The following is a 109,139-nucleotide window of genomic DNA, read 5'->3' on the forward strand; positions in this document are numbered from 1 at the left end:
TCACCGAAAGCTCGAACAAAAATAAACTGCTTTATCGACGTCAAGGCTGGGGGAAAAAAAGAACAGCTGCTCCACACACTTACATTTGGTGTATGGCGTCCTTTGCTTTTCCCCCTGAGAAAAGCTCAGAACTTAACCTCAAAGGTAAACAAACCAAATGAACTTTTTTGACAGGTGTCAGTTCCGGGACATTGCATTTAAAATTAAATTTTGTTCCGGTTGTTCCGTTTCGCATGGACACAAACACGGTCGGGAGCACAACATGGACACGGTCACGGAAATGGCCAGGAACAGGCACCTACACGGCCAGGAACACGAAAACGGCCAGATGCACGGACACGAACACGGTCAGGAGTCCGGACCAGGACACGGCCTAGAGCACGGCCACAGGAACGACCAAGAACAGGCACCTACGTGGTCAGGTGCACGTACACGAAGACGGCCAGAAGCACGGACAAGCACATGGGCAATAATACGGGAAAAAACTCGGGTTATGACGTTTCGCACAATAGAGGAGAAAAGCAACTCGCGACAAAATTTTGAGGCTAGGAATTTTGACAGGTATGATTTTCATAAAGTATTCGCCTCCTTTTCTCTCCCACAGAAAACCTGGGAACGAGGTAGCTGTCAAACTAGGCCAAAATGTTAAAGTCACTCACAAAATGAACTTTGAGTGATTTGAGTTCATTTCTGACGTCACGATTTTTCCTCTATCACCGTGACGTAGCAAATGAACTCAAAGAACTCAGTATTCATTTTGTGAGTGCCATTTGAGTGGTTTGACAGGTGTCAAACCGGAACTTAGCATTTTTTGAATATGAATTTGCTTCCGATAGAGCAGAAAATCGTGACGTCAGAAATGAACTCAAATCACTCAAAGTTCATTTTGTGAGTGACTTTAACATTTTGGCCTAGTTTGACAGCTACCTCGTTCCCAGGTTTTCTGTGGGAGAGAAAACCTATATAGAGTTATCTACGTGCGCATGTATTGCGTGTACGTACACGAAAAAGATTGAGGTTAAATTTTGTACCCACCAGCAAAACAAATGGGGTGCTAGTGTGCGTGAGCTCGGGCTTAGATAACTCTATAGAGGAGAAAAGCAACTCGCGGCAAAATTTTGAGGCTAGGAATGTTGACAGGTATGATAAGCATAAGCATAAGCATAGGTGCCCACCCGCAGTTGCTACTCCGTTATTGACCAGGACCTCCAGAAGTTACATCCACGAGCCGTGGAAGATAAGTGGGAGCTATCTTTCCTCGCTTCGCAACTTCTCAAAGGCCCCTATCATGCTGATCAATACCGGCGCCGGCCACGACCAGTGGTAGGGTCACGGGGAAGTGGATGGGAATGTTAGTCCGATACTTGAGTGATAGAGACCGCCCAATCGACTGCTTCTCCGACAAAGTATCACATGAGTTTTGAGGGGGTTAGTAGATGGGTATGAGGTCAGGATTCACGAGTGGCAGTGATGTGACCATGAGCATTTTGATTATCGGTTGAAAATTTTAAATCTTAGGCAGCCGGCTGCGGAAAGATAGATAATTGATTATTTAAAAAGTTTTTTTTTATCGAACGCGTGCCAGCCGAGCAGTAGTGCTATGGGCTGGACTTAACAGTATATTTTTACTGTTTTTACAATTTAGATAACGCGAGCAAATTTCAAAAAAAAGTAAACAAATGACGCTTTACTCTTTATAAAATCGATATTTTGATGAGTTTATACTAAAACCGCCAGTTTGAATATTTTTTACAATCATTTACGACAAAAATTATCGCGAAAAAACAGGACGGCGCGTCCCCAGAAGCACTGCACTTATGATGTCATTATTTAATTATAATAACCACTCACCCAAGCACACAAACAGCGACACAAAAGAAATGAAAATGATGCCATTATTTAATTATAATAACCACTCACCCAAGCACACAAACAGCGACACAAAAGAAATGAAAATGAGCATGCAAAAACAAGACACCACGTCCTCGTGGTCAGCGCACTAATGATGCCATTATTTAATTATAATAACCACTCACCCAAGCACACAAACAGCGACACAAAAGAAATAAAAATGAGCATGCAAAAACAAGACACCGCGTCCTCGTGGTCAGCGCACTAATCGAATTTTGACAGGTATGATTTCCATAAAGTATTCGCTTCCTTTTCTCTCCCACAGAAAACCTGGGAACGAGGTATGTAGCTGTCAAACTAGGCCAAAATGTTAAAGTCACTCACAAAATGAACTTTGAGTGATTTGAGTTCATTTCTGACGTCACGATTTTCTCCTCTATAGGCAAGAAAACCGTGACGTAGCAAATGAATTCGAAGAACTCAGCATTCATTTTGTGAGTGCCATTTGAGTGGTTTGACAGGTGTCAAATCGGGACTTAGCATTTTTTTGAATTTGAATTTGCTTCCGATTGCGCAAAACGTCATAACCCGAGTTTTTTTTTCGTATTAGTGCCCGTGTGCTTCTGGCCAAGTTCGTGTACGTGCACCTGACCACGTAGGTGTTCCTGGTCGTTCCCGTGACCGTGCTCTAGGCTGTTTCCTTTTCCGGACTCCTGACCGTGTTCGTGTCCGTGCTTCTGACAGTTTTCGTGTCCCTGGCCGTGTAGGTGCCTGTTCCTGGACTTTCCCGTGGCCGTGTGCTTGTCGTGATCCTAACCGTGTTAGTGTCCATACAAAACGGAACAGCCGGAACACAATTTTAATTTTTGATGCAAAGTCCCGGCAATGACTCCTGTCAAAAAAGTTCATTTGGTTATTTACCTTTGAGGATAAGTTCCGAGCTGTTCTCCTTTATAGTACAGGCCAAGTGAGAGCCTCTCTGGTATTTTGTTAGATTCTCTCCTCTCTGAACGTATTCGTGTGTGACTCGGGTCGACGGACGGAGTAGGCAAAGAAATTCACAAAGTATTTGTTTCGCTGTGGTTGGGTGCTCCGGTTGGCAAAGATTCTTTCGGCAATGTGTGAGTGATTTCTAATCTTTGAGCCGAAAATCAGGACCTTTGGTTGAGTTTACCGTCAGTGGGGGTGATTATGGGTCAAAAAACGATACACTTCTCATAATTTCTTCATAACAAAAACATAAATACAGTTGACTCTCTGGTTGTCAATATCCAAGGGACCTTCGAGGAAGAGAATCATCAGTTTACAGAACGATGCAAAATGAAGACTCGATTAAAAATATTGTTTTCTTGATACCCAGCTATGGGAGAGAATCATGGCAACGTCCAGCAAACAAAAACAAACTAATGTCAAACACCCTTCAAAGCTTCGTTTCGCAATGTAAAATGTCTATGCAAGCCATGAAAAAGGGAAATTATTGAAAACCGGAAGAGATTTTTAAAACAAACAGAATCCAAGGGACCGTCGAGGAAGAAATCCTTCAAGCAATAGAAAATATCGAGGAATGAAGAGAATTGAAGTATGCAGATTGAAGGGACTGTAGAATTCATCGAAAGATGGAGCAATATTGATATCGAGAAGATCGACATCCAGAGAGTCGACTGTAACATCGAAAATCTTTTAAAGTTGAATTGTTCTTAGATAATTTTCTAACATTTTCCCAAAATTTAGTGGAATTCGTCCCGCCCGTGTGGATCAATCGGACCGCGCACTGGACTCACAATCCAGAGGTGCCGGTTTGAATCCCGCGGCGGGCGCTCTAAAATTATTTGTGTAAATGTGGGTATTCGGCGCCGTCGCTCCGTGACATACTTTCATTCACTTAGGAGCCCAGGGCGGCGAAGTCCTTGTAGATAAAAGGAAGACACTAGTGGTTGGTACTAGCAATGGTGGCCGACAGCTATAAAGTCAACTTCGTTTTTTTTAGTGGAATTTGATAAACTCTACCTTAAATGGCAATCGTTTGAAAATTGACACAATCATACCTCTTAGAGGAGGTGACATTGGATCAAATAAAACTAAAATTATGCTCAAATACAAAGAAATGGTAAAAACAAGTCATAAAACAGTGTTTCTTGTTCGAGCGAATCGTATTGACATGCTACAATGTTTGAAGTAGAGATTTTCAAATATCTAGGTTTTTTTTGAGAAATTCCAACAAAAATATTAAAAAGTTGATTTTCCGAGGGGTCATTTTTCGCCAAAACCAAACCTCGCTTTTAGACAGCTGCCAAAATGATAGGATTTGTTTTAGGAACGAGCTCTTCAGCGTTTAATAGAATAAAGTTTAATTGAGGTGTACTTGAGATATGGTAAAATCCGTAAAAAAAATCACTTTAACCCAATCTTACCCTCCAGCCCCAATGTCACTCCAGCTAAACATTAAATCTTTCCCAATTTTTTAGGGGAACACCCTTGAAGAGTATCGGGGCCGGCATTTACAAAGCGGCTTCAGTGGCAGTTTTTAACTCAACTAATGTTAACATGTTGAGGTTAATGTTCCAAAGGTCGCCTTTCTAAGTTGTCGTCGATAAGGTCCAGCTTGTGACGATGCACTACCTTCCCTTTACTAAGTAATCGAATCCAGAAGATAAACGATCATCAGTTGTGTTGGTACGAGCCGGTATTTGAACCCCGATCCACCGCTTACGAGGCGAAAGCGTTACCACAGGGCTACGTGACTCAGTCAAGAACCCCCACTGACGGTAGTTTATTTATAGAGAGGCCCGTAAGAACCCGGTATAGTCCTGTTGGATAACTGTATGACTCGAACTGAAAAAATCAGGCAACATGTCGCAGAAACTATCACTGAGTTGGTTCAACATACCGGATATAAATCTCGGATGAGCTTTCAAAAGGACGCAAGAGCTTTACCAATGGCGCTTTTTACATCAGTATTCGATCTACTTACGAAATAAAAAAAGCTTGAGATTGTTCATTCACACGTCCTTCGAACCGAATTTACAAGAAATTTTGTTTAAATTTGAAGAAAAATTAAAATTTGCGTCGGAGGTAAAGGTGGCTTTTTGAAAACTAACTCGGGAAATATTTGATACGGGTTCTAAACAAACATTTGTTTGTTGGAAGGAGTCGTCGAATGTCGAGTGGTAGGTAAGTTCTGCAGCTTAAAAAAAAAGTTATCCCAAGAGATTTCAATTTGCCCAACAAGAAAAAAAAATGATGCTTATGTGAAATCGTCTGGGGAACACGATGATGCTTAATTTCTCGAGCAACATTTGAAAGGGGTGGTACGACATTGCTCTTACGGCCTTTCGTCCCATTTAAACGCGTGTAATGAAAGGCCGTAAGAGCAATGTCGTACCGCCCCTTTCAAATGTTGCTCCAGATTTGAAGTTTAATTGCATGTATGATGAGAAAATTGCATGTAAAGTTTTCAATTGCACAAAATGCATCAAAGTTTGATTCAAATCGAAAATCTGATGACGTCATTCAATTCAGCATCCAATTTCCTTACACAATAGCAGTCGAGTGTTGCTCTATCTTTTTTATACACAGATATGGCCATTTAAAAATCATAGTATCAATAACCCACCAAATTTGAGCTTGATCTAATCTAATCTAATCTAATCAGACCCTAGCGCAGCCAATCTTTCGAAGGGATCCTGGAGAGTGCCTTAGGTTAGATGACGCCTAGCACTCTTCTTGTCATTTATTAACATTTGTAGTGCGCCATTGCATCGGAATGCATTGAAACATCACAAGCGTTAAAGCGGCCAGGCCTACTGCGTAAAGCCGTATCGCAGAGATGACTCGTAATTGGGTTGAGTTTGAGCACTGAGTGTTCGAACAACAACACAATTCTGAATCGACAGGGGAGGAAGAAGCGTGGGGACACACCACCATACGCTCCGAGATTTGGTTGTATTCGTTGGGAGCACCATGCTAAGAAGGTTTGGTACTCCGGGACCCTCTGGGATGGGACATTGTATTTCCACGAATGCCCTGGACACTATTTGCCGTGGTTAAAGCGCCACAACTCGCTCTCTGTAAAAGTATTCCTAATTCCAGTTCACGCTCACCAAGTCGTCGTGGCCTAGAGGTTAGCATTTTTGCTTACCAATCCAAAGGACGAGGGATCGAACCCCGCCTCGAGCGACTTTTGATTTTTCGTTCATATTTATCATTTCAAATTCATGTGTTCTTAACTTTCTCGTTGGGAGCAGATGGGCATCGAACCCAGAACCATTCGCTTACAAAGCGAACACCGTAACCAGTCAGCCACGGCCGCTCCCCACCAAATTTGAGCTTGATCAGAAAAACTCGATTTCGAATTGTACTTTTTTGTTTACAGTTGGGGCTAAATGACCCAAATAGTATTATCAGATAGCTATCCAAGGTTATTTTGTAACTTCTTTCCTTCAGTAGATTTACTCGATTCTTTAAGCACCCGCAAACTCTGTTCCCGACTTGGTAATCCAAATCTCAGCTTAGGAAAGAATCTTCACACAAGTAATGCTTATTTTGGGCGTTGAAAAGAAGTATATTTCGTTTCCCACAAGCGGACAGTAAAACAGCGATTCCTCGTCGAAACAGCAATTGGACATAATGTACCATGCGTCTCCAGCAAATTGTACTGGGGACTCATATCAATGGAGAAACATGAAACTTTTAGATCGAATTTAAAAACGAAATCATATTGTTTTGATAATATTTTCTCAGAATCCTGTTAAGGGGTTACATACATGTAAAAAACAACAACATTTCATGTCACATAAAATTTCTTAAATCCACTTAAAAAATGATTTTCAATCACTCATATTTAGTTTTCCCATGACCAAATTGAGTTAAGCCCAAAATTTTGCCATGCGCAAAGTGAACTGTCAAACTTCGCGAACGTGTGAACATCGAGTTGATTTACGGGCGCCACGATAACTCAAGATGAGATGGATTAAATTGGATGAAATTTTGAGTGAAGACTCCAAAGACATATGGCGTCATCCATAAAGTATGTCACGCTCTTGGGGGGAGGGGGTCTGAGAAAGTGTGACATTACGTGTTATAAGTATAGGGAAAACGTGACAAAGGGGGGGAGGGGGGGTAAATTTTGACTGATTTTAGCGTGACGTACTTTATGGATGAAGCCTATCCCGTGTGCATGACGAAGCCCGATTTTGAAATTTTGTGTTTAAAAAAATGCCAAAATTCAAAAAGTTCACAGGAGCGGCCGTAGCTGCCTGGTTACGGTGTTCGCTTTGTAAGCGAATGATTCTGGGTTCGATTCCCATCTGTCCCCAATGAGAAAGTTAAGAACACATTAATTTGAAATGATGAATATGAACGAAAAATCAAGGCACTCGAGGCGGGGCTCGATCCTCCGTCCTTTGGATTGGTAATCAAAAATGCTAACCACTAGGCCATGCCGACTGGAATTAGAAATACTGTTACAGAGAGCGAGTTGTGGCGCTATAACCAGGGCATTCGTGGAAAAACAGTGCCCCATCCCAGAGGGTCCCGGAGTACCAAACCTTCTTAGCATGGTGCTCCCAACGAATACAACCAAATCTCGGAGCGTATGGTGGTGTGTCCACACGCTTCTTCCTCCCTAGTCGATTCAGAATTGTGTTGTTGTTCGAACACTCAGTGCTCAAACTCAATCCAATAACGAGTCATCTCTGCGATACGGCTTTACGCAGAAGGCCTGGCCGCTTCAAAGCTTGTGATGTTTCAATGCATTCTAATGCAATTGCGCACTACAAATGTTAATAAATGACAAGAAAAGTGCTAGGCGTCATCTAACCTACACCCAAAGATAAAGGACGAGGGGATAGTCCTCACGAAAAGAAACGTGGGGAAGTGCTATTTTGCGAGAGTATAGTCCTCTCGCGTGTGCATTCGTTCATTGGAACAGTTCATCCTATTGAGTGGCTTATATGGACAAATGACCGCCACTTAGTCACCAAATCATGGTGGCCCATACTTCAAAAACATGATTCAATATGCCGAAGGTCTTGGGTTCGAGTCTCGGTACCGGTACTTTTTTTGATAAATGAACTCTTCTTGAAGATGAACCCATGAGTAAAGTACTCTCGGTAATTTTGGGATTTATCCAATCAGTCCGCACACAGTAACATTTTACTACCGAATCGTGCTCTTGTTAATGCCCATAATACAGATTTTGAAAAACTTAACGCGTGACCTCTGATATTTTTGCCTATATAAATGTATTTAACCCCTTACTGGATATTCATAATTTTACGAAAACATTCTGAAAATGCATACACAAATATTTTTTAGTTGTGAGCTCATTGGTCCAAGACCTTCAAGCAAATAAAGATTTCATTTGATCTGTACAGCAATTCTAGTTGAAAAAAGTATAAACCGTCAAAACAAATCCGGTCGGGCTCAACATTTTTCTGGCGGTTGATTGGCCAAAATAATTAGACTCGCTTTTTTCCGTTAGGAGCACCTGCACCATGTTAGGGTAGTCCCAAAAATGGCATTTTTTTTTGCAAAAACAACATTTAAAAAAAACATAACTCCCCGCTATTTCAACCGATTTAAGTTGTCTAGGACGCAAATGAAAGGTGATATATTGGCCTTTCAAAGAAAAATAGTTTAAAGACAGAAAATTACAGGCTAACATTTGAAAAGGTCAAATGAAACTCCAAAATGTCGTGTTGACGGTATCTGGACCAAAGAGCCTATGTCTGAAAATATTTTTATCAGATTCCTCGGATAATTTAACGTAACATACCGTAAACTGGGAGGTGTTCATTAGCAGGATCAGTGTCTTGCGAACCTTCGTGGTGAACGGACACTTGAGCTGCGGTATTTTTTTACTACCTAAGCTCAGAGTTATTTCAAAACAAAATTCACAGTCTTTTTAAAGACTACCTGAGTTATTTTCCAAAATTCTAAACAGTCTTTTCAAGACTAACCCCGCCTGAAATTTTGTTGTATTTTACAAACGAAGCCATCTTTTAAGAGAACTTTGCTTGCAAAATGCGTCAAAACAAAGGTAAACGCAAATCTTCTGAAGATTTGGTCGTTACGTCGGTGAAGCGTTTGAACGCTAAACCGGCTAACGGAAACAGAAAAAGAAAACAGCCTCTTCTAAGGTCTGATTCTGATTCTGAATGTGAGGTCAATCCTCCAATACCATTGACAAACAGTTTCGGTGTTTTATCCGAAACTGATGACAAGGAACCTTCTCCTCGTACTGAGCCTTCTGCCGTCGAGAAACGAGTAAAGGCTCCGCCAATTGTAGTGACTTCCGTCTCCGATTTGGCCAGCTTTCGAACGCAACTGAAGAATTGCAAGGAAACTTGCAATTTGAAAGTTTCGTTCCAGCTTGGTCGAAGAGGAGAATGTCGCTTGTTGACGGAATCTTTACAAGATCACCAAACTTTTGTTGGTTATTTGAAAACCACAAACACAATTTCTACACGTATGAGACCAAGAATGCTCGGCCATTCAAGGCGGTCTTGAAAGGTCTCTCCAACGACTTGTCGGTGGATGAGATCAAAAACGAACTTAAGGTGTTGCTTGGCTTTGCCCCATCCCAAGTAATACCAATGAAGAAAAAATCAAACGGGAATATTTCTCGCTTTGGTTTGACTTCACAATTTTATCTGATTCATTTCAACAGAAATGAAATCAACAATTTGAAACTTTTGGACAAAGTACAGTTTTTGTTCCATGTACGGGTAAAGTGGGAGCATTTTAAGAAACATGGCGGTAATGGCCAGAATCTGACCCAGTGCCGGCGTTGCCAGGCATTCGGTCACGGTACTGATCATTGCGCCATGGTTCCAAAATGCATGGTTTGCGGGGATTCTTCTCACGACAAGGACAATTGTCCCGTGAAAGAAGTCACCCAATTTAAATGTGCAAATTGTGGTGGAAATCACAAATCAAATTTCTGGGATTGCCCCATCAGAAAAAAGGTTTTGGATTCTCGTGCTAAGCATCAGCCGAAATCCAAACCGAATTTTTTTCAAAGTCAGGTTGTACCTGCATCTTTAAATCAAACGTTCGTGCTGTCTCACTCGAACAATTCTAGAAATACCCCTACCGTGGAAAAGTTAGGTAACAACAATGGCATTTCTTATGCTAACGTCGTTTCGGGTTCGGGTTCATCCACGAATTTTAAATCCTCTACCAATTTTCAAATTGGGCAAGTACCTCAAATTTCATTTGAAAATTTTTCTGCTGGCAACGCTTTGGGATCTTCTGATCTCGGCGATGTTACGTTTGAAAAAATGACTTTTTTGCAAAACTCACTGTTTGGTTTGATTCAAACAATGAGTAATGCTACATCCATGATGGAAGCAATCCAGATTGGATTAAAATTTGCGAATGATGTTGTTCTTACCCTGAAGTTTAATCATGGATCTAAGTAATTCCATCAATATTATGAATTTTAATGCTCGCTCTTTAAAAGCGAAAGAAAATGAATTTTTCAACTTTTACGAGTTCATAACGTGCATGTTGCTGTTATAACCGAAACATTTTTAAAAACTGGCACTTATTTGAAAAGTGATCCAGATTATAAAGTTATAACTAATAACCGAATGAATCGAAATGGCGGTGGAGTTGCAATAGTTATCCACCGTAGTATGACTTATAGCACTTTACGTGACTTTAAGTTAAAAGTTATTGAAAGTTTGGGCATTGAACTTGAAACTTCTTTTGGGAAAATTATGATTGCAGCTGCATATTTGCCATTCCAATGCACTGGGGAAAATAAAAATTATTTCAAAGGGGATTTGAATAAACTTACTCGGCATAGATCTCGATTTTTGATCATCGGTGATTTTAATGCCAAACACCAATCTTGGAATAATTCAAAAGTAAATTCCAATGGTAAAATTCTGTTCAGAGATTGCACTTCTGGTCTTTATTCGGTTTTATACCCGAATGGGCCAACTTGCTTTTCTTCTGTTAGAAATCCATCAACAATTGATTTGGTGTTGACAAATCAAAGTCAGTATTGTGGTCCTTTAGTGACTCATGCTGATTTTGATTCTGATCATCTTCCAGTAACTTTTTCACTTTCTCATGAAGCAGTTACCAGACCCAATAGTTCTGTGTTTAATTACCACAAAGCTAATTGGGACAGGTATCAGCATCATATTGAGAATAATTTAAATCATGATTTTGTTTTAGAAACCAAAGCTGATATTGATTCAGCCTTGGAATCTTTAACTAATGCAATTTTGGATGCTAGGAATATTGCTATTCCTAAAGTCCAAGTCAAATTTGATTCTCCCATTATTGATGACGATCTTCAGCTTCTGATTCGTCTGAAAATGTTCGCCGAAGACAGTATCAACGTTCTCGTGATCCTGCACTGAAGCGAATTCAAAAGATTTGCAAAAGGTTATTGACCACAGATTCACTCTCCTGCGAAATGAAAAGTTCGCAAGAGATGTCGAACAAATTAAACCTTATTCCAAACCTTTTGGAAACTTTCAAAGGTTCTTAAGAAACCTCAAAACCCATCCCTTCTTTAAAAGATGGTGATAATATTCTATTAACTAATGGGGAAAAGCTCAAAAACTTGCTCAGCAGTTTGAGAGTGCTCATAATTTCAACTTGAATGTTTTGAGTCCTATTGAAAATCAAATTTCAATAGAATTTCAGAATATTGTTGAACAAGAATTTTCATCAGATGAAGTTTTTAATACGGATCTGAATGAAATAAAATCTATTATCAAAAATTTAAAAATATGAAAGCCCCTGGTGAGGATGGCATTTTTTACATTTTAATTAAAAAATTACCAGAAGCAACTTTAAGTAGCTTGGCCAAAATTTTCAACAAATGTTTTGATTTGGCATATTTTCCCAGTAGTTGGAAAAATGCCAAAGTAATTCCGATTTTGAAACCGGATAAAAATCCTGCTGAAGCCTCAAGCTATCGGCCCATTAGTTTGCTTTCATCTATTAGTAAATTATTCGAAAGAATAATTCTTAATAGAATGATGACGCACATTAATGAAAATTCAATTTTCGCTGATGAGCAGTTTGGATTTCGCCTTGGGCATTCAACTACTCATCAGTTGTTGAGAGTTTCAAATTTGATTCGAAGCAACAAATCTGAGGGCTATTCTACTGGCGCTGCTCTTCTAGACATAGAAAAAGCATTTGACAGTGTTTGGCATAAAGGTTTGATTGCGAAATTGAAAAGGTTTAATTTTCCGATTTATATCGTGAAAATTATTCAAAATTATTTGACGGATCGTACTCTGCAGGTATGTTATCAGAATAGCAAATCTAATCAACTACCTGTACGTGCTGGCGTCCCTCAAGGAAGCATTTTGGGTCCAATTTTATACAATATTTTTACTTCTGACTTGCCTGATTTGCCCCCAGGATGTCAGAAATCACTTTTTGCTGATGACACAAGCATCTCCGCCAAAGGCAGAAGCCTTCGTGTCATCACAAGAAGATTACAAAAGCTTGGATATTTTCAATTCTTATTTGAAAGAATGGAAAATTACTCCAAATGCTGCAAAACTCAACTTATTATTTTCCCTCACAAACCAAGGGCTGATTTTCTTAAACCAAAAAGTCATCACATTATAAAGATGAATGAGGTAAATTTAAAGTGGGAGGATCAAGTGAAATATCTTGGACTTGGTTTTGACAAAAACCTTACTTACAAGGATCACATTGAAAGTATCCAGGTTAAATGTAACAAATATATTAAATGTTTGTATCCACTTATAAACAGGAATTCTAGACTTTGTCTCAAGAATAAACTGTTAATTTATAAACAAATTTTCAGACCTGCCATGCTTTATGCTGTGCCGATCTGGACAAGCTGTTGCTTAACCAGGAAGAAAAAACTTCAGAGGATTCAGAACAAAATTCTGAAAATGATTCTGAAACTTCCTCCCTGGTTCAGCACCAGTGAACTTCATCAATTAGCCGAAGTTGACACTTTGGATGTTATGTCCAATAAGATAATTGATGCATTTCGACAAAAATCATTGCAGTCTTCAGCTGCATTGATCCGCTCTTTATATAGTTTATAAGTTAGTTTTAAGGTATCCCTTTTCCCTTTTGTACATGTAGGACCTCCTACATTTGAAATCACTGAATAGCGAAAGCTACAATATTTCATGAATAAATGAAAGTTGCTAGTATTTAAAATTGAGGTGAAAAGTCATCGTTTGTGATTGGACACTCAATAATATTTTAACTGAATGAATGTACATGGAAAAGAAATTTGAATAAATATAAATTTAAAAAAAAAAAAAAAAAATTCATTAGCAGGATTCCTAGATATGAGTAGTGTATTCAGCTATGTTTTCAAATTGCCTTAGCATTTGTCATTGCAAGCTCTACTTATCATCTTTCTTTCTCCAACGTAGTGAACTAAAATTGGTGCAGCCGTTCCGGAGATATGATTTTTTGAAGAAAATCAGATAGGATCACACTAAAAAAGCAAAGCAATCCACTTTAACGACCCCCAGGTCTTTTGTGGGCTCTGTTGCAAGTTTCTGCTCATTTCTAGGCGTCCGAAGGTTATGTGTGGTGAGTCACCCAAAACCTCTTTTACGCAAATGGACCGACGTTTTACATCCCCATCCAATAGAAGGCCAGGAGGATAAGGCCGGAATCGAACCCGCGCCCAATAGCAACTTAGGGATCGGCAGCCGAAGCCGCTAACTACTGCGCCACGAGACCCTTCAAGATCACACTAATCGCCATAATAAAAAAATACGGGTTTATTTATTTGACCAAGGAACTCCAATGCCAAATTTGACCCAAATCAGAGCACTTTTGATATGGATGGTTTAACGTGGAATCGCTGAAAAGTAAGGAGTTTCACAAAGGAGTTGTAAAATGTAATTTTATCTATTTTATCTTAAGGCAATGGCGTCAAATGGACATCATTAAAACAACAATTTGGTATTTTGTCGTACATATGTTTTATAGCTAAATAATGCATCATAATATTAACATGTACATTGACAAGCCGTTTAATTTATGCATTTTGTGGGAAGATTCCCTGTCATATTCATTTTTATTAGCCTATACAGATACGAGTATTGTAACTTCCCTTAGTCTTTTGTAGCACGATAAACTTGCTCTTAGTTCATAAACAGCGTTATTGTTTTATACCATCCCTGATACAACAAAACATCAGCATTATTCTTATTACAATCTAGTTTTGTGTTATAACATTCCAATTACCTAACGATATGTTTCATTTTGCTTTTTTGTTTCACTTTGAGTTTCATATAGAGTTATTTACAGAGCTAAGTACAGTTTGGGTTGCATCCTTCCAGTTGTATATAATTTAGCTAAACGTACAAGCATTCTCATTCACTCAACTTTCTCGATTACAAGAAACAACTACTTAGTAGGTAAGTAAGCCTAGTTCATAGCTCATTCGTAACCTATTCATTATAAGCGTCATACTGTCGGCAGCATTGAAGTACAACTGACCAGCACAAAAAGCACGACCAGCGGTGGTGCCAAAGTTGCAGCCGGGCTGGATATTTCGAAACTTTCGTCATTCCGCCCGCCGACAATCAGATCTAAAAACAGAGAAAAGTGTAATTAGCCGTCACGAGCTCTTGATGTCTTAGTGAAAAACATGAAACGAAGAAATAAACAAAAAATATTGGACTGTGCATGATTTACCTTTTCTTCGACTCGTACTTTCAGGATCGTCTTCAATTACATCATTGGTTTCGTAAAATGTTGTGCTTCCTTTGCGTGATTTATCTGAAAGTAAGAAATAAAAGTGTGAATTATTTTAGAAAAAAAACAATACTATCTACACCACAAGTTGACATAGTTGGGCTATCTTGCCCAATTAAATATGTTCTGGATAGCACGTATAGTACCATCATCAGGGGTGACATTGAGTCTGGGGGTTGAGTCTGAATTTTTGTATGGCCCAATCTTACCCCCCAGATCCAATGCCACTCCTGTTAACGGTATATGGCTCTTTTTTGTTACTAAACGATTTCTGAATTTTCGATAAGCATCATAAGCATTTTGTTCGTAATCCAGGAAAAATTCGAAGCAATTCGATCACTTTGTAGAATTGGTTGTACAAAGCTCAGCTCATATTCTTCTTGCAGTAAGAAAAAATAGAATGCATGAATAGAAAATATACCCTTCATTTTTTTTCCTTTACCTTTGAAAGAATGCCTGAAGTTGATTCAGAAAAGTTATAAAACTCACAATTTTAATCAAATCATCTACCATCCATTCGTCATAATGTCATTTCACAAAGCTCATTGATGTTCCCCCGTAGTGTGGACAAAAGGCAAACAATTTTCTAGTTTTTACTAAAGCAACCTCAATTATGCTTGGCATCGTTCCGTGAACGTTGCGTGAATTCAAATCAAGGCATCGTTATTATTTCCTCCACTTAACTACACGTTTATTACCGTCATCAGTGAAACAATCAGAACGGAAGGGTTATGGCACTCCCGGCTGCCAAATTGCTGTCCAGAAATTTCACTGACACGTAAATCATTTCTTGATCTCTAACTGCCTTCCTGGCGTCAGGAATAATTTGATGATTTGTGTACACTTTAAATTGGCCAGCTGGCAAACACAACCAGCGACTCCTGGAACTCCCCCCGGAATGGCTTAACGACATCGTGGCCACGCTATTTGTGTAGTGCAGCAGGCAGCAGGGCAAACCCAAATCGTCTCGGGTGAATTAGCCTCCTGCTGGCCACTTTGGTGTGTTATCTCTTTCATCTCTCCCTCGCAATCATGCCGGTCTCAATAAAACGTTTATCCACCCGCAAACCCAAGAAAGCAAGTCCGTCGCACAAAGTGTACACTGTACTACAAACATTCCCCCTCCTTGACACCCCATACTTAACAACAACGGTTTTGGCTGGTCAATCTGGCCACGCCGGTGGCGGCACTGACTTCAATCCACACGACATCCCAGCGGGACGGAAGTCCGAATATTACCGCTCGGGGACCGAATTCGGTCAATATCATAAAGCTTCTTTAAAATGTCCATGCTATTGTGAAAGTATTGATTTTGGAAATCAAATTCAGTGTGGAATAAACTGGGAAACTGCACAGAAAAAAAAGTTGAATTTAGGAATGTTGAAAATTTGGTAGGTTGAGTATTACCTCTTTTTGCCTTCCTCACCTTACTGAGGAAAGGCTATAAAATCACTCGGAAAATGAACTTTTTAATTAGACCTCCTAGACCTACCTTCATTTGTACATATCGACTCAGAATCACCAGCTGAGCAAATGTCTGTGTGTTTGGCTGTATGTAGACATGTGTACCAAATCAATGTCACTGGAATATCTCGTCACAGAATCAACCGATTTTGGCCGGAATGGTTTTAATCGATCCGTCTTAAAGTCCCCTAAAATGCTATTTAAATCCATGCAGTTTTATCATGTTTTTAAAAAGCTATGTTAAAAACACTGTTTCATATTAAATTAAAATCATTGTAAAAAAGGGTGTTTTTTTCATGAAACCCTCACATGTTATACGTTTTTAGAAAGCATATGAGAAGACCTTTTAGGTGGAATAAGAATTTTCAAGATCTGACTTACCTATCTTAAATTACAAGCAGTTTAAAAAATGGTCTGAATTCACATAACCTCAACTGGTCGGGTCTGATCGCCACGAAAAAGCCGTGTAGAGGGATGCCATTTTCCTCAAAGACCGTGTCTGTATAATCTTGACAAAAAGTCTGTAGGTAGTCTGTTTTTTTACTCATCATTTATTTTTATTAGGGGAGATCCATAAACATGTGGACACTTTAGGGGGCTTGGAATCACTATAAATGAGAGGAAGGTACCAACAACCTAAAGGTGGAGAAAGGTATAGGGTTTGCTTTTGGCTCCGACTCCAAATCAAAATTAGTTCTCAAATCGTTTTTTTTTGAGTAATTTTACATAAAAAATGTGTAAAATTGTAAACCTGATGAATATTCATCAAAAACTGATGAAAATTCATCATTTTCTGGAGTATAATTAATCATTTATTTTATTTTTTACACAAAATCTGTCACCATTTCCTGGTGAATATCACCATCATTTTTTTCTCCTGTGTGTTGAATAAAGTAATCCGAGGAAAACATGGTCCTATCTTACTCCTGGCAAAAGACATTGAGTGTTCAAAACTGCACAAAAAAAATGGAAGTATTCATCAGGAAATGGTGACAGATTTTGTGTAAAAAAATGATTAATTTTACCACAGAAAAAAAGACATTGAGTGTTCAAAACTGCACAAAAAATGGTAGTATTCATCAGGAAATGGTGACAGATTTTGTGTAAAAAAAATAATTAATTTTACCACAGAAAATTTAATGAATTTTCCACAGAAAATTGATGACTTTTTATCAGTTTTTGATGAATATTTATCAGGTTCACAGTTTTACACATTTTTCTTTATTAAGAAAGGCAAAAAGAGGTAATATTCAACCTACCAAATTTTCAACATTTCAAAATTCAAATTTTTTTTCTGTGTGGTCTAAAATGGAAAAAAAGTCAAAGTAGTTATGTCACAGACATAACCGGAATGGCGTAGACTACGTAAAGTTTTGAGATGTGTACATTGAGTTTTCCATATCTTAATTTTGAAGAATTAGCTAGATACTTGAAATACATTAACGGAATAAGATCGTAAATGGGAGATGGACCCCCCCGACAAAACAGAACTTAACACTCCAGTCAACTCAACTGTCATGTAACCATACTTTGAATGTGTTGGTAAATCTTTGACTAGAAAGCCTTATTTAAACAATGGAAACATCGAATGGAGGAGAGAAAAACGAAAAACGATTTTTCGCGAACCGAATGAAAATTTGGTACCATAATGTGGGGGAGAGAGGGGTTCAGAAAGCTGTATAATCCGTCACCCCCGAAGACCAACACTAGTTCCTGAAAGGCATTTCACCGACTCATCACGGATGGGACGAGAGACGGGGAGTTAGGCAACTCTTTCAACAGTTTGGAATTGGACACGACGCAATTCTTTCAGAAGCGCTCGCCGCGAATGCGACGAGCTAGTTGTTGTTTCACAACCACGGCTTGACCCACGAGAGGCTCTTCAGCGGAAGGCAACAGGCGCGCTCCTCATCTCGTTGATGCCTCGTCCCGGGTGGGACGAGGGACGGGGATTGAGGCAACTCCGAACCACGGCAACCACGAAAAATCCAAACGGTCCGGCCATCGTGAGGCAACTGGCTGACGGTGACGACGAAAAGGCGATGCGCGCTTCTTTTCCAGTTCTGGTCCCTCTCTCCTGCTGCTGCTGCTCTGGGCTGAGCTTTCCTGCTGCTCTGGGCTGAGCTTTCCTGCTGCTGCTGCCGGTCCGACGTCTGAGACGTGAATGATAGAATGGGCTGAGCGCGCGTTCTTATATATGATTCCGGTCTGCTACTTCCCCTCCTTTTTCGCGACCGACACTCGGTCGCGTTGCTCGGATGATTTTCCCCTCAAAATAGGTACTTGACATTCCCGTCCGTGAGTGGGAAGCGCTCATTTTGCTTGCAAAATCTCTGCTTTTTGAAAACATTTTAAAACATTCAATTGTTTCAATAGCAGGGTGACCACTCAAATTCCATTTTCAAATTCCCGACTTTTTCCCGACTTTTTTCCAGACTTTTCCAGAATGCTCAAATAATAGGCATTTCTTATCTAAAGAATGATTTCAAACAAAAAACTTTCTATAAGAACAGTCGATATTAACCAGCGAAAAAAAAATCACAGTGATTTAAAAAAACCAAATATAGGCATTTTTTGTAAATACAAAAACTAAACAATAAATAAAAAAACACTTCAAAAATGGAATTTCATTATTAATCGAAAGTTCAACAATACTTATAACTTCCATGTTATTTTTTAAATTGGCAAACGTATAGTTTTTGATACTTAGTTTCAGCTGAAAATGACAAAAAGTTAAAGATAACTGAACTTAAAATAGCGTTCCTATTTTTTCAAAACTTCATCATCATTTGAAATCAAAGAATGATTAAAACACAATTGCTGTTATTATTGATTCAAAGGATTTAAAATGTCAAGGAATTCATAAAATTTAATTTTAATTTTGTAATTTTTGATATTAAATTTTCTAATCAATTTCAATTTATCTTGTGTTCAGCATTTAACTGTTTTTTTCCAATGAAAATTAATTTTGATATGATTTTATGTTTTCCCACTTATTTTAAGCAAAATAATTGAAGAAACAATTTTTTTAAACAATGTTGCAATAACTAAAAATGTGTTGGATTATTTTTTTTGTAATTTCAATATTTTCTTTATGTTTCCAAAACGTAAAAAAGTTTTTCAATTTTGGATTTTATTCGATATTTAGGTTTTCCGAAAACTGAAAATCAAGCTTTATCTATGGTAGGTAAATTACCCATACTCACAAAAAAAGTTCAAGGGCAACATTTGGAAAAAAATATTTTAAATTACTTAATGAATTTAGTTAAACAATTAAAAATATTCACAAAAAAAATCATTGCCAAACTCAAGTTGGAATCTGTTACCAAATATCCAATTATGTGACAAAATGAAATAGAATCATAATTCTAAGCTGGCCATTATGCTCTATTTTTATATTAGTTTTTCATTAACTTTACCTCTTGTTTAATGAACAAAAAAAAAAGCGATCATTTGATTCATAAAAAATATTATGAAAATCTGTGTCAAAGACTCCAATATTCATTAAGATTTTGAATGCCTTTAACGGCTTTTCTACACTCAAATATATTGAAATAGTGAAAAGAACCTTAAATTTAAAGTAAGTTACTAAAGCAGAAATAAGTGAATTCAATTTGAAAATTTTACAAAATATTACAAAATTATTAAAGAGTTAAAAAATAATTTTCAATCGAGTATGCTCCGAATTCCCGACTTTTTGACAAAAAATCATAAATTTCCGACTTTTTCCCGATTTTTGGCGGATTTTGGCGAATTCCCGACTTTTTCCCGACTTTCCCGATTTCCCGACTTGAGTGGCCACCCTGTTCAATAGTAAAACTATTTTGCCAACAATGAAAGTTTTATAGCAAATTGCTGAATAATTTTCGAATCGAATGGAACCAAAATCGTGCCGATTCGATTTGAGGGAAGGAAGATATAAGCGATTGACGGATGACGCAATATTCCAGGGCCTTCGGCCCGGGTTTTTTGGAATGACACCCCAGTACCTTCGACAAAGACGTAAGTCTACGTCAAAAGCTGTGCATTCCGTCGCCCCCGAAGACCAAAATTTGTTCCTGAAATTTAAATTCAAATTAGCTCGCTGCCTCGTCCCGGGTAGAACGAGGGATGAGGGCAACTTTTTCAACAGATTGGAGTTGGACAAGAAGCAAATCTTTAAGAGCGCTCGCCGCGAATGCGACGAGCTAGTTGTTGTTTCACAACCACGGCTTGACCCACGAGAGGCTTTTTAGCGAAAGGCAGCAGGCGCGCGCCTCATCTCGTTGTTGCCTCGTCCCGGGTGGGACGAGGGACGGGGAGTGAGGCAACTCCAAACCACGGCAACCACGAAAGATCCAAACGGTCCAGCCATCGAGCGGCAACTGGCTGACGAGAAGGCGATGCGCGCTTCTTTTCCAGTTCTGGTCCCACTCTCCTGCTGCTGCTGCTCTGGTCTCTCTCCTGCTGCTGCTCAGGTCTCTCTCCTGCTGCAGCTCTGGGCTGAGCTTTCCTGCTGCTGCTGCTGCTGCTGCCGGTCCGACGTCTGAGACGTGAATGATAGAATGGGCTCTGTCGCGCGTTCTTATATAGCCTCTCTGCCCGCTACTTCCCCTCCTTTTTCGCGACCGACACTCGGTCGCGTTGCTCGGATGATTTTCCCCTCAAAATAGGTACTTGACATTCCCGTCCGTGAGTGGGAAGCGCTCATTTTGCTTGCAAAATCTGTGCATTTTGAAAACATTTTAAAACATTCAATTGTTTCAATAGTTAAACTATTTTGCCAACAATGAAAGTTTTATAGCAAATTGCTGAATAATTTTCGAATCGAATGGCGCATAAATCGTGTCGATTCGATTAGAGGGAAGGAAGATATAAGCGTTTGACGGATGACGCAGTAATCCAGGGCCTTCGGCCCGGGTTTTTTGGAATGACACCCCAGTACCTTCGACAAAGACGTAAGTCTACGTCAAAAAATCACGTTTAAGACCAGTTTTGAGAAAGCGTTTAAAAATCAAATTTCCACACCAATTGAAATCCTTATCGGAAAGCTGCACCGATTGCTTCAAAATGTTAGGGTCAATTACGATCAGGAATAGGAGAACTTTTCTAGGGGGGTCGGAGTCAGTGTGACATAGGGACGAGGGGGAGCGGTAAATTTAGACCTATTTTATCGTGATATAGATTATGGATGACGCCATATTGCTCCTTATAAAAAATCTCTCCGAGACCATTCTTGAGCGAACGCGACTGCCAGCGACTTGGTCAATCATTTCACACAGCGATACAAATACTTCGTGAATGTCTTTGCCTACTCCGTCATCGACCCGAGTCACAAACGAACATGTTTAGAGAGGAGAGAATCTTACAAAATACGAGTGCTGCGCTCTTTTGGTCTGCACTACAACAGTTTGCTGTCAGTTTGAATTTGGCATGGTGAAAATTGCTGCCAAACGTAGCTTTGATGTTGTGTTATCAACAAAATTGCAAATTATTTTCGATAACAATTTAATAAATGATCAAAACAAATTTAATCCACCTCGTGAGCCATTTGCTGTACTACTCGATTAAACTGAGAGGGAGAGCAAAAGAGTTAGTATTCAGTAGCGATTGGTGTGGAAGTGACAAATTGTAGGAATACATAAGAGCAGTTTTACGTCACTTTCGATTTGTGCTCGCGAGTGAATGAATCCCTTTTTTAGAATTGATTTTTTTTAGAATGAATTTTTTCAACAGTTTTCAAAAGTTACTGAAATAGCAATACCCCGTTTTATGCTCTCATCATTTTGACAAAAATGTTTCCAGAAATTACTCCTCCAACGGTATCCGTCCGATTGCTACCAACAAAACGGAAGAAAGTCTGACTCAACAATTGGATTTCTAGATTTCAGCAGCATTTAACGACACGCACCACAACAGTGCTGCTAACAATCCGTCGTCGTTTGGCTCATTACCGTCCAAGACCTTTGGCACCCGCCTGCCAGCCAATAAGGAGAAGTGCGAGAGGGCACGACAAAAAAAAAGTCGAGCTGTAAGGGCAAATGAACACCCCATAACACCCTCCTGGTGGGAGAAAGGGGATTGGGGAAAGGCGGACATACCACCCACCGACTGGCAGCAGACGGCGTGCAAAAAAAAAAACCGTGGTGAACCCTGGGGAGTTGTTTACGAATGTAAGCAAAACAAAAGCAAGGAAACAACAGAAAACGTGGAACGTGCAGATTATTACAATTGGTACATGGCAGCAGGCATTGTCGGTGCACGGTGTGTTTGAAGAGGAAAAATTCAAAATTTTGCGTTACGTAATAAAAGAGCGTTCCCTAAGATACATAATACTTTTCTTTTGCGGCAGATTTCTGATGCAAACAAGCCAATATATGTAGCACTCGGTGATTTAAATGTTTCGGTTAATTTTCAACTTGAAAGCCTTAACGGTGCACATCAACCAGAGCTTTTGCACCAAGATTTTTGTTACAGACATTAAAGTATCTTCAAAACTACGGGAACTATCGATATAATTGTTGATTTATCCCCTAAAGTACATGACTGCAGTCTACTAAATAATTTACAACAATGTTTCATTGTTTTTAGAATCAGATTTTTGCAGGATTGTGTCCGTAAGTTACACAATTTGACACGTGAGTGAATGATTCAAGCTAGTGAGGCTATCTGTCAAAGAGTAAGTCAGTGAGGGAGTAAGTGAGCAAGTAAGTAAGTGAGTGAGTGAATAAGTGAGTTAGTCAGTTAGAGAGTGAGTGAGAGGATGGCAGTGAGTTGATTATTCAGCAAATGAATTATTTAGTTTGTTAGAGAGCGAGTGAGTTAGTGAATTAAAAGTAAGAAAGTCAGTAATGGGTGATGGAGCAACGGATTTCGAGAGGAATACATTGTAAAAACGTTACTTAATCCACCCTTTGGTGGTTGGCGCCTTCCTCACATTTAAATGCAAAAAGTGCGTAAATAACACTTAAGTGCTTATAACTTTTGATAGGGTTGTCAGATCTTCAATGTTTGGACGCATTAGAAAGGTCTTTTGAATACTCATCCTACGATAGGTCGCATGAGAGATCCGGACAATGTTTCCATCAAAATATCTGAGATCCGGCTTCCAAACAGTGCATAAATAACTTTGAAGTGCTCATAACTTTTGATAGAGTTGTCAGATCTTCATTGTTTTGGACGCGGTAGAAAGGTCTTTTGAATACCTATCCAACGATAGATCGCATGAGAGATCCGGACAGCATTTTCATCAAAATATCTGAGTTCCGGCCTCGAAAAAGTGCATAAATAACACTTAAGTGCTTATAACTTTTGATAGGATTGTCAGTTCTTCAATGTCTTAGACGCGTTGGAAAGGTATTTTAAATACCTTTCTGAAAATAGCATAGGGGTTTTCTTACAAAAACCACCCTTTTTACAATCATCCGAACTTTTGTTAAAATCGTTTTTTTAGCATAACTTTTGAAGTACTTAACTAAACTGCATAATTTTTAATAGCGACTTATGGGACCCCAAGACGGATCAAATGACGCCAAAACGAACAAAATCGGTTCAGCCAATGTCGAGATAATCGAGTAACAATTTTTTGATCAACATCCCACCACACACACAGACATTTGCTAAGAATTTGTTTCTGAGTCGATAGGTTTACATGACGGTGGGTCTAGGAGGTCTAATTGAGAAGTTCACATTTCGAGTGATTTTATAGCCTTTCCTCAGTAACGTGAGGAAGGCAAAAAGCAAAAACTGCTCGAATGGAAGTGCTCCATTGCCTAAATGAGTAAGTGAATAAATAAGTGAGTTAGTAGTGAGTGATTAAACGAGTGATTGAGTTAGTGAGTAAGGGATTTAGTGAAAGAGCAAGTCAGTAGGTGTGTTATTTAATAAGCAAGTCAAGGAGTTAGTGAGGGAGTAAAAAAAGTGAGCGTGTGAGTGAGTAAGTATAATAGTTAGTGAGTCAGTGAGTAAAGAAGTTGATAAAATTTACAAATATTCTTCTGTATTTGATCTTTACAGCTTCTGGAAAATATGCTTATGCAATTTATAACAGAATGATGTACAAGTGATTTATCTGAAAACCTTTTTGTTTTAAAAAAGCATTTGAGGCTATTTGATTCTTTTGAAATTACATTGACTCTATTATCAAAGTATCCCAAGTAACTTTTTTTCCAGGAGTCCTACAAGAGCTCTTCAAGATAGCTACAGCAAAGCAGTTTGGACCGCGGTAGGATAAAATTCTCTTCAAAACTTCTTCAGGAGTTTGGAAGAGTACTTGAAGAGAGTTTTATCCTACCGCGGTCCAAACTGCTATGCTGTAGCTATCTTGAAGAGCTCTTGTAGAACTCCTGGAAAAAAATGTTACTTGGGTATGATTAATCAAATTTATTTAACAATCTGTTGTCCTGCCTGGTTAATTTGACGAATAAAACGTCAATATGGGAATTTAAATTTTACCAATTAATGATTTGTCTTTTGAGGTATTTCTAACAAGAAAAAAACAAAAACATTAAATTTATCATAAAATTAATTCAATTCGTGTTCTATTTGAGTTCATCAATTCTAGAACGGGATGTCAAATTCGTGATTCAGAGATTAGCAGAACATTTCAGGTGAGAAACTTCTCAGAAGCCATTTCAGAGCAGAAACATGTATGTTACTTTTTGCTATTCCGTCATGAAACTACTTACTTTTCCTGTCATTCTTGAACGACGAAATAGCCTACTTTTCTGTACCAAAAATAACAGAATCGAATAGCAACACTTTTCAAAATAAATGCTGAAAAGTTCTACTTTTCAGCACTCAAATGGGTGCTGAAAAGTTGAACTTTCCAGTACTTGTTTCGAAAAGTAACACATTTCAACATTTTTTTGATTTAAACGATTTATTGACAAAGTACATGAAAATTTGACATAAAATTTCACTCAGTGTGTGTTTTTTGGAATTGCAAAAAATGTTGTATGGAACTCGTTGCAAAACTTGATTTTTTCAGCACTCTTCGTGTTTATCCAACTCGGTGAACCTCGTTGGATAAATGTACGACTCGTGCTGAAAAAATCCTCTTTTTGCAACTTGTTGCATAAACTACTATTAAGATTCTACTAACCAAGTTAAGCTTTTTTACAGTACTAATTTGTTATATCGAACTTTTCTTATTAAAATAATAATTATTAATGAAATTTGTTTCCAACACACCGCACTTTGACCTCACCATCCCCGTGTCGTAAGTTCAGTTCAGGCACCTTACAAGTCGGCGTCGCCGTCGGTTTTACGTGCACCAGTCGATGCCACCGCTGGTTCCTTGGAACCAGTAACGTGGTTGAAGCAATAAATACAAAACATGAAAGAACATCACGCTGTATGAAGGTGTGTTTGTGGGTGGATGTGTATGCACATGAGCGGTTCACTTGCTCACCACCCACCGCCAGGGAGAACGCAGGAAGACCTTTGCGACCTGTGAAGTCGTAAAAAATGTGTAAAGTCGTCCATAATGAGTATTATGGCACAGAAATTGTTTTCCATGACAAATGTCAAGTTATGAGGGAGAAAAACAATGAACTTGGATGTCAAAGCAGCGCGGGGCTTCCGTCCCGAATTGAGGGCGGTAATTTTTTTTTCGGGAACGACACAGTTCCACCCGGCAGAGGAGTAAATTGGCTGGCAATTTGCTAAATGGAGTTTTTTTACCACTCACCGATAAATTATTTTAGCGAAGGATACAAATTCTTAAACGGGTGTGAAAAAGTGCCAGAGAGATTTTTCTCAATATATAGTTTTGCGAAAGTACAACTTTTTCAAAACCTTTATGTTCTCAAGATTACCAGATCCTTTGGGTATTTCGAGTTTTCAAAATATTTTAAACTTCATATTTTGTTTGAAGTTGTTTGTGTTTCGCAGTGTTTTAGTTTTGAAAAATAGGTAAGTTTGCAGTTTCTCAAAATTTCAGTGCATAAATTTGACTAAAAAGAGTTTAATATTTTTAAAATGAATTTAGCAAAAGAATAAAACAACTTTACTTTTTGTATTTGGCCTATATTTAGTAAAAAAAAATGCAGCGATTTTATTCTCGATGGAAACAGTCATTTTCATTTTAGAGTCTTTGTTTTCTTCAACCCCTATTTATTTAAAAAATCCAAAACCTTGAAATCATAAACAAAAAGTTACCACTTTAAACTAGCATCGCGATAAATCCTGACAAGCACCCCATCGCGTGACACTGGCCCTCTCGGACGTCAACATTACGACTAATAACGCTTAATTTACGGAAGCCATGATACTCAACGCTGATTACGTGGTGCGATCACTATCAATCTTCTAACGCCTAATCCACGAGGAAACAAATCAGAGTCCACCTACACGCCACGTGATCCCATCCCACCCTTTGCTTCCAAGGTCCGGCCAGTCACCAATAAAGTGACACATTTAATGAGCCGGGAAGGAAAAGCTTCCTTCCCCAAAAAAAAACGAAGAACATTATTGGCACCATTCATTCGGTTGAAATGGCGCCAAACTACCGACCTAGAGAAGGACCAGCTGGTTTGAGTCACAAACTTTTTTTGTCACAAAGCGAAGGCAACGCCACTTGTAATGGAGAAAAATAGTTGACATCGTAATTTGGTCCCGTCGGTGACTTAATTATGGAGGGAGTAGAGGCCCATGGTTAGTTCTGCACAGTTTATGAAAATTATGCTTTATTGAGATTAATTGATGAGTTTCATGAGGAACGAATTAATGGAGGGGAGGAGGGAAGCTTACCCATTTCGATGACATCAGATCGAAACTATGCCACAAATGAAATTTAAAGTTTGTCGCAGTTGTTGTACTTACTTTTCCTCCGTCCCTCGAACGCCTCGACGGAATTGATTGCACTTTTTGGAAGTTCTGAAACGGCAAAACAACGATTACCATAAAATCCAATAGGCAACGGCAAACTGGGGCACGATATGGCCCGGCAATGCACGGTGGAAAGTGGCAAACTGTTTCCGGTTCTACCGTTTGCCGGTTTGTCGCTTCTGCGAGCACTGGGCCGGGACCTGGTCAACAACGGAAGGCAGAATTCCACTTTTCCACACGAGCAGGAATCTATCGGAAAGCAATCCTTACTGTAGAGCTTGATGGTGCCGTCGGTTTCCCCGAGGGAATTTTTAGCGATACACTTGTACGATCCGAAATCGGCCTGGCTCACAACCTTGATGCTCAGCTTCATCACCACTTTGTACGCGTTGTCTATCAGAACTGGTTCGTATTTGCCACCTACAGGGCAGTTGTCCCACGTGGAGTCCGTAACGGTGAGCGTGAGGGGAAAGAAAAAAAGAGAGAAAAAGCAAAATGGTGAAAAACGGTTCGAGAATGGCATCCCGGTACAACACCGGGAATGGGAGGAAAACGGAGAAAAACGCACGTGAAATGGTGAACTTGTTAAATTTGCATAATTGTAGCGGTGTGATTTTCATACTTGGCGGAAAATCATATGAAAACGGCACACGGTCGGTGGGGACCACCAACCCAAAGACCCAAGCTGTTGGTCGGTTATTGTCATGCTAATGAGCGAGCAGCGAGACGTCATTTTGGCGTAAATATATTTCATAGGGCAGAGCAAGTCCCGCCATGTAGCAGCCAATTTGGAACCGAGACATTTGCCACGCATTTGTCGATCCTTTTTTTCTTTTTTTAACAGATCGGGCACACCGAGTTCATTTGAAAACGAAATTGGACATCATTTAAATTTAAAGTATGAAATTGGAATCAAGCTCCACATCTTAAACACAAACATTACAGTCGACTCTATCGTTGTCGATCATCGATTCCTCAATAAACTTTATTTTTCGATGGACTTTCAGTCCCTCCAAATACATAGCATGCTTTGATTTTTCGTGCTACCTCTCACTTTCCCGCTGTCCGCTTAGTAATCGGATGATCAATTCTCGGTTTGATTCCCATCTGCTCCATGACCATTTTTGCGCGGTCGGCTCAAAGGGGCAACATAACAAGCGCACTGACAGGCAGGCAGGGAGGCAAGCGCGCACGCACGTGCATTTAAAAATAAATGTTTCAAGGTAGCCCCTTGACGCTGTCTGCCCAAAAACGGTCCTTTTCGGAAGCTAATAACTTTTCAGCAAAAAAATCCTGAACATATTGTGTATTTGAGAAAGTTGTTTAAAATTGAATGAAGATCCTACACAAAAAATCAAACCATCCACTTTCACGACTCCCGGGTCTTTTATGGTCTCTATTGCAAGTTTCTGCTCGAACCTAGGAGTCCAAACACTTTGAATGAGGAGAGCACCTAAACCTATTTTTACTCCAAGGAACCTTCTACTCCAGGGTTCGATCTCATGACCTGTGGATTGCGAGTCCAACCACCGCCAGCGATTCCACCGGAGCATTCTTACAAGATCCTAGAATCTTAGAATTGAAAAATATTGGACGACTGTTGCGCCCTTCACAGGTAAAAAACTAAAACTGTTGCTTTTCTCTATACATTTTGACAATTTTTCTCATACAAACATTAAACGATTATAGGAAGGGGTTCCCGTGAGCTCAAATTTGGAATTTAGCCTGGTGATGGGACGATATTTGATCTCAGCAGAGGAGCCCCGAGAAAGCCCGGATTTGGACCCACCATAGTGTGTATGTGTGTTAATAACCAATAATATCACTTAGTTTTCTGAGCACTGTCTGAACCGATTTTAAAGAAACCTTCTTTTGCCTTCCTCACTGAGGTAAGGCTATAATCCTGCTCTAAAAATGAACTTTTTATTAAAAGCTCGAAGACCCACCTTCATATATACATATCGACTCAGAATCGAAAACTGAACAAATGTCTGTGTGTGTGTGTATGTGTGTGTGTATGTGTGTGTGTGTGTGTGTGTGTGTGTGTATGTGTGTGTGTGTATGTGTGTGTGTGTGTATGTGTGTGTGTGTGTATGTATGTATGTGTTCAAAAATCTTGCCAAGTTTTCTCAGCACTGGCTGAACCGATTTTGATCGAACCAGTTGCATTCGACTTGGTTTAGGGTCCCATACATCGCTATTGAATTGTTTGAAGTTTCGATAAGTAGTTCAAAAGTTATGTATAAAAATTTGTTTTCACATATATCCGGATCTCGCTTAAATGCATGTAAACGAAGTCCGGATCCATCATTCAACCCATCATTGGTTAGATAATCAAGGGACCTTTCCAACGAGTCCACATTATTGAAGATCTGGCAACCCTGTCTCGAGTTATGACCACTTAAGTGATATTTATGTACTTTTCTGAAGCCGGATCTCACTTAAATGCATGTAAACGATGTCCGGATCCATCATCCGACCCATCATTGGTTAGGTTATCTAGAGACCTTTCCAACGAGTCCACAACATTGAATATCTGGCAACCCTGTCTCGAGTTATGACCAGTTAAGTGATATTTATGTACTTTTTTGAAGCCGGATCTCACTTAAATGCATGTAAACGATGTCCGGATCCATCATCCGACCCATCGTTGGTAAGGTTATCAAGAGACCTTTCCAACGAGTCACATAATTGAAAATCTGGCAACCCTGTCTCGAGTTATGACCAGTTAAGTGATATTTATGTACTTTTTTGAAGCCGGATCTCACTTAAATGCATGTAAACGATGTCCGGATCCATCATCCGACCCATCGTTGGTTAGGTAATCGAGAGACCTTTCCAACGAGTCCACATTATTGAAGATCTGGCAACCCTGCCTTGAGTTATGACCACTTAAGTGATATTTATGTACTATTTTGAAGCCGGATCTCACTTAAATGCATGTAAACGATGTCCGGATCCATCATCCGACCCATCATTGGTTAGGTTATCAAGAGACCTTTCCAACGAAACCACAACATTGAATATCTGGCAACCCTGTCTCGAGTTATGACCACTTAAATGATATTTATGTGCTTTTTTGAAGCCGGATCTCACTTAAATGCATGTAAACGATGTCCGGATCCTTCATCCGACCCATCATTGGTTAGGTAATTGAGAGATCTTTCCAACGAGTCCACAACATTGAAGATCTGGCAACCCTGCCTCGAGTTATGACCACTTAAGTGATATTTATGTACTTTTTTGAAGCCGGATCTCACTTAAATGTATGTAAACGATGTCCGGAACCATCATCCGACCCATCGTTGGTTAGGTAATCAAGAGACCTTTCCAACGAGTCCATATAATTGAAAATCTGGCAACCCTGTCTCGAGTTATGACAATTTAAGTTATATCTGTGAACTTATTTTTCTGGACCTAAAAAAATAGCTGAAATATGTGTCCAAACCACTCATATTACCCATTGTTGGTAAAAAGTGAGGAAGGCATCAACCACATAGGTGGATTAAGTTAGTTTTTATTTTGTTACCACATATGTGAAAGTTTGATGAATTTCTAATCTAATCTAATCTAATCTAATCAGACCCTAGCGCAGCCAATCTTTCGAAGGGATCCTGGAGAGTGCCTTAGGTTAGATGACGCCTAGCACTCTTCTTGTCATTTATTAACATTTGTAGTGCGCCATTGCATCGGAATGCATTGAAACATCACAAGCGTTAAAGCGGCCAGGCCTACTGCGTAAAGCCGTATCGCAGAGATGACTCGTAATTGGGTTGTGTTTGAGCACTAAGTGTTCGAACAACAATACAATTCTGAATCGACAGGGGAGGAAGAAGCGTGGGGACACACCACCATACGCTCCGAGATTTTGGTTGTATTCGTTGGGAGCACCATGCTAAGAAGGTTTGGTACTCCGGGACCCTCTGGGATGGGAAATTGTATTTCCACGAATGCCCTGGACACTATTTGCCGTGGTTATAGCGCCACAACTCGCTCTCTGTAACAGTATTCCTAATTCCAGTCCAAGTTCACCAAGTCGTCATGGCCTAGTGGTTAGCATTTTTTTTGCTTACCAACTCAAAGGACGGGGAATCGAACCCCGCCTCGAGCGACTTTGATTTTTCGTTCATATTCATCATTTCTAATTTCTGTGTTCTAATCTTTCTCGTTGGGTGCAGATGGGCATCGAACCCAGAACCATTCGCTTACAAAGCGAACACCGTAACCAGTCAGCCACGGCCGCTCCTATGTGAAAGTTTGATGAATTTGAGCAATATTTGAGAAGAAAAAAAAGTTATGGTTTGTAGGAGATCTCACATCTTTGATCATATAAATAGAATATTTTACACCATAATAAATATGTTACTAGCATGTGGACTCAACGTCATATATCTTGAGCTTAACAAAAAAACAACCAAGGGTTTATTCTTAAAAGTTTCAAACAATTTAACAACATTACTTGCTGAACATCAAAATTTCTTTCCAAAATTGATCCTAGTACAACCCATTGTTCTGCAGTCTAAGAAAACTCACTTGAAACAAGCAAAGAACAATCGGCCAAGTTTCACTACTCAGCCGAAGCTCTTTCTCTCTCTGTGCGACAATCACACGAATGGGAGAATAGAAACAGTAAAATGAAACTATATGCAAATTGATGATGTTCCTTGAAGAAAACGACGAGGGCACGCTTTGATGATGCCAGGAGAATTTAAATTGGATCATTCGGCAAAGGAGTGTGAGAAGAGATCTTTGGAACACCACTTTGGCAGTGATTTGCAGCGTGGAAAATCTTCTGCCTCAGCTCAAGCAAATGATCTTATTTAAACGGAAGTGATTCGCGCGGATTCATTCCGGCAGTCCCAGCTGGCACGTGTTCCCGGCCACGTGTGAAAAAGGACTATTGAACGGGTTTCTGGTATACATAATATGCACAACCTTGGCACCGAGCGCGTATAATTAAATTAACCTAATTTCAGGTCAATTAAGATATTATATTTGCTTTGACTCTTTTCTGGTCGGGTGCCAAACCGCGCTTTTTCGGTCGCCGATTCGGTTTTTCATTCCACCGCGTGGCGTGAAACGGTCGCTGTTCCCGGGTGGGGTGAGAAGATACATAAATTTGGCTTATCAATTCGATAGCCGGAGAAAGCTTGCCGTTCGTTGAAGCGAGCGAGATTTGAATTGAATATTTTTAAGAAATTGATTTTGCTTGCCAAAATTAGTTGCTGAAGAAATGAGGCAATTGTTGAACTTTTGGTCGAAGACCAATAAAAATGAATGTTGAGTAAGTTTGTATTTGATCACAGCTGCTCCATTGCATGAACTTTTGTTAAATATACAACTGTTAACTGAAATGAAAAGAGACTAGGAACATCCGTTTTAAGATTTGGGTGAAAACAACATCACCTCGTCGCCATCGTGCTAACTTGTCGTACGTGCATTTTGGGCCAAATTGAGTTAAGAACGCCATTTTGTGCAGCCTCACCTTTTGACCTTCACAGATCCCCAAAATTAGATTTCAATCCTGAGATATTCAATAAGAACCAAAAAAGCTCCGCGGATTTTTGTCACTTTTCATATGAAAAAAGTTTCAATCTTTTCGTGCTATCTTGTCACTCCCTGAAAATTTTGGTAAGTGCGACAATTGGCCACAGGGATTTCAGGTCAGGATGCGTTTGACGCACGTACATGTGAAACTACCGTAAACATTTGTAATTATAACTCGGGACTTCGGCAACCAAATACAACCAAACTTCGGGGCAATGCACAGAATAGTCAACCAAACAAAACGTGTTTTTCATTGTTTACATTGCTTGCTTTTGTTCTTGTTTATTCAAAGTCAAACATTAAAACGCGTTTTTCTCGAAACGTCGAAATGGCAGGTGCGACAAGATAGCACGACGACGTCGACCTGATGAAAATTGAAAAATACTAATTTCCCCCCTAAAACATCAACGCTCAAAAGCAATCTCTAAACTTTATCTTGATAACGAAATTGAAAAGAAAAACCTCTTGGTACGAAGTAGTCGTTTAAATATTTAGCCTAAACTTTTCGTAATTGTATCATTGTGTGCATAAAATCCACACAGTCAAGCTTCAGGTGGACAAAACGTATACGTAACTTTTCCAAAAGCTATGAGTTTACAAAGATGATCCAAATCCGGATCCTCTTCTCAAATCCTCAACTTACTAACTGGCACAAAATTTAAAGCTTTTTGCTCGACACAAAGTTGTAAAACTATTACAAATCCCTAAAGTTTGCGATGAGCTTGCAGTTTCCGTCTTATAATATTACTTTTACACCTCTTTCACATCTTTCGTCGTGTCTTCTTGAATGGGCTTCAAGCTTCTCGCCCCAATGGAGATATCATATTTGGCAAAAACATCGCACACAAACGACATAACACGTCGCTTATCCTTTCCCCCCTCCCTAACCCAATCCCAACCTCGGGGTATTTGGGCTTGTGCTGCATGTGCTTATCGAAGTAAAAAGGTGGAACAGGAGATAACCTTTTCCGAGCTTCCCCTTGGAGAGTTGTCTTTGAGACTTTGATGGCAAACGCACGAGCACACACATACCTATTTGGGCCAGAGTAGGTACACTTAACATCTGAACTTGAACTTTTGAAACCCCTCAATTCATTTCTTCCAGCAGCCAGCAGTGTCCCCTTCAAACAGTATCCAGTTTTCCTTTGGCATTGGCCAGGCCGTGCTGGTTTTAAGCAGTTCTCTGGAGAAAAAATCCCTATGTATTGAATAAGAGTTTTTCCCTCGTTTCGTATATGTCAAATTTCAATTTGATTTGACTTGACTCTGATATGTAGTTATTTTATTTTAAATAAAACAAAAAATTAAAATCTAGTTTCAAAATCTATAATATTGGGCACAGAATCTAGTGAATCCAGATTTTTGTTGAATGAATTTCCATATCTTTAATGAGAAACGGGTCTTTGGACAACTTCTGTTCAAATTAAATCATTTTCTAAACTCGACGGATTGATGCAGTTGACACACTGAAAAAATATGAGCATTACATCAAACGGAATTCAAAACCTAACGTAAAAACTTATCATGTACTAACTTATCATCAGGGGTGACATTACAGAAGGATGTTTTCGAATGATTACTTAAAAAATCATGCTAATAAATCAACATTAACATACCAAAAAGCATTTCTCCATAATTTTCCTCAATGTTTACGCTGTAATGCTTTTTGAAACTTATTGCTTATTATTGCGGCCATTGATATAGTGGTTTGAAACATTTAAAGAAATGTCAATGTTTCGAAGCATTTCAGAAGCTTTTTTTAAGGTGGTAGATGGTGTCCTTCACTTTTGGGGCAATGACTGTCAATGATGGTTCTGAATTCAGGATCCAGAAATAGTATGTAACTTGAAATCAAAAAAATTATCACTATATGTAAATTGCTTCTACAAACAACACAAAGAAAAACCTTTTTTTATTGAAACATTTTGAATCAAGATTTGAAAGTTTTTCTAAAACAAATATGGCCGCCAAATGGCCGATTGGGGATGATGCCTTCCAGAGCCTTAATGTTAAGATACATGAAAAGAGAACTCTATAGTAACATTCAAAGCATACTATTAAAGTGTTGGAACACTTTGTGTCATTTTTATGAAGCTCTAAATAGATGTTATATATGTCAATAAACAGTAAGCTATAAAATAAGAAAAAATGCGTATCTGATAAAATGTAATAATAAATCATTTTTAACTGTACAGTGTACATTACTGCTAATAAGTAGCATATGATTGGAGCGTGTTTTGTGGTGTTACTATCTATGCAATAATTTAATTTTACAAGCAAATACCTAAATTATACCTTGACGAAACTGAACTTTAAAATTGTCAAGTTGTGTATTTTATCGATAACAATAAAATATCGTTGTCTTATTAAAGATCGATGAGCTTAAATCTAACCCCAAAATTGCTCCAAAGTGCTTTTGGAATATGTTATCCAAAATGACGTCCAATATAGCACTGGTGGAATTTTAGAGTTATTCATCCTGCGTGATCTTGTTAAAAAATGTTTTAATGCTTGATCATAAATTTAAAAAAAAAATAAGGAAGTAAGTTTTTCAAACTTTTTGTCATTTTTGCTGCTGAGGCTTGTTTCTAACAAAAGAATAAAAAAAAGTTTACTTGGATCATCATCAAAAAAATAATTGATACTGAGGTTTTCTAGAGACTTGCTCATTTGAAGATCTCCAAAAATCCGAAAGTGAAAGTGTGTGAAAACACTCGAGTGTGTGTGTGTTCGTTTGCAGGTGTGTACCACAGAGAGCGAAGGTGTTTGTTTGCTTTCATTCGGGTTTATTTTGTCAGGCTCCTTCCTTTCTATTTTCTTCGGGCGGCACGTAACGCCGATCTAATCAGCAAAACGTGATATGAGAAAATTATGATGTTACTGTTTTCAACAGAGAAGAACACACGAGCGACACACTACACGCGCGCCCGGAACGAAACGGAACAAATGAGATTGCTTACATTTGGTCGTGGAACGGGGGTTGCGAAAGAGATTCCTAACGGCTTGTGTTCTTCTGGTAATGCAAATTGGAAATGATTTTCCGGGGGAACACGTGTGCCGGAGATTTTGAAGAACCGCCACCTGGTGCCATTTTCGTAACGATTTGCGCTTCGATTCATCGATGAGCTAATTTGAGAACATTTTCTTATTTACGAAGCGTCGTTAAAAAATAAACAATTCTAAATCTTTGATAGCGAGAAACAAATGGAATGGATAAACCTACTCACCTTGTGGCACGATGTCACCCTTTTCGCGGGTCCAGTAATTGATTGATTTGGGATACGCCTCGGAGTGACACTCCAGTGTCATCCGTTGGCCATCGATGGCCCCGACCAGCTGGTTCGGCACCCAAATCATCGGCGGAACTGTGAACGAACGGGTTAAACAGCCAAATGTAATTAACTACTCTGCTGACCCCACGTGGATCCAGTTCAACTCACAGTGGACAATCAGCATGACGCGTTTGCTGACCGAGGGTGGCACTCCGTTCGAAGCTATGCACAGATATGCTCCCATGTGCAAACGGTTCACCCGGGGAATGCTGAACGTTGGTCCCTCGACGGATGGAACTGAAAATTGGGAAGAAAGCGAATTGTTTAGAACTTCGTGACGTTTAGTGCAACGTAATCAAGATTAGTGGATCAATCTGGCCTTGTCTAGACAAATAATGTAACATGAGATGATGGACATGTAATTTAATTTTTTTTTTTGCATTCTCAGTTACATTCCTGAAATGTTTATCTCGTTGTAGATAACATTCTAGAGTTCTAATCTAAATTATATCGATAGTATGTGCAGTTTAATTAAAGTATCTTCCAAACAATCGGTTTTAAATGTGTCTAACAAAAATTTCGGTGTATCAAACTTTGATTGGAGGCCATCCATATACCACTTAGACGCTTTAGGGGGATACGGTCGAGTTTACAGAATATTGCCCTTGAGATTCGTGTAGTACTAGATCTCCTCTTTCTAATGCAACCTGGTGCTTAAAATTTGAACTTCGCCTTTTTGAGATATTTCCCTGGGCTTTGTCATAATGAGTATCATAAGTTTGATGCTTGTTTGGCAAGGAGTATGATTTGATGCGATGTGGAATTAAAATCTAAGTTTTCAGAATATTGCTGAAACTTACATTTTTACACATCGACGTCGTCGTGCTATCTTGTCGCACCCGCCATTTCGACGTTCCGAGAAAAACGCGTTTTAATGTTTGACCTTGAATATACAAAAACGAGAGCACGCAATGTAAACAATAACAAACACGTTTTGTTTTGCTCACCATTCGGTACATTGTCCCAAAGTTTGGTTGAAGTTGGTTGCTGGAGTCCCGAGTTATAATTACAAATGTTTACGGTAGTCTAGCTTACAGGTGCGACAAACGCATCCTGACTTTCCTGGCCTGAAATCCCTTTGGCCTTTTGTCGCACTTACATCAATTTTCATGGAGTGACTAGATAGCTCGACAAGATTGAAACTACTTTCATATGTAAAGTGTCAAAAATGCACGGAGTTTTTTCGGTTTTTGTTGAATATCTCAGGATTGAAATCGAATTTTGGGGATCTGTGAAGGTCAAAAGGTGAGGCATTGTGAGCTGCACAAAATGGCGTTCTTAACTCAATTTGGCCCAAAATGCACGTACGACAAGTTAGCACGATGGCGACGACATGGACACCACTTCATGCTGCGAGAACCCACTTTGGCGCAGTCTCAGGGTACAATGAACTGCTACATATGTGATTTTTCCCTATCTTAATGTGGGTGTCAGGTTAGGATGCAGGTTTTTAAAAATTTCGTTATTTGTAGAAACTAGGATTTTAACTATAAATATCATCTTTTTATACTTTGCATTTAGTTATTTAGGGATAAAATTAGGAATAGTGAATTTAATAATTCTGTCAGAATCGGTGATTTTCATTCAAGTAGCATAAAAACCATTCTGATTTGTCAAAATTTCCATAGAGTCTCGATCAATCAATAGTGAAATGATATCGTACTAAATTCGTTGATCAGTTGAACTAACGGTTGTCGGATTATGATTGTATCGACCATTGTTGTGAATCGAGGATCTACCGGAATTCTGACGAACAAATGGTCGTCTATTTTTCAATTAGCGACTTTTAAAATATGACCTGTTAATCTTTTTGTTTTTTGTTTTTAAAAGAAGCCAGACAGGTTTTAGAAGAAATGTACTAGGATTTTTGACTATTAATTTAAATGTCGGGGATTTGAGATAACAATAGCTTTCGGATAGGTTACTTTAAATCTTGTGTAATTCAAGTTAGGTAGTTATCCGCAAATTAATTTTTGAACTTAAATGAATAATTGAATATTTTGGCCTTATGAATAACACACAACTGTGCATTTATTCTAGAGTCAGATCCATACAGCGTCAGTGTTTATTTGGTCGAAGTGTACTAATTCATTGGCAGATCTGATTCTAGTTGTAATGTACGACAAGACTTCTGACGAACGTGACAGGACGAGGGCCCAGCTTAGAGGTTTCGACATCAACGATGTGCGGCTGGATCACCCTCCAAAAAAAAAAAAAATAAAAAAAATCGCCTTTTTGAGATATTAAATTTGTATCTTTTTAACTTAAAAATGGCTGTAACTTTTGACCCTTAAGTCCAATTGACTTGTCAAAAAATGAAAATGTTGGATTTTAAAGATCTAAAAGTGTTTTGAACATTACTAGGGTTAGTGAAATTTCACGATTTCGCGGACAGCGTGAAATCCGTGAAATTTGTCTTTTTCCGCGAAATCCCGTGAAATTTTATGTTTGTGTGAAACTGTAACAATTTTTTTCAAAAATTTTATCAAACTCAAACAGAAATAAAAATAATTCGAAGATCTACTGTAGAATTAAGCGAGTGAAAATACCCCTTTTCAATTACTTATATAGGGTTAGTGAAATTTGATGACCATCCGCGAACGGTGTGAAATACTTGATATTTATAAATTTTCTCAGATCATGCTTTTCTTCAAACAACTTCAATATTTCAACCAAAAAGACTATTTAAGTAAATTTTATAAGTTTTAAATTGAAAAGCTTGATATGAACCATTTTAAGAATTGTTTAGATTTATCAGTTTTTAGGAAGTAACAAAATTTTGTAATATTTTTTCACCTTAGTAAAAATTTCACTTTTTAATTCGAAAATCAAAATTTCAAAATAAAATAAGCTTTGTTTTATCCAAAAATAAGTGAAGAGTATTATAAATACTCATCACTTAGAAATCACTTTTTAAAAACATATCAGATTTTTTTTTCTAAGTTTTGTTTAATTGTAACGCAATTTGATTATTTGGGTGGATGATTCCCGTGAAAGTTAAAAAATGCCACCTTTTTTTTGTTTTCTGATCTCATTTTAAATAAAAATTTCGATTTTGTTGCAAATTATATTATTTTTGCCTATTGATTTTAAATTTAGTTTTTGAAAAGAGTGATCGAATCTTAAAAAAATATTTTGAATGGGCTAAATGACGCAGAAAATTTAACTAACTATTTTACTCATTTTGGATGAACAAGATTGTTGAATCTTGCTTTGATATGAAATTCAATAAAATGTAAACTATTAAAACAGAAGCAAATCAGCGAAAACATTATTGCTATATTTGTTGAATATCAAACATGTAGATCAATAAATGATGCCCTATATTTTGTTTTAAATATAAAAAGAGCTATAAACTAGGTAAAAACTTTTTTTGAAAATTATGAGAGTTTTTTTTTGTTTCACGTTTAAATTTAGTGAAGTTTTTTTTTAACAGAAGATTTTCAGAGTTATTTCAACATTTCTCATGTCCGTGACATTTGCGTGAAATTTTGTGTTTTGCAATTGAGTTCCCCGTGAAATTTGCTATTTTCGAGCGTGAAAAATCACTAAGCCTAAACATTACTTTTCTCTTAAACCTAACCCCAATGCTTTTGAGTTTTTGATGCAGTTTGGTTCAAAATCATGTGATCTTTCATAAGAGCCTATAACTTTCAGTATTTTGTTCTAGAAATCATGACGAAATCCAGTTTTTTCGCGAAAACTTAACACATAGCCTTTTTTGTGGGACAAACTTCAAATGCGTTTTTCTCAGCTTGCTGTTTTTGCATATATGGAACATTTATGCGAACATGGTCACATTACTACTTCCAAAAAACAGTTTTTTGATGATTTGCTCAGATGCTCCCTATAAAACTGATAATAGAAAACGTAAATTGCACGATCTTGGTGTCTTCGACAAAGTTACTTGAATTCGCAAGCTTAACAACTTTCTAGAAGACGAAAAAATTCCCGAAAATATTCCTGAAAAGTTAGATTTTTAAAATCACCCTTATCGTGAACTAACCTAATTTTCAACCAATGGTTTTCTGCCAAATAACTCTTCTAAAAACACCAAAGCTCCAAAAAATCCCAATTTTCGGAAAACCCTGTTCAGCATTTTTGGATCCAAAGGATTAAAAAAAATAAAATATATTTTCCTGTTTCAAGTGTCCAAACATATTTTCATCCGAAGTGAAATTTTGCCGAGAACTTCGGATAATTGAGTCTGGACTTTAATAAAACATTCAAATCTCAACAACGATCGAACAAATGTTAGATGTCAAACTTAAACATTTTTGTTTTTTTTTTTTAGTTTTTAGGATATTTATTCAAGCATTACTTTTCAAGGGATTCACTTAATTTTCATTGACCGTTAAAATCATGCATTACGATTTTAAAATTTAACAGCTTTTTCATCGTTAAGATAAGGAAATTTTACGAAAGTTTAACTAAAAAGGCAAAAATAACTAATATGCTCAAAAATCCCATTTTATAATTGAAAGATAATGGGCCTGGAACCGTTGCATCTAATCAATCTCAAATGTAAGATTTTCAAAATATAAGCTCAAGAATGACCAAACATTATTAAGTTTGTTACACCTTACTCTTTACTTTCGTTCGAGCCTTAGTTTTGAACGTAACAAGTTAAGCACAAATTTCTCTCCAGTGTCAAATAGAAACATATTCGACAAATCAGAGTGTTTGCTGACCTGCCAATTTAACAACGCTGCACACAAAACCTTAACATTTCACAGTCAATTCACCAGGAACAATAAAATGATAAATTTTCAATTGCAATGAAAATTGATTCCAATGAATAAAGCTGTCATAAAATGGAATTATTTTTCATTTTTCTCGTACGAGGCACGAAACGCAAACGGTGAAACAAAACAGAAAACAGTAACAAGCAAACAAGCTGTCTCCGGTAAACCAACATTCGTCATGCACCACGTCGTGGACCTTTTTTTTACCCACCCAAAAATACTGACAAACGACAAACGGAAACAGTAGTTGCTGGCAAAACAAATCGACGTCGAATGTTTGCGAGTCTCGTGCACGGATTGTGCTCATATAGGTGGCGAACAGAAGGGATCATTTTGGAAAGACTCTCTTAATCCGGAAAAAATATGGTTGTCTATTTGTTTTTAATTTAATTATCACTTTCGTTGCAATTGAATTTCGACGCAAAAATTAAAATGTTTCAATAAAAAAACGAATCGAGGTTAACCGTGTGACCAAATACCCTTCTTCCTTCCTTTTTGACAAACGAATTGTGTGCAATGTACGTTTGCACTGTATTGTCACGTCGGTAAGGATCTGATGAAATATGTAATGAAGCCATCAAGCACAAATGAAAAGCGATACTCCGCATAAAGTAAGCAAAAGTCGTCGTCCCTCCCCCACTTCCATTGTCATGATATCGGTAAATCGTCCCCCGCTGCCATTCCGTCGGTTTGCCTGTGTTGAGAGGCAGAAGAGAGCAATCAGGCGTGAAATAGCTCGTCAGTCGACGATTCGTCGGAGAAGAAACAGGATAAGCAGAAGAGGATTTTCCTCGCCACTCAACACCCACCCAGGAAGGAAGGAAGAGTCAACAAGGAAGCCGCCGGAGCAAACTCTTTCAATTCAATCACTCTGAAACTCCCCTCTTTCCGCAAAAGAATAGGGGCGGGAAATTATTCACCAATTGAGCCTGTCGGTATTAATTCAATTATTTCCATTTATGTGTTTGTTTTGATATCGAATCACAAAATCGTTTATCGTGTTTGCCAAACAAATAATTTATTCTCATTTAGAGGTGGATATATTTTCTGATCCGGACCGGATTCTGGGGGATTGCGAACGGATGGCTTGAACTTCATACAATCCCAGCTGTTTGTGATATATTTTATATATATATATATATATATTTGACATCGATTAGCTAGACCCTAACACTGCCAGGACAGACATGATTCATGCCGAACTGTTTTTACGCTCTAATGGATGCAAATCTATGAATAATTAAGTGCGGAACACTTTAAGCTAACTTTAGGAACACTATACTTATTCTCGCTAAAATTATGATTGATTGTGGCATTACTTATTCAGTTAGGTTAGAATAAAGGTTACTTATGACGAGATGTTTTGAATATATTCAAGATCAACTAATTTTTATATAGTCAAAGCAGGATTTTTTCCGCATAAAATCTTTCCTGTGCTCAAAATTACAAATACCTAAAAGCATTGATTTAGCTAGCGATCCTGGGATATTTTTAAAATGGTCACAAAAACATTTTTTAATACATTTGTATAGTTTTTGAGTTTGAAATCATATAATAAATTGATGCCAACAGAACATAGTCGAGACAAAAATCTGAATACAGCAGTTTTAAGATATCTTAAACGCACTTAAAATTACAAAATTCTATCCACTAAGTTGTGCTTTGGATTTTAAACCAACCACAATTCTTTGTTCAATGTGTTCCAGGGTAAAAAGGTTCTTAAAAAATAAATCAAATTTAACATACAAGTTTTTATGTATTTCATAATTTCTGAAGAAAAAATACACAAGATTGAAAAGAATCGTACAGTCATCCCAAATATTCGGAACACCCACAAATTCGGAACACTTTTGTGGTAATTTGTCAAAAGAATGCAAAATGCAACTTTTCTGCCGACCCTGCTATTTTTAAGGCCTTTATTTGGACATTCTCTTGCTGTTTCATCAGTAAAAGTAATACTTTTCAAACAAAAACTGCATTTCAAGACTATTTTATCCAGAGCAGCAAAATACTGCCTCCAAATTGCCCGTTCCATGATTGTGGGATGTTATTGTGTCTCCCACAATTGTGGAACACCTGATATTTTCACAAAAAAGTTATCAGACCATTCATAAAACATCACTAACCATGAGTTCGATTGGTTTCAGAGTGCAAAGTCATTTTTTTGCAAAAAACATGTACACCTGGAGAGAAAAAAAAGTTTATTTACATCGTTAGAAAAAAGTGTTCCGAATTTGTGGATTTCAATGGTTAATGTTTTTCTTCGAAAACTTGATATAAATCGTAAAAATGTACAGCCGGTCTATACATCAATCGAAAGATCGCAAGAAAAGCTTTCACATGAAGGTAAAAGCAAATCATTATGTTCAATTATCAATTTTATATGATTTATTGAACATTGGCCGATCTGTAAACTGTTCCGAATATGAGGGATGAGTGTAAACAGAAAATTTTCCTCGCAATCGCATTTTAATTTTTGTATTTTTTAATCCGGCTGAAACTTTTTTTCGATTTTATATCGAAAATGAAGTTAAAAATTTTTTGCGACCGATATTTCGATTTTTTGAAAAATTAAGTATTGATCGAAAAAATTATTACTCGGCCAAAAATGTTTTGCCTATTCCGGAAATTTTTGAAAAGTTGGCATTTGATGTCCCCAAAAATACATCAGAAATAAGAAAAAATAAAAATAGTGTTTTTTTGCAAATAAAATGTAAGCAACAAAAAGTGAAATCAAAAATTACGATTTTTTTACCTTGTATCATTTTCTTTCAATGCAGCCCTTATACATGCCTACAACTTTGCTCAAGACACCAAATCGATCAAAAAATTCCTTCAAAAGATACAGATTTTTGAATGTTCACATATTATTTTTGTATGGATAGCTGCCAAATTTGTATGAAAAATTATATGGACAAACTAATGATGCAAAATGGCTTATCTGGGCATACTAAAGGCACAAAATAAATCAGCCGGTTTAAAAAATTCAAAAAAAAAAATCGAACTACCAAAATATCAGAGAATTGCTTAAGTTGTAGTTAGTCAATTTTAAGTCTTATACAGTTGCGTCTTTCAATTACAAAAAAATGATACCCATGCTTTATAGGTAATCGCTGAAATCAAAATGTCAGTAACAAAACTAGGAAAATTAATCACCAATAATGAATAAGCCTATGCTGCAGTTTGAATTGATTGACTTGTCTATCGAACAGCTACATCCAATTACTTCCGAATTGGCACAGCATTTTGTCACTCAGACTCAGAACGTCGCTTGGGAGCCCAATTTACAGCAGTTTCAGCGTAGACACGTTTACACGATTTGAACATAACCATTCGTGGAGCATTAAACGACATTTGCAAATAGAAAAATTAAAACCATCGACTCCCCAAGTGCTGATGTTCAATTATTGAAATTAGCTCTCTGTTCGAAGAAATGGAGCCGTATAGGATGTTTGCACTGCATGCCTCTTTCTCGACTTGTATACACACACAAATACACATGAAAATAAATAATAAAACATGCTTATTGCCCCTGCCAAACAGAGAGATATCCATAAAATTCACAGCTCTTTCACTCGCTACCAACGCCGATACATCACTTAGCTCAATTGCATATCATATTCATACACCGCAAAGTTTACAGCTATATTGCCGATTTTAATCTCTCTCAATCCTTGCCACCCCTCTCACGTATCCTTCAGGGAAATTTATTGCATTCGTTTGGAATTACGAGGTGAAGTTTTTTTCTCTAAATTTATCTGTATTTGATGTATACGGAGCAGGTCATGGTCCACTATTCGCCACGAGTAAAAAGTTATCAAACTCACCTAATTCACCGTCTTGCAGCGAGATGTTTTCACCACCCTCCCGGCGCCACACGATCGTCGGTGCCGGAGATCCGGTGGCCGCACAGCGCAGTGTCACGTTGCTGCCCTCGCGGACGACCATGTCCGTGCTGGTGGGATAATCCAGGATGTCCGGCGGTACTGCAAAGGTGGCACAATCGAATGATGGGTGAGAATTTTAACTGAAGGGCTCGAAGGTGAAACATCGAGAGATGGTGTAAAAATTGCGAGCAGTTAAAATTCCAATTTGATTATTACGTTTGCTGAAGGAAGTTTTTAAAAATCATATCATATTGCTAACCATTAGTTAGTTAGTTATTTATTAGTTATTTACATTAAGCTGAACGAAAGGACGGTCTCTACGAGCATTTTTTTAACTAGGTTAAAATCAAGTAACTTTGGCAAGAAAATAATGTGTTATTTTTTATACAATTCGCCATTTATCTTTATGTTAACAAAATATTGTACATAACTCTTGTATAAAATTGTTTGATTACTCTCAAAAAGCTATTTAATAATTAATAACATTTGAAAACATTTTTTGAAGCTGTATTTGTGATTTTGTCTCAAATTGTAAATCACCATTTCGTGATAAAGTTAGCTATAATTTGCAACAGAAAAATCGCTATTTACTCAGCCTGACGAATGGAAAAAAAAACGGACGGAATCGACGTAACACCTTATAATGTGGCCCTCTTAAACCTTGCAGTTTCGTCAACGGTTCCACAGGCGTGTATCGTTCTTTTTGCGACAAGACTCCGCCTCCCGGGTCTCCTAAGTGTGAAGGTATGGCACGGGGAGAGGGCACCGAAAGATTTTTTTGCGTCCGCCTCGGGATTCGAACCGGCGACCTCTGGATTGTGAGTCCAGTGCGCGGTCCGATTGATCCACACAGGCAGCCTGACGAATATTTTAATAAAATCACTGTTTATTCAATAAGCCCAAAGCTGAGCAGTTCTTTACGAAATCGGTAATTTTTTATATATTTTTGTATTTTTGACAAAGAACTTTGTCCTAAGGTTTCTATACGTGGTGTCAATCCAAAATTTTCGCGAAGCGAAAACGTTACGTGACGAATTCCCCTCTCGGCAAATTTCCCCTCTTTTTGGTGCACGCCGGTTGGATGAACGAACGTTTCCCAATCAGTCAATCGAGAGACGTGAGATTGATGTATCTAAAATCACCCCACTCCACCTCATAATTTTCGGATCGTCGACGAGCCAACAAAACTCGGCTCGGTCGGTCCCGAAAATTCATTCTATTGCTGGACGTCGACGAGAACACATCAGAAGCAGATGGCCTGGTGGCCCGGTAGCAGACGGCCTGGAGGTCTGGGAGCAGATGGCTTGGAGGCAAGGACCAGCTAAGACATGGCAGTCGCGGGAGTCGATCATTGGAACTGGCCACCACCTGGACTGGAGTGGCCGGAGGCCCCAGGGATGTTCCGATGGGGGGACATTTTCCGGACCGTAAGAGTTGGGGCAATATGGGTATCAAACTTTATGGTTTTTGATACTGGATATGAAATTTGACATTTCGGCAGAAGTGGCCACAATCCGGAGTGGCCGGAGGCCCCGCGGATGTTCCGATGGGGGGACATTTTCCGGACCGTAAGAGTTGGGGCAATATGGGTATCAAACTTTATGGTTTTTGATACCGGACATGAAATGTGACATTTTGGCAGTAGTGGCCACAATCCGGAGTGGCCGGAGGCCCCGCGGATGTTCCGATGGGGGGACATTTGCCGGACCGTAAGAGTTGGGGCAATATGGGTATCAAACTTTATGGTTTTTGATACTGGATATGAAATTTGACATTTCGGCAGAAGTGGCCACAATCCGGAGTGGCCGGAGGCCCCGCGGATGTTCCGATGGGGGGACAATTGCCGGACCGTAAGAGTTGGGGCAATATGGGTATCAAACTTTATGGTTTTTGATACTGGACATGAAATGTGACATTTCGGCAGAAGTGGCCACAATCCAGAGTGACCGGAGGCCCCGCGGATGTTCCGATGGGGGGACATTTGCCGAACCGTAAGAGTTGGGGCAATATGGGTATCAAACATTATGGTTTTTGATACTGGACATGAAATTTGACATTTCGGCAGTAGTGGCCACAATCAGGAGTGGCCGGAGGCCCCGCGGATGTTCCGATGGGAGGACATTTGCTGGACCGTAAGAGTTGGGGCAATATGGGTATCAAACATCATGGTTTTTGATACCGGACATGAAATGTGACATTTTGGCAGTAGTGGCCACAATCCAGAGTGACCGGAGGCCCCGCGGATGTTCCGATGGGGGGACATTTGCCGAACCGTAAGAGTTGGGGCAATATGGGTATCAAACATTATGGTTTTTGATACTGGACATGAAATTTGACATTTCGGCAGTAGTGGCCACAATCCGGAGTGGCCGAAGGCCCCGCGGATGTTCCGATGGGGGGACATTTGCCGGACCGTAAGAGTTGGGGCAATATGGGTATCAAACTTTATGGTTTTTGATACCGGACATGAAATGTGACATTTTGGCAGTAGTGGCCACAATCCGGAGTGGCCGGAGGCCCCGCGGATGTTCCGATGGGGGGACATTTGCCGGACCGTAAGAGTTGGGGCAATATGGGTATCAAACATTATGGTTTTTGATACTGGACATGAAATTTAACATTTCTGCAGTAGTGGCCACAATCCGGAGTGGCCGGAGGCCCCGCGGATGTTCCGATGGGGGGACATTTGCTGGACCGTGAGAGTTGGGGCAATATGGGTATCAAACTTTATGGTTTTTGATACTGCATATGAAATTTGACATTTCGGCAGTAGTGGCCACAATCCGGAGTGGCCGGAGGCCCCGCGGATGTTCCGATGGGGGGACAATTGCCGGACCGTAAGAGTTGGGGCAATATGGGTATCAAACTTTATGGTTTTTGATACTGGAAAGGAAATTTGACATTTCGGCAGAAGTGGCCACAATCCAGAGTGACCGGAGGCCCCGCGGATGTTCCGATGGGGGGACATTTGCTGAACCGTAAGAGTTGGGGCAATATGGGTATCAAACATAATGGTTTTTGATACCGGACATGAAATGTGACATTTTGGCAGTAGTGGCCACAATCCGGAGTGGCCGAAGGCCCCGCGGATGTTCCGATGGGCGGACATTTGCCGGACCGTAAGAGTTGGGGCAATATGGGTATCAAACTTTATGTTTTTTGATACTGGACATGAAATTTGACATTTCGGCAGAAGTGGCCACAATCCAGAGTGACCGGAGGCCCCGCGGATGTTCCGATGGGGGGACATTTGCCGAACCGTAAGTGTTGGGGCAATATGGGTATCAAACTTTATAATTTTTGATACTGGACATAAAAAGTTGCATTTGGCCATTATCTGAAACTAAGCAGTTAAAATATATTGCTTATTAGGCAGGAAGTAATAAATAGATTACTGCGATGCCCATTTTTTTGAGCCACTGCGAAAATCTGTTTCTGGAAATTTCAAATAACTATCTCGTAATCATTAAGAGCCCTGTAAGGGTAGTTTTTAATGTCTGCTGTTCAAATTTCTTTTACTGCCACCGATTGCTTGCAACAGCCTTGCAAGAACATTCCCGCATCTTGGTAACATTCGAGTGGTGAAGGAAAGTAAATTGATTTTACTTAGATTTCTATTTCAGCTCCACTTGCAATTTCCGTCCCCTTAGTTCGATAGGACGGTTATTATAAGGGGGGAATTTGGACCGGACATTCTAATCGAAAATTTCAACAATCATCTTGCAAAGTTCTTTGTCATACTGGTCATGTGTAACATAACCACCTGCACCTTTTTTAATCCGGCTGAAACTTTTTTAGTGCCTTTGGCAGGGGTGTGCTTATGGGTAGATTTGAGTAGATGACATCTACTTAGCTGTTTGCTTAAATTTATTTATTTTTTAAGGAAAAATATTCAAGTTAAACGATATTTTTGACCATAAAAGGGCTTGCACCAAGTTTCACCAATTTTTTGGCTCAATTTTGAAGCGCCCTTTTCTTTTTTTCAAGTCATATGCACTCTTTCTGGAAAGTCAACCAAACATTTCAGTGTTTCAAGGTAGTGCTGTCGCAGTCTGTCGCAAAGTCGCCAAGTCGAGGAGCGATATTTTTTAAATTAAGTTTGTCTGAAGGCGCCCCTAGGATTTAAAAAATTGTATTGAAATTTTCAATATGAAAATTTGACTGGAGGCGCCCTACGACTTAAAAATGTATTGAAATTTTCAATATGAAAATTTGACTGGAGGCGCCCCTACGACTTAAAAAAATGTATTGAAATTCTCAATATGAAAATTTGACTGGAGGCACCCCTACGACTTAAAAAAATGTATTGAAATTCTCAATATGAAAATGTGACTGGAGGCGCCCCTACGACTTAAAAAAATGTATTGAAATTCTCAATATGAAAATTTGACTGGAGGCGCCCCTACGACTTAAAAAAATGTATTGAAATTCTCAATATGAAAATTTGACTGGAGGCGCCCCTACGACTTAAAAAAATGTATTGAAATTTTCAATATGAAAATTTGACTGGAGGCGCCCCTACGACTTAAAAAAATGTATTGAAATTCTCAATATGAAAATTTGACTGGAGGCGCCCCTACGACTTAAAAAATGTATTGAAATTCTCAATATGAAAATTTGACTGGAGGCGCCCTACGACTTAAAAAATGTATTGAAATTCTCAATATGAAAATGTGACTGGAGGCGCCCTACGACTTAAAAATGTATTGAAATTCTCAATATGAAAATTTGACTGGAGGCGCCCCTACGACTTAAAAAAATGTATTGAAATTCTCAATATGAAAATTTGACTGGAGGCGCCCCTACGACTTAAAAAAATGTATTGAAATTTTCAATATGAAAATTAGACTGGAGGCGCCCCTACGACTTAAAAAAATGTATTGAAATTCTCAATATGAAAATTTGACTGGAGGCGCCCCTACGACTTAAAAAAATGTATTGAAATTCTCAATATGAAAATTTGACTGGAGGCGCCCCTACGACTTAAAAAAATGTATTGAAATTTTCAATATGAAAATTTGACTGGAGGCGCCCCTACGACTTAAAAATGTATTGAAATTCTCAATATGAAAATTTGACTGGAGGCGCCCTACGACTTAAAAAATGTATTGAAATTCTCAATATGAAAATTTGACTGGAGGCGCCCCTATGGCTGAAAAAAATTGAACAGGGGTGTGCTTATGGGTAGATTTGAGTAGATGACATCTACTTAGCTGTTTGCTTAAATTTATTTATTTTTAAGGAAAAATATTCAAGTTAAACGATATTTTTGACCATAAAAGGGCTTGCACCAAGTTTCACCAATTTTTGGCTCAATTTTGAAGCGCCCTTTTCTTTTTTCAAGTCATATGCACTCTTTCTGGAAAGTCAACCAAACATTTCAGTGTTTCAAGGTAGTGCTGTCGCAGTCTGTCGCAAAGTCGCCAAGTCGAGGAGCGATATTTTTTAAATTAAGTTTGTCTGAAGGCGCCCCTAGGATTTAAAAAATTGTATTGAAATTTTCAATATGAAAATTTGACTGGAGGCGCCCCTACGACTTAAAAAAATGTATTGAAATTTTCAATATGAAAATTTTACTGGAGGCGCCCCTACGACTTAAAAAAATGTATTGAAATTCTCAATATGAAAATTTGACTGGAGGCACCCTACGACTTAAAAAATGTATTGAAATTCTCAATATGAAAATGTGACTGGAGGCGCCCTACGACTTAAAAATGTATTGAAATTCTCAATATGAAAATTTGACTGGAGGCGCCCCTACGACTTAAAAATGTATTGAAATTCTCAATATGAAAATTTGACTGGAGGCGCCCCTACGACTTAAAAATGTATTGAAATTTTCAATATGAAAATTTGACTGGAGGCGCCCCTACGACTTAAAAATGTATTGAAATTCTCAATATGAAAATTTGACTGGAGGCGCCCCTACGACTTAAAAATGTATTGAAATTCTCAATATGAAAATTTGACTGGAGGCGCCCCTACGACTTAAAAAATGTATTGAAATTCTCAATATGAAAATGTGACTGGAGGCGCCCCTACGACTTAAAAAATGTATTGAAATTCTCAATATGAAAATTTGACTGGAGGCGCCCTACGACTTAAAAAATGTATTGAAATTCTCAATATGAAAATTTGACTGGAGGCGCCCCTACGACTTAAAAAAATGTATTGAAATTTTCAATATGAAAATTAGACTGGAGGCGCCCCTACGACTTAAAAAAATGTATTGAAATTCTCAATATGAAAATTTGACTGGAGGCGCCCCTACGACTTAAAAAAATGTATTGAAATTCTCAATATGAAAATTTGACTGGAGGCGCCCTACGACTTAAAAATGTATTGAAATTTTCAATATGAAAATTTGACTGGAGGCGCCCCTACGACTTAAAAAAATGTATTGAAATTCTCAATATGAAAATTTGACTGGAGGCGCCCCTACGACTTAAAAAAATGTATTGAAATTCTCAATATGAAAATTTGACTGGAGGCGCCCTTATGGCTGAAAAAAAAATTGAACAGGGGTGTGCTTATGGGTAGATTTGAGTAGATGACATCTACTTAGCTGTTTGCTTAAATTTATTTATTTTTTAAGGAAAAATATTCAAGTTAAACGATATTTTTGACCATAAAAGGGCTTGCACCAAGTTTCACCAATTTTTTGGCTCAATTTTGAAGCGCCCTTTTCTTTTTTTCAAGTCATATGCACTCTTTCTGGAAAGTCAACCAAACATTTCAGTGTTTCAAGGTAGTGCTGTCGCAGTCTGTCGCAAAGTCGCCAAGTCGAGGAGCGATATTTTTTAAATTAAGTTTGTCTGAAGGCGCCCCTAGGATTTAAAAAATTGTATTGAAATTTTCAATATGAAAATTTGACTGGAGGCGCCCCTACGACTTAAAAAAATGTATTGAAATTTTCAATATGAAAATTTGACTGGAGGCGCCCCTACGACTTAAAAAAATGTATTGAAATTCTCAATATGAAAATTTGACTGGAGGCACCCCTACGACTTAAAAAAATGTATTGAAATTCTCAATATGAAAATGTGACTGGAGGCGCCCCTACGACTTAAAAAAATGTATTGAAATTCTCAATATGAAAATTTGACTGGAGGCGCCCCTACGACTTAAAAATGTATTGAAATTCTCAATATGAAAATTTGACTGGAGGCGCCCCTACGACTTAAAAATGTATTGAAATTTTCAATATGAAAATTTGACTGGAGGCGCCCTACGACTTAAAAATGTATTGAAATTCTCAATATGAAAATTTGACTGGAGGCGCCCCTACGACTTAAAAAATGTATTGAAATTCTCAATATGAAAATTTGACTGGAGGCGCCCTACGACTTAAAAAATGTATTGAAATTCTCAATATGAAAATGTGACTGGAGGCGCCCCTACGACTTAAAAATGTATTGAAATTCTCAATATGAAAATTTGACTGGAGGCGCCCCTACGACTTAAAAAATGTATTGAAATTCTCAATATGAAAATTTGACTGGAGGCGCCCCTACGACTTAAAAATGTATTGAAATTTTCAATATGAAAATTTGACTGGAGGCGCCCCTACGACTTAAAAATGTATTGAAATTCTCAATATGAAAATTTGACTGGAGGCGCCCCTACGACTTAAAAATGTATTGAAATTCTCAATATGAAAATTTGACTGGAGGCGCCCCTACGACTTAAAAAAATGTATTGAAATTTTCAATATGAAAATTTGACTGGAGGCGCCCCTACGACTTAAAAAAATGTATTGAAATTCTCAATATGAAAATTTGACTGGAGGCGCCCCTACGACTTAAAAAAATGTATTGAAATTCTCAATATGAAAATTTGACTGGAGGCGCCCCTATGGCTGAAAAAAAAAATTGAACAGGGGTGTGCTTATGGGTAGATTTGAGTAGATGACATCTACTTAGCTGTTTGCTTAAATTTATTTATTTTTTAAGGAAAAATATTCAAGTTAAACGATATTTTTGACCATAAAAGGGCTTGCACCAAGTTTCACCAATTTTTTGGCTCAATTTTGAAGCGCCTTTTCTTTTTTCAAGTCATATGCACTCTTTCTGGAAAGTCAACCAAACATTTCAGTGTTTCAAGGTAGTGCTGTCGCAGTCTGTCGCAAAGTCGCCAAGTCGAGGAGCGATATTTTTTAAATTAAGTTTGTCTGAAGGCGCCCCTAGGATTTAAAAAATTGTATTGAAATTTTCAATATGAAAATTTGACTGGAGGCGCCCCTACGACTTAAAAAAATGTATTGAAATTTCAATATGAAAATTTGACTGGAGGCGCCCCTACGACTTAAAAAAATGTATTGAAATTCTCAATATGAAAATTTGACTGGAGGCACCCCTACGACTTAAAAAAATGTATTGAAATTCTCAATATGAAAATGTGACTGGAGGCCCCTACGACTTAAAAAATGTATTGAAATTCTCAATATGAAAATTTGACTGGAGGCGCCCCTACGACTTAAAAATGTATTGAAATTCTCAATATGAAAATTTGACTGGAGGCGCCCTACGACTTAAAAATGTATTGAAATTTTCAATATGAAAATTTGACTGGAGGCGCCCCTACGACTTAAAAATGTATTGAAATTCTCAATATGAAAATTTGACTGGAGGCGCCCTACGACTTAAAAATGTATTGAAATTCTCAATATGAAAATTTGACTGGAGGCGCCCTACGACTTAAAAAATGTATTGAAATTCTCAATATGAAAATGTGACTGGAGGCGCCCCTACGACTTAAAAAATGTATTGAAATTCTCAATATGAAAATTTGACTGGAGGCGCCCCTACGACTTAAAAAAATGTATTGAAATTCTCAATATGAAAATTTGACTGGAGGCGCCCCTACGACTTAAAAATGTATTGAAATTTTCAATATGAAAATTAGACTGGAGGCGCCCCTACGACTTAAAAAAATGTATTGAAATTCTCAATATGAAAATTTGACTGGAGGCGCCCCTACGACTTAAAAAAATGTATTGAAATTCTCAATATGAAAATTTGACTGGAGGCGCCCTACGACTTAAAAATGTATTGAAATTTTCAATATGAAAATTTGACTGGAGGCGCCCCTACGACTTAAAAATGTATTGAAATTCTCAATATGAAAATTTGACTGGAGGCGCCCCTACGACTTAAAAAAATGTATTGAAATTCTCAATATGAAAATTTGACTGGAGGCGCCCCTATGGCTGAAAAAAAAAATTGAACAGGGGTGTGCTTATGGGTAGATTTGAGTAGATGACATCTACTTAGCTGTTTGCTTAAATTTATTTATTTTTTAAGGAAAAATATTCAAGTTAAACGATATTTTTGACCATAAAAGGGCTTGCACCAAGTTTCACCAATTTTTTGGCTCAATTTTGAAGCGCCCTTTTCTTTTTTTCAAGTCATATGCACTCTTTCTGGAAAGTCAACCAAACATTTCAGTGTTTCAAGGTAGTGCTGTCGCAGTCTGTCGCAAAGTCGCTAAGTCGATGCGCGATCGCTGCGCGATGGTTTGTTGTTTGTTTTATTTAAATTTAGCTTTGTCACTCTTGCGATGCATAAGTTTTTTTTTATTTAACTAAATGATTTTTGGTTGTTGTGCTCACGCAACTATATGTTTCCCCAAGAGCGAGAGAAGCCAACTTGCTCACCAAAATGTATCAAATTTGGACCAATGATTTCAAATGACTTTCTCATATTGAAGGAGTAAGCCTACCCTTCAGGTGAATCGATACTCCGAATTGGTAAAAATGTTGGAGCTCGTTTTAAAAGCACAATCGCATTGTTTATTTTTTATTTGTTTGGTAGTGCGCAAAATCTAATTCGTCATTCATTTGCGTAATGCGTTTTATTTTTTTTTTTTTTGGCACGATCATCAATGTTTATGAGAACACTATCATCTTTCATATTGTAAATACGTGCAATTCATCCTTTATCTCTGTGCTTACAGTATTTAACGGTGTAGCATTTTTGAACAACCACTTCGCAGCAACAGCCTCACAGGGCATGCAAACCTTATGCATCGCTTTGTTAACATGTTTCCAACAGATGACTTGTGTAGGCTGACTTACTCTTTTATCCTCTAACAGAGGATGATTTTTGACGGGTAGAGTTTTTCGGAACATTTACCCCGAAGCTTTGAAAAAGAATTTTGAAATCAGTACCATTTATATTATTTTTTAATTGCTGTTTTATTTTTTGATGAAAGAGATCTTCGCTTCTGGTTAAGGCTTTTTCGAAGTGATAGGGACTCAGAACAAATCGCTCTATGTGGCAACTTTATTCTAGTAGAGGACTTTACTAAGTGATTTCGTTTACTTTATAGATCGAGAATCAATATGGGAAATGAAACATAGTTTGATTTTAATTAAGTCATACAGTGTACAATGTACACGGTGTGATTATTTAGAGTTCTCCTAGATAAATAAGGTAGGTCTGATATTTTGCACCTTGTAAGAAAGTCTATTTCCGAAATTTTGAGGGGTAAATTGAAATATAATATTTAGCCCCAAGTGCAACTTCTTCTAAGAATCTAAGAATTTTATAACGATCTTATCAGATTTTCTTTGGAAAGTCACTGAAAATTGATTGAAACAATATGCTTATTATATTTTTAAGCACTTTGGCTACTGAATCGTAAAAAAGATTTACGTCGCATCTCGCGGCGTCCGAGACACCATTTGATTATGCTGGGATCGATTTTTCGAAAAAATGCCAAACTTTGAAGGTCTGTACCGAGCTCCGGGGTGCTCCAAATATCAATGTTATATATACCAAAAGATGTGCAAGAATCGGGCCTACACGCCAGTGATGTTGAAAATAAGCGCTTCAGTGGCCACTTTGCCTTAAAAAGTTACATTTTTGAAAAAAAATCTTTTTACGGGTTAAATCCCATTTAAAATTCAAATGCAAAGCGCCAGCTCCTGTTACATCCAATCAACCTCATATTTGGGATTTGAGCTCAGTATGACCACCGGAACAAACCTCTGAATGCCCGCCAAAATGTAATTTTTGTTACATCCTAATACATATACATAATCTATGCAAATTGCACATATTCTTCTAAATTATCTAATTTGATTCCACTTTGTATAATCTAGACTTTATCAATTAGATCTCTAAGAACAATTTTCGGAACAAGTTCTCATAATAAAATATCATTATTTGTTCGTTACTAGCTGAAATATGCGAATTTCGCTTAGTTACACAATAGGAAGCGTTAACTGAGACATTTTGAATGCTCATATTTATTTTTTAAAGATATTAAATAAAATTTTGATATCAATTTCTTGTCTCAATAAAGCAATGCCGTTAAAAGTAACGATAATTGCGCATAATATAGTTTCATAATTTTCTTAACTTTTGGCACATTTTTTTAAATTTTCAAAAAAATAGTAATGAAAAACTCAATTTTATTTTATTAATTTAAATTTATTGTTCTTATAACCATTCAGTTCGCCTGAAAATTTCATATCAAAGTATAAATATTTCAAAAAATATTAGTTTCTGAAGCTTTCACAACTGGGATCTTGTTTATTCGTTGAGCAACAAAAATTACGATATTATGAAATGAAAATTAACTATTATAATTCTGGTTGTTATATCATTTAAAACTTAGGTATCCTGTTCTGCCAAGATCAAATTATATTTTTTACGGTTTTGTTTACCATGGCCAAATTGGATGAAAATTGAAAAAATATCAATTGATGTCTCAGAGAGGGTTATCCAAAAAAAATTGGTAAATTTGTTAAAAAGTGTTAACAGTTTAATATCAAGAAAAAAACTTGAGCTAACAAGGGCGTAAGAGGTTTAATATGAACTGAACTACTTTTATTGCTATGAAAATTCTTTTAGACGAAATCATTTATTAAGCTGAATCATAAAAAAACTACTTCGTATTATGTAGAAGGTGATTTTATGAAAATGATATTTTAGGTGAAAAAGCTGATTTTTAAGGTGAATTCAATGCTTATCTATTTATTCATGAGCTCAAAGAAGTAAGATTTGTTCAAGAAAAACGATTTGCCAACAAATCCATATTTTCTGCATTATTTTGTATTTCATTTTAACGTCGTCTCAATATTATTCTTTATCATATTCTCTCAAACTGTTCACAGAGCCATATTCAATAGCAATGTTATGGTTTTGAAGCATGGATTCATTTTACTCGCCGTCAAAAGACTGTGATTGGACAAAATATCACTGCAAAAAAAATACTAGTAAATTTAGAAATAGTCTATAAATTTAGAATATCAATATATTTTCTTGAAAATGTTTTTCAAGCAGTTAAGGCATTATTTGACCCTCGCACTTAATTTGATCATTTAAGTTGCTATTTTATACAATTTTGTTGAAGAATATTAACCAGAACCAATATAAGAACAATTTTGGATAAATTTAAAATTTACCGTTTCCGGGAATTTTGTAACCCTGGGAAATTGACGCTTTAGGTAATACTAAATCGCATCAGATTATGTTATTGAGAGCTAGTCAATCTGTTTTCTCCGATTTGATTGCAAAGATAAAGTTCAAAAGCCATACACTGAAATAAAAAAGGACGAAATTCCTTTATTTTAGAATTCTGCCTCCTTTCCTTATTAAGTAATTGTGTTTTTCGGATAACTGAATAAGGATTTTTTATATGTTATTTTCAAGTTGGGACCATCCATAAACCACGTGGACACTTTTTGGGAATCTGTTACCTCCACCACCCTCCCCCTCTTGTGGACAATTGTCCATACAAAAAAACTTTTTTGTATGGATCGAGGACAATCACCATACCCTCCTAAAGTGACCACGTGGTTTATGGATGGTCCCGTTCAAGTCATTCAAGGCATGTTCATGACAAATTTGAGAAATATGAATGTACGTGTTTCTATCAATTTCATGTGATTTTTCCATAGATATATACATTAAAATCGATAAAAAATATTCACTTTTATCTTAGATTTGTTCTCCGAAACTTACCGTGGATCTGGATACCCTGTTAATATATAATTCTGACTTCTGGATTGAATACGCGAGAGACAGTTTTTATTATCAATTCCAAAATGGATCAAATTTAATTATGTGTAGATAGAGTTATCTTTTTATGATAACATTTTTATTTGTCTACGTTGGGGGATGGGCATTTTCATTATCGAGTACGACGGGACAAAGAAAGGGTTTACGACTAGGTTTAGAGTCAAGAGAGAATTTTCAAAAATTAAGTTTGTGTAAGTTAAGGGCAAAAGTCACTGTTTGTTTACTAAATAATGTTTTCAAACCTATAGGTTCTTAAAATCTTTGACACTTTCTAGCAAGTGTTTAGCCAAGCGAATTACCTTACTAACCGTTAAAGAATTTTTGAAATTTTCCTAAAATAAATTTGCGGGAAGGTGCGTACATTTTTGAATGCAAAAAAAAAAAATCAAAAACATAAAATAACTTTTATTTCTGATAATGCGGAATCGACGTAACACCTTATAATCTAGCCCTCTTAAACCTTGCAGTTTCGGCAACGGGTTCACAGGCGTGTATCGTTCTTTTGCGACAAGACTTTTTTAATTTCTAATAATATTGATTCAAAATCACAGAAAAAAATATCAGCAGAAATCGTACCAAAAATAAAATTTATGCAAAAATAGTAATCTTTAATCCCCAAAATTAAACTTACGTTATATGTACTAGTTTGTTAAAATAGGTAAATTTACCATATTTTATTTTTTAATTTAATCTACGCTTTGTTTAACCATCAAGAACCATGTGTATGTTTAGGTACTTTAGGATTTTGTTTTATTTTGAAAGTTTAAAAATACGTTTCCACTATAAGCGCCTCACATACCAGTTAGTGACTGTCAGCGCCCTAAAAATCATGTATGCACTGTAGGCGCCCTCAGCCAAATGCGCATCTACCTAGCTCAAGCCCATCAAACACACCCCTGGCCTTTGGTATGGCGAAAGAAGCCATTTTACATCAATAGTTTGTCCATATTCCATTTGTGATTTTTAATTTTACTTTCTGTCACTCTAACCTGATTTGCAAAAAAAAAAACACTTTTTTTATTTTCTGATATGTTGTAGGACAACTTTTCAGAAATTTCCAGAACGGAAACAAATCTTTGATCGAGTGCACCGTTTTCTAATTGTAACCATTTTAGGTAAATTTTTTGAAAATAGTCGCAGTTATTCACTTTTTAAATTAATGCCCTTGTTTGCCCACTTTTGAAAAAAAATTGAAAAACTGAAAAAAATTCTCTTTATTCTGCTTTTTTGAACTTTGTTGAAACGACCCTTAGTTGCTGAGATGTTGCCATGCATAGGTTTAAAAACAGGAAAATTGATGTTTTCTAAGTCTCACCCAAACAACCCATCATTTTCTAATGTCGATATCTCAGTAACTAATGGTCCGATTTACAAAGTTAAAATATGAAACATTCTTGAAATTTCCCGATCTTTTCGAAAACAATATTTTCAAAGATCTTAAATTCCTTCAAAGATGAAGCATCGCTAAGGATATAGATAGATGGTCCAGAAGTTTTTAAGCTGAATCAGCGCTTTTTAAAATGATTTGTGATTGAATTTAGAAGCAGCCTTGCAAAACTATCACGCCTAATGTAAAAGTTGTTAGTTTTAATCTGTTTTCATCTCTCCCCCTTTTCAGCGAAAAATGTCGCGCAAAAAATCGCGATAGTTTTCTCGGACTCAACCCGAATGAATGGAATACTGAATTTGACTTGTAGTAGTAGGATCCATTACGGGCGAAAGAAGTATTAAGAAATATTTATTTGAATGTGTGCCCACAGTGGCGGCGGCGTGTGCATTAGCGCAAAGACGGCTTTATCCAGGTGACCAATTTAAATATGCCGTGACTACCGGCAGTAATGCCTCGCATATAAATAAATGGTTTCTCTATTCGCTACGTTACAGTTTATTTTTACGATTGTGTGTATGATTTTTTTCCTTCTCAGCTTCGTTCCCTAGAAGCCTCGGAAAGCCTGGCTGTTTTCTTTTGAAAGGAAAGCAAAAAAAATCAATTTGATTGCCAGACATGGCAAAAATTTCCCACTCATTTGTGGTTCAAGGCGCCAGAGCATTCATCAAAGAAAACAAAAGTTTCCTTCTGTCATGACCGAAAACTTTCCCGAAACAGGACTAAACGGTACGAGGCAAATCAAAGAAACAACGAGGAAATGTAATTACGAGATAATCTCGACTGAAAACCTCTATGTATTGCTTTATAATTGAGCTAGCAAGCGAAAAACGTTTCTTGTTTAAAGTACATTAAGAAAAAGAGACATAATTAAAATTCCATAAATAAAAAAAATCAATATCGCAAACAGAGAACTGACATGAAAAGTGAAATCGCAAACACGAGTACACTGCATATATCTACCTACAACATCCAAATACCCCGTCTGGCTCTTCATCGGATCGGTGTTTATTTGGCACATGTACCAGCCCTTATCGCTCTCCCGAATATCTCGTATCCGCAGCTGCCAGGTCTTTTTCTCCGTGTACAGGATTCCGATGCGCTTGTTTTTGGTGATTACATGGTTCTGGATCGTCAGGATTGTTTGGGTGTCTACTCGGAGCCACGCCACCTGTAGAATGGAATCATATATATTATTATTTTTCTTACACTTATAAATGATTATGATTTTTTCAGCTTGTGAGTATTTCAAGCAAATTCCTTACGTTAAATATAAACAGTTTACGACACATTCTTCCGTGAAGTTACAACGGTTTGACGTTTCTTTTTTCAGTTTTTTTTTGCTTTGACTCGAAAACATCAAAGAAAAAACGTCAATATTTATATCAATTTATACTTCACTTGCGTCAAAACTCAAAGTTATAAATCTTTGAACATTTAAAAAAAGTTGTTTTTAAAAGCCTTGAACTATACAATATTCAATCACAATGTCTATTTCGCCATTAAATCAAGTTTTAAAATTTTCCCAAAAGTTAACTAGCCCGCAGTCTTATATATCAAAATTTTGTTATTGTCTCCTCTATAACTTTGCATAGCATTATTACACTTTAAAAAAAAACGTGCAAATTTCATAAAACACCAAATTTTAAAATTAAAAATTTTGATCTTAATAAAAAATGACTTATTTGGATTTTTGCAGACAAGTGCAGATTCGAAAACTACATTACATTTACCATGGAATGAAATGTCCCAATTTTTTTCACAACTAATTAACGAAAAATGGCAGAAATTTTTTCAGTATTATTTTTTTCGATATGGAATACGCTTTTTTCGGAATTCTGAGGACGCCATCAAATTGGACGTTCAATTTTGCATAAAAGTTCGTTTCACACTAAATTTCCAAATCATCTCCATTTCAGGCTGCAAATTATTGGAAAACATTTTCGCATGTTCAAAAATGGAAGGGATCATACCATCCCTCCGTCTTGATCCATCGAAAAATTGAGCTCGAAATCGTGATCAGGGAGGACAAAAGTAACCCCCTTTTCCGATTTTGTGTGAGTTGGCAGACAGTGGCCCAGCTTCTCCATAAGATCTCAGTACATTTTGCTGGAGACGCATGGTGCGTTAATTTTGATCAATGTATTGAAATCCGATTAAAAAAAAAATGAATAGCAATTGAGCAGTTCTCTACGGAATCGGTCTTTTTTCTTTAATTTTAATTTTTGTATTTTTTAATCCGGCTGAAACTTTTTTGGTGCCTTCGGTATGCCCAAAGAAGCCATTTTGCATCATTAGTTTGTCCATATTTTTCCATTAATTTAGCTGTCCATACAATATTGATAAAATTGTATCTTTTGAAGGATTTTGATCGATTTGTGCTTCGGCAAAGCCAGTGGATGGACTACACTGAAAAATTGATACGGTAATTTGGTGATTTTAATTTAACTTTTTGTCACTAAAATTGATTTGCAAAAACACTATTTTTAATTTTTTTCATTTTTGATATAGAGACATAAAATGCCATTTCTTCAGAATGGGCAAAATTTTGACCGAGTTATGATTTTTTGAATCAATACAGATTTAAAATCGAAATATCGCAATTCAACTTCATTTTTCGATGTTCGAATTTGCAATCAAGTACTTTAGTGAAATTTTGATAAAGTGTACCGTTTTTAAGTTATAGCCATTTTGTAACTTTTTGAATAGTCGCAGTTTTAGCCCATGTTTGCCCATTTTTGAAAAAAAATATTTTGAAAGTTGAGAAATTCTCTATATTTTTTTCGACTTTGTTGATACGATTCTAGTTAGATATTGCCATGCAAATGTTAGGATTGATGCTTGTTCACCAAACAACCCATTTTTAATGTCGATCAGCAACTATAGGTCCGATTTACAATGTTGAAACATGAAACATTCGTAATTTTCCGATCTTTTCGAAAATACTTCATTTTAATCAAGACTAACATTTCAAATGGGCGTATTGAATGTTTGGCCTGTTTGAAATGTTAGTCTTGATTTTGAATTTTTGAAAATATTTTTTCGAAAAGATCGGAAAATTTCACAAATGTTTCATATATTAACATTGTGAATCGGACCTATAGTTGCTGAGATATCGACATTAGAAAATAGTGGGTTGTTTGGGTGAGACTTAGAAAACATCAATTTTCATGTTTTTAACCTTTGCATGGCAATATCTCAGCAACTAGGTCGTATCAACAAAGTCCGAAGAAGCAAAATATAGAGAATTTCTCAGCTCTTCAAAAATATTTTTTCAATAGTGGGCAAACATGGGCACTATTTTAAAAATGAAAACTGCGACTATTTTCAAAAGTTACCTAAAAAGGTTATAACTTGAAAATGGTGCACTTTTTCAAAATTCACTAAAGTACTTTTTGATTGCAAATTGATTTTACATCGGAAAATGAAGAAAAAATTTTTGCGACTAATATTTCGATTTTTTGAAAAATCTGTATTGATTCAAAAATCATAACTCGGTCAAAGATTTTTGCCCATTCTGAAATTTCTGAAAAGTTGGCATTTTATGTCCTCTAAAACATATCAAAAATGAAAAAATAAAAATAGTGTTTTTTGCAAATCAAGTTTTAGTGACAAAAGTTAAATTAAAATCACCAAATTTTTTTATCGTGTATCAATTTTTTCAGTGTAGTCCATATTCATACCTACAACTTTGCCGAAGACACCAAATCGATCAAAAATTCCTTCAAAAGATACAGATTTTTGAATTTTCACATATCATTTTTGTATGGACAGCTGCCAAATTTGTATGGAAAATTATATGGACAAACTAATGATGCAAAATGGCTTCTTTGGGCATACCGAAGGCACCAAAAAAGTTTCAGCCGGATTAAAAAATACAAAAAAAATCGAATGACCGAAATCTCAGAGAATTGCTCAATTGTGTTTTTTTATTATTTTTCCAAAAGCTTCTCTAAACTCCAAAGCCCAAACTTTTTTAACAATGCATAAACTCAAATTGGTTCAGCCGTACCAGGTATATGATATGGTTGCCAAAAAAAACATTTTTGACAACCCTAGAAGGACCTCAGCTCAGCTGTTTGTTTGACTTGAAATTGATAGTATGGACCATCAGGCCTTGAGTGGCGTTTGATGGTTTATTTGTGATTGTATTGGAGGGATCGAAATTCTTCTCTACAATTATTCATTCAACGAGTTATTGATGAAAGAGAGAAAGAGGTTCAATCGTTTTTAACACTGGAACGCCTAGATGATCCTAAAATTTTGCAGAACTTGATTTGAGCAAAAATGTAATTTCCGCGACCGAAAACATCGTTCCACCTTTTTTTCAAAACGACTGTCTCCGCGGAATTTTTGGCGATTTTTTTTTACACGTGAAAAAAAAGTTAAAACGATGTTTTTGATCGCAAAAATTACAGATTTGATCAAATTAAGTTCTGCAAAGTCGAAGTCTAGAATCACCTAGACATCCTAACAAATCACTGGAAAAAAGAATCATCTCGATTGGTTCAGAAATGCCCGAGAACCATTGAGTTGAATTTACCGTTCCAACTTTTTTAGAGCCTTGGGCGTTGGAATGTTAATTATCTTACTCTCAGAGAATGCTTATTAAATTTTTTTGGGAGTGGATTTTTTTTTTAAATCATTATTTGACATTTCATTTAAATTTTAATATCAAAAATATAAACTTAATAGTGAAAACCATAAACTCTAAAAGTATCCATTTTTGTTCAAACTAAAGTAAAATATCAAACCTTATATGCACCTAGATCATGAACTACACAGGTGAGCGTTGCTTCCCTCCCGACGGCCGCCGTCACGTTCGCTATCGGCGCACTGAACTTTGGGTCCGTTATCACTGTTGAAGAGAAGTAAACCAATTGTTAGTAAAAATAGTATTTTCAAGTAATGCTAACTTATATTTGTTATATTTTCTGGAAATAATGAAGCATTCAAAATTATTTCTATTGTACGTGATAAAAAAAAAACAACCAAATTTCCCATATCGAGCCAAACGAATCGCAATCAGAACCATCATCGAGTAATTTAATCAAAACATACCACACCACTTTTGGGCCAATCTACCACCCCGTGGCGCGAAATCCACCAGCTTTGGCCACTGGGTTTTCAGTTTCAACGGTTTTATACCCTGCGCTCGTGGCAGCCGTTTATTAAATGTTCAACCATGGCCATTATAAAATCGCTAATGAAAATCGACGTGAGTGCGAAATAATTAAACAAGCGATAGACATGCGTCGAACCACGATCGAACGAGTCAGGCTCGCGGAATTGTTGCAAACTGCAAGTCGTCGGTTCGGTCGACCAGACTGGCTTGTTTGTATCTACATGCTGGCCACTCAACAACACCGACAGCATCGTTTTATGATTTCAGAGTTATTTGTTGCCCCTCCCTTGCTCCCTCTGCCCTGTTCTACAAAGGCGTCTGGACGGGTCGTCAATTGGATCGAATGACCGATATGACATGCACTCTGTTTGTTTATGGTTGTTGTCTGCAATGTGCATGCACTCGATGGTTTTCGAGTTGTGATAGCCAGTCAAATTAGGCTTTGAGCTCCAAACTCCACGGCTCAATCAAAGTGAGAATGTGTTGGATTTTATGTACCCACACTAGCGCTCTAGAGGAGTGTGGTGATGTACTCTGGAAGCCACAAGTGCGTCAGCTTGTAAGTTGATGGAAGCATTCTGGATGAGTTGTCCGATTAGTTTAATTACACTGTTTTCTATTTCATGAGAAACGGTGAGGAAAATAGTTATTTTAGTTCCATTTGAATCATTACTCTTAGCAAAAGCTCACCTAATATTAACTTAGGCCGTTGCAAATATTTTTTGAAGTTTATGTTCCTCGACTCTGATCAAAGTAGAAGGGTGGGGGGGGGGGCTGGCAACAAAATAAAAGAGTAAAAAAATGAAATTACAGGCCACGGTTTCAACATTTGCATATAAAAAGTATTTTGAAATGCATTATACACCTGTCCAGTTGTTTTGCAATCAAAAATTTCCAAGATTTCTAAGTATTGGCGAAAATTTTATTTTTGCGAACAAAAAAAGTTTTTCCGGTGCTGTACATTGTAACTTCATAAACATTTTAAAAAAATTAAACGAGCCTTAGCATGCCAAATATGATTAGGCCGATGCAAATATTTTTCAAAGATTTCGTCCCTCGACTCTTACCGGGTTCAAGGGGGGTGGGCATAAAAATTAAAAAAAAAATAAAAATTTAAATAACAAACCAAAGTCTCAACAGTTGCATGCAAAGAGTGTTTTAAAATGCATTTTACACTAGTTCAGTTGTTTCGCAATCATTAGTTTTCAAAATAAAGTAAGATTTGACGAAAACAAAAAAATGCGAGAAAAAAATATTTGCGATTCTAAAGATCGAAAATTTGTGACGATTCAAAAGATGTTCAAATCAAACCAAACATGCTAAAAATGATTTGAAACGCAGGGAAATGCCTTTTTTCCAAATGAAAAAATGTCCCGCATGGGTCAATGTAGATTTGAAAAGTACATTAAATTTCCCATAAAATGACATGTTCCAAATTTTTTTACAGTCGAGTAACGGAAAATGGCGAAATTTTTAAAACTTTTTTTTGATGAAAAATACGTTGTTCCGGAATTCTGAGTACGCCATCAGATCGGACGTTTAATTTTACATAAAAGTTTCTTTGACGCCAAATTTCTATCTCATCACTGTTTCAGGCTGCAAGTTATTGAAAAACACCTCTTTTTCGCATGTTCAAAAATGGAAGGGGTCGTACCACCCCTCCGTCACGAGATATCAAAAAACGGACCACGGATTCGTGATTAGGGACAAAAGTTATCCCTAAGGACAAAGTTTCACGCAAATCGAAGAGGGGTCGGGGCAACTGCTGTGTGAGTTGGCGAAAAGTGTTTATGGATGGTCCCTTACGAGAAATGACAGGCCAGTGCGAGTCATTGCACAGTGGAAAAAAGGGCCCAAAAATTACCACAACATGATTTCGCGCAAACTATCGATTGCAATAATCCGATGTAAAATGCACGGACCGGTGGCCGGAGTACAGGCCACCGGAAGATCCGGATTTTTTGATAAAGTATCTGATTTATCCAATTGTGAACTGGTACACTTTCTTCTACCATGCATAATCATGCAAAATAATCCAAGAATATTATTAAATAACATAGGTCCCATCGGAACCGGTTCCACCGAACTCTGGTGGGCACATCCGGAACCGCATTAGGAAACAGTATAAACTAGTCGTGCGACATATCATACTTCTTGATTTTGGATGGAGAGTATTTTTAAGATTTTGGATGGAGAGTATTTGGCAAATTCCTGAAACTACTCTTGCTACATATCAAACTTCATTTTTTTAAAGAAGAGTGTATAACTCCTGTCCCCATCGAAAATCAAGAAGTTTGATACGTCGCATGCCTGGTTTACTCTGTTTCCTAATGTGGTTCCGGATGTGTTGCATGACTATACATGGTAGAAGAAAGCGTATCAGTTCACAATTGGATAAATCAGATACTTTTTCCAAAAAGTCGGATCTTCCAGTGGCCTGGATTATTGTTCTTGGTGCAAAAACGAAGCTTTTGGTGTAAAGCAATCGATGGTTTGCGCGAAATCATGTTGCGGTATTTTTTGGGCCCTTTTTCCCACTGTGCATTGAGTTTCATTGTTGAAAATAAGATCATAATTCAAAAATTTCGAAATAGTCGGAATGACCGCAAAATCATATGTTTAATTAGTGGTTAATTAGACTGGGTTGCCATATCATGTAAGTATATGCCTCATCGGTAAGATCTACCTCCTTTTAATATCAACAGCCTAAATGATATTTTTATCGACCACTCTATAGCCGGCATTCGTTGTTACCACTAAAGTTGAAATTGATTATTTCTAAAAATTGATAAACTTTTTAGAAACATCAATCAAAACAAATTTGCAATCATTCAAATCAGTTAATCATGGACCACTGCATCCCACTGGTTTCCGTAAATGAACAAAACCACATAAATCAGCTAGCTGGTTAGGTTTTGTTTCCTCTGTGCTATTCGGGACGCACATTGCGCGGACCGTGAAAAACCATAGCGCCATGTGGCCACCGCTGGGCAAAATTAGTGCAACACATGGATACTGTTGCTGTTTGATACCGGGCAACTGCAACCCTTGCTCGTCCATTCCATTCACCCCGGTGGCATCCGCCAAACCATGAAATCACATCACACACATGGGCGAATAAATGTAATTGAAAATCGGTTCTCGCACAGCTTGAGATCTGGAAAATCAAGCTTATTAGCTGATTGAACGGTCTGCTTAATAAAACAAAGCCAGCTTCAATTAAAATAATAACTTCCTCCAGTACAACGTAGTGCTGTGATGATTGCGAATGATTCGGGGAGTTTAGCGAACATTTTAGTGGTTTGATGAACGGCAAACCATCAAACGAATTTATTGCTCATTGACCGGAAGTCGTGAACGCAGTTAGAACAGGTAAGAGGAATGTCGTGTATTGCAAAAAACATTTTAAATTAAATGTGATTTTTCGTGACTAGGTACGTAAAGTTGTTTTAGATTTACATATTCCACGCATCAATCTAAAAAACGTACTATTGTTAAATTAATGCAACTATCGTCTGGGCCATCTTGTTCACCGTATCATACGACAGCATGTTTGTTTGCCTATCCACCTGTCAAACGGTACAATGCAATGTGCACACATTCAGGAGTGGAAAATGTTAATGAAACATGATACAATTGAATTTCAGGTTTCCGATGTCTCATCGGAGCATTTGCCGAGTGCCCACCGCCACAGCTTCTGTTGCGAAACCACAATTCATTATGGACATTTTCCAATTGCTATCGGAAAGGAACGAACTAAGCTAAAATTGTTCCCGGAAAATGCATGTTCCAAATTAGATTTAATGCCAACCCAGATGGCTCTCTTCTGCAGGCCGTGCCTCGGTTGGAATCGACGTCTAGTTTATCTTTCTCCACACAAAAAAAAGCTTGCAATTCCACTCCTGTTAGTTGCATGTACACTTGCCAGTGTCTATTTCTTCGTCTCATCATCTGAAATTTTTCAAAAACGTTGCTCGTTTTTCTCCAGCATTTTTGATTTACTATTTTTCTTTCCTAATTTGTTTTCCTTCCACGTTTTTCCGGTGCACTGATAAATTGGGGCAGTCTGGAGCAGTTTTAATTTTTGTTGATGTTATCCATGCGATTTCAATTTGGTTGTTTATCCTCGATGCTAGAACTTATCGTGTCTAACGTTTCATCGCGCAAATTAAACTACACAAGCCAAGCTGACATTTCGCAAAAAAAAACTCTATGCCCACCAAACTTTTCACCGGAATTGCAATTGAAAACAACACGTTGAAACTTTTAAAAGAAACCCACAAAATTTAAAATTTACCTTCACACTCTCAGATGTTTTTGGATAATTTGAAAATTCAGCGATGCATTTTTTTTTGTTGGCTCATTTTTTTTTATTTCAAGTTGAAATTGACTGTATCTCGCTCCATAAGCTAAATATTGTTCCTTGAGCTATTATAGGACTCTGGCTCATAAATGCGCAAAATCGGTCAACATTTACCCATTGATACTCTAGGTTACTCAAAGTTTTTTTAATAACGGGCCAAATATGAAGCTCACATGAGCTTGCGGGCCAAATGTGAAAAATAGATTATTTAAATGATACTAAAATGTGTTATCTTGATCCATAGAACTGAAAAATAAATTCATTATCTGTTTTTTATTTTTTTTTTTTTGATTTTTTAAAACATTTTTGGCATTTAAATATTAGAGAACAACAAATTGCATTTTTTCAACCGTTTTGTTAAGAAAAGTTTCTAATCAATTGGTTCAAATTTAGAAGAATCAACAAAACTAAATAAAATCTGAAAAATATCATCTAAAAGCTTATCATTGCCTCCTCAAACATTAAAATCAGTTTAGGCCACTGACAATATTTTTGTAAGATGTTAATTACCACGATCTTGTCAAGGTCAAGGGGTGGTTAAAGAAAATCATAATTTCATTCATATAATTGAAATGGAAATAATGTGCTGAATTAAATGTTCTTGTATTTTCATCAAACTTTTAAGGCCCTTGAAATTATCTCCAAAGTTTATGTCCCCCGGCTCTGGCCAAAGTCTAGGAGGGGGCAAAAAATACAAAAATATATAAATTTGAATAACAGGCTATGGTATTCAAATTTCAATGAAAAAAGAGTTTTTAAATGCATTTTACACCTGCCCAGTTGTATTGCAATCAATAGTTTTCCAAGTAGTTTTTAAACTATCAAAGTATTGTCGAACTTTTTATTTCCAGCCGAAAAAAAACTTTTTGCATTTCTGTGCGACGGAATATCACAAACAATCACAATATTTTTGGTCGATCCCAGACATGCTAAACATGATTTTAAACGCAGGAAAATGCATTTTGATTTATTTTCAGTTGATAAGACTTCTATTTCCATTAAAATTTGGAAGTTTTTTGAAAAAAATATTTGTTTGCCCTCTAATTTTTCGAACTGATTGTAAAGGGGGGGGGGGGACAAAAACAACGGCCTATTAAAATTTTATACTAAAACTAATAAATGTTTGGTCTAATAATTCAGATTCCAAATGTCCAACTGAGTACGAATTCCGAGCTGAAAGGTTTTTAAGTGCAAAATAAGTGTTAGGCCTATTGCTTTTGCTATTGCTTTTAAATTAGTATGAAATACCTAGTTTTAGCTTATTTATTAGTTTTCTTTAGTCAAATTTAAACGTTTTATAACTCATTTCCAAAAATGTTTAATAAAAATTTTGAGGAATTCACAATTTTCAATCACATATAAACTTTCAATAGTATAGAAGAAAGATATTCGTGTCGTATAAATCATTGCTTTTATATTAAGAGAAAATGAAAAAGGTTCATAAAAAAGCTTAAACCAAACCAAATAAAAAAAATCACTTTACAGACGGGTCAATGGGCCATGTTACATGGTCTTTCAAAATGAGTCCACGGGCCACAAAATATCACCTCGCGGGCCATACTTTGGTCACCCCTGCTCTAGGCAGAAGTTTGTATGGGAAAATCGGAAAAATGTTAATTTTATACTCGAAATAAAACACGACATTACTAGTTTACAAAAGGTACCAAACTCCAGCTATAAACAGAGCCGCTTTTCAATTGGTTAACAACTTGTCTCCAGAACAACAATAAATATTTGCTCACTGAAGTCGAATAAAATGAATCTGGTCCTCAAATATGCCCTGACGTTCTTTCATGGGACAAACAAAGTTTTGCGGCGAGTTGATTCTGCGCGTCGGAGAAACCATGCAGCAGGTCATCAGCGACGTTTGCAAAGGCATCCTAAGCGGCAAAAACAACACCTACAGGAACTAGCTGACCGGCGACTCGTAACTGTAGTATCTGTTGCACTCTGGTGGACGCTTCCGGAGCAATGGTAGTGGCGTGTAATCCGAGTGCTACTCGATCATGACGTGCCCATGGATAACATCATTCTGGCTTTGCATGCTGTTGGACGCAACCGGCTTCTTCTCGATCGCATACACCTTTTCGAATTGCAAATCGTTACGTTCTGTCACTGGATTCGCAAATTACGTGTTACTTGTTACGTGATTCCCGGGATTCTAACCGAAATTATCTGTTCTTGGCACTAAACTGACTGACTGTGAGAATGATAAGTGATTTGACAGTTCAAGTTCAAGCAATCTTGCATTTTGCTATCATAAAACGAAGTAGTTTTAATTGAGTTTAAAACAGTCATGTCGCAAATCCAGAATGTTTTGTCCAAAGCTTTAATAAAAACGAATAGCATTTTTTAAAACTTTTATAAAAAAATCTAAGAAGTTTAAGTATTTTGCTTGTTACTTGGGCAACGATTTTTTTTTTAATTTTAAAATGAATGGTTTATGTGAACGTCCTCTTGCTCTTTACTGAAAAACAAAATAAATTTGATTTGTTTTAAAGAAAAAAAAATCAAACAAGTGTCGTAGGACGCGATGGATGTTGCGACATAATGCAAACTGATCCAATTTCGGGCTAATCCCTGAAATCAAAGATTGGCCCATCACCAGGCTAAATCCCAAATTTGAGCTCATTCTGACCACGAGAACCTCACCCTCTGGCGGTTTATGTCGTCTGGGTAATCGTGGTGCAAAATTACAATTACAAATTATTTGATATTTCAATATTTGTGCGCGAATGTTTTGGTGTGCTAAATAGAAAGACCTTCCCATAGCATCATAGCTCGGAGGGCTCGGCGACGGGTATATTATGGAAGTGATGTTTGAAGAAGACGCTATGGATTCAACGGTCTCAAGCGGTGTCAACGGGTATATAGCTAAAAACTTCAACTATCGCTCATGCTTATTCTGACCACGAGAACCCCTCCCTCTAAGCGCCTGAAATTTGAATGGAAAAAATAGTCGAAATTTATGGAGAAAATCACCTGTTTCAGTTATATCTGAGGAACTAAGATCTTCATAAAATTTGCAAAAAAAAAACTTTCCCGAAGACACACTTTTTTACCAAAAATGTTATTAAAATGACCATCTTTGCGTGGCCAGCTTAAATCCAAGATTTGGACCACCCTTCAAACGATATTGTTGGAAAATATTCTACGAGTAATTTTAATATTCTGCTCTTTTCGAGTCGCAGTCGGCAAAATCTGAAATATGTCGTATTCGGAGTTGCTTTTGAATCTAACAGTTTTTGCAGCCATGGTACCAGAGAACATTCAAAGTAAAACTGTGCATGAAGATGTTCATTTCATTTTACAGTTTGATGTTGTATTTAATAAAACACCAGTGCTACCATGACGTCAGGGAGTTTATGTAATTTTGAGACTTTTGGAAACAACATTATCAGCATTAAAGGGATTAAATCTATCGAAACAGTTTATTTGAACAAAAACCAGAACAGATTCACTCAAAATTGATTTCATATTGTCCGTCGAAGCTCAGTAATTCACCTGATCTCCCCAAAATTGTCAACATGTTTAGCGAAAGCCGTCACCGCCAGAAACGTACCCGTAATTTATATACGAACCAAGTGACCACAAAACCATTCACAGTGCGTTCTTTTGTCACTTGAGCTCGAGTCGAGTCCAGCTCAGCCGACAACGAGCAGAGCAAAGCCATACGCAATTCTATAAGCTATCATTGGCCAGCCAGGCCAGACCCGGTCTTTGGGTGCACTCATTCATTCATTCATTCAATCCACCTCCTAACACTGGGTCTTTTCGCGCAAAATAACACCACGCCGAGTGCGAACTGCAAACTGAGCCATCCGCTGCGGGAACCTCCTCATCACTGACCATCACTCCAACTCCAACTCCGGCTTCCAAATCAACCAGGCTGACAACAACAGGACACACCAAAGCCAAAGGTATAGAGGGACTCGCACTGTTCAGTTTTTGAATGGATAGTGCTTTTTGTTGTCACCTCTATCTCTCTCGCTCTCTATCTATCCCGTTTGGTGGTGGATTCAGGTGTAATAATTATAGCGGATTTTGGGGACACAAATTAAAGGCTTGTTTGGTAGAGTATTCCGTTTCCCAGCTATAAATTATCACTGTGTGTAATCCAGTTCATCACAAGGCATGAATAAAACATCATGACTAGAATTTTAAACTCTGCTGCAGTGACAACCAATTTCATGAAATAAAATTGTTCAACCTAATAATGAGCTTAAAATCACAGTTAAATTGCTAATAACCACTTTAGCAACATCAAACGCACTTCATTATGGTACAACCAACTGCATTGCCACCGTTCTCCTAATTTCATACAGTGATAAGTTGACTCCTAATTTGAAATGAATGGTTTTGTCACTAGTGATGACTGGCTGAGTAGCTGCTGCAAATAACGCACAATGAATAATGGATTATCAGCAGCTGAGCAGCAAAAACCACAACACGGTGAGCAATCCCAATCCCAGAAGTGGCCGGGGTGACTCCAATACAAAACAAGCCAAGAGCTAAGAGCTGCAACCTGGGAAACGGAAACGGCTCCGACAAGCTGGCCACATTTTGGTGATTTATTACGCACCGATTAAGTTTGCCATCAGCTCCTTGAAACACTTTGTCAAATGATTTAACGCCTCGTTTGATAACCGAACACTTGCGGTTGCTTTGTAAGGGTTGTTAACCCTTAACCCACAATAGTAACACGACTTTTACACTTCAGAGCAGTTTTCCATGTTATTTTTAAAGCACAATCGGCTCATTTATTGCCTGAATTTCGATTATTTTTGCACTAAGGCCGTTGCAATTTTTTTTTTATTTTTTTTTTTTGCAATTCCGTCGTGAACCTACTTACTTTTCCTGTTATTCTTGAACGACGAAATAGCCTACTTTTCTGTACCAAAAATAACAGAATCGAATAGCAACACTTTTCAAAATAAATGCTTAAAAGTTCGGAGCCGGAGTCGGAGCCGGAGTCAGTGGAGTCGGATCTTTTTGGAGACCTGGAGTCGGAGTCGGAGTCGTCCAAACTCTAATAGCTGGAGTTGGAGTCAGCTAAATTGTATGAGCTGGAATCGGAGTCGAAGCCGGAGTCGTAAATTTCTGATAGACCCGGAGTCGGAGCTGGAGTCGGAGTTGTCAAAAAAATAATATAATTTACGAACTTATTTATTGTTAAATGTTTGTTATAATTCAGGTTAGTTCCCATTTTTTATATTTTAAATTTATTTATTGAATTGCTTGCTCTGCGTTGACATTTTTTTGTTAAATTTAATTTTTGGTTCAAGATATTTATCAGATACCATGATGTTTTCGAAGCATTTTTATTGTGATTGGAAAGCTCACTAACAGTATTTAACAAAAATATGTTTTGTTTTTAAAACAATATCAACTTTAATATTTTATCAATCTTCTACTTGAAACGCAACATGCTCATTTTGTATGTAAATAAAAACAAATCAAAGTGTCGTGCTCTCGTCCAATAAATTCAAAAAAGCTTAAAAAAAAGAAACTTTGAAAAAGGTTTATTTCAAAACCAGGTTATCTTTGATAGTTACTGCACACCAATTTCTCATTACTGAATTCAGTTAAATTTACTGAAATCTGCACAACTAAAATTTTCAGTAAATGAAAACACGATGAAAAAAAAACACAATTGAAAATTACTTACTTTCCTGTTATTCTTGAACGACGAAATAGCCTACTTTTCTGTACCAAAAATAACAGAATCGAATAGCAACACTTTTCAAAATAAATGCTTAAAAGTTCGGAGCCGGAGTCAGAGCCGGAGTCAGTGGAGTCGGATCTTTTTGGAGACCTGGAGTCGGAGTCGGAGTCGTCCAAACTCTAATAGCTGGAGTTGGAGTCAGCTAAATTGTATGAGCTGGAATCGGAGTCGAAGCCGGAGTCGTAAATTTCTGATAGACCCGGAGTCGGAGCTGGAGTCGGAGTTGTAAAAAATAATATAATTTACGAACTTATTTATTGTTAAATGTTTGTTATAATTCAGGTTAGTTCCCATTTTTATATTTTAAATTTATTTATTGAATTGCTTGCACTGCGTTGACAAATTTAATTTTTGGTTCAAGATATTTATCAGATACCATGATGTTTTCGAAGCATTTTTATTGTGATTGGAAAGCTCAATATTTAACAAAAATTGTTTTGTTTTTAAAACAATATCAACTTTAATATTTTATCAATCTTCTACTTGAAACGCAACATGCTCATTTTGTATGTAAATAAAAACAAATCAAAGTGTCGTGCTCTCGTCCAATAAATTCAAAAAAGCTTAAAAAAAAGAAACTTTGAAAAAGGTTTATTTCAAAACCAGGTTATCTTTGATAGTTACTGCACACCAATTTCTCATTACTGAATTCAGTTAAATTTACTGAAATCTGCACAACTAAAATTTTCAGTAAATGAAAACACGATGAAAAAAAACACAATTGAAAATTACTTACTTTCCTGTTATTCTTGAACGACGAAATAGCCTACTTTTCTGTACCAAAAATAACAGAATCGAATAGCAACACTTTTCAAAATAAATGCTTAAAAGTTCGGAGCCGGAGTCAGAGCCGGAGTCAGTGGAGTCGGATCTTTTGGAGACCTGGAGTCGGAGTCGGAGTCGTCCAAACTCTAATAGCTGGAGTTGGAGTCAGCTAAATTGTATGAGCTGGAATCGGAGTCGAAGCCGGAGTCGTAAATTTCTGATAGACCCGGAGTCGGAGCTGGAGTCGGAGTTGTCAAAAAATAATATAATTTACGAACTTATTTATTGTTAAATGTTTGTTATAATTCAGGTTAGTTCCCATTTTTATATTTTAAATTTATTTATTGAATTGCTTGCACTGCGTTGACATTTTTTTGTTAAATTTATTTTTTGGTTCAAGATATTTATCAGATACCATGATGTTTTCGAAGCATTTTTATTGTGATTGGAAAGCTCACTAACAGTATTTAACAAAAATATGTTTTGTTTTTAAAACAATATCAACTTTAATATTTTCCCGGGCAGACGGTAATAACAAAATTAATAATATTTCAATAACAAATCCTGTTAAAATAACAAAAAGTGTTATTATTTTAACCTGAAGTTCAACTTCAAGAAGAAAAAATAATAACAGTTTCTGATAAAATAACAAAATTTGGTATTGAAGTGATATTATATTGAAAATGTTTAATAACACGCCAATAAGAGGAAATGTTATACATTTCAAAACTCTCCTAATAACAAAATTTGTTATTCGTTCGGTATACTGACTTAGAAATAAAATTACCACAAATCGCACAAATGGAAAAGTTTCTAAGTGTCCATAACACAATCTGTTATTATTTTTTCTTTTGTTAAATATGTTTAGATCTTTGGGATAATTTTGTCTAATTTCGTCGGGGTCAATATTTTGGCCATGAAATGGGGTCCTTAAGCTAAAATTATTCTAAAAGTTGAAATTTTGGAAGTTGATTTTTAAATTATTTGATATACCCCTAAGGGACTTTGCTAAAATTGGCTAGAACTATGGGATAATTTTGACCAATTTCGTCAGGGTCATTATTTTGGCCATGAAATGGGGTCCTTAAGCTAAAATTATTCTAAAAAGTTGATATTTTGAAAGTTGATTTTTTAATTATTTGATATACCCCCTAAGGGACTTTGTTAAAATTGGCTAGAACTATGGGATAATTTTGACCAATTTCGTCAGGGTAATTATTTTGGCCATGAAATGGGGTCCTTAAGCTAAAATTATTCTAAAAAGTTGAATTTTTAAAAGTTGATTTTTTTAATTATTTGATATACCCCCTAAAGGACTTAGTTTAAAATGGTTAGAACTATGGGATAATTTTGACCAATTTCGTCGGGGTCATTACTTTGGCCATGAAATGGGGTCCTTAAGCTAAAATTATTCTAAAAGGTTGAAATTTTGAAAGTTGATTTTTTAAATTATTTGATATACCTCCTAAAGGACTTAGTTTAAAATAGTTAGAACTATGGGATAATTTTGACCAATTTCGTCAGGGTCATTATTTTGGTCATGAAATGGGGTCCTAAAGCTAAAATTATTCTAAAAAGTTGAAATTTTGAAAGTTGATTTTTTTAATTATTTGATATACCCCCTAAGGGACTTTGCTAAAATTGGCTAGAACTATGGGATAATTTTGACCAATTTTGTCGGGGTCATTATTTTGGCCATGAAATGGGTTCCTTAAGCTAAAATTATTCTTAAAAGTTGAAATTTTGAAAGTTGATTTTTTTAATTATTTGATATACCCCCAAAGGGACTTAGTTTAAAATGGTTAGAACTATGGGATAATTTTGACCAATTTCGTCAGGGTCATTATTTTGGTCATGAAATGGGGTCCTTAAGCTAAAATTATTCTAAAAAGCTGAAATTTTGAAATTTGATTTTTTTAATTATTTGATATACCCCCTAAGGGATTTTACTAAAATTGGCTAGAACTATGAAATAATTTTGACCAATTTCATCGGGGTCATTATTTCACCATGAAATAGGGTTTCAAGCTAAAATTAATCCGATAAATTAACTTTTGAGAGTTCTTTTTTTTTATTTTGTTATATTCCCTAACGGAATTGATTTATTTATTGAGAATTTTTGAAGTGTGAATAACAAAAACTGTTATTATTTTCACAGAGCCAGGAAGTCGGAGCTGACGTTGAAGTTCGAGCTGGAGTGTGACCTCGGAGACTGCATCGGATTCATCTAATTTTCAGCAACTTTTACTTGGAGTCGGAATCTGTGAAGTCGGGTATTTTGGAGAGCTAAAGTCGTCGTTGACGTCATATCCTGCATCCAGAGTCGGAGTTGTCTTCAAAGTATGGATTCAAAGTCGCTTGGAGGTACCCGACTCTGCAGCCCTGACTAGTACAGAGGAGTTATGGCAACTGCAGGTTTATTTGCAAATTACAAATAAACCAAAACAATAACTTTTTTGTTATGGAGACATACCAGTTCAATAACATTTTTGTTATTATGCTGCTCCACCTCTCCGCACAAAATAACAAATCTTGTTATTCCTTCATGATTCCTTCTGTGTTATTGGTTTGTTATTGCAATAACAACATAATAACAGTTTAAGTTATTCTTCGAACAAATCTTTGTTATTGATTTTTGTTATTTTAACAACTAATCCGATCATCCCAATAACATATTTCGATCTTCTCACAATATCAAAAACTGACCTTCCCAAGTTATTTCCGTCTGCTCGGGTTATCAATCTTCTACTTGAAACGCAACATGCTCATTTTGTATGTAAATAAAAACAAAACAAAGTGTCGTGCTCTCGTCCAATAAATTCAAAAAAGCTTAAAAAAAAGAAACTTTGAAAAAGGTTTATTTCAAAACCAGGTTATCTTTGATAGTTACTGCACACCAATTTCTCATTACTGAATTCAGTTAAATTTACTGAAATCTGCACAACTAAAATTTTCAGTAAATGAAAACACGATGAAAAAAAACACAATTGAAAATTACTTACTTTTCCTGTTATTCTTGAACGACGAAATAGCCTACTTTTCTGTACCAAAAATAACAGAATCGAATAGCAACACTTTTCAAAATAAATGCTTAAAAGTTCGGAGCCGGAGTCAGAGCCGGAGTCAGTGGAGTCGGATCTTTTTGGAGACCTGGAGTCGGAGTCGGAGTCGTCCAAACTCTAATAGCTGGAGTTGGAGTCAGCTAAATTGTATGAGCTGGAATCGGAGTCGAAGCCGGAGTCGTAAATTTCTGATAGACCCGGAGTCGGAGCTGGAGTCGGAGTTGTCAAAAAAATAATATAATTTACGAACTTATTTATTGTTAAATGTTTGTTATAATTCAGGTTAGTTCCCATTTTTTATATTTTAAATTTATTTATTGAATTGCTTGCACTGCGTTGACATTTTTTTGTTAAATTTAATTTTTGGTTCAAGATATTTATCAGATACCATGATGTTTTCGAAGCATTTTTATTGTGATTGGAAAGCTCACTAACAGTATTTAACAAAAATATGTTTTGTTTTTAAAACAATATCAACTTTAATATTTTATCAATCTTCTACTTGAAACGCAACATGCTCATTTTGTATGTAAATAAAAACAAAACAAAGTGTCGTGCTCTCGTCCAATAAATTCAAAAAAGCTTAAAAAAAAGAAACTTTGAAAAAGGTTTATTTCAAAACCAGGTTATCTTTGATAGTTACTGCACACCAATTTCTCATTACTGAATTCAGTTAAATTTACTGAAATCTGCACAACTAAAATTTTCAGTAAATGAAAACACGATGAAAAAAAACACAATTGAAAATTAGCGTAGCTAGCTTATTAATTTAAAAAAAACTAACTTAATCCACCTATGTGGTTGGCGCCTTCCTCACTTTTTACCAACATTTGGTGATATGATTGGACACAAATTCCATCTATTTCTCAATAAAAAAAAACACAAATGTCGCTTAAACGGTCATAACTTGAGAGTGAGCGATGCCAGATCTTCAAACTTAACAAACGCTGGGTCGGATGATGGATCCGAACATAGTTTACATACATTTAAGTGAGATCCGGCTTCGAAAAAGTACATAAATATCACTTAAGTGGTCATATCTCGAGACTGGGTTGCCAGATCTTCAATGTTTTGGACTCATTGGAAAGGTCTTTTGATTACCTAACCAACGATGGGTCGGATGATAGATCCGGACATTGTTTTCATATAGATAAGTGAGATCCGGCATCAAAATTCCAGCACCTGATTCCCAACTCTGACACTTTTTTATACGTAACTTTTGAACTACTTATCGGATCTTCAAACAATTCAATAGTGCAGTATGTCTACCAAAATAAATCGAATGCAGCATGTTTGACTCAAATCGGATCAGCCAGTGCCGAGAAAACTTGGCAAGAATTTTGAGCACCAAAGTGAATACGCACACACACACACAGACATTTGTTCAGTTTTCGATTCTGAGTCGATAGGTTTACATGAATATAGGTCTTCGAGCTGTTTTTCAAGAGTTCATTTTTCGAGCAGGATTATAGCCTTACCTCAGTGAGGAAGGCAAAAATGAATGTAAATTTAAAGTAGTTAAATAAAATGTTCCAATTTTTCAATCAAAAAAATTTAAATTTACTCAGAAAATTGTTGTGCTGATAATGCGTTTTTTTTTTTCAAATATTTAAAATACAGATAAGGTGTCGGAGTCAGAGTCGGAGTCGGAGCCGGAGTCAACAAATTTCGGAAAGCTGGAGTCGGAGTCGGAGTCGGAGCCGGAGTCAACAATTTGTGGAAAGCCGGAGTCGGAGTCGGCTTAACTCAGAAAGCCGGAGTCGGAGTCAGAGTCGCTTGAAAAATGACCCGACTCCGCAGCCCTGCAAAAAAGTTTTTTTTTGTATTGTCCACGAGGGGGGGGGGGGGTTACAGATTCCGAAAAAGTGTCCACGTGGTTTAGAAAGGTCCCAAAGGATAAACGCAATTATAAGGTCAAGTCAAGTAGGTTTCCCATACTGATGAGCAACATATTGCAAGGTTTACACCATAAATTTTTAGAATCGGAGGTGACAATTACAAAAATTTAAGCTTCACAACTTTGTAGAACATTATTACACTCTTAAAAATAACCCTGCAAAGTAAGAAAAAAACACGAAATTTTAAAATATACATTTATGTTCCAAATGAAAAATGACCTTTCAGGGTCAATGTTCCAAAAAAAATTTCAGTTAAGTAACAAAAAATGGCAGAGTTTACAAAACTAGTTTTTTTGTTGTTTTCGATGAGAAATACGATTTGTCAGAATTTTGAGTACGCCATCAAATCGAGTGTCGAATTTTACATAAAAGTCCCTTTGACAACGACTTTCCATCTCATCACTTTTTCAGGCTGCACATTATTGCAAAACATGTCTTATTTTCGAATGTTCAAAAATGGAAGGGGCCTTACCACCCCTCCGTCATGAGATATAACAAAATGCTCTGACCGCTGAGTTGTGTGTAAACTTTTTAAATAATTATTTATTTATTTTTGTCTAGGCTGAGGGGTTAAGAATTACTATTTTGGGTAACAAAACTTTTGTTTCAATGATTTTTCAACAAATAAATTCATATTCGAAGGAAAAAAATGTTTGAAGCAATTATCTCACCTGTTACCTCCGATGACACTGTCGAGGGTACTGTATGAAGGCAAAATAACAGTGCTAATAACACTGCTCCTAATGTGCTGTTGTTCATTATTTGCTCACTGTTTTTCTTGCTTGTTCCGGAGTCTTCCACGATTCTGCACTTTTTCCCCAACCTTCGTCGTCGTCGCTTTCCACGACTCCCGTAGGATTGCCCTGGAAACGGCTGTGTGTCTGCTCCACAAACACTCACTTCACTCTTCCGGACGCTGCCACCGTTCCATACATGTGCCGTAATGCTGTGTAAAGAATAAAATTAAATAGTTTTATCCTTCTCATTTACATGTGTTCAACTTTTCCTCCGTTCCACACTTTCGCTTTCACTCCCTGGAGAGGCATTTTCCCCCACCACCACGCGACCATTGTTGGCTGAACGTTTGGCGGCTGTTTAATGCTTGTTAAGCCGTGTTTTTCGGTAACTTCACTGAACTTTTATTTATTTTATTCCTCAACAGGCACTTTTTGCCCAAATGATCCTAATACTAAAACTGCCAACTAGGGGAGTTTGGGGTAATATGGACAGTGGGGGTAATTTGGACACCCCTTTAAAAATCACGTTTTCTTCGGATATAAAGTGAAAACGGCAATTTAAGTGATAAGGCTAGTACTAGTAATGGCCTAGGAGTATGGACAAACCAAAAAAGTTGGAATAGGTTAAGTAGTTTTAGTATAATATGTAAAAGTTTCCAAAGGCCGGTTGGCACTGCCTTAAATTCTAATATTTGAAGGTTAGGAAATAAGGTTTTGCAGGAGTTATATGGCAAAAAAGTGGACATTTTTTGTTTAAGGGGGATGCTTGGACGATGCCTGGGATACGTGCGTATAAAAATTGTGCATTTTATCCATTTTTATCATCAAAAATCGCAATTTATGATAGAATATGCTATGGGGGTAATTTGGACATGGCTTGTGGGGTAATTTGGACATACCTGAAAGTCTACCTGTCAGGCAACAAAAAAGTAACTTTCATGGTTGGATGAGTTTTTAAAGGGATTTAGGTAAATTTAGAGGGGTTTAATAAGTCAAAACAATCAAAAATGAATGTGAGCACTGAGAACTTTCACAAAACCCCTATTTTTTAATTCAGATAAATTTATTCCAATATTCGAATTGATGAAAATCTGATTACTCTACATTTGGCGTTCAACAAGACTCTAATGTTGATTGCTTTTAATTAATTTCTTTGACATTTCTAATTTCTATGCTGGTTTACAATAATATTTAAATTTGAAGGGCTACAGAATGTAAAATTTAAAAAAATATATTTTCAGGCTAATAAATTCTATATAAAGATTGATTTATTTAAACATAAACGATACCTTAATCACTAAAAACAAGTATAGTGTGCCTGATCCAGAATCAATGTTTAAATCATTTCAGTATTAATGACTAAATTATGTATACTACACTGAACTATTTGTTATCTTCCTATTGAATTATAGTTCTATCACAAAATCATTATTTAAACCTTTGATGAAATATTGTGAGCAACACTTCAAAATATAAAGCAATTACAAAACCAGGTTGAAGGATAAAAAATAGCTCAAAAATTCAAATGTTAAACTTATTCTTCAACATGTGTCCAAATTACCCCTCAAAAGGTGTTCATATTACCCCACAAGGTATGTCCATATTACCCCACAAAGCATGTCCAAATTACCCCACGAAGCATGTCCAAATTACCCCATAGGGGTGTTCATATTACCCCCACATAAAAATGTGGGGGTAATTTGGACACCTTTTAACTTTTGCGATAAAAATGGGTTTTTCATCAAAATTTATCGAAATGAATGACATTTTTCCATCAAATATGGTCTCTATTATCCTCTGGTGTCATCCACATTCCTTTAAAATATCCATACAGCCCGTAACAGAGCAATTTCCTTAGGGTGTCCAAATTACCCCACACTCCCCTAATACAATCGTCTCAACACTGATAAAAACTTAGACTTTAACACATCGCGGGACAAACTAACATCAAAAACAGTGGACACTTTATTGAAGGCTCGCTTCAGTCCGACTACAGCTCCATTGGCGCTGTAGTTTGTACGTCGAAAAGGGATCTGCACGATTGGCGTATGGCGTAGCTGGCGGGCAGGTGTTGTTACGTTGATCTTTTCGCGAAGAGAGGGGCAGTCAATTCTGTCAGTTAGTACATCTGAGGCAGTCAATGCACGGGCCAGGTCACGACGCAGCTGAAGTGAGTCGAGGTGCATGAGCTGACAGCGGTCTTCGTATGGCGGAAGCTGCTGGGGATTTCTCCAGGGCAGTGATCTCAGGGCGTAGCGGACGAACCTTCTCTGGATACTCGAGCCGGTAAACAGCGTTGTTGTAGTGCGGAGTCCAGACCGCGGAACAGTATTCCAGCGGGGAGCGAACTATGGAGCAAAAAAGAGTTTTAAGGCAGTGGATGTCTGTAAAGTGGCGTGTCATGCGGATCACCAAACCGAGCTGACGCGATGCTTTGGCGGTGATGAGGGAGATGTGTTGCTTGAATGTCAGTTTTGAGTCCAGGATGACACCAACATCCTTAATGTGATCAACTCTTTGCACCAGTGTGTCACCCAGATGGTAGTCGAACGGAATCGGGATGTGTTTCCGGCTAAACGTAATCACTTGGCATTTCCCGGGGTTGAGAACCATGTGGTTCACCGCACACCAGTCAGCGAATTTATCGAGTTCACGTTGTAAGGCTTTGGCGTCGTCTAAACAGTCGACCTTGGCGAACAGCTTGAGATCGTCTGCGTAGGCAAGACGGGGTCCTGAGAGGGTGAAGTTGACATCGTTGAAAAGAACAAAAACACTAGCGGGCCGAGATGGCTGCCTTGTCCTATTCCAGATGTGGCGTCAAAGCTTTCGGATAGTGCGTCTTCAATTTTCACCCGCAGCGAGCGTCCCGACAGGTATGACTTAAACCATGTCAACAAACTACCGCGGAATCCAAGTTTCTCGAGCTTGGCGATTGCTATGTTGTGATTGATCTTATCAAAGGCAGCTGACAGATCTGTGTACACCGCGTCAGTCTGCGAGCGATTTTCGAAACTGTCAATAACAAACTCAGTAAAACAGAGTAGATTTGTTGCGGTGGAACGTTTCGGAATGAATCCATGTTGGTCGCTTAATAGTTCCTGGCGGCAGTGAGCGAAAATGGGATCAATCACCACCAGCTCGAACAGCTTCGATGCAGCGCACAGAGCCGATATACCTCTGTAATTCTCGATGTTCCTGCGATCGCCTTTTTTGTGGACAGGGAACATGAAGGCTTGCTTCCATGCGCACGGGAACTTTCCAGATGCGAGGGATAGGCGAAATAGGTGTAAGAGGGGTACTTGTAATACCGATGAACAACGTTTCAGCAGTGTCGAGGGGATCCCGTCCGGTCCTGGTGAGCTGGAGTGCTTTAGCTTAGTCACCGCAGCTGAGATGGCGTCTTCGTCAATTTCTATCGAAGCAAGAGAGCGGTCGCAACGAGGAACGTTGTCGGCAGCAGATCGGGCCTCGTCTTCGGTTACAGGTTCGCTTGAAAAACGCTTGCAAACTTTTTGGCAAACAGCTTACAGATATCTTCGGTGCTCTCAGCTTCCTCGTCGGCCAGGTGCAAGGACGACGGCAGTCCAGATTCCTTACGATTCTCGTCAACGAATTTCCAAAATTTCTTGGGATTGGACTTTAATTCACGCTGCTTCCGGCGTTGGTAGCTTGCCATACAACTGCGGCTCAGTCGCTGGTATCTGCTGTTGATGCTCAAGTAATAATCTCGAAGAGAGAGTGTTCCGCACCTGGAGGAGACTTTAAAGGCAGCTCTCTTCTGTGTCTTGAGGTTGCGAAGCTCTGGAGTTTGCCACGGAAGGTGATAGGTGACACGCTTCCTGACCTTGGGTACGAACTGGTCGATGTGGTCTCGCATTATAGATGAGAACGTATCAACGGCAGCGTCGACGTCGACAGAATCCAACACACTCTCCCAGTTGATGCGACCCAGTGCTAGCGACATTCCTTCATAATCAGCACCGCGAAAATTGTGGCGTACAGTGTCTTGTCGATCACGAACCGTGCAGCTGTGGGTGCCGGCCACAGTGATGATAAGGGCGGGATGACGACGAACAACCTTGGCGAGCGGGATCGGAGCGGTGGTTAGCGTTGGGGCGAAATCCTGTGCGCTCACGAAGCAGAGATCGAGCCGACGCCCATCTTCGTTCTCCACATGATTAACTTGTTGCAAGGTCGCCATGTTATATCCTTCCAGGAGATCACTTGCGCAAGAGTGAAATTGAGAACGATCAGGATCTGGATATAAAAAGCCGTCGTGGGAAGGTGTCCAGGTCAGCTTCGGCAAATTGAAGTCACCCACAACGATGATGTCATCAGCCGGGCGCGCTCGTTCAGCTACGGATGCCACAGAATCAAGATGGATCCGGTACAGGTCCTTGTCAAAGGTCCGATCCGGCGGGAAGTAGACCACGCATAAGTAAAGCACACGATCAGCCAGTTTCACAGAAACCCAAACCTGCTCGACGCCCTTCCAAGCGTCTTTGAGAATTCGGTGCGGCTTGAAGCAGCGACGTGCGGCGATTAGGACACCTCCTCCTTCCATCTTCCTGCTATTGTCCGGACCTCGATTGCATCGGAAAACTTCATACTCAGGTCCGAAGATCTGAGAGGATAGCGTGTGGTCCTTGAGCCAAGTCTCTGTTAATGCGATGAAATCGTAACATTCTCCCGAGCTGGCGTGAAAGTAGTCGTCGATGTTTCCGTTCATTCCGCCGGCATTCTGGTAATAGAGATGACATTCCTGACCCCTTTCAGGACCCAGAGATGAAGGGACATGATTTCGCGACGGAACGGACAATTGGTGATCGCTGGAAGGTTGTGAAGTATCAAGGGGCGTCGGTTGAACGAGAGAACGCGTGTACTTGCCAGAGGTTGGCATCTGGAAGGCCCCTTCTCTGGAACCGTACACAGGGCCGGGACGACTTGGATGGCCGGAACAAGCGAAGTCGCTGCAGAGCGGTGGCGCGACTGTGACGGGAGAGTCGGGGTCTTCCATAATGCGACGGTACGAGCGTCCCGGGTCAGCGTAGTCCGTTGGCCACCGATGAGGTTCGTGGCGGTAGCTGCAGCTCGGTTGATCATCGCGATGCTCACGTGCGGTTGTGCGTCCAGGGACCGCTTCGTCGGAATGCCACCGAGGAGGTCCGGTGCGGTAGCTGCAACTCGGTCGGTCGGCGCGGTTCACGCATGTCGCCCAGACGTTGCTAGAAGTCGAACGGGTATCAAGGTCCGGAAAAGTGCCGTCTTGTGAAACGGAATGGTACTTGCCTGGGATTGGCATTTGGAAGGCCCCTTCTCTGGAACCGTACACAGGGCCGGGACGACTTGGATGGCCGGAACAAGTGAAGTCGCTGCAGAGCGGTGGCGCGACTGTGACGGGAGAGTCTGGGTCTTCCATAATGCGATGGTACGTGCGTCCCGGGTCAGCGTAGTCCGTTGGCCACCGATGAGGTTCGTGGCGGTAGCTGCGGCGCGGTTGATCATCGCGATGCTCTTGTGCGGTCGTGCGTCCAGGCACCGCTTCGTCGGATTGCCACCGATTGGGTTCGTCGCGGTAGCTGCAGCTGGGCTGGTCGGCGCGGTTCGCGCATGTCGCCCAGACGTTGCTGGAAATCAAACGGGTATCAGGGTCCGGAGGAAAACCGTCGTTAGAAGAGGAATAGTACTTGCCTGGGATAGGCATTTGGAAGACTCCTTCTCTGGAACCGTACACAGGGCCGGGACGACTTGGATGACCGGAACAAGTGAGGTCGCTGCAGAGCGGTGGCGCGACTGTGACGGGAGAGTCGGAGTCTTCCATAATGTGAGAGTTCGTGCGTCCCGGGTCAGCGATTGCAGTATGTTGATCGTCGTGGAAAGATTCGTCATGGCGTTGTGGCGTTGCGGTCAGAGAGTCAGGAATTATTCCGTGCGACGCTTCGAAAACCCCGCCGTGACGCTGGGTCGATTGCTGAAATCGATGAACTCGCGGAAAGCTAGTCCTTCCGGCCAATTGTCGGCATCCAGAGAAGACTCACGGTAGTCTCGCCCGACGCCGACCTTGAACGTGACGGAGGAGAGTTTGGTGATGTCAGCTCCCTTCTTCACTAGCATCTTCACCACGACGGGATCATCAGCGTCAACAGAGAGGCACTCCTTCACCATTGTGCAAATGTCTTCTTCCGTTACGGTTGGGGGGAAACTGGACAGCCAAATGTACCACAAATCGTCGGGCTCCGCGTCCGCGATGATAGGCACGGACGTCATAGCTTTTTTGCCACGGGAAGCGGCCGGGATGTTTGCTTTACCTGGTGGATCTGCGCTTGAGTCCCGCTGGCGCTTTTGGCCGAGGGTAGGCCAGTCGGACGAAGAAGTTGATTGCGCTTCAACTTTTTCGTTGAGCGCGGCGACCGTCGATGCAAGTTTGGCGATATCGCTCTGCACCGATTTCATTGACTCAACAAACGCTTTGGGACCCGCATCGTTGTCTTTGACGAGGTTGCGGAAATGACTGCTCAAGAACAGCTTACTGCACTCATCGCACATCCAGAAGAAGTTATTAGGGTGCATCCCCATAACGTCGAGTGCCGGGACGTCCACTTTGACGCAGATCATGTGGAAGGCCGACCCGCAAAAACCGCGACAAACAATGCGGTCCGAATCGCAAACCTTCTTGTTACACTGTTTGCAGCCCATATTGCAGACGTGTCGTTCCCCTCGGAGGCCCTCTCGAAATGGGTAAAGCGCTTAAGCAGAATTGGGTACACCGCCTGTGTGCTTACAATCTCTTACAATGGGTGATACTATCGAAGCGTGGAATGTTGTTGTTATTCCAGCCGGGAAGTACGGAGGTACCGAAAGTGGCGCTAGTTTTCACCGGCAGCGGCGGCAAATTCGCTGGTTAATTACACGCGATTCGCGATGATACGCGTTTTTTTCGCGAAACGAACACTACGCGGGAGGGTAAGCAGCACTTATGAAGCGGTACGGATATATTTAACCAAAATACGGTGAGTAATTCACATCAAAAGTTTAAAAAAAACACTTAGCACAGTTAAACAGTGATGTAAACAACGTAGAAAAAACTGAACTACATACTTTTGTGCTTTTTTGGCGGTTATGATTGTAAGCAGCTTGTTGTCAATAGACGAGTAGTTAGCGGAATAATCCAATTTTAATTACTGAGCTTTGAACTAGCGTGAATAATTATTATGTTATTTGAAATCAGGAATAAAGGTGAATCTCTGATTGAATTTCTGATATGACAAAAACTGGAATCATTTTTCAACGAGCACATTTCCGGTAGATTGACCCACCTGATCCTGAAAAGGAGAATGACAGCCATCATGTGCATTTGCTTGCAATCGCACTTCAAAGCGTCAGACGCATTTCCTCAATGTTTATCTTAGCACCCGAGACGAGTCGAGTCTGCCTACATTGACACCCCAGAACGACCGTCCGTCGGTGTCAGCCTGAAGTTAGCCTGTGGGTGGATCAGCTGCCAGCTCAATCTTGTGTGCACCTGATGTCGTCCATTGATATTTCAGCGATTGATTGAGCTCCTGATGTATCGTTCTGTGCGATGTACTGCAAATAGGAAGAGTCCACATATTACGACAACTCCATTCCAAAATCCTACAATTCAATCATTGGCACCACATTTAAGGACGGCCCATCCCCACAGATTCGAGCAAAACATTTGTCTTTCGGAAGCTCTGATCTAACGAATGTATCGCGCGGAGTATTGAAGAAAAACAAAAACATGGATCATCACATCGCACAAGTTGAGTTCTGGCATTGAATTATCGTCGAACGCAGCGCGAAAGTTTAGCAATGCAATCGTTCTGTATCACACTTGAATGCAAATTGAAACAATCAAAATGTGCTATCAGGTCGCAAATTAAGTGCTATCCTAGAAGAAAAGTTTATTATGTACAAATCAACTAATTCATATTATTTTCCTTTTTCTTAATTATTTTGATGATATTAAAAAAACATACTTAAGATCAATCAAAGGTTATGAAAATTCAGTTTTTTTACCAATCAACTTTTTTGGCCCAAAATGTAGAACTAATGCGAGTATGATGAAGTTTTTTTTTTGTTTGATTGCCATGAGTCCACTGCGACCATTTATTTGATCTATTGTCGACCTGCTGATCTATTTTTGATCTGCAGAGGCTGCCAATTTGCTGTTCTTGGGCATTTGGGGAACAAAGCACACGCGCTATTGTTGAGCAAGTGTGTTGATCTGTCCACACGCCGTAACATTTTTCCTTTCCTCTGTGCTGTTGTACTTTCCATATGTGTCGCTAGAACTGAAGTGCACTTTTTTATTACGCTACTTAGGATGTGTTCCCAGTGAAATCCCAAAAGCCCGGGACTCTTTTTAAGCAGTTTTTTTTGTCCCTCCAAGCACATTTTGCGGTTGGGCCCAGCGCACTCCGCAGATGCAAATATACAGAGCACTGCCGGTCCTCGAAACATGTGAAAAGTACGAGGAAAGGTGGTGTCAAGCCATGTGGGGTTCAAACCACGACCTTCCGTTTATCAAACGAAACCTGTAACCAATAGACCACAGGAGCTCGGCGATGAAGTTATGCGTATACCCGTGCAATTCAGACCTGCAATGGCAATGGAAGTCAAATTTGAGCCAGCCTACAACTGTGTTTAGCTTTTTCAGATACATTCCTGTAATATTTTAAAAGATAATATTTTAAAAATTCGGTTCATTTATCATATGCTTAGAGTTCGCCTTATCAGCATTCAGTAACACGTTATCAGTTGTTTATTTTTTTCTATTTTAATATTTTCAGATTCATTCAGAACTCATTCTAATCATGTTTTGAACAATACCGTTCGAGATAATTTAGAAACGGTTGGGACTAAAATGCCCATCAGTTTGAGGTAAAACTACATCATAAACAGGTAAAATTTAACCTTTCAAAATTATATCTTCTAAATAAACCCATTTTTTTACTGTGTAGTTCTACAAAATCTACGTTGCAGAATTTATGAACTTTGAGTTGTTTCCAAAAATAGTTAACAAACTCTCGGCGATGAAAATTGACAACATTGAATATTGAAAGAACATATGCACTGAGAGACTGGTTAAAGCATATCTAACAATCAAAGTTATAATTTTCATAGATGCTAAAATCTTAGTTGAGTTCGCTAAAACTAGCTTGATTGCTCACATTTTGACAGAGATCATTATTTTTTCTAGTTGGATCCACTCTAATGTTTCAATAGGGCGTGATATTAAATATTTGACATTTTTGAAAGTTATATTTTTTTCGAAAAGATTTGAACGGGAATTTAATCTAGATATTTTGGAGAAAGTCACTATTTATCAGAGTTCGGAAACTCATTCACGAGTTACTCAACCATGAGGAAATACTAAGTTACCTGTGAGTAATTTACTCAACACTCTCGGTAAGTGGGAGGGCCTTCACAGCAACACATCCATCTTCTTTTGGTATGGCTCAGGCCCGTAGCCAGGGGGGGGGCTACCGGGCTACAGCCCCCCCCCGAAATTTTTCCCATATTTTTTTTTTATTATGGACTATCGAAAAAAAAATCTCAAATCGATGATTGTGAGTTCTCTTTCATTCTCACAGAAGTAGATTGTTAGATAGAGAATCTAGAATACATTGATCGAACTATGTAATTTTTGCGTCCATTGTCGGACAAACACTTTGTGGAATATAGATCCAATATTTAACAATTGAGCTGCATATTTGAACATCGTTTCATTCAGTGATATTTTATTCGCCTCGTTTACGTTTGCAATTTACTTTGAGACACTACACTGAGACGTTTGGCTATCTTTCAAAGAAGAAAGAAGGACAAGTGTCTAAAAGAGCGCCTAGGTCAAATAAAGTTCAGCCCACCCTCGATTGCCCACAGACCTTGCAAAAATTCGACTTCGAATATAATCGAATCACGAACAAAAGTGTGTTATTTTTGATTTTCGAGCATCAGTACGGCATCAGACAGAAAAAAATGCATCTAAACTTTTCTAAAGTGATTTTAAGAAAGCGGTCATAATGGCGGTGATGAAATATTGAATTTGACTGAAATGAGGTTGCAGAAGCCGAATTTGATTTTAACATCAAGTAATTTTTTTTTCATAATGCGATTATCTAATACCGATAATCGAAATATTAGATTATCGAGACTTCTTTTGGGGACCTTCAGTATATTTCCAAAAGCTTAGATTTCTACATTTTTTAAAATATACCTTATTTTGCAAAAATATTCAGATTTTGTAATGAAAATCTTAAGCATTTTTTGATATGAAGAACTTTTTTGTAAATTTGGACTATAATCAGAAATACCATCCCATTTTTCTTTTTTTAAGTTTTTTTTTTTGTAATTTTGGTGAGTAATATATCTGAGGCCTTGGAGAAAAATTCTCGAGAGATGCCTGTGTATTTTTTTTCTTGATAAATTTTTTCTGCAACAACTCGTCCAAAAAGCGTTCTTTTGGTCACATTTTTTAGTTTCCACCGTGCCACCATCCAATTTTTATTCAAAATTTCTAAAATACTTCTACAAAGTGAAGCCTTCAAAGGCAGAAATCCTGTAATTCTTAATTGACTAAAAATTCCCAAAATATTTTATCTAGCATTTTTGAATATTTATTGATTATTTTTTTAAATTCTTAAATTTATTCTAAATCTTAATTATTCGCTATACTTGCCTTGGCGTTCTCGAATGCGAGATTCCTACTAGACACTAGGTGTCCGAAGATTTGATTGTTGAGGCAATTGCAAACCTCTATTTACACCTTAGCTTCCATCCACCCCGAAATTCGAACCTTTGGATTGTTAGTCCAACTGCCTACCAGCGACTCCACCGAGACAGGATCCAAGGAGACGACTCCTACACCTAGACTGAGCTATCGACCTAACCTCTAGGTTAGACTGGGGCCAACATTTACTTCCCTGTCCGACGGAAGGCGTGATCAGACAAATCTCGTCTCAAAATTGCCACCGGGACCTTCTGGGATCGAACCCAGGCCGACTGGGTGTGAGGCAACCACGCTTGCCCCTACACCACGGGTCCCGGGATTTTATTATGTAGTTTATATTTGGAGCGTGTTTTAAGTGATTTTTGAATTTTTAAATTATTTAATTTCTGATTAATATTTTATTTTTATACTTTTCTGTTTTCAAACTATTGATTTTTTGAATTTTTGAATTTCTGGCATCTTTAGATTTAGAATTTCAGAGTCTTAATTTTAAAATAATAAAAAAATCTAAATATACATTTTTAAAAATTTCATATTTCTGCTTCCCCTGCAACTCGTCCGAAAAATAGAAGGACAAATCAAATATTTGTTTCAAATAACTTCACACCATTATGTAGAAAACAAATTGAAGTGCATTTTCTTGCGTCAATAATACGGCATGTTTTGCCTCGTTTGAAAATAGGGTAGAGAACCCAAAAATCGCCCACTTTATAATGGAAATCTTAGAAATTTTACAAGAATTTATAGACAATTTATGGGTTTCAGTTCTATTTGTTGTAGAACGTTGATACACTATTTGATTTTAAGTTTCCAAAAGGTTTTTATCATTTACAAGTTCATTTTTGTTGAAATTTTGCGTTTTAATAAAGTGCTCTGCAGTGCCTATTTTCGCCTCCCTAAATCCAATTATCGCCCACCCTTGGAACCAGTTTTCGCCCACGACAAAAATCAAGAAATCCATTGAAATTATGGCACAAAGCTAAGCAAATATGGTCTCCTATTGATACACAACATGTTCCTGACGCTCAATTTCATTGATGTGCACAATTTTGTCGTAATATAAATTGAGGTTCAAAAAACCCTAGGAGTTTTTTTTACAGATATCCTACTTATTTTGAGGTTTTCTGTTTATTCTAACTAAAACCAAAACATTTTCTCACTCGTTAAAAAAAATATGACTAAATCAAAATTCCCGAGAGAACTTATGTGTCCCTATTCACTCAAGATAAGGGCACACAGTTACAGTTAGCTCCATGTTGTTGTTGATTTTATTAGGGGAACTTTAACCCTATGGGTCATTCGCTCCCGAATTGACTCAATAGAAAACTTCGAGTACCTCTTAAATGAAAATATTAAAGCACATGAGGTATTTTGAAGGATATTGTGCAAAAACTTTTTCCTCCTTTGCTCAAATTGTTCTCCTATGTACCAGTAAACTCTTACCACGTTTGAACTAGGTGTCCCATATCTGAGTTTAGGTTAATTTTTGAACTGATGTTTTTACCAAAACACCCTAATTAATGAAATAAAATAAAATGATTAATTAACCTTTAAAAATAATCTGGAATGATCCAAATATATTTTGTAGCATATATCGCTGCGAATAGATAATATAAGCTTTTATGGTAAACAAAAACTGGTTCTACATAAAATCTGAAAACACAATACTAGATTTCGCCCTGGGCGAAAATTGGATCTCATGTTTTTTTTTCATGACCCCAGAAATCGCCCACTTTATTTTATAGAAATAACCTTTGCTATACTTTTAAAAAAGGTAAATCACTATATTTTCATGAAATTCAGACTCGCAGTGAAGCAACGAATTATTCAGATACATTATTTTCGGACAAAATGAGTTGTTTTCCCTCATTAACATTATTACCCGCTGTAGTCGAAATTTACAAAAATATGGCGGCTACAATAAGGCTTTTTTTGAAATGCTTATAAAAACTTAATAAACAATAGAAATTCACTAGAAATGTTTCAATTAGAGCTAGAAATGAATGAATATGTAAACCTGAATAATAAATTAAACCAAACAATGGTAAAAGTTAGCTAAATACAGATTAAATCCAGTAGGTGGGCGAAAACTGAAGCGGGGCGAAAACTGGGTCCTCACCCTACTCTTATTTTTTCTAAAATTGCGATGTGCAGTACAAAAAAAAAGTATTCGTCACTAGCCGGTTCTTTTGAAAACTGAGGATGCAAAACAACTGGTACAAAATGCATTTTAATACACAATATATTTTTATTTGCTTTTTCCGCCCCCTCGACCTCGGTTGAGGCAACAACGTCCTAATATAAAATTTAAAAATTCATAATTTTAATAATTTATATTTCATTTTCTTTATTTCAAAGTGTTTTTACTTTGTATTTTGGAATATTTGAATTTAAAAATTCTTAAATTACTGAATATTGAAATGCTCAATTTTTTGGTTTTTTGAATCCTTTAAATTTTCAAATTTTTATTTTTTTAAATGTTGAGTTTATTTATTGCTTTTGGTTTTAGAACTACCCAATTTTCGAAATTTTAAAATCCTAAATATTTGAAATGGACTTATATTTTTATTATTGAATTCTAACATTAATAATTGGTTGAGTCTTTAAACAAAAAATTAATGGTTATTGTAATAGCTTTCCCTAATTCCTTTCGCTTTTAACTTCACTCTCAGCAAAAAAACAAACTCTATCCTTTAAATCTCGGGTGAGTTTTCAAAAAGCCGTAAGAGCCACTGTGACCTCTGATACTAATTTTCGTTTTTCTCGAAAATGAAACAAAATTTCATTTTTTTCAAGTATGGGGCACTTGAAGGACGTGTAGATGAACAATCTCGAGCATGATTGATATTGGTTTTTCATAAGTAGGTCGAATATCGATGCAAAAAGGACTTTGTTTACCAATGGCTGTTACGGCATTTTGAAAACTAATCCGAGAAATGTTCGACTCTGCGTTTTTGCAATTGCATTTATAGATTTTTAATTTTTTTTATCAAGTACAAAATTTTTCAAACGTTTCTAATTTACAGTCGCATTCCAATAAACAAACTCAAATTATTTGAGTTTTTTTCATCAAAAAATATTGCAAAAAAGTAGCGCGCAAAGAAACGAACCACTTTTTGATTCTGTTCCCTTTCAGCTGCTTACCGCATGACAAAAATATTTTCGTGTCCCTTCCGTTGCTTGAGCGTTTTTTATATGGAATGTTACGTTCCTTCCGAGCTCCGTACTAGCATGATAGGGCAAAACTGTTTTTTTGAAATTTTCTTTTGAATGTTTAATATGGTTCTAGTAGCAAAATGCCAGACGTAGATTAGATTTACAGGAAAAATCTCATTGTTTTAAACATTCTTATGTAAAGTTTCCTTGACTGTTCATTGAACCAGATTTCGTTAAAAAAAATTCTAAATCCTAAAATTTGTAAAATTTCGTTTCCTGAGTCAAGATATTGCTTAAATATACAAACCAATATAATTTTACATCATTTTTATTAGTTTAATCACAGAAATGAAAATATAGATTTTTTTATTTTGCTAACAAAAATAAGAGAGCATTAGCCGTTCCTAGAACCAACACAGCCAAATTTACCAACAGTTTAGTAAAACATTCATATTTATTTTACTATTTTCAAGTATAATCATATCTTCTATCAAAGCTCATTTCAGATTAAAATACAGTTCGGATAGCAATAAAAGTAATAAGCAAATTGAAGATTTCAATGTGTGAAAAATTTATATTTTTCACCGCACAATTTTAAATTTCAACATTCTGTATCTCAGGAACGTATAGATAAATCTTTAACGGTTGTTCATGGTTAAAAACAAATTTTCATTTGAGAAACTTGATAAATTGTTTGTTTGTAAATTTGTAGTGTATATCTCTTTAAACATTAAAATTCAATAAAAAAAACCTAATTCAATACAAATAGTAATTAATCGTCTGTTTTAGTTGGGAGAGGTTGCATTAGCATCAAAAAATAAGCAATAGCCTCAATAGCCTTAAAACAATTTAAATAAAATAGTGTTAATGGTTTTTAAAGATAATTTCAAGAAAAGTTATGCTCTGAGTTTTAATTTGATTAAAAATCGTGTTACATTTTTTTCAATTCATAGTTTTAATTTATAAAACTATAGTAGAAATTAGCCATCAAAAGATACACACAGCTAAACATAAAAATCTAGAAGGTTTTGAATTAGATAGTAAAAATTTTCCAATTTGTTCATCAGTTTTTCATCCAGATTTGTTGAAAAACGAAATTACATAAGCTTGATAAACTAACATTTTTATCGGGCATTTTTTGTTATAAAAAAATTTATTCAGGGAATATTTTAAATGAACGTCATTTTGCTAGCGGACAGTTTTTTATGAAATTCGATTACATTTCAACAATCCAAGTAAACGTAAGAAAATCATTTTCTTTTCAAGTCCTTTTATATTAACATGCTATATGAAAAAAATGGATTTTGGATGAGGCAGTTTCTTCAATTTAATATTTTTTATCATAAGATGGAACTCTTTAAAATCTTTTTTGCATACATTCTTTTTACAGTTTTATAATTCGTCTCAATAATTATACCGTTAACCAGGTGAATTTAAACGAGTGGTATTTCTGATTTGCTGATTTCCATATCTTTTGAATTTTTGAACCCAAGCCCCCCCCGAACAAAAATCCTGGCTACGGCCCTGGTATGGCTGCCAACATTCACTTGCAAACGCTGCCCCTCGGCTGTGCGGCCTCCGATTTATCCTGCGTTAAGTCAATCCTCAACGGAATCGACCGGCCACCGATCTTAAAATTATGAAAATAATCGCCCGCCGACCGGTGGTCTTTGACAATCCAAGGTTCCTTTTGCAGCAATGAAAAAAAAAATCCAGACAAAAAAAAACAAAACAAAAAATAAATACATTTAAACCACACCAACACAAAACCTTCGGATTTATAAACATTGACGCTACCTCGAATTGTTAAAGACACTTGGTTTTGGATTGATGTGGTCATTGATTGTGTAAAAAAACAAATTGTTGGAAACGGCCTACTCACACCCTAATTTTACTCAAATATAAGTAAATTTTCTCAGCCCTCACACTCACGGTGAGTATCGAGAGTGTTTGCTGTGAGGAAGCCTACTCGATTTGTGAGTGTGAGTGGTTTTCCGAACTATTTCACGAAATTGGATATTTCTCTGCAAATATGAACCAAAATTGATACTATTTTATAGAAAATGTTCTGAAAACTGTTCTCAACAATGTGATTGATACGAAAATGTTTTAAAATGTCATAGTATTAGGCAGAGGATTAAACATAATTTTGGAAACCATGCGGGTAAAAAATAGCTTTAAAATGAAATACTGTATGTTAAGCAGTGCTTTATGCTCAAATTTTTATCCGGGCAATCAATGATAAGTGCAGTGCTTCTGGGGACGCACAGTCCTGTTTTTTTCGCGATAATTTTCGTCGTAAATGATCGTAAAAATTTATTCCAACTGGCAGTTTTAGTATTAACTCATCAAACTATCGATTTTATGAAGAGCAAAGCGTCATTTTTTTACTATTTTTGAAATTTGCTCGCGGTATCTAAATTGTAAAAACATTAAAAATATACTGCACCACGTAATCTACGTATTTTCGAAAAAAAACTCAAAAATTTCGTTTTTACAATTTGGATATCAAACGATTGGGATTTTTTCATGCATGCATGTTTTGTGAAAATTTTAAGTATTTTCAAAAAATGTTATTACATTCGAAATGAATGAAAAAAATCCTGATCATTTGATAACCATATTGTAAAAACTTGAATTTTGAGTATTTTTTCGAAAATTCGTAGTTTTGTGAAAATTTTTAGTATTTTCAAAAAATGTTGTTATCACATTCGAAATTTATGAAAAATCCTGATCGTTTGATACCCATATTGTAAAAACTAATATTTTGAGTATATTTTTTCGAAAAAAACGTAGTTTTGTGAACATTTTGAGAGTTTTCAAAATATGTTGTTATTACATTCGAAATGTTTGAAAAAATCCCGGTCATTTGATACCCATATTGCACAGAACAAAAAAGTTGAATTTTGGAATGTTGAAAATTTGGTAGGTTGAATATTACCTCTTTATTTGTGTAATATTACATAAAAAATGTGTAAAAATGTGAACCTAATGAATATTTATCAAAAACTGATGAAAATTTATCATTTTCCGGGGTAAAACTTATCATTTATTTTGCCACAAAATCTGTCACCATTTCCTGATGGATATTACCATATTTTTTTCTGTGTGTAAAAACTGAAATTTTGAGTATTTTTTTTTTCAAAAAAAACGTAGTTTTGTGAAAATTTTGCGTGTTTTAAAAAAAATGGTTTAACATTCGAAATGTATGAAAAAATTCCAATCATTTTATACCCATATTGCAATAACAATAATTTTCAATATTTTTTCTAGAAACATTGCATTTTCAAAATACAGGAAAAATACGTATTTTTGTGAAAATTTTCATGAAATTATAATTTTTATGGATAGCTGATTCCATCCCGATTCCAACACACTATAAATTTTGATGTTTACATGATTTTTCATACGTTTATCGATTCTTCGATCAGGAAATTCCTTCAAAAGTTTCAGATTGTCGAGTATTTACGTACCATTTCTTGTATGGGAGAACCAATGACACAAAATTGAATCTCTGGTAATCGGGAAGAACTCCACAAAGTTTGGACCAAATCAAAAAATATAAATAAAATCCATTCCCGGTTTTTTTTATAGAATCCTAATAGACCCCCCCCCCCCCCCCCCCAACCCCCCTCAAATTTGGGATTAATTAGTTAAGAATTAAAAGAGGCGGTTTACTAAAAAGAGCAAACAAACCGTGGTTCGCAACATTAACAGAACCACTCATAGAGTCAAGAAAATTAGTTTAAATAAGAAACCAAGAAGAAATCTGGCCCAATTCATTATTCGTTTGTCAACGATTTGCAGACAGTTTTTTTTCTCGTGAACAAGCTTATTTTATGTTGAGCGTGATCTCCTAGCCTAGTGACATGTTTTAACCACACAAAAAGGTTCACCATAATATTATTTATTTCCCAAAAAGGGTTACTATAATGATGAGTTACAAGCAGGTAATAACACATCACAAATCACCACAATCTGTTTTCCAGTTTTTGGTTTCGTTGGCGCCGGATACCCTACCATTACGACTCCCGTCACCGGTCGTAAGAGATCGAACGGCTGTCGATTGTGGAACATGTTTCGAACTTTCCACACACATCGTTGCTTCCTGGAAAGCGTTTATAAATTTTACATGATTGACAACCCACCAAGCTCACGCAGCCCGGTAGTACCGGTCGAATTCCTTGCGGCGGTTTCTTCCACTATTCCGAATTTTCTGACATTTCGTTACTGCACATGTTCTCGAAACAGAGCAGCAAGGCTTCAGTTACAGTATCGGCACTCCAAGGAACATCGAGCGCACCATCAGCTGACGACGGACTCCCTCCAAAAACTGTATGCAGTTGGAACAGCAACGCGTTCGAGGCATGCAGTTAATTTTCAATTTATACATTTCCCTTCGCTTGCCGACTGGAAATCCTGCGCCCTAACTAAATCGACCTTTGCCTCCACTTGCCATCGTGGAATGTTGTTAAAGAGTGGTCATAATTTAATTTTTTTTTTCAGTTTTTGGTGTCGAGTAACATTCTAGGAATTTGATTTTTAAAATATTTGTTCTCTCATCTCAACTCAATGCAACAAGTTAAAAAATCAAAATGAAGCTTTGAAAACTGAATACAATTATTTGCTTTCGACATAATATGTTAAAGAATTTGAGTATATTTTGTTGCAACATTAAAGAAACGTTATTGGAAAAGTGTAATAATATTAATGGAATCATTATATTTTGAGTCATATTAAATTTCCAATTGTGCCTGCATACAATATAAAAATGTACTTTAAACCAGTAGTCTCGCATGACCCACTGTGCTTCAGCTCGCGGTGCAGATCTGATTGCACACCGCCGGCTGGCACACTGTCGAAACTAGTACCGACGACGACGTGTGCACTCGCGATGCCTAAAACTTAAAGTCCTTTCGGGGTTTACGCTTCGACGCTTGGCCGTCGCTCACCAACGCTCGTGAAACCTCCCCCACGTGTTCTAATCCGCGTCTCCACGCGTCGTGCTCTCGTTTTCCAGCTGGAAAACGCTCGGGGAGAAATTTGTAATTGATTATTTATTCATACAACATTCAGTGGCGCTCTCGTGCTGCTGACATTGATGATTTAAACGGATTTCAATTACGTGGTTAGAAGTGGCTTTGCTGGAAAACTTTGCATCGGTTATTGTTCATTGTCAACATTTTCCGATAACATTTAATACCACCATACTGTTCGGTCTTTAGGGTGTCTAGAAAAAGACAAGCAGAAACTGTGTTTTTTGGGTCTCTGAATTTGGACGAAATCTGGGGGATCTAACTAATGCTGGGATAACCCTCCATATTTTAAAGAATATTTAGTTTTTTGTTTATTTGATTTTTTAGTTTTAACCATAATTAAAAGTTATTGGAATAATAAAATTAAACATTAAACATGCAAGAAATTTGTAAACCATATGGTTTCTTCATACAATTTTTAGTACTTACATACAAACTTTGCTATTAATAATCTGCTTACAAAATTCCCAAAAAACGTATATTCTGGGAATAAATATCATTTCCTGTATGTTTGGTACACATTTTTTTAGTTTCATCGTTGAAAAAACGGCTACTCACGGTGTGTTTTTTTAGAACAAACTAATGATAAAAAATTCGGTATGTCTGGTATTTGGCACCGTGAAAGAAGGGCTCTTTCCCGACATTTTGCGGGATATACCGAAATATTTCGTCGGGTGGTCTAGAGCAACTATTTTTATGATTATTTTTTGATTTTATGGGATATTTGTTCAAAAAAGTCATAGAAAATCGGTGCATTCATGTTGATATCACTCAAACATCTTATGAATATACTTTGGGGACTCTAACCAACGATATTTGACCTCCACCAAAAAAAATCAAACCAAATTTACCAAATTTCTAGCATTCTCTGTAATCACTCCAAAATCCAAGCTGGAAAAACCGATACGACCGAAAATAAATCTTTTCTTTGTACAATTTGTCATGAAAATACAGCTGTTTATTACCCAATAGGTTATTTTTTCGGTCCTCTGCCACATCACACTATTACATTTTAAAACATTTTTGAATCAATCACATTGTAGAGAATAGTTTTCTGAACAAGTTCCATAAAAAAGTATCAGTTTTGGCTCAATATAAGCAGAGAAAAGGCCAATTTCCTGAAATAAATAGTGCCTTTCTCCAAAATTTCTTAATTCAATTACTAAGATATTTTAATGATGATAATATTTTATTGAAACATAAAAATTATAACAAGTTTTGACGAAATTCATAAAAATTATTCTATAGCATTTTTTTATTGAAGGTCAGATATTGGTCAAATATACTTGGTTAGAGTCCCCAAGGCATATTCATAAGAAATTTGAGTGATATCAACATGAATGCACCGATTTTCTGTGATTTTTTTTTAACAATTGTCCCATAAAATCGAAAAATAATCGTTTACTATCTACTTTCAGCAAAATCGAGATTTTCGCTCCAATTGGCAGAGGATGTTCCAACGCATCTTTCAAAACTAGAATTTCACTAAAATAGTGTTTAGTTTTGGCGGCCAATACAAAAAACCAAACGGCTGACAGAGGAGATGGGGGTAAGACGGCCACTCTAAGTTTAAAAATAATTCAAAATCAAAACAGATCAATATTTTTTCAAAATCTTGCCAACAAATAACTTATTTGTTTTGCAAAAAGTGGCTCGAATTGACTTATTTAGTATTCGGCGTAATTTCAATATGTATTTGGGTAACTTTTTTGTGTTTACCTAGTTAAAAAGTGCATGGCAGTGTTACCGCACCTGGCCGTCTTTTCTCCTCCTCCCCTATCCCATCCCCTCTGGAATTGCCTTGAAGAAGATTTGCTGACGAACACAAAACCGCGTTTTGGCAATAACCGAATCTTTAATTAAGGGCAAATAAGTTCCCTATATTTTTGTCTACCTGTGTGGATCAATCGGACCGCGCACTGGACTCACAATCCAGAGGTCGCCGGTTCGAATCCCGGGGCGGACGCAAAAAATTCTAAGTGTAAATATAGGTATTCGGTGCCCTCTCCCCGTGCCCATACCTTCACACTTAGGAGACCCGGGAGGCGGAGTCTTGTCGCAAAAAGAACGATACACGCCTGTGGATCCGTTGACGAAACCGCAAGGTTTAAGAGGGCCACATTATAAGGTGTTACGTCGATTCCGCATATTATTTAAAGGCAACAATTAACGTAATACAATTTAATTTAACTAGTTTGCTTTATACCGATCATTTTTCTCAATGAAATTTTTAATTTTCAGCTATTTTACTAGTTTTTCACCCTGATTTTTAAAGATTTTTTTAAAGAGGGGGCGGGGGGACTATACATATTATTTGCACTGGCCTTCTGCTAACAAACTAAGGAGCCGATAAGTATATCAAATCGAAATTTTATGTTTTTTGGGAAGGTGGAGTTATTTAGTTTTTAAATATCATCGATCGTCTTGTTATTATATCGGGATCGGGTTTGTTTGTAATATCGGATTTTGCATTAGGGTTGCCCTCTTTCCCGATGTCTCACTGATTAATTAGCAAATACTTTGCATTTTTAATTTCGCTTGAATCGATTTTACGTCCAATTTGCAATCAATTTATGGCCTATCTACAATCACTTAGCTTAGAAAATTTCACTTAGCTTAGGAATTTGAATCAATGGAAATGAATCTGAGTTTCTACAATGGAAAAGTAATCAAATTAGAAACTGACGTTTGGTTTGGAAAATTTCAAAATCTACGGTAAGTTGACGTTTCCATATCAAAGGTAAACAAACAACTGCATAGCAACGTATATCAGCCCAGCAAGTTTTCTAAGTTGATTGTGGATGACGAACGTAAGTTGCAGACTTTCCTAAGTAACTACTTTACTTAGATGTTCTAAGCTAAGTGATTGTAGATAGGCCATTAGCCCTGAATCAGTCTTATACGAAGGTGCCGAATACTTATACTAACACTTAGAATTTTTAGGAGCCGGCCATGGAATTCGAACCGGTGACGTCTGGATTGTTAGTACAGTCTCAAGTAGCACACTTTGTTCGCCAAAAGATTTCCCAACTTGTTGTTGAACTCATTTACTATGTTTTCCCAACATCCCTGAGAACTCTTGAGCGCTGGAAAAAGCGCACGTTTTTTTTTGTTGTTGAACATCTCTTAACCTGTTAGAAATATGCGTGGTTTAATTAAGTTTTACCAGCGCACATCCTACTTGCATAGAGAACGTTTGTTGATCATGTCATAAGAACTCTTGACTTAAGATTCTTAACCGGGTTGGATAACGTCGTTAGAACCGTTCAACAACATTCTGTCTTTAAGATTTAGGAGGGAGTTAGCCAAACGTTTTTATAACCGTTCAAGAACATATCAAGGCAGACAAGAATGTTAAACAGGCTTTTCATAAAATACGTTCTAGGTGTTCGCTCAAAAGTTTCTTTTTTTTTCTTAATTTAATCCTTTATTTGTGAGTTATGTCGCTTTACAATACTTTAACTACTGTTTTTTTTTGTAATTTATTAGTTTGGACAGGGATACGCATTTATGAATAATAATAATATGAATGCTGGATAATACAAAAATATCAACCATAAAAAATCATTCAATTTCCTAATTATGCCTTTGGGGATATTTTTTTTTCAATTATGTTTGAGTGCTAATTAACATCGCTTACTACTGCTACTCTACTACTGCTGCTGGTTCCCGGTGCTGCATTTTCAGTTTTCCTTTTTGATGAAGTATGCTCAGGGTGAGTATCGAACCCAAGATTACTCCAAATGTCAAGTCCGGGCGCACGTCTGCTTCTTTCCACGAGGGGTGCAGGAATGAGCATTCCTAAACGTCAATAAAAAGTCTGCGATCATCTAGGTTTTGCCAAGTTCACAAACAGTTTGCCAAAACTTCTTTCGAACATAAGCTGTTCCTATTTTTCGAATTACCTTGCTTGTTTCGTCAAAATGTTCTTGCTCGGTTTTAGAACACGAACGCGAACTTCACATAAACAACTTCAAATTCAAAAATCAAATTATTCGCTCTACAGCATTGCCTTGGCGTTCCCGATTACGGGATTCCTACTCGAAACTTGATGTCCGAAGGCTTGATTGTTGAGGCAATTGCAAACCTCTTTTTACACCTAAGCTTCCATCCACCCCGGGATTCGAACTGACGACCTTTGGATTGTGAGTCCAACTGCCTACCAGCGACTCCACCGAGGCAGGACCCAGGGAGACGACTCCTACACCTGGAATGAGCTAACGACCTAACCTCTAGGTTAGACCGGGGCCAACATTTACTTCCCCATCCGACGGAAGGCGTGATCAGACAAATCTCGTCTCAAAATTTGCCACCGGGACCTTCTGGGATCGAACCCAGGCCGACTGGGTGAGAGGCAATCACGCTTGCCCCTACACCACGGTCCCGGCCATAAACAACTTGTTTACGAGAAATCACAGACGAAGCCAAAGGTCAAATCTACTATGTTATCACATTTAGCAAACTGGAATGAAACATCATGTCTGCAAATGTCATTTTGCTTTTCGAGTTCTACAAGCATATTTCATTGAGGTCAGAATAAACTTCAAAATGAACTATTCGTAATCCGTTGCTAGATTTGGCATTTGTGTTACACAGCCATGATGAACAATGGTTTTTTGATAAAAATTTGAACTATTGACCAAATTTTTTGACAATTGTTCAATAATTAAGGAATAAAAACACTTATGCAGCAATTGTTCAACAAAAAAATGAAGAGCGATGTTTTTCTTGCTACTTGAGGTGCGCGGTCCGATTGGTCCACACAGGTGTAACAAAGATATCGCAGTTTGAAAATCAAGGTGTTGCCAAAAAGGTTGAGGTTGTCCGATTTGAATGAAAAAAATAGGATTGGGATTGGGATAGCTGGTTTTCATGGTATCCACCAAATTTTGAACAGAAAATGTAGATTTCAATTTTGCACTTTTTATGTGAAATTTAAGTGGGACTTATAAGGGAAATTTTTGCGAACAGGGATAGTACATTATCATTAAATTCGAGACAACAGCAAGTGAAACCACAATTGCGATAAATATTAACTCAATGCACATTATTCATGGTTAAATTTGAATGAGCGTACTCGTGTTTCAAAATAGAATTCATTTAAGAATGAAAACAAAACATACAGTCAGCATTCTTTCTAACACAATTTTTTCCTAAGAACCACGCAAAATTCCCCAGAAAAAAAAACAGAACCGTTTAAAAATGCATCACTTTCCGAGAAAGCAGCACTTCCAATGGGCACCGCATCGCAAGTCTTTGCATGGTTTGGGTTACAAACCAGCCAGCAAGTCAGCAATTGCATTTGAAACACTCATAACAACTACCAATTTTAGCCACCCGACGGTGGCGGCGGCGTCGCGACGGTCCGGCGGGGTCGATTTTCTCCTTAACTATAGTTGAAGGATCTTTTTCTTCGTAACCAATACCCATACGTTGGCGGTACTGCACTGCACCGTTTCGTTTTCAATTACATATTTGAGGTGTATCCGCAGACTATTGCACCAAGTGAAGGGTATAAAAACTGACATTGGAATGGATTTGGATTTGACGACAGCAGTTGTCACTTTCAGATCCATTGTATACCGCCCACTGGAGCGAATAGAGACAGCTGTTTTTGGCACGGCTTTGTTGAATGATTGTAATTAACAATCATTTGAGTTAGAACAAATTAAAAATTCGTTTCCTACGTGGAGATATCGCCCTGCGACCATTTGTACTAACTGACATTTTCGAACGCATCATGGATGTGCTCTCTTATTTTTCATCTTGGCTTGACCTTTTGAAAACACGCAAATCTATAAAAATACGATTATACTATGATATTATGGTAAATTGCCAGGTGTCCTTACTAGTTTGAGCAATATTTTCATATTTTACCATGTCTTTAAGTTATGTCAGGAGCATACTTAAAAATTATTAGGACAATTGTTTGTCGAATAGTTTCCCAGAAACAGTAATTCAAAGTTCAAAAATCGATTTTCTCGTAACCACCAAAATGTCAGTTAGTATAAGAGAGCACACAAGCATTTAATGCTAATATTTTGTTTAGAGAAAACATTCTGCGAAATCTATTCAACATTTTATTTCGATCCAGGAAGTCTATAAATCCAAAAGTTTTAACGGGCAGGAATATTTCATGTTTTTTTTCCAAAATCGTATTGGTTTTTTTGGTGAATTTTTCGAAAAAAGCTCAAATTTGTGTTCGGGTATTACTGAAATTTATCTTTATGCAGTATTTCCATTTGAAAAAGACACAAACCGATCTCCGATCGGGCTCCAATTTTTTGTGGGGGTTTCTTGGCCAAAATAATTAGACCCGTATTTTTTGGTTGGCCATTAGGGTGTCCTACACTGTGATAGGGTGGTCCCAAAAGTGGCAATTTTCGTCAATTTCCGCTAAAACCACATTTTTCGAAAAATCATAACTCCGCTCCAATTCAACCGATTTTAGCTGTCTTAGATGCAAATGAAAAGTGGTCAGTTAGCCTTTCAAGGAAATATAATTTGAAGACCGAAAAAACAAGCCAAATATTTGCAAAAGTCGCATGAAAACTTAAAATGGCGTTTTGACCGTATCTGGACCAAAGAGTCTGAAAACCTATGTCTGAAAATATTTTTATCGGATTCCTCGGAAAATTTTACGTATTATTCTCAAAAACTGGAGGTGTTCGTTTACAGTATTCCGAGATATGATTTTTTGAAAATAAAAAGTGGGCACGCCACGCATAAAATCAAGAATATTACGAAAACGGTAAAAAAATTATCGCGCTCGTGAGCGCTCACTTTTCGCTCATTCGTGAGGAGGAGCACTGCGCGAGCTAGCTCACGTTTGCCCGCGCTCACGTTTGCTCCGATTTTTTCAGCTCGCGTTTGCTCCACGCTCGCGCTCGCTCTCATATTTCGCTCACGGAGCGCTCATTTTGGACGTGTCGCTAATCATTTAACGTTTTTGAGAAAGTTTTTTTTCAATTCTAAATGGATTTTTTGCGTAAGGTGCAGTAGGGCTGTGACTTTGTGAACAAATTTTTTGACAAATGAATTGGAATAGCTTATTTCCATCAATCATGTTTTTAAATAAAAGGTTGGATTCGCAAGGGTCAAATAATTTTTTAGACATACAGTCGATTGTATAAATATTTTAGAATTTAAAGGCCTTATGTAAACCTTAGAGTAGGAGTAGGAATCTCGTAATCGAGAACGCCAAGGCAATGCTGTAGAGCGAATAATTTGATTTTTTTTTTTTTTGAAACCTTAGAAAAACTTACAAAAGAATGAATTGATTCAAGAGGATTTATGCTTTGGTAAGTTCGATTCAAGGTTAAATGTTTGGTTGATTAAAATATAACATTAAACTGTATTTATGTACCTTATCAGTGTTTTGACTACATTTCCAGATAACAGGTCAGAATGAGCTACCATTAAAACAAAGTTATTCCGTTTATTAAATCTTTCAGTAATTAGAAACGACTAATCATTTTTATAAGGTAAGTCTTTATTTGGCAAACATTTTAGAAAAAAAAGGTTAACATTTTTGAAACAGTTCTATTTTTAAATATATGCCTCAAAATTCCTAAGGGTTGAAATAACCCTTTTGACTCAAATCAAATAAATTGTCAATATTATTCACCACGAAAAGGTTGGCTCTTCTTCCAACAAGTGGATTTTATTCAACACTTTCGCAACCAAACCTCTGAAAATATTCAATTACAAGTTATATATGATTTTTTGAACATGGATGATTGTAACTGTTTAAAAGATTATTTAAAAATAAATAAAATATACATAAATTGTCAATATTTTTGTACTTAACAACAATTCAATATGGTCCAATATGGATTTGATTTGTGAACAAACAGTTCATTTCTTCACGTCAATGAATGTTTACATTATGAATTTAGGTTTTTGTTCCTTGTTCGAAAAAAGTCTAGATTTTAAATAGAACGTAAATTTCGATTCGCTGATCAAATCCATTTCATTGCCTACTTTTGTTTGTTCGACCACTTTCTTGTTTGTTTTTGCTGCCTGTGCTGAGATAGTTCTAGAAACTTCGTTCAAACAGGCAGATGCTACAACAGGAAAAAACATCTACCTACTTTGGCTCACCAGCTCACGTGAGCGCAAAACGCTCCGGTGAGCGTGAGCGAGCACGAGCTACCTGATAAAAGCTCACGCTCCAGCTGGAGCGAGCAAGCCTTCCGTGAGCGCTCGCTCATTCGCAACCCTGGGAAGAGGTCTAAAAATTAGTCTAAAAGTCAAAATTAACAGCGATACAAAAAAAGTCTGAAAATATTTTTATAGAATTCCTCGGGAGATTTTACGTAAAATAACCAAAAAAGGCGAGGCTCAATATCAAAATTCTGAGATATGATTTTTGTAAAAAAAATCTGGGGTTTCTGACGCGTCGCTCGCAAAAACGGGAATATTACACATTTTTGGGAACCTACTAAAATTTTCGTAATTGAATTACGCAACTGTGACTTAAATGCGTTGAGACAATGGCGGAAACATTGTTTACTGGGATGAGACTCTAAGAAAAGGGTGACTTTGATGTAAGTAAACATTGATCAGAATCAATGTGTTTTTTTCTTGGTTAAATATAACGAACTGAAAAAAAAAACTTTAACTAATATTGAAATCAGTCACACTGCAGCTTACTATTATTTTAAGCATGCACAAGTTTCATTTTTTTGCAGCCAGTTTTATGTTAGTTTCTTTTTACATAAAAAAAATAAATATCGTAATTATAGGTACTTATGATATTCTATAGCATAAAAACATAAAATTCATCGATGACTTTGTAATAGTAAACATGTAGCCACATCACATTTTCCAAAACTGATTACTCTTGAAACTATTTTTCACGGAACACTGGTTTACATTTTCTAAACATTGAGAATATCTGTCGAAACTATTTTCCACGAATCACGAGCTCTATTTTGGTCATCCAACGACAACGTTCTCAGGTGGGTGGTGGGGCGGAGGAAAAGCAGAACTTCACTTCACGCGCCAAACAGCCAGCGATGCAGCCAACCGTTTCCGCTGGCAGTAGTAAACAGTTCCACACACTCTCTCACAAACTGGAGGGTAAATATTTGCAATCACCATTTAGTCGATGGGAGGCAAAAGTAACGCGTCGGTCGGTGGAAACGTGCTGACCACAATCACAGCTGTTGAACGATTCCGCCAGACCACTTTTGACCACTCTGCAAAACTCGAAGTTTTCCCGCTTCGTCCTGTTGGTGATTTTCCTTCTTTTTTGGACCGGTCTGTACCGTACTGTACCACACAAACTCGCCAATCACTTGACCAATTTACACTCATGCAAAACAGGAAGAACCGTTCCTCTATCTTTACCGTTGGCCAAAGTTGCAATTTAGTAAGTTGGTTTCGCTACCTAACGCGACCACCTGCACCGATCAACTGTGTTCCGAGATTTGCAACGGCACATTTTGAAGTGGCATGGCACACATGCCGTGGGTACTCGTTTGAACAGTGTAAGCTTCTTCTTCGACTTCCAGCGGCTGCGCAGATCGAGCCCGCGGAACTCGGATGCAATTTCGCGCCACGCGGTCAGCCGGCGAAAAACGTAAACATTGGACCACTCACTTCCAGTGTGGTGCAGAAGAAGTCTTGCCGCCAAAGCAAAAGTCCCATGTACCTCATGGAAGTTGCCGGAAAAGGCGGTCAATTTATGTTTCGTCCTATACCCTCGCTGATTTCGGGCTGCAATC

The 109,139-nt window shown here is 37.4% G+C and overlaps 1 protein-coding gene across 3 annotated transcripts; it reads right to left on the minus strand.

The window, feature by feature from the left end:
- Window positions 1-13,871: 13,871 nt before the first annotated feature.
- LOC6041296 (lachesin) lies at window positions 13,872-108,858 on the minus strand. Of its 3 annotated transcripts, none has more exons than XM_038253939.1 (11): window positions 108,763-108,858; window positions 80,398-80,672; window positions 63,543-63,646; window positions 59,752-59,959; window positions 44,314-44,472; window positions 35,850-35,978; window positions 35,637-35,774; window positions 27,133-27,282; window positions 26,857-26,910; window positions 14,530-14,613; window positions 13,872-14,423 (listed from the first exon to the last, which is right to left on the minus strand). In XM_038253939.1, exons 2-11 carry the CDS (start codon window positions 80,483-80,485, stop codon window positions 14,299-14,301), a joined length of 1,239 nt encoding a protein of 412 aa, XP_038109867.1. In that variant the 5' UTR covers window positions 80,486-80,672; window positions 108,763-108,858; the 3' UTR covers window positions 13,872-14,298. The 3 variants fall into 3 exon arrangements, with proteins under 3 accessions (XP_038109867.1, XP_038109866.1, XP_038109865.1); XM_038253938.1 differs by having other exon boundaries at window positions 108,511-108,852; XM_038253937.1 differs by lacking the exon at window positions 108,763-108,858 and adding an exon at window positions 87,780-88,132.
- Between the last annotated feature and the right edge of the window lie 281 nt (window positions 108,859-109,139).

Source organism: Culex quinquefasciatus, chromosome 2, assembly GCF_015732765.1.
Source record: "Culex quinquefasciatus strain JHB chromosome 2, VPISU_Cqui_1.0_pri_paternal, whole genome shotgun sequence".
NCBI lineage: Eukaryota > Metazoa > Arthropoda > Insecta > Diptera > Culicidae > Culex > Culex quinquefasciatus.

What these genes read in the sequence shown, in the direction of transcription:
- LOC6041296 (XM_038253937.1), bottom strand. Translation starts at nt 87,817, where the DNA reads ATGCACATGATGGCTGTCATTCTCCTTTTCAGGATCAG. An exon ending in ATTCTCCTTTTCAGGATCAG is followed by an intron (nt 80,673 to 87,779) that starts GTGGGTCAATCT and finishes TTCTTTACACAG; the next exon opens with CATTACGGCACATGTATGGA. An exon ending in ATGATCTAGGTGCATATAAG is followed by an intron (nt 59,960 to 63,542) that starts GTTTGATATTTT and finishes TCCATTCTACAG; the next exon opens with GTGGCGTGGCTCCGAGTAGA.